Source organism: Cyrtonyx montezumae, unplaced genomic scaffold, assembly GCF_038088225.1.
Source record: "Cyrtonyx montezumae isolate F1298 unplaced genomic scaffold, pur_monq_1.0 scaffold_3, whole genome shotgun sequence".
Lineage (NCBI taxonomy): Eukaryota > Metazoa > Chordata > Aves > Galliformes > Odontophoridae > Cyrtonyx > Cyrtonyx montezumae.
The window spans coordinates 142,008,198-142,150,715 of NW_027072034.1; the positions used below are offsets into that span (position 1 = coordinate 142,008,198).

General features: G+C 41.5%; 6 protein-coding genes across 8 annotated transcripts in view; 5 read left to right on the forward strand and 1 right to left on the reverse strand.

Annotated features, from left to right (window-relative positions):
* The first annotated feature begins 17,965 nt into the window (after window positions 1-17,965).
* On the forward strand, window positions 17,966-44,594 carry MAPK11 (mitogen-activated protein kinase 11). The gene is made up of 12 exons (XM_065743525.1): window positions 17,966-18,126; window positions 28,097-28,226; window positions 29,153-29,211; window positions 29,944-30,055; window positions 31,959-31,988; window positions 32,125-32,172; window positions 34,635-34,749; window positions 34,874-34,945; window positions 36,540-36,619; window positions 39,849-39,927; window positions 41,218-41,391; window positions 44,472-44,594. The coding sequence occupies exons 1-12, from the start codon at window positions 18,014-18,016 to the stop codon at window positions 44,543-44,545; spliced, it is 1,086 nt and encodes a 361-aa protein (XP_065599597.1). The 5' UTR covers window positions 17,966-18,013; the 3' UTR covers window positions 44,546-44,594.
* Window positions 44,595-52,887: 8,293 nt separating this feature from the next.
* Window positions 52,888-83,432, forward strand: MAPK12 (mitogen-activated protein kinase 12). The gene is made up of 12 exons (XM_065741520.1): window positions 52,888-53,020; window positions 53,205-53,334; window positions 62,328-62,386; window positions 65,165-65,276; window positions 70,618-70,647; window positions 71,214-71,261; window positions 76,267-76,381; window positions 76,815-76,886; window positions 77,635-77,714; window positions 80,463-80,541; window positions 82,152-82,325; window positions 83,105-83,432. The coding sequence occupies exons 1-12, from the start codon at window positions 52,905-52,907 to the stop codon at window positions 83,173-83,175; spliced, it is 1,086 nt and encodes a 361-aa protein (XP_065597592.1). The 5' UTR covers window positions 52,888-52,904; the 3' UTR covers window positions 83,176-83,432.
* A 14,701-nt stretch (window positions 83,433-98,133) lies between these two features.
* On the forward strand, window positions 98,134-101,428 carry LOC136051870 (secreted frizzled-related protein 2-like). Its single transcript, XM_065741521.1, has 4 exons — window positions 98,134-98,420; window positions 98,914-99,083; window positions 99,954-100,046; window positions 101,118-101,428. The coding sequence occupies exons 1-4, from the start codon at window positions 98,134-98,136 to the stop codon at window positions 101,426-101,428; spliced, it is 861 nt and encodes a 286-aa protein (XP_065597593.1).
* Window positions 101,429-102,826: 1,398 nt separating this feature from the next.
* On the forward strand, window positions 102,827-117,981 carry HDAC10 (histone deacetylase 10). 3 transcript variants are annotated; one of them, XM_065743526.1, is made up of 21 exons: window positions 102,827-102,859; window positions 103,026-103,130; window positions 103,942-104,076; window positions 105,772-105,868; window positions 106,411-106,508; window positions 106,586-106,690; window positions 106,900-106,968; window positions 107,834-107,960; window positions 108,439-108,504; window positions 108,924-108,983; window positions 109,355-109,444; window positions 110,569-110,675; window positions 110,969-111,036; window positions 111,503-111,782; window positions 112,407-112,497; window positions 114,001-114,086; window positions 114,294-114,347; window positions 115,131-115,215; window positions 115,718-115,903; window positions 116,367-116,526; window positions 117,257-117,981. In XM_065743526.1, exons 2-21 carry the CDS (start codon window positions 103,066-103,068, stop codon window positions 117,271-117,273), a joined length of 2,046 nt encoding a protein of 681 aa, XP_065599598.1. In that variant the 5' UTR covers window positions 102,827-102,859; window positions 103,026-103,065; the 3' UTR covers window positions 117,274-117,981. The 3 variants fall into 3 exon arrangements, with proteins under 3 accessions (XP_065599598.1, XP_065599599.1, XP_065599600.1); XM_065743527.1 differs by lacking the exon at window positions 102,827-102,859 and having other exon boundaries at window positions 102,872-103,130; XM_065743528.1 differs by lacking the exons at window positions 102,827-102,859; window positions 103,026-103,130 and having other exon boundaries at window positions 103,994-104,076; window positions 105,772-105,872.
* Window positions 117,982-118,956: 975 nt separating this feature from the next.
* On the forward strand, window positions 118,957-137,129 carry TUBGCP6 (tubulin gamma complex component 6). The gene is made up of 25 exons (XM_065743532.1): window positions 118,957-119,736; window positions 121,131-121,294; window positions 122,628-122,838; window positions 123,314-123,487; window positions 123,871-123,992; window positions 124,307-124,382; window positions 124,912-125,021; window positions 125,963-126,054; window positions 126,144-126,283; window positions 127,114-127,263; window positions 127,861-127,942; window positions 128,025-128,113; window positions 128,297-128,412; window positions 129,002-129,140; window positions 129,232-129,348; window positions 129,596-130,892; window positions 131,312-131,367; window positions 131,641-131,833; window positions 132,109-132,277; window positions 132,792-132,933; window positions 133,430-133,624; window positions 133,897-134,029; window positions 134,424-134,637; window positions 135,526-135,725; window positions 136,649-137,129. The coding sequence occupies exons 1-25, from the start codon at window positions 118,990-118,992 to the stop codon at window positions 136,798-136,800; spliced, it is 5,280 nt and encodes a 1,759-aa protein (XP_065599604.1). The 5' UTR covers window positions 118,957-118,989; the 3' UTR covers window positions 136,801-137,129.
* Window positions 137,130-141,607: 4,478 nt separating this feature from the next.
* The window catches only part of SELENOO (selenoprotein O), an 11,704-nt gene continuing 10,793 nt past the window's right edge, over window positions 141,608-142,518 (reverse strand). Inside the window, exon 9 of the mRNA XM_065743538.1 lies at window positions 141,608-142,518. This exon is cut by the window's right edge and continues 849 nt beyond it. The gene's annotated coding sequence lies outside the window, so the exon portion shown is untranslated.

Consider the following 142,518-nt stretch of genomic DNA (forward strand, 5'->3'; position numbering starts at 1 on the left):
CATCTATAATCCAGTCTATAAAAAAGAACTTCTTTATGAATGCTCAGACTTTTTAATGAGGTGGATTGCATTTTAAGATGGAGCTTTCCATTTTCCAGTTTCTAAATCATAATTTCACGCTGTGATCACTACTTCCTTATGCAGTAAAGGAAAGAAAGATAGTCCAGTGTTTTCATGGCTCTTTAGCATAAGAAGTAATTTCCTTTAAAACTGTTACTCAAACTGTTTCCTAATACTGTTACTCATACTGTCTCCATTTCCCTTATTGCTGATCTATTCCTTGTTCCTGTTTTTTGTTCTCATTTAATCCTCATTTGCACTGTGTCCAGCCACAGGCTTCTTTTTCCCTAGCTATTTAATTTCTGTTGGAGAAAGGTATTTCTGCTGTAGCAATCCCTGAGAGTAGCCCTCCTCCCACATTAAAAGTAGTAACCTCTTTCAAAGGTTTAATTAAACTGGAACACTTCTGCCAAACAGCATGTTAGGTTTCTGCAAGCAGACATCTTGCATTCTGTGCAAGTGATAGCATGCAAGAAAAGCTTAATTAAAAAGAGGGAGAGAGAGAGAGAAATCAAAACCTCCGTTGTGATTCCCCTCCCTGCTTCAGTTCAATTATTCTGTTTGCAGGAGGAAAAAAGGATGCAGAAATGGAAGTTGTGGTTCTGTATTTTCCAGCAGGTCCTTGTGTATCACCTGCACACACACAAGGACTCATCTGTTCAGTACTGAGGTAGTAACTAGTTTGAATTTCAAAAAAACTGAGAAAACTGTACACTCCTCTTCCCCTCCCTCCTCTTTTCTACTAGTACTTACTAGCAAATGCTAGTCCTAAATATGTGCACAGCCTGGGGCAGGAACTCCTTCAGAGTAGCCCTGTGGAGAAGGCCAATGGTGTCCTGGGCTGCATCAGCAGAGGGGTGGCCAGCAGGGAGAGGGAGGTGATTGTCTCCCACTACTCTGCCCTCGTGAGGCCCCATCTGGAGTACTATGTCCAGGCCTGGGGCCCCAGTACAAGAAAGATGTGGAGATTTTGGAGTGGGTCCAGAGGAGGCCGCAAAGATGATCAGAGGGCTATAGCACCCCTACAAAGATTACTGAGGGAGCTGGACTTGTTCAGCCTGGAGAAGAGAAGACTCCGGTGAGACATCACTGAGGACTTCCAGTACTTAAAGGGAGCTTCTAAAACAGAAGGGAGACCGACTACCTTTGTGGCCTGATAGGAACAGAAGGAAAGGGAATAGCTTTAAACTAAAAGAGGGGAGATTTAGGAAGAAATTTTGACTGTGAGAATGGTGAGGCACTGGCACAGTTGCCCAGAGAAGCTGTGGTGCCCCATCCCTGGATGGCACTCGAGGCCAGGACAGATGTGCCCTGGGCAGCTGAGCTGCTGGGGGCTAAAAGGCAACATCCTGGACAGTGTGATACAACTTGTCAGAAACTACCAGTTTGCAATCAGACTGGGACGGCCTTTAGGACTGTGCAGCAGGAGAGATTTTCCTCTGCAGCAAGCTGATGACACTAAGTTCAATGACAGTTAATAATTTTCTGTAATAATAGAATAACTAATCAGAATGAAACATTGGCCACAGATTCCTGACTGTATTGGCTTCCTTTGGAAGGAGGCAAAGTAGCTTATGGGCTTCTACTTCAGAGTAGATTAAAAGACTGGACTCTCACTGTGACTTAGTTTGTCTGCATGGCTGCCACTCTGCCACTGCCACCACTATTTACCTCCCACATACCTGGTACAGGAGTAAGTCTGGGTCTGTGGTTCACAGCAAAATTAGTTCCTAGAACCTGTTTAAGACATGGCTTTAAGTTTGTGCTTATGGTTCCTCACAGAAGTGTATCAATATCTGCTTAAGTATCATCAGAACTTGAGATCCATTGAAGTATAAAGCATGTACAAGATTAATAACTATATAGCTTGAAAAGGGTAAAGATACCTCCTGAACTGGGGCCAGAGGCAAGAAATACATTATGTATAACAACCTCGGAAAGTGTTAAGTTTAATGAATAGAGCTTTGAATATCAGCTCTCCAAAACATTATGAAAACATTGGGCAGGCTGGCAATAGAGATGTAGAAATGTAAGGCCTTTTTAAGTGTGTACAACTGTCTTTTTCCAAACGATTCTAACTCTTTCGCATTTAACTACACAGTTATGTACTCAACCTTACTTCCTGGTGCATGTTGAATTTCTGCGCAGAACAGGCTTCTGCAGGGGATATATGAAATGCTGTCACAGTGTTCAGTGCTAATAGTTCAACAAAATGAAGAAAACCTGAGTTAATTTTAAGGACACATCTTTAATCTTACGTGTTTCTTAAAACTAAGTTCATGCTTTTCACTCTGCTAAAAATAAATGATAGTATGGCAAGTGTTCATATTCTGTGGCTTGTGCTTCAGAGTATTCCCCAGATAACAACCTTGGCCTGGCTGTGAGGCAAACAACCCTCTTTGTGCTTGCTTGCTTTCATTCAGCCTTTTAAAACTGCTTTGCTTTCAAGTTTTCAGCCTAGAGCTGTAAAAAGGCAACTTGATACAATACAGATCCCAGGATATGATGTGATTCATAGGAGATACACCAAATTTTAAAAGCACTGTTCAGCCTGGAGCTTTGGCAGCTTCAATTAAATACTACATTACAGCCCAAATAAATGGAGCATCCTCAAAGATGAGTGAGTTTTAAAGCTGAAAAAGAAAGTTGTTAGGAGCACATGCCAAGCTGTATATTATTTCTCAATGCAGAATTTGAAAACTCTGGTAGAAGCTCATTGGGAACTAAGGGATGCTGCCTCACAGAGGCAAGATGATACAAATCAACCCATTGGCTGCACATTGACTCTGAGGGGAAAGGACTGTCTGTGTCCTCTGAATTCAATGGATTTCACAAGTTCAGTGGAAACAAGAGACTTTTGCTGTCCACAGATGAATTCCCAGCACTAAAGCTGTACTTGATCTTGTACTTGTACAACATTAACTCTTGATTTCATATGTGGAAGTCAAGAAACGCCTATGAAGCTGAAAGCGTATCTGTTTTTGGTGGGTTTTTTTTTCGATTATACCAACAAGCCTAATATAGGCTAATTCCTCCCACCATCCTCAGCTCTTAAAGTGACACAGCTGCTGTGGAGCTGTTACTCCAGCCCCATGAGGAGCAGAGAATATGGACAGAAGAAGAGAGGAGAGTAGAGAGAGGAGTTAAGAGTTACACATAAGTATGCAATTTTCATATTCAGTTCTCTAATGTATATGTTATGTGTCCCTGCCATGCCTAGTGCCAGTGAGGGCAAAGTCTGTCTTGTGAAGATAGCAGCTCAGCACTGGACAACAGATGAGAGCCTTCTAGGGCCAGCAAGAGGACCTGCAATTTGTGCTGATCAGTATCTATTGGAGAGTGGAGGTAGAAAAGGGAAACAAGGCAAGCTGCTGAAAAGATGGGGAAATCTTATGCTCCTTCTCTGTCCTCCAGTGTTTCTTCCCGGGCATGGATTGCCCTTTTCACAATGTTTGCACCGTGCTCTCTTCTCAGAAAGCTGCGGCCAAGATTCAGCATTGTTCTGACGAAACTTGATCATGACACCTGAGAAGGTGCGAAGCCTCAGCATGTATTTTGGCTTAACAAGGGCCTGCCACGATGAAGTAAAAAATGCCTCAAGCGAAGCACTACAGGGGAAGTCTCTTTCTTCTGAGATCTTTTACTGTATGTCTGAATAACAGCTTATGCTAACTCCTTAGCCTGTTCATGCTGAGTGACTGTTTCGAAAAAAATTGCTCTTAAATGCTTGATTTTTATGCAGTGCTTGAAGTGCCCAATTGTTATTCAAGGACAGAAGATATATTTACAACAATAAAAACAACTCAGTGGGAAGTTTAACAGCCTTTGCTGTCTCACAAATGAAACAAAGTTTGTTCTTTTCGAGATAGTGCCTTAATTTAGCATTGCCTGCACACTGTTTGATAAAGTGCCTGTCTTTTAAACGCTGCACAGATCTCAGGGCATCAGGATTTTACACCGACAGAAGCATTAAAACACAAATTATAACGCGCTGATCTTCAGAGATGCAAAGGAAAGATAGTTCTGAACATCTTGGTAGTAAAAGCCCAATATACGGGGCTGCTCCGAAAGTAATGCCTCCTACTTTATTATATTGGTCCATTGGTGGAAAATGTATGGATGATGGTGGTGACTATGCTGAAAAATGTGTTTTGTAGTTGAGAATTTGCTCTATTGAACAGTGTTATTGTGCACTTTGTATCTGTTGAAGTTTCCGTAGAAATAAATAGGAGGCATTACTTATGCAGTGAGCTACATGAGGTACTATAGCCATAAAAGACATTCATTAATAAATGTTGGCTAAGATATGGCAGGAAACACTTGAAAAACTGCCTATGAAGGCCAGCATGAGTAGTAGCAGCTTAGTTCTGGCTAGCAGTTAACTGCCCTGGTGTCCTGGCACACGTTGTTTCTTGCAGCTGCACCACTCCCTCTACTGCTGGTGAATTGCAGTGTGCAGAATGACACAACTATCAGGTTCTGTCTGATAACCATGGTATGAATGATTACACAAACACAGTGAGAGGATAATACCTTTACCAGTCTGGCCTCACTAAAAGTTTCCTGCTTGCTTTGTTCTTGCACTCTCCGCCTTACTCGCAGTTCAATCAAAGTATGAAGCCAGAGTATGTGACATAGTTTAAAGAAGAATTGTGAGCGGGTTGAACTCATACAGCAGTTTATCAATAATTTATGTACTTCATGCTGCAGATTTTAAAATTTTGAAAAATGAAAGTGCATGAAAAGTCAGCACTGGCGACACAGTCCAGTGAAAGGCCTGACCCATACTTACTCCACTTAGATTTCATACCACTCTTGGAATGCTGAACTTGACAGCAATTCATTCAAAGTAGAATAATATGACATCCAATTTCTCAGCTGATGGACGTGCTTATGGGATCATGATCACTCCAACCAGTCACATGTGGGATGTCCTTCCGAGACACACCTATCAACTTGCAACAAAAGCCATCTCCTCATTCATTTCTAATTCCAACAGTTGCAGCATCAATTTGCCCTGTCTCCCCACATGGCCAGTGCTTATACTATGTTGTCTGCTGTATAATTGTGTGGAGTAAACCAGGAGACTCAGCTGGTCTGCTGCAGTTGTTATCACCTTCCCATCTGGGCCAGACCTCTGTGCACAGGGACAGGGTGCAGTGACAGCCATCTCCCTGGCAGCACCAGGGCTGTCCTTCCTGACACAGGCCTCACTCCTTACCCCATGCTTGTCTTCATTGGGCATGGCGGAGATGGGTTCATGGTTGGACTGCATGATCTTAGTGCTCTTTTCCAACCTTAATGATTCTATGATTCCTGACTCCTGCTCCTTCTTTTTCCCTCAGAAGCAGCACAGAAGCCGAGCTAGTAAGCTTGCCTGATCCTGGCTAATCCCATTCAGAGCGTCTCACTCATTTCTGGACTCTCACCAAGTACCAAAGGCACGCTTCACAAACAGTCAGGTCACCTTCAAGTGCCAGCATGATTCCACAAGCTCCCAGCAGAGTGACTGTATTGTCCTTGAGCCTCTCGATTGAGGTCTTCCTCACTTGTTGGGAGCCACCTGCAGGTTCCGCAGGTCTGCCTGTATGTGTCATGTATGTTCAGGTGTTACAGAGTTGTTGTGAGCTGTTTTTTGTTGGAGAAGCAAGGAAGTGAAAGGAGAAATCTTTCACTCAGTGATAGCACACTGAGTCATGGGATAAATTAGAGATTCAGATGTGTATCTTGAGACAACTGGTTTATGCAAAAGCTTGTCAAAAGAGAGTACCAAAAACATTTTGTTTAATCACAAATAACATACTGTACCATAATACCAGTTTTGGCTGTGCATCAGGGGAGTTTGTGTCACCATCGATCACGTATTATGTTTTGTTTAGAGACATTTTGTGGGCAGCGTGGAGTCAGACATACTCTTGCTAACTTGGGACTGTTCTCATTCCTGTGATTTGGGCTTCAAAAAGAAAAGTCCCTGAAACTAGAATGGAAGTTGGATTCCATGCCTTGACGCATCCCCACTCCCACATGATGTTTGCTTGTTAAAAATAATCTGTATGACAGAAGTCAGCGCAAAGCTTGATGGATTATTGTAATAACAGTGACCCATGGCTGGATTGAGGTTTATCTTCAGGCCCATCTGTATGTTATATGCCAAGGTTACTGAAGATCAGACATTGCCAAAAGAGAGGCATTTCTGCCCAGACTCCTGTGGCCTCTTCTGCCATATATCCTTCTTTTCTTAGGAAAGAAAAAGAAAACAAAAAAGTAAACAAAGCATAGGTACCAAAACCAGCAGCCAATTAATAAAGAAAAGGAATGCTTCAGGTCAAGGGAGCTGAACTGGCTTGCCACCCCCAGCAGACTGTTCGACTGCCAGAATAACAGCAATCGCAAAGCTTATGCATGACCCCATCACTTTTTGTTCTGAAAACGTTTCCTGTTGCAAAAGGCTGTTTGGCCCTGGAGCCTCTATTTTCCTGTGCTTTCTCTGTCAGAAAGTGCGTGAATTTGCATTACTTGTATCAACACAGCAGCAGTCAGCAATATTTAAAACATCAGCAAGGCTCAGGAGTCAATGGCATCAGTTCTGACTGATTATTACTTACTGACTGAAAATTGATTATTTTTGTTAGCAGCTCTTGCCAAGTATATTTACGTGAAAAATATTACCCATTCCTGTACTGAAGAGTCTGCTCAGCACAACTCTGCTACCTGTGAATATCTCAGCTCCTTCTAAATAAGCCACAGCAGCACAAAATCTGATAAGTTGCCTCACCTTTCCTTTAATGCTAGCTCAGCCACCTTTGCTCCACGCGCAGTGTACAGCATGGTTTGTGCCTCTCAGCATAAGTGCACACAGCATAATGAAGGTGTGATTTTATCACAGGTTGGTAACAACACTTATGATGCTTTAAGAGCCCAGTCCTTAGCACATGCCAGTAATCAAAGCAGGCACAAGAAATATCAAGGTAACAAAAACTTGTTCACTGTTACAATCTTGTTTGTTGGGCCCCTCCCCACGTGTGTCTGTCTCCTCAACTTTCTCACGCTGTGAGGATACAAAGCCAGGCTCACCGCTGTGCAGGAGTCAGCACTGGGAGGACATAAGTGACACAGGGTAAAGGATTTGTCTCTGTGGCTAATGCAAGGTGGTGGTGGAATGCCCCTAGGTGTAAGCTGATGCCGGAGTGGTGTTCATCTCTCAGCTTTTCCTGCTCATGTTACCAGGTTGTTTGCTCTTGCACTGGAGGAATGTAAGTTCTCCCCAGGCCTTTTTTTCTGGACTTTTCTGGTGCTCTAAAGCCCCATGTTTAATGTCCTGATGTTCTTAGTACTTCACTGCATCCACTGATGTGGGTATATATATATATATTGTTCTTGATGACGTAGTTAAAGCAGTGACTGGAATACATATAGGTTTCCCAACAGAGGAGCATCTTACTCACCCTCTTTAAATTCTGTCTGTACAAAACCCTACACTTTCTCTAGGACAATCAGGTTCTCCCTCCCATCTCACCTTGATCCATTTGCACTTGCCTTTCTTCTCCCCCTTCCTCCGTGTCTTTGAACTGAGGACTGGTACAGCCGTAGGCACTGGGCAGAAATATGAGGATCAGGACAGTAAGTCTGGAGGAAGAATTAAAATCACACTTCTCATTCCCAAACAAATATTCCTGCTACTGAAGTGCTGTACAGCAAGATGCCTGTTTCGCCCAAGGTTTAGAAGAGAGGAGCGAACCTTCTTCTAACACTTCCTAGATAGTGAATCCCTGTGCATGTTTGACATCTTACTCTTGGGCGTATTCCTCTTCAGAGGGTGAACACTTGAACACTTGAAGTCTTAGAAAAAAATACTCTTTTTAAGTATCTGGACCAGTGAAATGACATGATTTGCAGAAAATCTCATAGCATGTATGTGAGAGTACAAGAACTAAACTTGCATTTCTCAAGGTCTTCTCTCTGGCTGCTAACAGATGTGTCTATTGCTTCATGGAAGGCCTGGGGCAGTGCGTGGCTTCTGGTAAGCAAAAGCAAAAGCAGAAGGGACAGGATTCAAGTTGTGCTGACGCTTGTCTGCTTACCTACAGCCACAGCTGGGGCTCTAACTGCCTTCTTATGGCTGAAAGTGAGACAGATGCTGTTTTAACAAATCACTTGCAGAACTAAGGAGTATTTTACTTCTTAAAGCCAAGTGTCCCATTCAAAAAGGGAAGCAACAATGCTGTTGTCTGTTCTCTGTTTGCCCAAGATTTATTGGTAATAAAAATATATTTCTATCTCTTCAAATCAGATTTCTCTTTAATTCTCTTTCCTGCCTCAATGGAAGAAAAGAAAGGGCTTCAGTCACTGGTTACTGTTTCTGAGACTCCAGTAGCTCCCGTATGAAGGCTTTAAAATCATGGAAAGCTGTTTCCTGTGCACCTTTGTATTCAGTTCAGAAAATTCATCATAATAACTTCTAATCACAGCATTTTCCGGTTGCAGGATTACAACCTACTCCTGTTCAAGGGAGTGAAAAAATGCCATGTTTATGGTTCGCTTGGCCAGGAAAGCTGCACACGCAGGGAAAGGCATGGGGCATGTGATTGCTTTCTGGAACAGTAGAGCTATTAGCTGTGTGGCAAAGGCCTAGAACTGGAAAGATTGTGTTCATTGTGTTAGGGAAATTATTTGATTGACTGCCGGAGATTGCCATATGTGTGAAACATTTGTGTGGTCTCCTTTCAATGATTACAACTGTTTCTCTACATAAAAAGGAAAGCTATGTTTACAGTCTGAGTGTCCCCCTCTGTAGCCATTTCCTTTCAGAGCATGAGAGGTCATACTCCCTGTGCTAAGGACCATCACCTACATCCCAGGATCTAATGGAACGTATTTATCTCAAAGCTAGACTTACTAATTTGTATCTGAGAAAGCAAACTCAAACCTTGATTAACCTTTCATTGTTTTTGATTGCTTGTTGATTAAATATTGCATGAATATTATTAGTTGAGAATGAGTTATGCTTACTGCAGAGCTCATGAATGGAAAGGGAGAGGGTCAGTGAACTGAACTCAGTAATTCTGTTACTCATGCTCTCTTAGCAATGATCCTTTCAGGCTGTTCACACATCCATACTATCTGTGGCTTACTCTGCACACAGACAGTTCCCTGCCAGGCAGATCCCTCCAGCCATGCAGCCCAGATCTCTCAGCAGAAGGGCAAAAAGTAGACATAAGGCAATAAAGAGAGCAGAATCCAGTAGGTCAAACTTTGTCCTCCTGGAAAAGCTCAGGAGAGAGAACGTGTGGTCAGCACAGCAATGGGGGCTACAGCCCATCTGCCTGCCTTTTTTTTTTTTTCTTTTCTTTTCTGCCATGTGGGCCTGCAGGAAATGTCATGTTTTGGTCAAAGACAAATCATAAAGAAAGAAAGGAAGCAATGAGAAAACATGTTCACACTACTGGAGTGAATATCTAGGAAAGGTATGTCTAGGAATATTTAGAGAAAACTCTTCTTATTAAAGCAGAAATCCTGATAACAATGCTTGTGTGACTGCAGAATGAAATAACTGAATATAGCGTACACCTGAAGCAGAATCCTGACTTCTTGTCTTTAATTTTAAACCAAAATATATTTTCTGGTGTACCTAGCTTTTCATGCCATCATAAATACCTGAGCTCTGTTGTAGGTAAGTTTTGTGGTACAGCATGATTTTGAGATAGGATGATGGGTCACTGGTCAAAGAGAATGAGTCAGGGAACTGGGCCTTCTCAGGGAAGCCTTTCTTGTGCTGTTCCTTATCCGTATGTTGTGATCTAGCTTTTCTTTCTCTTTGTCATTTTGTCTTTTGTTTGTGTGACTTGAAATAGGATTGCTCCAGCACTTGGGAAGGAATCTCAAAGTTCAAGACCAGGCTCCTGTTTTCATCAAATATTCCAATGGCCACAATTGGTGAAATACTATGCAGTGTGAATGCCTTGATGGGGTCCAAACTTAACAAATGGTTATTGTTTGAGGAATGAGAGTCCTGCCAATTTGGAATGAAGATGGAATCCTAAACTGGAAATGAAGGGAAGGGAGAAGCCAGCTGAATTAAATCAAAAATGACCTCATCAACTTGCATCTATTGCAATGCAAGAAAGACACCTGTCCAGAAGATAAAAAAGCTTCAAAGGTCTGGATGCTTGCAAAAAAATCTGCTGCCCCACCTGCATGAGAAGTGTGGGAGTTTCTAACAGATAGTGATATAATCTATTGATCATCTGAGAATAAAGGAGTTACTCTACAGCTAGAATTTCTCTAAGTCAGCACACAAAATAGTGCTGAGATTGAATGACTTTGCATGAATGACTCCTCTGCTCTCATAGCATAGCTGAATAGGAAGGATACAATTTTCCCAGTCCATGGATGAATTTGGTGGTCTGTTATGAGTTCAGCAACCAAAGCAAGGGGCTGCACACTGCAGAAGTAACAGTGATGGCACGTGGCCTGTTTGGAACAGCCATGGATCAAACTGGTGCCTGTATTTCATTGGGTACAAAAACCCAGTCAGATTACCAGCAGCCTCTATTTGTGTATATAGATGAAATGCTGCCACTTCACTGAGCTCCTGCTAATGTGCTTGTTGTCTACACTGAAGATAAAAAGAACAGCACAGGACCCTTGAAATGTTGCTAACTCTCATTTCAAAAGGATTTGCTAGTTCGTTGTATGCAAACTGAAGCAACCCTAGACATCGATTTATGCCTCAAAAATATGCTGATAATTGCTGAGTGAGGGTGAGACAAGTAGTAAAGGTGCTACTTAGATTCAGTGTCGTCACACATAGACAAGACACAGATCAAAAGGAAGAAGTAGATGGGCACTGTACAAAGAGTCGTTATTTTCAAAAGACAGTAAACTACTAGAATTTTTGAATACACAAGAAAAGAACACTTTCAAATGGAGCTTGGTTCAAGATTTATTCCCTGCATATTTCAAAACAGAAAAAGTGAAAACCTGTAAAAGGAAGATTTCCAGAATACTGGGAGCTTCTAACATGCCTACTGGGGAAATCCTGCAGCATTCTAGAAGGATGATTGTCTACAGCTGATGCAATATTTGCTAAAGCTCTTTGTTTTCAAATGGCAAGATAAAGACTGGCAAAGAGAATTAGTATCACTGGTCCTATTTACAATCAATCTGAGGTTTTTGAAGAAAATATTGGGCTCTATCCCAAAGCAAAAATTACTGAAACTGCAGGAAGAGGCATTTTACTGATATCTTTCAGAGGGAAGCCAGAGCATACTAGGATGGATGAAATAGAAAATAATACTTGGAGGAGAAGCTGCCTAAATGCTCATCTACTGCTTCACAGTGCTGTAAAAGAGAAGGAGATCCCTTGAGGTATATTGGTGGGTAAGTGGGGTGAGATGGAGCTTGTTCTCGTGGCTGTGATGAAGGACAGGCTCACACCCATCTCTGATGTTTAAGGAGGACCACTGGCATGGCATAAAAATCACTGCCTGTTATCTACATGGAAGGATATACTTGCCTTATTAACCAATGACAACAATTTCCTTGAGTGTAATCCTACGTTAAATCGAAACTGGCGATAAGAAACATCAATTTACCAAGGTTGTTACTGTAAAAGAGGCTGGTGTGTGCCCCTTACCAGTAAAGGCGTCTCTGACAAAAACAGTAACTTTACATGCATTGAATAATTACACTGAAGTGCCTCTTGCCTTTGCTTGTAGGTCTCTAATCTCTGCCAAGCTTAACTATGCTCATATTGAAAGCGAAGCCCTAAATGAGCTCTGGGATGTAATAGGTTTTACCACAGGTCCCTGTCCTGTCACTGGCATGTCCACCCAGAAAACACACCGACCGTGATCATCACTTCTGAAAGCCCACTGCTATGTCATTTATGTTCAGAGTTTCAGTCAGCAAGAATATGTGGCCTGGTGGTAGTTTCACCATTAGCAGGAGACAACAGCAAGCAAGCAGAAACAAGGACAGTCAGTGTGTTTTGCTAAAGGCTGAGCAAAACATTAAGAAAACTGAGAATGGATAACTGCCTATTAATGATAGAATATAATATAAAAATGGACTAGCTCATAAGCTTTCCTGTGGCCAAAAGAACCACGTTATACAACGTTTTTTCATAAACTAATCACCTCCGTGCAAGTTTTTACTGGCTTTGCTTCTCAGAATCAAAGGAAAAAGTAAGCCTTTTCTTCAAAGAAATAATACTGCAGTAACTGAAACACTGTAGAAACACCACTTCAGCAGTCTGTGGGATGGGATGGGATGGGATGGGATGGGATGGGATGGGATGGGATGGGATGGGATGGGATGGGATTGGAACTCTATTCTGACCAGAGTAACAGAAATTAACAATTTTTAAATTGGCGTATAGTAGAGCAGTGTTGGTGAAAGTAACACCTGTAACTCAGCAATCTGGGAGGCTGTCTCCAGCCCCATGTGCCCTGCAGCCTCTCCTTGGATGCTGTCTCCAACATGGGTCTCCTCACCTTTTGCCTGGCTGTATACTTGCTGCAGCCAGGATCTGCCTTGCTTACGTCCTGCAGCATCTGATAATCCCACTCCCTTCCAGGCCCTTTGATGTTATGGAGATTTAGTATTCCCCTTGTTAAGCTCCAGTTTATAAAGATATTAAAAGACATAATATCTAAGGTTCAGGGCCTCCAATTGTTTCTCAAAGGAGCCTTATGTCTCTCGTTGCATTTATTCACTTTTTTAACTGTGTACAGTCACATACAGTAAGATAGAACAGGCAGACAGTGGCACCAAAAGATATTTATTTCTGAAATATTAGTAAATATCTGTCATATGGCTCCACAACCCTATATATAAAGGTTTATAACTGTGTTTGCTTTAAGAGGACAAAACACATAGAAGAAGATCATTTGATCTATGAGCAGAGCTTATGTAGTACAAGAAAACAGGACTAACCAATCACTCTCTCACAAGAGTTTTGTGGGTTCGTTGAGAGAAATACAATGAGATCACAGTAGATACGCAGTCTGAATACCCTTAAGGTGTCCCGAATGAGGATGAAATTTTGAAAACTGTTGCCTTCACGGATGGCAGCTTTTGAACAGAATGTGGATCACGTGGATCACAGTTTTAATCCAAATGGCTGTTTGAAATTATTCGAAGCACATCACATTACTGTCTTATGATCCTGCCATAATAATATTAGTGGATGGTTGGATCCAGATATTTAGCAAACAAAGTATGTCATGGGTCCACGTGTGCCTGGTAAATGCACAGTGTGCCAAGCTGTGCAGCAGCTGTTCCATTGGGTTTATCAGGCTTCTGTGAAGCCTCAACAGAGGGCATGCCTCCATAGGATTTGTCATTGCCTTTGCTGCTCAACATCTGCCATGTAATTTGTCACATTACAGCCATTATTTGGAGTCCTGCTGACACACTTGTTCTGAGCAACCAGAATTCCGTTCAGCAGGGTCCACTGCCAGGATCTGAAGCTGAAACTGAGAAGGTGACATTACAGAATCAATGAGGAGGATCTTGTTTGTTACTGAAGTAGAAAATCCACTTTTCACCTTTGTGGAATAGCATGCTGTACAAGGGAGTCATGCTGGTGGAAAAAGCCCAAACACCTGCAGATAGGTTGGAGAGATACTACAGAACAACTGAATTTGTACAATTTTTCTGAGCTAGTTGGAGAGCTGCATCCTCACAATACCTCAAACAGTGACTGAAACACACAGCAATGGAGAATGATGTGGTAGTTTGTGTATGATGAGGGTGAGCATAGCTGCTTTATGGGAAATGAACAGCTCCAGACAAGCACAAAATTCTGTAGATGAGTAGCAGATGGCAAATGAAGACATGTGAATACGTGCATCTCATATTAATCTAGGCTGATACTTTATTAATGATTTTTTTTCAGTTTTTACAGTTTTTAGCACTGATAACTTTCTCTTAGCCATTCACAAAGAGTTAAAGATGAATGAGAATGACAAATAGTTCTCTCCGAGCTGCAAGTATTTGCATTTCATTAGTGCTTACCATATTTTGTAGCACTGAAGCTCACACGAATCAGCCAAGGCAGCCCTACGGATGCAAGTTCGTATGCATATACATCCACAGCAGTTGGCAAGCCCTAGGATTGTGATGCATTCCCTTCATGTGGACTTGTGTAGAAAGAACACAATTTAGGTAAAAGGATGACTGATGAATACAACCGGTCCAACTTGTAAATATTTTTGACTGTGGTCAGAGGAAATCATAATTAGGAATGCACAGCTATTTTAAGAGTCCTGTGGTGCTTTCTTCAGAGCCCAAGGAGACATGACAGTGGTCATCTAAGCAGCTTTCCCCAGGTGTGATTTCTTGTGTGCATCAGAAAAGCAGAGACCAAGCTTCAGTCAGCTCTTACACACACATCTATTTTTATCTTTGGAGTCTCTCTGGAATCAAGCAGGTGAAATTTACAGCTGATGTTTATCCAAGGCATAAACCCAAATTAATGCATTTGGAACAATGTGTTCTTGTTCCCATTCACGTAATGAAATTTGTCTCTGACTTGAATGGGAACAGTGCTGGGCTCCTTGCAACTACTGATTATGCATGTCAATATTAGGCTGCGTTTGAATTATGCTGTATTATGCATAAGAATAAAGTATCATGGAGTTGTGAGATACAAGACAGCATAATTACATGGATTGCAAGAGAAAGACAAAGCAAAACACACACCATATACTAATGGCCTATTTCAGTCTTGCCTCATTATATCTGGACCTTTGTTGACTAAATTAGGAATTATTTTAAAGTTCAATCTGTGGGTTGTTTTTTGTGTTTGTTTGTTTGTTTGTTTGTTTTTCACAATTATGGCTTTGTTCTGAAAATACATACACTGGGAAGCCCTTGTTGACATAACTGAGCAGGATATTATATTTGATTAAATTCACTCTGGAGACCTGTGATGCCAGTTGCTAGCATGTTCACTACCCCAGTCGCACTGAAAATCCAATATCAGTATGAGCTTAGATTAATACCCATATGTTGCTCCTGGGTGAAGAAAACACTGCCACCACGCACTGGCAAGCTGCAGGAGGCTGCGATGTGGTTCACTGTTAGGGTTAGGTAAAGGAGGCTGCTTGATCTTTTCTGGTTACATTCATTTGAACGGATATGAGAAAAATTTCCCACCCTGTGTCCACAGCAGTATGAAAGGAATATTTGAAAAACAGTGTTATCAGTGTCTGTGAAAAATTAATCATAGATAGCATGAGTGCCATTATTATCTGAGACAATATCAATATTGCAAATATTTATCTTTAAGGTAGGAAAACAATCTGAGTCTCAGTTCATAAATAGAAAGGTGGCACCGAAGTACCAAAGGATCAAGCCCATTTAACACGGAAAATGTGGGAGACAGAAACAAAGCCTCAACACTGACAGTCCAAGCTAGAATCCATCTCCTCAGAAATGATGAAACCCTTTACCTGCCCTGTCATTAGTATGATATAATCTAGATTTTTTAGAATCTTGAGTTGATAGCAGGGTTTCTCAGCAGGTTTTGTACTCTCTCGTAGGAGACCTGGATTTCCTGTAATCAAACTTGAGGTCCAAAACGAGCAGTTACATTTCAACAGCCTTCTTCAAAGCAAGGCCCTTGCTGTGCTAGCAGCACGAAGCTCCAGGTTAAATATTTAAGTTGCAGCATGATACAGCAGTCCAGGACTGGAGCAATTTATCCGAAACAGCTTGGGTGGTATATAGGGTTACCAAACAGGTATTTCCTGGCAAAGGGCAAGTCAAGCTGGTGTTAATAGAAATAAGGTTGATACAACCTGGCAGGCAAATGCAACAAGTGTCTTTGTAATTCAGTAACAGAAATATGCAATCTCGTGCAAAGCAATCTCTTGCAAACTGATGTATTAGGATCGGCTAATGATCGACTTGCTATTTACAGAGAGCCCCATTAAGCCTCTCCTGCTGCCTGTACTTCATCTTTATGTCATTATAAACAGTGACAGCTTTCCCATGCTATAATTACCTATTTCTAGACATGGTTTCAGAAGTGCACAAGAACCTGAAAATAAAACTAGCACTATAGCTAATTATCACAGTGTTTTATTGTTCACAGTAATGCGTTCCTTGATCAATTTCTTGTTTCTTAATGTGTCAGTTATTACCTACCACATTTTCAAAAGAAGCAGGATAGGAAAGTTCTTCATGACATTCTCAGTTTTATTTCACTGCCATTTCTTTCAGGTGGTGAAATCTACTGGGGGGCATCTCCAGGTTCAGTACTAAGCCTGTGAGAGATCCTCTGCAGAACCTCCTCTGCTACTTCTTCCTCCTGCCATGGGCAGGAAGGGACAGGGCTGGCCTTACAGGAGGTGTTCAGGGACCCACACCTGTCTGGCTCCCAGGCCACTCACATGTGCTGTCCTCCGAGGTGGGCTATTTTTATCACATATAGATTTTAGCTCATGGGTTTCACAAGGTCTTGGTAAAAAGAAACTAGTCACTTAATCTTACTGAATAGAAATGTCAGTATAACTCACGATGGAGGGTGAGCAGGCGCTTATTGTGCTATAAAGGTGGTTCGTCCTGTGGGTATGTTTTCTAATATCTCCCTTGTTACATGGAAAAGAACATCATATATGTAGTATCCAATAAAACAAGGTAATCAAACGCAATCTCCCTGTAATGATTGCAATACAAATATCTGACAGAAGTTCATAGAAGACAGGAAATTGAGAGAGACTGTAAATATCAAGCAGATGGAAAATTGACTCCAGCGGGAACTGCATGATTAGAAGCTGGGGCAGATATGGATAGATATCCATAAATTGTTGCTGGAGTTAGCAAGACACAATCTAACACGTGGTGAGTGGGTGAAAGCCAGAGGCCAATGTGCTGCAAGAGACAGATTAAAGTCAGCAAGTACGATTATTTGCTTCATTTTTGGCATTGTGAAAGATTTTGGCCATCTTTAAGAGGGTGGGAAAGAAGCACATCTTCCTGGTTTGGTATAGAGTGACTGCACTGTTACTCTGATTTTAAAATTCAAAACGGTGGCACCAAGAAAGATAAGTCACATACGTGTGTTATTTACCAGTTACTCTGTGCCCTCAGCACAGAAATTCAGGTGGGACCAAGGAGTGGGCTTTGTAAAAGAGCAGAGATGTTTGCTGCGCTGGAGCAGGGGGAAAAGAGGACAAACAGTGGCTGTAGAAGCGCTGAGTGCCCACAGGTGGATGGCTCCAGATGGCCTCACTAATGTCAGCCACTCATTTTTTAACGTGGAACGCACTGCGCAAGTACTTGCTAGTACTGTTACTTGGGCAGCCCCGCTACAGTAATGCAAAGCGGTCTGGGGCTTTCAGAGCTGGAACCTGAACTGTACGACGCTTGGGGCACCCATCGAAGCCATCACGCTAGTAGTTATTCATGTCTACGTACTCCGCCTGCTCAAGGTGATATCCTGCCAAGGGGCCGATCATCCTTCGGGCAACGTGAGCGACTCATGGTATAGGAACACAGCGGACTTCAGTGAGGTTCTGAAAGGAGAAGATCTGCATTCTCCGCTGGCTCAGAGGCAGAAGCAGAGCGATGCCCACACGCTGCCTGGGGCAAGCAGGCTGAGTGCGGTTTTCAAGACTCCTGCCGCCGTCCTCACGGCCTCAGCGCTCCCCGACGGCGCAGCGAGGTGATGCCGGCGGGGCAGTTCCAGGACCCAGGCACTCCGCTGCCTGCACGAGCTCCTCCGGAGCGGCTCGGAGCTGCACTCCGTGCCCGGGGCCGCACTGCGGCCCCTCCCCGCCGTGCTCAGCCCCCGGCCCGGCCCGGCCCGCCGCCTTCCCCTCCCCTTCCCCTCGCGGTCCCTCCTCCCGCCGGCGCCGGCCGTGCCCGCCTCGCTCCCGCTCCCCGCCCCGGCTGAGGGGCGGCCGCCGCTTCTGCTGCCTTTACCGGCGGCGGCTCCGCCACAATGTCCGAGCGCGGCGGCTTCTACCGGCAGGAGCTCAACAAGACGGTGTGGGAGGTGCCGCAGCGCTACCAGAACCTCACCCCCGTGGGCTCGGGCGCCTACGGCTCCGTGTGGTAGGTGCGGGGCGGCGGGCGGGGGCCGCCAGGTGCCGGGAGCAGGGCGGCCGCCCCGGGCCCCGCTCCTCACGGCCGCAGCCGCGCGGAGGGGCGGGAGGGGCCGAGCGGCGGCCGCTGCTTTCCCTGCGCTTTCCTTTCAGCACGCGGCTCCCTCCCCCACGGCCGCCGGCGCCCGGGGCCGCGCCGTAACCCGGGCAACCGCGGCCACCGAGCGCGGTGCTCCGCTCCTGGCGCTGCGTGCCGCCTGCCCCCTGCTGCATCCTGCACAGTCACGGTGAGCGCGGGGCTGCACGCGTCCGATGCGCTGAGCTGCCCTTTCAAACGCTCTGAGGCAGTGTTTTGGAAATAGCGGGGATGGTGGAGGAGTTGGTGGAAGAGAATCGCGCTGCTTTTGTAAGGCAAGTGGAATTACACGAAAGAACACCGATAGCGGGCCTTAGATAAATGCGCTGCTCGAAAACGGGCTCTGTAGTACTCCGCCTTTCGCAGTTCACTAAACTTTTCCCTCTCCAAAGTCAGATGCTGGACAACATTTGTGAGTTTCTTATTTATCGCTTCCTCCTCTAGTTGTGTGAAATGCCCCACGTTGTAAAACAGGGGTGTGTATTTAAAAACCCCCTCCAACCAGCAAGGAGCACTCGGGACTAGAGAATTCTCTCCCAATTCCTTATCATTTTGGTTTTATGCTTGCACAGGGGAATCCTGGGCCAGCACTGTGTAGTGCTACCTGCTGCTTGTAAACGGATTCACAAGAGTATGGTCTATTTAGATCACAAAAATCTTTCTCTGAGATTTTACAGAGGAGAAGCAGGGTGTACCATACAACAATAACTACGGTCATTTTCCAGTTAAACCTGTGTTTCTGATTACTTTTCCTGTTTGTGCTTACGTAGCTTTAAGGGGAAAACCCACTCTGCTGGCTTTTGTAATGAGATGTCAAGGCTTGAGAGATTGCGGCGGAAATGAAAACATGTGGTGGTTTGCTCGCTGCACAGCTGGAGTTTTGTTGTGGCTGTTTTTAACAGGGTTACTGCTGTTAATTTATGGTACTTTTTTTTTCTGCCTGTGGAGCAAATCTCAGCATTTTGTCAATGGAGAAGTCCATGAGCTGGCATATGAAGAGGACGGTGCTGTAGGAAATGAGGATGCTATGGGAGAGGTTCATTCTAAAATACCTGCTTAAGCACAGAGTACAGTAATGAAATATTACTCTGCATTAGCAATCTTGTTAACATTGATGAGCTACAAGCCCAAACAGGTCCTGAATGCAAGGAAAAGATTCATGTCTCAGAAAAGCCATCTATTTTTAGTCCCCATTGAAATTGATTTTTTCCTTCTATAAGTTCATGCTTTACCCAAGAGACCCATGACACGCAACTCTTCCCCTGGGAAATAGGCTACACTGCTTCTGTGAATAATTGTATTCCTGTTCAGGAGAATGTCAGAAAGCATCTTTAAGTCTTACAGAAATCACTGGACTTAAACAAATTCTAAAGTGCTGTGCTGAAAAGAAGCCAAAGTCCTGAACTCCAAACACTGGATTTAGGACAAGAACAAAGTTCCTGTTTTCTACCTTGGTGAAGCTCTTTCTAGTCCTTCCCTTTGCTCTTGTACAGTAACTTGTCTGCAACACGGGATATTTGTGCAACCAAAGCAACACTTGGTACTAAGAAGTATGAGGTAGATACTTGAATGTAAGCTAACTTCTGCTTGCTCTTCCTTTGCTCGCAGCTCCAAATCGGTAGAAGAATTTGAGTCAGGCTGCCACGTTTTGGCCCAGTTCATTGACGACTCCTTAAGTCCAGCTGCTTGCTCCATCTTTTGCTCTGGGCATTGGGATTACCACCTGTCTGACAAGAGCTTCTTCATCTTGTCTTTTTTGAATGATTTTTTGTTGTGTCCTAAGTTACGTAACACAGACAGACATTTGTGTGCGTATTTTTTAAAGCTCGTATGCCTCTTTTCATGCCAGCTTTTGCACACTGTCTTTCATCCTACTTAATTCTGTCTTTGCCTGGGAGGTGCAGACGGCCCTCTGCAGTGTGTTGTCTCTGATCTCTCCAACAGGTTATTCCCCATTAGCACATTGAAAACACTGCTTTTCTGCCTTCTCAGGAAAGAACAGACCTTGCCTCATTAACAGAAGTGCTTCAAGGACTCCTTCCCAAACAGAAACATGCATGGTTTCCTCAGGGGCTTTTGCTACCAGCAGTACTTTCTCTGTGCTGCTCTTTCCATACCTTTTGCCTTTCCTCCTGCAGTCAGTCTCATTTAGTTTCAAGAGCATTTTCAAGCACAAACTCAGGTTGCAAAATACATTTTAGAAGGTGGGCTGCTAAGCCTGAGTGTGATGACATAGACCTCAGATTGGGAAGTGGGTGAGCAGAGTCTGCCTGAAGTTGTGCACACAGTGGAGCACTTAAACACATCCTTCCACCCTGCTCACATGAAGTGCATGCTTAAGATCCACTACGTTTTTGTCCTGGTTTATCTCCTGAGCAGCTGGGGGTAGCTTAGGCTTTTGTTTTGCTTTGAGGAAGTACAAGTGTAAAAATAGAAATGGAAGACTTGAATCCTGAAATTTAACCACTTTTTCCCCTATGCACCCAGACCTGTGATTGCTGATTAGGCTGTTGCTGTGGTGCGTTGAGGGCAGTACCTCGTGAGACTGGAATGTAAGATCACTGAGACTATCCTTTTTCCACTGAGGGTCTCTAAGCAGATGCTGAACCACCTGTGTAAATTAAAAGCAAACAAAAAATCACTGATATAAATTGACTACCAAAGCAAAAAAGTCCTTCATCCAAGGCTGTACTTGATGAGTTATGATATGATATGGTGTGATAATGTTTCTAAAGGGACTGAGTGCGAGATTTCAACTATAAACTCACCTTACTGGAGTTATGGCATGTGTCCTTGTCACATTTCATGTTTGTTTAAATAGAGCGTGCTTAGATAAGCTTTTAGAGTACTAATAAAACACAGCTTCTTTGTATAAAAGCAGATGGAAACCAAAGATCTCTACAGGTTGAGGCAGAATCCCCAACACTTGCAGACACAATTGATTTCAGTGAACTTCCACGCTTCAAAAGATAGATCAGGGAAGGAAGAAGACAGAGCAGTGTTTCTGAGCATTGGCCAGGGAGGCAAACCCTTGAGTAGGGTGAAAGTGGCTTTGTTGGAGCACAGGCTGGGGTGCAGGTTTGCATGCCATTCCTTTTGTCCTCTTTCGTTCAGCACGTTTTCCACTTACTGAGTACTGACTTTGGAAAGGAAGGCGAGGTGGGACTCAGTGGCATCAGAGTTCATTTTTCAAATGAAAGTGCCTAAGAACGTATTCAGTTAAAGATACCGAATCAGGAAGGAAGTGTTTGCAGAGAAGGATAAGCAGAGCTGCAGATAACTGTGGCAGACATCTGTAGGTAGGATGCTCTCGCTAAGCCAGCGGAGTAGTTAGGGAGCAGATGAGAAACATGCATGAGGAGTGTGGTGGAACGAGGTGCAGAAAGGGTGAAAAACTGCAAGCTCAGGAAGCACGGAAGTCCTATTTGTGTTTTGGTGGTTTTCTTATAGGAGGAAAAGATAAGCACAAGATAAGCAAGTTGTGACAGAAAGATGGTGAGAAGCAGAGAACTACCATCTTCTGTATGGTTGTAGGAATACATCAGCAAAATAAAAATTCTCTGTAGGGGGTTTCCTCTGTCCCTGCTTCAGAGTAGCTTGCTATAACATGCACCTTCCTGACCACATGATAAAGCAGTGACACAGCTACCAGCTTTCATCATCACAGACATTGTGATTGCAATGGCTTAGGATGCATGATCCCTGTTCCAGAGTCCTAGAGCCTGGTTACTTCCGCACAGCTCCCCAGGGACTGCCTGCAGTCTGAGAATCCCTGATAGCCAGTGGGTGCCAAAAAGGCCACATCTTAGTTCTGTGCATGCAGCCAGAGGAGGGAGGGGAGGGTGTTTCAAAACTCTTACGTGACCTGAGAACAAAGGGCTAGCGTTTAATATTTTGGCCAGCGTGCAGAGAGAAAACAGGAAATGTGAAGGAGCAGTGTGGGAGGAATGGGAAAAAGAAGGACAAGAATGTCAATCAGATTTTGTCTGTTTAGGTTTATGTAATGTATTTGAAAGCACTAATATTTTTCATATTAATCTTTATATTGGGTTCAGCTGGGAGCATTTCTGGTATTAGGTTCTGAGCCCGCACTTTGTAGCTGCCTGAGGTCTGTTCTAAAGGAATGCTCTAAGAAAATACATTTGTCATTAGTATCGTACTGGCTTTGTGGCAACTGACTGATTTTCTTGTTTAAATACTGCACTGGGCTTAAAGGCTGTCTAAAACACATTATTATTTTAGTATCCATGAGTTGGTTGCAGGTGCAGAGAAGCTGACAGCTTATGACCCCAACCTTTTGTTTGTTTCTCTCACAAGGGTAATTTTAAATGCATCACTCCCACTGATGTAAGCTGTGCTATCTATAACTCACCCAGAAAAGTGGGGCTGCCCCTCCATTAAGTTATTTGAAAATTTAAGTCACCGTGGAAACATAAGAGACAGACCAGTAGAGGAAAATGAGCTTGTGGATACAGAGGCTGATACAGCATAATGATACATGCTATCATTAAAAGGAGATTGATAATGCATTCATGTAAACAAATGTGTAGGAATTATCTAATAATGCTTTTGCAAGGTCTGCTTGAAAGTAATGTTGGTTAAGGTACAGTTATACTGCATATGTGACAGATATTTCCTACTTTTATGTTCAGTGCTAGTGGTAAATTAATCTGATATAATTGACAGTGATTGAACTAAAGCCAAAACAATTGATACCAGTGCTCAGCATTTTGTGCTGGAATAACATCCAAGTGATAGGATGTAATTTTACAGTGAATAACCTGTCATCGTTAAGGAAGTTCTTTTTCTCTAATGAACAGATTAATGTGTTGTTTCAGAGCTTCCCATTGCTCATCCTCCCACCCTTTGTCTTGTTACTGTCTCATCTTTTTTCCAGTGCACATATGTGTTGTGATTGGTGTGATTTATTAACAAATACAAGCTCTTACCTCTTAGTGGTAGCTCGTACCTCTTCATGGGTGGAAGTCACCAGTCTGAATTTGTGTAAAGTAACAAACCATTTATAAAGAAGAAACAAATGAACCCAAAAGACAAAAATCATCAACTAAACCTTGCAAACAAAACTCCAAGCCATCTTATGTGTGTGCGTGCTCACATACTATACAAAGAGCACTATTTGATGGAGCAAATTCTAAGCTACGGGGCACTCTTTTTCAGCATTGTCCCCACTGTTAGCTGTGCATTTCACCAGCAAGGAGTAACATCCTGAATGCCATTCTCATGAAAATCTATACCAGTGGAGCTGACCCAGTGTTGCTGTCACTACTGCTGAAATGCACCACCCACCACTGTGCTCACATCCACTGTTTGGGCTCCATCAGTGTTCAGCATTGATGGATGTCACTGGGTGCCATTTTTTCCACAAGGAGGAATTCAGTGGCACACCTTTGCTTCATATGCATGTCCATGTCAGATGCCATTTTATCAGGCTGCCCCGTCTGTCACACAGCAACAACATGTAATGGAATATTGGTAGGAAGGTTCAGCTTCTACTGCCATACCATCAGATGCCTCTGATGTTGTGGGCCACCTTCATAACGTAGGAAGTATTTCTTTTGGACCAGCCCTCATAAAAACAGTTGTCATTCACAGCAGCTGTGAAGAGCTCAGACAGACTGTGCAATAGAAAGTGTTAGGGCAGGGTTCCTGCAAGTCTCACTTTTTCTGATGTCCTTGCCAATGCATACTGCACTAAGGGCTGCCTGTATCAGTGCTTGTGTTCTCTGTATGCTGACTTCTCTTCCATACCTTCACATCCACCCTTCCTTGGACACCTTTCTGTCTCTGCTACCTGTTAGCTTTTTTCGTTGTTGTTATTTTAGGAAGTCAGGATGTTACTAAGGGTCGTTTAGCCACAAATATATTCATATCTTCTGCAATGGGAGGAGTCAGTGAGGACACAAAAGGGTGCTAAGGTCTGTGGACAAGAGCTCAAGGTGTGACTGTGCTTAATAAGTGGCAGAAATGCTGTGTACTTTCCATTTTGCTTTCTGGATGCTAACCTATTCCTTACCAAAATTATTAAAGTTCTGCTCATGTTAGTCTGTGTTTTGAGCATGAATTGCACTTTCTTTTCTTTGTTTTTTCCCTGTATATTTACGTGCAGTAGGGAATACTCATTCTGGGAAATGTCTCCCCTGGGTTGTCCTGTGAAGGAGAAAACTCCTGTGTTGTGCTGTGCTGGAAGATGTAAAATCAGTAGCCTTGAACATTATGTGGAAAACCCAAACCTCATCACAACAAATTTAAGGATTGACTTGTGCATCATATTCCTTCCAGGTTTGGTATATGGTGCCCAACCAGCTGTCAAACATGTGGCAGTGTAGAGGTAACAGTATCACAAGCTGGGACACTGAGTCGTGTAAATTAAGTTGGAACTATTGGTCTTCTCTGTGGTTCTTTGTTTGTTTTTGTTTTGTTTTGTTTTTGCACTTAATCCCAAATTAATCTCTTAGAATATGTTAGAACATTAATTTTTATAGTTACAATGCTCCTACAAACAGAGAATCACTCTTTTCAGACAGCCAAGGCTTCATGGTTTTCCGTGCTGATGGGGTATGGAGTACCAGCAGATTCAGGTAACAGGGCAAGTTGGGAATTCACTGCAGGTGCACCACACTGACACCACACGGTCAGCTTGGGTCATGCCTTCATCAGCTAGACCCCAGCTGAATCCTGGAAGAACTTGTTACACCCAACACTTCATTTGATCTGGGCTTTTTCCAGACACCTTTGCTAGTACTGTGCCCAGCTAATTCAGCTCCCTAGAGCCCAAGGCATTTACTAAGTTTAGGAGTGGGGCCTGTTGATCCCAAGAGCAGCCCTTCTTGCACTGTGTCCTGGAGTTTACTAAATAGGATACAAGTTGGCCCCATGCATGGCTCAGTGGATTGCGTTCCCACAAGCAGTTGTTTGTCCCTCCAGCTGTTGGATCAAACAAAAATTTGATCTCAAAGGCTGAACAGCCATATCTGGATGTTGTGCTCCTCATCCGGAAAGCCCTGAAGGATGTGGGCAGGCTGCAGAGGAGTAGTTTGTCCAGAATTACCAGTCTGCAACCACAGAGGATAAACAAACCATGGATAGTGTGGAAATGACTATGTGTATAGTCAACATTTATAAACTTCAGCACTAAAAATCCATATGCCATCAAAGTCATGAAGTTAGCTTGAAACTATTTTAACATCTTGGACGTTTTGTCTCCTGAATTTTTGGACTACTTTAGTTTTGCATGTCCAAATTTTTCTCTGAAGCCTTAAGAGGTGAAAAAAATGTGCATATAAATAGAGATTGTTCTTTCATCTGGTGGAACGTCAACAGAAATGTGAGATACAGGAGCTGACAACACTGGAAAGGTGTGTCTATTTTAAGCAGTGATTGAAAGTTACACCAAGCAAAAGTGTCTTATCTGTGTCACAATGATGTCATCTCTTCAAAGAAAATAATGACTCTTCTATATCTTTGATCTGAGAAAGGACAGCAACAAGTGTCTGGAATAATTGCAAGAGGTTCTGGGTCAAGAACAATCATATCTAAAAAAGATATTACTAAGATGGGCACAGTGCTGTTTCTTGTAAAATGGAAAATAGTTAGACTTGTGTTTCTTTTTATCTTACGATATGAATCGTATCTAATGTGGCACTGCAGATACTGCTGAGGTGTGAGGGCGTACCGCACTGTGGTAGTGTTAGGAGGCTCACTGCAACTATGCAATTAAAAGCTCATTTCCATTGTTTTTGGCAAATGAAATGAAAAGTAAAGAACAGTTTAGAGGTGGGAGATGATAGCCCTTTACAACTATCTGAGTTTATCTCTGTAGTGTTACTGTGTCCAGCTACATAAAACAATGTAAATAACCAGCTCAGGAGAAGTAAATGGAGAGAAATGAGGACGCAGCAGTTGAATCATTGGGAGGACGATGTTTTTGCCATCGAACAATCTGTCGTTTTGAATGCTCCAGTGTTTATAGCTTGAATTATGATAATGGTAAAGCAGGAAAGGAAAAGGCTTGAAGGCATTAGCTTGTTAACCATTCTCTATGGTTTCTTGACTGAGGGAATGCACTTAAACCAAGACAGCTCCTGGCCTGTTGAGCTTCAATTCGTGCTTTCCCACTGAAGGTCCCAGAGCTCAAGCTGCTGTTTGGTTTTGCTTTCTCTCTTGCTATGGGTTTCCATCCTTGGTCTAAAAAGCTGCTGTCATAAGAATTACTAAAACAGAAAAGTAGTTCTTTATACTATCTGAAAGCTTTGCAGCCTTGAGTCATGTGGAGGGTAAAAAGCAATCCGTCTTAAAGATCAGCAGTTTTTACACTACTAAAACACACGTTTGACTTCAGAACTGAGAGGAGAGGGATGTTTGTCATCATAACGGGATTTAAAACTTAATTCCTCCTAACCTTCTATAGTGTATATGATATTTCAAAAACCAGTACAAGCCCGAGGGGGGAGGCTTATGAATTGTCAGAAGTGATGAGATGTTAAACACAGATTGCTGTTTTGGGCAGTGTTATTTATTTATCTGTATAAACATTTTTTTTTTTCCGCTGTAAATGTTAGAGTGGGTATAGCAAGTATGCAATTCAGAGATTGTGATGCTTTCCATTGGCTTCATTGACCAGGATTACTCTCATGGCAATACTGCATTTTTGTTACAGCAAAGTACTGGCTTCCTTTTTATTTCTTCACATTTACTTTTGCAACCTTCATGCTGTGTCTGTGGACAGTCCTATGAAATTTGGGGTATCTCTACTGACTGCTCTTGCACCATTCATTCTCTGAGCTTCTTGGCATATTTGAGTAACACAGTGTCCTCATGTCCTGAATAACTGTCAGAACAAGCATCTTTATGGTATCCTTTCTACCCACTCCTCCGAGTGAAGCAAGTTTTCTCCTGCTTCCTATGCCTTCTTCTGCTCCGGGGATGCCCTTCACAACCTTTAAAACTTCCCTGAAGATCCGATGCTGTGATGCTTGGGAGACACTAGCTAAGTAATCTGCTTATCTGTTTCATTGATCTTGTGAGTGACTCACTCCTTCCATGGTGCTTACAAGAAACCTGTTGATTAAATCTATTTCCTCTGATTCTGAGGAATGCCACTCACCACACCAGGCTGCCCAGGGCCCCATCCAGCCCGACCTTCAATGCTTCCAAACTGTCAGCAATGTTTTAACAGCTGATTGCAAGGCCCTAATAGCACCTTGTGTGGCTGTTGCATCTTGTTGCCCTGCACTGTGCATTTTTCATGACCATTTCAGAAGAATTTCAAAGTATTTTAATTAAACAAACTTTTAATGAATAAATAGCAAATTAAAGCAATATTTTTCGTAACAGGAAGTAGCAGACTGAATCATTTTGTGATTACATTGTTTGGTGTCACAAAGTAAAATATAAAGGGATCATTTCAGTTCTTGTGCTCCATAACAGACAGTGTTTACCTGTGTTGAATGACATTTGTTGCATCATTTAATGCACAGCAAATAGTGGGTCCCCCTTTTGTGAAAGTGCTAACGTGTTTAGCATCCTCTTCAGCGGGACACCTCCACATGTCTAAAGTTTAGCACAAGTCAGCAAGATCTGTGAAGTTCAGGATGTACCTGTTGCTTGTTGATTGCTGGTATTGCCTGAGGAAATGTTATGAGAGTTGTCTTTGTACCGTGGTTACTGCTGCTTAGGGTCTCCCACTACGTGAGTGGAAGTTAAAGGACAAAGACAGGAGTGAGAAGCCCCTGCAGAGCAGAAGTCTCTCCAGTAAAAAACAGTGAACGAGGGGAGAGCTTTGAAATAGAATGTGCTTTCAATGTGGACTTCCTTTTTCTCGTAGTTCAGCTTATGATACCAAAACAAGACAGAAGGTGGCAGTAAAAAAGCTTTCAAGACCTTTCCAATCACTTATTCATGCGAGGAGGACCTACCGAGAGCTCAGGTTGCTGAAGCACATGAAGCATGAGAATGTAAGTGAAGAGTGAGTGCTTTCCCTTCCGATTTTTTTATGACACAAGTTTGTAATATAGGCATAATTTCAGCTAGGTACAGTCTTGTTAGAAAAGTGCATACAACTCTTTTTGAGTACCTAAGATACCTCAGCTATAACAAAGTCACTGAACTGCACAGATTTCCAGTAGAACACTGCCTTTTTACTGCAAAAAGATCAACTTTAGTCTTAGAGATCCAGCTATTGGAATCTGAAACAAGTGGTCCTACTCTCCTGTAATGAAAGTAATAGAGCATTCTGCTCACTGCTCTTGGACATCAGTCCAGGAAAAAAAAAATACCTCAAACTTGCTTTTGCTAAATTTGGGTTCTGTTGAAAAATTAAGGACAAATACTCTCATTGAAATTACTGGCAGCATAATATCTAGGTGAATGATAGGAGTGCATCAGGCCCAAAAGAATTCAGTACTTAAGTGCATGTGACAGTTTTTCAGAGGGAGTACCCATCTGCTTAAAAGTAATTTGATTAATTCAGGCCTGAATAAAATACAGCAGATTGAAAAGTGTCATGCAGAAGGGATGGTCAAAATGTTAGTTGACAGCAAAGCAGGATAACCTGTGCAATTTTACATAATCCTAATATAATGAGAGTAGAAGCCATATAACAGCTTTTCTGCAGTACGACATTACATTTCCTGACTTTCTCTGACCATTTAAAGTCCCATTCTACTTTTTGCAATTAATAGATGTTTTAATTGGTCGTGGAGATAGCTGAGTCTTTCCCTGCACAAACTGTCCGTTACGCAGGTCACTCTGAGTCTTCAGGATGAACATACACTGTGCATTTGTAAGCTTCCTGTCAACAATTCAAAGCACTGTCAATACTAATTGTATGTTGCTTTCCACTCTTTTCTAAAAATAAAATGTAAATTCCCTTGTCTTTCAGGTTATAGGATTGCTAGATGTTTTTACACCTGCAACGTCAATAGAAAATTTTAATGAAGTGTAAGTAGCATTTTAAAATAATCCTGACTAGTTAGTAAGTAAGCAAGTGTCAATCTGTAGAGAGAAAGCACATAGATCTGTAGTAGATTTAAAGCCAAATTCGGCTCTGTATGAAGAAACCCAACAATTTAAAAAGAAAATCTCCATAAAAAGAAAAGCAAGGTGACCGGCCTCTTCTTTTTGTATGATTGTTTATAAGACTGTGGGTATCTCTTAAATGTTTTGGTGTTGCATAAATGCAACTTAAAGTTTGTTCAGAGTTCAGTGGAAGTAGGGGAAGAAGTTACACAAAACACTCAAAGCACTCTTACTTTAACCAATCTGATGTTCATCTTCATTATCAGATATTCTTCACAGGAACTGTAGTTTAGAGGCCCCAGGCTCCCACTTGTATGTTGGCTAGAATCCCTGTTCATCTTGAGGCGTGATGCCTTCTCCCCAGACTGAACTGCTATATTTCATGGAGAGAAAAACAGATAAAAGCTTTTAATGTGCCATAAGAATTTTTCTTTTTCCCCATATTGAATCTCATAGCTGTAATTCCATTATTAGACCTTATAGGTGACTGGAGGGACATAAACCACACATGAGTAGAAAACGGGAAAGGAATTTAAACAGGAGTGTGTAGTTAACTCTTTAGTTGTGCTTCTTTTACAACGATTTACATTCTGCTGATCTTAAGTGAGGAATGTTTCTTTGTTTTCTTCTGTGAGGTCTGTTTTATTTTCACAGGTATCTTGTGACGAATTTAATGGGTGCTGACCTAAATAACATTGTGAAGTGCCAGAAGTTAACAGATGACCATATACAGTTTCTTATATATCAGTTACTTCGAGGACTTAAGGTATTGGTTGAATGTAAGGATATATATGAGAGAGCAACCAACATGTTGTGGTAATGACTGGTTCAATACTTAGAACACTTCATTTTGCATTGGGAATGCTGAGATAGCAAACATTTCAGAAATCTTGATTATTTTACTAACCAGAAATAAATCCCCAAGCGTGCAAATGGTGACGTGTGCAGCCTACAGCCCTGATATTTGTAGAAAGCATCACATGGCTGAAGAAATAAGCAAGTTGGTTGGATTTATTGTGAAACTTTGGAAATAGTAGTCCATCCTAGCAGTGTACAGTGTTACACATGATCACTTAGGATTTATTCTTCCTGTAAACTCTTTATTTCCTTTAACCATATCATCGAAGTTTCTGCAACTCAGTCATGTAGGCAATTGCAATGAAATGGTAGCAAAATTTTCTTCCTAAAGAACTAAAATATGTTTCGTTTTGCTGACATTAAACATGAAAGTGTCTATAAACAGCAGAGGATTTAGGAAATGCTTCCCAGTACTAGATGATAAACATTTTCCTTGGCCACTGTTGAGGGATTTTTTTCCAGGCATATGCAAAAAGAAAAGAGAGAGCTCAGCTGCTTCATAATATTTGATATTTTTGACATGGAAAATAACTGTGTATCTATCTGAAAGCAAGCTGTGGTAAAAGCTCTGAGATGTTTACTGCGCGGTCATTTCACTTCAGAAATGCACTCTCCCTCTTTCCAAGGAGAGGGGTTTTTTGTTGCTTGGGATTGAAGTTCTCACATCTCATTATCGGAATGTTTGATCCGAGATAACTGTCTCCTTACATCTAAGCCAGAGTCATTACAACTTGAGTCCTTATACCTGGACTCACTGGTATGTCTGTCTGGGAGCTTCAAGCCCTGCAGATCCCATTGGGACCTGTGTAGGGTTGGTGTGGGATGGGGCAGCACAGCAGGCTGCTGAGCAGGCTAGTAGAGCTGCATTGTGGTAATAAAGTGTCCCTTCTCAGCAGCACCTGTACATAATTAATTCTGTTGCAAGCAATGTTTTGGTTTCCTCTGCATTCAGCTGTTTACAGATATTTTGAAGAGCATTTAAGTGTGTCCCTGCCTCACTGACAAACAGTGTGTAGGCCTGGAATGAAAAGAATGCTGTTTTGTTTTCTTTGGGTTTTTCCCCAGTTGGTATAAACATTTTTTGTGTAATCTCTACTTCTAAAAGATGGAAGTTTCTTATTCAAGGAATGGAGGAGAATGTTTCAGAGTGCTTACTGGTCCTTATCAGTAAGATTATATAGGTAAATGGGCCATCAGTCCTAATAGTTGAACTGTAGGCAGTAACATGTTAAGCTTTTCTCAGTCCTTGAGGTTTTATATTATATGTAAAATAGCAGAGACACTAAATAACCATTGACCACCACTTTGTGTCCTCCCTGGATCTGAAGCAATGCCTGGATATCCGTTCTGGACACTCTCTTGTCCAGGGGAGCAAATAATTGCTACCCACATTCAGTGTTCCCAGTTTGGAAAGATAACCTGTTTTCTTAGATGTCAGCACATACTCTTAGGTGTGCTCCCTTGGCTTTATGTGCTGAGTAACCAGCTGCACAAAGCAGCCATCTAGCTAAGGTTGGAATATGTTTCAATATTTTCAAACTTCCAAAATGAGAATTTTTTTATGGAGAATTACTGCAAGTATCACTTCTGACAGTGGTTATATTTACTTCTGCTGAAATCACTCTCTCTGGGTAAGATAAAACAAATAGGCTTTGAAATCAGTCATGTCCCCATCTGCCTTGGATATGTGGTGTCATGTAAGTCTTGGCTGTCTGTAAAACCATCAGGAGCAAAAGATGAACCGTGTGACTTACTTCTTCCTAACCTCTGACTTCAAATCTTACCTTTTTTTTTTCCATTTTGTTTCACAGTATATTCACTCAGCTGGAATCATCCACAGGGTGAGTTCGTTCATTTCTATAATAAAAACGAATGGAGCATGTCCCTCCATGTGACAAATGTGCTATTAAGACATAATTATAATGTACCCTAAAAGGTTCAAATGGTACCTGACTGACTCTCTGTGTTCTTGTACAGGACCTGAAGCCCAGTAACCTAGCTGTAAATGAAGACTGTGAATTGAGGGTAAGAATTATTCTGTTGCAATGAAGAATGTGTGAGGAATTACTCTGTTGTAATGAAGAAGCTTTTAATAGCTTTCAGTGTTACAGTTCTCTGAGGAAAAACTTTCATTTGCTAGTTTTGTTTCTGATTCCATTAATTTATATGTTTATTAATGTTGTTCCCTGGCCATAAAAACATTTACATGAATGTGTTTTCTCCCAGATGTTAAGGTATTATCACCACAAGTCTTTACAAAGTGTTCCTCCCTAGTTCCTCACAGACAGTACACAGGCAAATAGCACATCTCATGACAGAGTACTTAATTGCTATCTCTTGCTCCTTTAGCCTATGATGTCTACACCTACCAAGTTTAGATGAGGCCATGTAGCAACTTTCATTTTTATATCTACAGAATACTGACATGAAAGATGCCAGTATCTCCAGCTATATTACCAGTTACAGGCAGTAAGAGCACCAAAACAAAGTAAGTTTTGTCCATAATTCACACTATTCAGGCACTGTGTTAATTCACGTCTACGTAAATACATATATCTTCATGTTTCTGTGTGATACAATATTAACTAATAGTCATGAGGTTCTGGAGGAAAAAAGGGAAGTCTACTTGCTTTCTAAGCCTTACAGCCTGAAAATGATTAGCTTAGCATTTCTCCATGACACGTTTCTTACTCTGACCGGGATTCTGATACAATCACTTTATTCCAGCTGTGAGGGATTTCAGTTTCCAAATACTGGGAGAACAGCAAAGAAACCTCACAGTACTGAATAAGAGCAGTGCTTTTAGGTTCTCATGACAATCCTAATCTGTTGTAAGAAACTGTAGTTCCTGTTTGGGTTAGTGAGAGCTGCAGACGCTCAGCAAGTTTCATGAGTATCCCTTTCATGTTTTCATGCATATATGCTCAGCATCTGTGAAATGTTATAGTTCATCTGGTTCTGATCATTCACTTCCAAATGTGTGCTGTGCTTTTGCGCTGTAAGAGGCTTGTAATCTTGTTTTCTATGATTTTATCTGTGCACATTTCTTCCTACCATTTGCTACATTGTTCTTTGCTTTCTTTATATTTATAGCTTTACTTCCTCTGATACCAAATTATTTTGTAATGGAATAAACTGTTGGATATTTCCAAATACAAGCAAGAAGGAAATAGAAGCAAAAAGATGCAGAACATGTTTGTGTGGACACATTTGATGGAAGGCATCAGCTATTAAAAAAATCTTGCTTTTATAGTAATGAAGATGTTAATATTCAAGTTTCAAGCCCTTATTCATGCCTTATTTGACTCATGCGTTTTTTAAAAGAAATATATAATGCTCTTAATGTTCATTAGAAGTAAATATGTTAATGTGTTGTTTCCTCTTCAGCAGAGGAAGACTTTTAGACTTTTTGTATCTTTATACTGGATTATAAATGCAGAATTTTGAATTATACTCTTATAATGTTTGTGTTCCCGGTGAAAAGGATTTTCCATCAGCTTAACAGATAATCCTGGATCTCAGCATGGGAAGTTTTGGCTGCTTTTAATTCATATTTCTGTTTGTAGAGATGCTGAACAGACAGATAATAAACAGCACTGAAACTGTAACGTTACACTTTCACAACAGCATCTCTTGAAGTCTGGGATACTTGTTAGCTCCACAATTAGTTGGGCATAGACTAATTAAAAAATGGAAAGCAAAGAAATGAGCAGGAAAAGTTATTTGAAGTAACTTCCTGTCAGTGTAAACTTACCAAGAGAGAACATACGGAAGAGAACATTCTGCCATCGTGCCTATGAGTAATATGTGTACCTAAACTGAGCCCTTTTGGTCTTTCACTGGGGGAGCTCTGTGGAAAACAGATGGCACATGATGTGAATGTACCTCGTTATGCAGGATATACGTTTCCCTCCTGGTGACATCAGAGCACTGCTTGATTTGGGTAAATGCTACCTGCGTGCAACAATGCTGAAAGAGACATGAGAGGGAAACAACAGAACTTCTGGGGGTTTGTGGTTTGCTTGCGTGGTCTTTAAATGTTATGGCCAAAGGCATTTGTTGTTGGCACTCCATACGAATGTTCCCAGTTGGCAGTGGTTCATTTCTATAGCAACACTGCCTATTTTTCAAAAAGCAAGTGTCAGAATAAAACTGAACTTCAAGCAAGATGTGAAGTGTTTCTCAGAGGACAAAGGACCAAACTCATCACCGTGGAAATATCTCTCTGATCCCCATAGGCAGCACCACACAGCAGGGAGAGCACAGGAGCTCATGCACAGCCTTGCAGTTTTACCTCACTGTGGAGAGGTGCTTGGGCTGCTGGATGCATTCAGATACAAACCATCATACAGTCATAGAACGGCTTGGGTTGGGAGGGACCTCAGAGATCCTCTTGTTCCAACCCTCACTGGGGCGGTAATGGGGAAAATCAGTACCCATAACAAAAGTAACAAGAGCTATTTCTATTTATTCTTATTATTCTGTAGATTTTAGACTTTGGTTTAGCTCGACAAACCGATGATGAGATGACCGGCTACGTTGCAACCAGATGGTACAGAGCTCCAGAAATCATGTTAAACTGGATGCACTACAATCAGACAGGTAGACTGTGGAGGCTTCACTTTGCTACAGCTGTGTGTAGATATAGTGTACGTACATGGAAACAACTCCACTCAGTGATGTCTTTGATTCATCCTACACATTTTCTCTCTTCAATTTTTGACAGTGGACATCTGGTCTGTTGGATGCATCATGGCAGAGTTATTGAAAGGGAAGGCCCTGTTTCCAGGAGATGATTGTATCCTTAAGTAAAAGCAAAAAAATGCAGCTATAGAAATGAAGTCTAGTTCTTCCATTTTCCTAACAGCTCAGGTGTATGAAAATGCTTTTCAGGCAACAAATTTCTAAAATGATAAACAGTTTTTGTTCTTCTTTCAGTTCAGTACATATGGCAGCTAAATATGAGACCCACCAGCAGAAAAAGAAACAGGAGCAGGCGTTCCTTAGCAATAGTTACATTTCTTCCTAATGTTGTATCTGCATTTAAATAATAGCATGGTTACAACACAACAGTTTTCTTCCGGGTGTGTCTTACATAAATAACATACACTCAAAATGAAGCTGAGTAATGATGGCATTTTTTTGATCTGCTAATACTGTGTTAAAACACAGAACTGCTCTAAGGCTGGAAGTTCTTAAAGTGAAAATAAATAAATAAATAAACAAACAAACTTTTAACTAGTAAGTGAATAAATAGAGATATTGTTTCCTGTTACAGAAAAGCCCTTATTTCCAGAAGTGCCACAGAGGTGACAAAGCACTTTATTTCCTCCAGCACTGTGCTGCAGATCCCATTGGCAGTGTCTGTGCTGACAGGAGGAGTAAGAAAACAGGTGTAGGGGAGATCAGTAAAATAAAACAGCATTGTTAATGAGGAAGGAGAAAATTACTGCATCAGAAGAGGAAAGCTTTTAATGTGAGAAACAAAAGAAAATGCTTCTGTTCTGGATGTTGACATTTCTCACCATTCTAAACCTCCCAAAAGCCGATGCTTATGGTGAAACCAACCCATTGCCAGGTGCAGAACAGCATCATGTTAGAACTGCCTGAAAAAGCTGTTAAGAGAACTGAGAGACCAAATCTTCCCACTGCCACTTCTGTTCTGCTCAGCCTCTACTGTAAGCACAGGCATTGTTCAGATGTCCATCTTGTGGATGATCACTGTGCCTCAGACTGGCTGTGTGGTATGTGGAAAAATCAGGACATCCAGCTTTCAAGAAATAAGATATTGTGCTATTAAAAGTATTGTCTACAACTATATGATTACAGTTATGTAATTAATTAGATGATTATAACTTAAAGTCGTAAAATAACATTCTCTAGGGAAAAAATGTAATGTTTTATATGGGTCATATATGGTAATAAAAAATGCACATTTGGAAGTTTTTAATCTTGACACTGATACAAAACATCTTTTTAAAGCTACCAACTGAGAATTTTCCCTTAACCAGATCTCGGATTCTAACCTCATCCACTTTGGTATAATGTACTGCTTTTCAGAAGTCCTTCAGATCACTGAAACATAAATATGCTACTGAAATTAAACTTGAGAGTGTTAAGTTGGAAACTGGGACAGGGAAGCAATATTTTCCTGGTCTTTCTCACATACAGGCTCACCCGACAGAGCTTCACACAATAGAAACAAAAAGAACTAGGTACTCCTAATTAGGTTTGAGCAGGTATGAATTTATATCATCCAATGGACTAAAATGGAATTGTCTTGCTTAATAGTTTTAAACATCTGCATGAAAGCTCGTGAATTGTTTAACCCAGCAGCATTGTCTGACATTTACTTTTATTGCATTGCCTTTAATTTTCCTGAAATAATGTAGATATTGATCAACTGAAGAGAATAATGGAAGTTGTGGGTACACCCAGTTCTGAACTTCTGAAGAAGATATCGTCGGAACATGTGAGTTCACAGCTTCATTGAGTTAGCTCGTGTTTTATCATTCTTCTCTAATTGTGTGACAGAGATATCTGATCTGGAAATGAGCAGACACCTTAACATCATCTTTCTTTTTTAATGCTGGAATAGCACCATTAAGAAAATATTATTTTCTGAGGTATCCAAATACCTTTCCCGCCAGCTGGATTCGTGTTGATACCTGTTCCTGTTCCAAAGGAGTTGGCAATTGATCTTGATGATTCTTTGTTCTGCTTTACTTAGAATAAAAGAATTCAAACTGACGTTCAGCTCAGAGCATTATATTGTTGTTATTAAATCTGATGTCGCTTTCACTTTTATATTTTCCATTGTTGTGGGGGAACAATGGAGATATGAGAATCAAATGATGCATTCTGTGTCAGTGATCCTATTTGGAATAAGGCCCTAATTTGAATTTCATATTGATTCATCTGAATGCTTGTGTTGAGGTCCACCCTTAATGATGGTACCTGTATTAATGATGTGATTTGTAACTCTCTGAATGATTTTTTTCATCTGTTTAGTAGACAAACTATTTCCACATTGTTTCTCTGCTAAAGCTAACACTTACAAGATTCCCTTAAGGCAGTAACCATGCGTGTCCAGCTGAGCTGTAAGCAATGAGAGGTGGCATTGATCGATAGAGGCGTGTGATGGGCGGAGTGTAAAAGTTCAGATAAATCACAGCACACAGATACCTGCTGAGCCAAAGCTTTTCTCTCAAACATTTTCCATATAGGTTCTGATACCGATGGCTGTTCTTCAGCTTATGTGTATGTTGATGGGTTTTCGTTGAAATTAACAAAGAAAATGCTAGTTGTTTAAGTAAGCAGAAAGAGTAGGGGAGCCGAAAACCAGTGCTACCTTGAAGGTCCAAGTACAGTGAAACCTCACCAGCACAAGCCAGTGCTCAGCCCCAGAGCTTCTGGCTACTAAGTGCCACAGGGCAGGAAGACAATGAGCCTTGACACCAGGGTGTTGGGTCAAGTCTTGGACTGTGCTGTCTTAAGCACAGGAACTTGAATAGCCTTTGGCATTACTAAGATTCTATGTCTTTTGCAATAATGCATTCAGAATGATCTGTACAAATGGGGTACTGCCCGCAGTGGTCAGTTAGGGAGATTTTTGATTCCGAGATTGAGCACCATATACACTGGAGATGGTATCTGGTTTTGTCTTTGATTTCTTGTGTAAGCAGACACTGTGATCCATAGGGATTCTGAAACTGTTACACTGGGGCTAAATATAGAGCATGGGGAGAACACAGAAAACAAGCTAACGAGTGGGTGTGCAGCTAGGTCACCTCCAGGCTGCTGCTACCGAGTGAGGAGCAGTGCCAGGAGGATGCATACCTTGCTTGGGAGTGCTTGTCTCGTGCATGGGAGTGCCTATTCCATTCCTTCCTTCTCGTTCTTTGCCTTATTTCTTTTGCTCCTACAGTTTAGATATTACTTACTGCAGCTAGTTTTTTTGTGAGCAGTTTTTTTTTTCTGTTCCTCTACCAGCAAAGTCAGAGGTTACCTGGAATCTCAAGCCTATTTTCAGTTGTCAGTAGAGTGTTGAATAAATGGGAACTAAAAATCAATGGGATTTTTCAACACAAGTTACTGAGCTGTTTTGTCAGTCTTTCATTGCTAACACGGGTTCAAACTGATGGCACTTCATTATTTTCACATTAATTTGAACATCTAGATTCTGTTAGTTGAGTGTAAGTGCCAAATATACAGACACAGCTGAATGGTTGCCAAGTATACTTTGACAGGTCTGCACTGGTTGGAGGTAATTTTGACCATATTTTATTCATTCATGGTTGGATTAGTGATGTTAATTGATGTCAGCAGAGAAAAAACTAATCCAGAAATCCGCAGATGTTTGTCATAAGATAAATTTACATCTTGTCTCTCCTAGTCCATAACTTCCATGCAAGAATGTGCAAAAGCTCACACACTTATATTAACTAGTGCCCCTGGAAACTTATTTCTGACACTGTAGTATGTGTTTTCTACCTCAATGAAATTTAGGGGCATAAAAGAGGTGGTGTGAGTCCTGTGTTTGTCTAGACTTTAAGCATCATTCTCTGCACAACTGGCTACAGCTGCTGGTAAAGAACACCTCGCTGTCAGCTCCTACAGCAAAGAGGGAGAATGATAACATTGTTTTGATATGTTGGAGACATAAATCAAGAAGCTTTACTTCTATTAGGATGGGAACCTTATTGAGATTCTGAAATGTCACTAATGGTAGTCTAGAATTATAATAGAATGTTCTTATGTCTTCAAACCAGCAGGAAAAAAAATGAAGGAATAAATTAGGATGCCATTTAAAAAGAGACTGTGCTATGCAAAGTAATGATTTAAAATATCTTTGTATCAATTCATAGTAGCAGCAGAAACCAAGATGGCAGAGAAAGGTAGGGAACAGCACCTGTTTCCTAAATGTGGCCATTGGACTGCACAGACCACGTGTCAGAGTAACCTTGGGAAGTTCAACAAGGGAAAGCGCAGTGTCCTGCACAGGGGGACCCCAAGCACCAGCACACGATTTCTACCAGTTTGGGCGCCTCTTTAGTTGTTGTGTTTTCAGAACTCCTGGTTGTGTTTATGGCCCTTACGGTCAGCGTTCAGCCTCCTCACTGAATAGCATTTAATTATCTGCTCAGCCCTGTCCTTGCATCGTGTGGTGTCAGGCTTCACACCGACACCTGTGCGTCAGATATGAGTGTAGGCCTTCCCTAGTGGAGTTTGGATGTGCCTTTCACAGCTGTGGAGACAAGGCAAGCTGGAAGTTCTGTTAAACATCTGAGGATCTGAGCCAGAGAAGAATCAGGCTTTGTTCTTTGGTTAGTGAAACTACTGCTCACCTGAGGAGAGAGAGAAGGAAAGGAAGCAGATTGGATGATGCCACTTTGCCGAGGGTAACTGAAAGATTATTTAGGTGGCCATTTGTGGTTGAAAGCTCCACGCATGTGTTTCCTGGGGATACACAGCAATGAAACATTTTGCACAGGTGAGAACATAAGTCCTAACATATGACCCCTGGAGAAATGTACGCCTGTTTCAAAGTCTCTTGGCTAATAGTCACATACATGAGTGACTGTTTAGGAGGTTTCGTGTAAGAAATGCAATGAGTATTTGATTTTTTTAGAGCTGATACTGTTACTATTGGGCAAAATGTAACCTCTGTGCATGTGCTATGCATGTTGATCTATTCCTAGGCAAGAAAGTACATTGAGTCTCTTCCACATATGCCTCAACAGGATTTGAAAGCGGTATTTCGTGGTGCCAATCCATTAGGTAAGAAAGTCAGAATGATACAGCTTAAATCTCTCACTAACACATGAACCAAAGATTTCCTTTGCTATGTGATCCCATGTGACAATTGGTGCTGTGAAAAGAGCATTGTTTAACCTTTCATCCCGAGGCCGTTCTTCCTTTGTGAAGCCCACGCCTTTTGTTTTTGGCGGATGTTACAGGAAAGTCCTAATGGAAAAGTCTGTGGGAGAAAAGCAAAAGCAAGCTACGTGTAGCAGGGGTAAATAAAAAATGTCACAGGATCTGGACTAGAGGCATCACTTCTGGCTCAGGAAGGCCAGGAGCTGTAAATTGGAGGCAAGGAGGAGAATATGCCAGGAAATAGGGCTGTTTCAATGCCCCTTTTGAATATTATTTCCTAAGAATTTATGAACCATTGTTAGACACAGGATACTGGGCTGCACTGGCTGTTGGTCTGATCTGGCACAAGTTATTGTGCTTAACCAACTGCATCTGCCTGCACAAAGGAGACTGCGCTAGGAACCATTTCTTGTGACATGGCAAAGAAGATTCCTGAGTCACTTGAAGCATCTTACCACGCTTCCAAGCTTGTTCCAATCAGATGTACATTAAAGAGCTGTACAGAGGGAAATACTTGGAGTTAAGATATGGTTTCTTTCTATTTGTTGAAAGACGATCTTATTTTTACAAATATTAGTTGTGAAAGCTTTCTTACCAGAGATGGAGTGTGTTTGTGAGTGTTCCATGTGTACATACTGATATTATAAAGGGAAATCAACGACCGTACATACATGAAAGCAGTAACAGTCGCTTTGTAAGCCTGTGGTAAACTGTCCATATTTCAGACTTAAAGATCTCTCTCACTTCTAATAATCCACAGCTGTTGCCTTTAAACCCATTTACTTGATGTTAGGTCCTGTAAAGTTCTCTTGGAGCTTTTGTCAAATGGGACCACATTATGCACCAGAAGCACAATGTGGGATATTTAACTTCATACACGTAGGTGTTTTCAGAGTCAGGAATGCATGAAGAAGTGAAGCAGATTTCAAATAGATGATCATGAACCGTTGTGCATACCACAGGCAAACCAGAACTTCTTCCAGCTATGAAAGTTGTACTCAACAACTCAACAAAGTATCAAATCTTCAGAAATCATTTGTTGGATTGCTTCAATTTTGTGCGCTTTTTTTCTTTTCCAAATAATATTAAATGGGTATAAGGTGGGAGCAGACTGCACATAAACTGTTGCTTTCTCTTTGACTTCGAGACAGTCCCTTCTGGTTTTGATCCTGGTTTCTCTTTTTCTCGTAGCGGTAGACCTCCTTGAGAAGATGCTTATATTGGACAGTGATAAGAGAATTACTGCCTCAGCAGCGCTTGCACATCCGTACTTTGTGCAGTACCATGACCCAGATGATGAACCCGAGGCCGAGCTCTATGATGAGTCAATAGAGAATAAGGAGCGAACCATAGAGGAGTGGAAAGGTAACTGCATGCAGGAGTTCATTTGGTCAGCAGAACAAAACCTGACTTCAGTAACAGTTCTGCTCTGTTTCCAACCAGAGCAGTTTCAACTCTTAAGCTCCAGGGATGCAAGGTCAGAGTGTGTGTGTTTGTGTGAGTGGAGGGCTGATAGCTTTCCCCTGGATGTTACTCCCTTCCCCCCCATTATTCCTCTAACAACTCCTGACAAGGTCTCCTGTAGCAAGTTCAATCTTAACTAAAAGCTATCACTAGATACCATGTAACCACTCATTTTATCTTCCTTTTAATCTTATAGTCCAGATCCTCAACTGAAGTAACAGTTTTAGGGCAACTGACATTGGGATTCTGGCCTCATTTCTTCAGAACCAGGAATGATAAAGTGTGTTTTGCTCATTATTCTTGATAGAGCCAACTATTTGGGAATAGGTAAAGCTGCTACTGATCCTGTTTGAGGTGTGAGTTGATGGTTTTACTTCGGAGTGACAAAAGCCCAAACACATCCTTGAGAAAGACTGCAACAACGTTTTTTCAGTAGTTAATTCCACGCTTGCATCATGATCATATTGCAGTGTAGTGTCACGGAAACAGTGTGCCTGAACACTTAGGTTTGCAAGTATACTTACAAGTACAGTCCAATTTCATCATCATCTGATGAGGATATATTATGCTAAAGCATCCTTGCTCAACGTTTTAAATTGAGAAATGTTCTAGAAAAGTAAATCTTCCTGTTTATTAATTTATTAATAGGGCCCTCTCCTTGGCTTAAGATGAAGTATGTAATAAGTGAAATAAATACTTTCCTATTTCTATGCATATATTCTGTAACTTTTACTCCAGGAAAGTTTGATAAAAATATATTAGCATAGTGGCTAGGTTTATGGTGGAAGTGACTGACCTCCCATACCCTCCTCGTGTCCTTGCACTGACCGTGCGTTTTGTGCCACGTTTTATCCTGGGCATTGAGGAGGAGACCAGCAGACAGCAAATGTGCCTCAGAGAAAGATAGGAAATGGGTTATGGTTATGGGTCTCTCTGCAATAAAGGAGCCACCCAGAGCCCTGAAGAGGCTTTCTAGTGGTTCTGTAGAAAAAGTGAGGATTGTGTGGCATCGGTTGCTCGTTACCCATGCTCTGTTACACAAAATCTGGCAGTGAGGAGGAGTGTTCAGTTTGCTTTCGTACTTAGCCATGGGCAGTTTGCTTTCTGCTGCTTGTTCAGCTGAGGAGTCCTTAACAGGAAAGTGTAACATTTGTGATTCATAAAGCTGATTTCTGTTTGTGATGAGACTTTGTTTAAATAACTTCCAGGACAGTCTTAACGTGACTCTTTCTGGACTGATGAAGTGGAGGTGAATTCTCCAGGAAGGGCATTGTATCCTACAGCAGTAGTGTACTTTTTTATTTCGCTGTGCCTTGGGAACTACAAGGTGAAATTCCTTCTTTATACAGGAAAAAAATGATTTCAAAACTGTAGTGGCACAGAACGTGCAGCTCTTCCTCATGGCCACATTTTTAGCTTGGGAAAGTAAATATTTTCAAGTACCATGTGGGCCACATTTAATAATGTGACATTAAAGGTCACAATTTGCATGAAATGTATGAATTGTTAATGCAATATTGACCCATTTTTCTCCAGACATCAGTGCCGTATTTCTTGTCTTCTGTTCAAACTGAAAGTGGTGCTTGATCCCAAGGGGCACTGAGCAGCCGAAGGAAAATGAGATTTCAGACACTGTGTTACACGTGAGGCACTTAAGAATTTCCTTGACCTCTCTTGCACAGCTGAGGTTTGCAGCCCAAGCTCATAGATTTTCTTCTGACATGTTTAATCAGTTAGAAGGTATTTCAAAATGCTGAGGCCAAGAGTATGCCATCCTGAGCTGAATGCTATGCACTATTGCTCCTTTGCTGCTGCTCCAGTTCCACGTATCTCAGCACAACATCTGTGCTTTCAGCTGAGTAGGTGACAGGAGAACAGAAGAAAGAGCTTCATAAGCACAGCAGGACAGTTTACAACGCAGTCCCAGGCACCTGATCTGTGAGGGCACTGCCTTACTGAGTTCAGCCAGGAGCTCTCTTACACACCAGGCTGCCTGTGACCAGGTGCTCTTTTAAATGCTGCAGATTGAACAGAGTCACCCAACAAATCCTTCAGCCTCAGGGCTCTGTACATGGGATTTCCTCCAGGGGAATCCTTCAGCTGGCACACTGGTCATTGGATGTGCTGTGCTATAGCAGGCTGCGCAACTGAAGTGTAGCCAAGACCCAGCTGTAAGATTTGTACACCCTTCTTATAGTAGTGCTAAGTTCACTTTCATGTTTATTAGCTGTCAGATCCTGAAGCATAACTTAGTTGGCCATTTATTTATGTATGGACTGGATTTGGTCCTTAAAATACAGTTCTAACTTGAGAAAATCCATAGGAGGCCACTGATGCTACTGCTACATGAGGCACAAAACACGACACCAACATGAAAAGATAAAGGGCTCTTCCTAAAGCAGCATAAATTAGCAGTGAAGCTGTGTTTCTAGTTAAGCCTCTCTTGATGAAAGCAAAGCAGAACTGCTGCATGCTTGTAAGACAGAAAAAGAACGTTTTGTCAGAGGATCTTTAAGTTAATCACAGTGAAACACACAAAACCTAAACCACCTGGATACAAAGGCATTCTTGCCAAGCTGCAGATGATTTATGTCAGAGGCAAATGACTGCAAGGTAATAAAGAACACGCTTTGTGCTTAAAAGTGCACATCTTCAAACCTGTTCGGGTGCTTTTAAAGATTCCAGTTTGCATGGCACTTTTATTACGTCATTTTGTCAGGGCGTCTGACAGCGTAACTGATGGTCCCATTTCAGGGCCACTGTGTTTTGATAATTAGCTGAGGGGGTCGGACACATTTAACAGTAATAGGACAAGGTATCCAGGTTAGCAGAAGGACTCCTAGTGAAGGCAGTCTGAGTTTGGATCCAGGAAGTCTCTGTGAGGCTGGAAGCGCGGGCTACAAGTCACACACATGTTTAACAGTTCTGTATGGAAGATTTTTCTCTAAGTCGCGTCATTCTCTCGCATCCCCTCTCTGCAGAACTTACCTACGAAGAAGTGATGAGCTTTAAACCACCCGACCTGAAAATGGATAGCCTGGAAATAGAACAGTGAGCACCGGCAGCTGTGGTTTGCCTTGCTGTGCTATGAGGACTGTTAAAGTATAACCACACGATTTAAGCTGTGTTCAAACATAGATTCCACCATCCAAAGATACTGGAGAAGATGTGGAAAAGCAGATAGGTAATCCAGAAGCCAGGTGTTGTCTGTTTCGAGGTTTTCTTGCCTTGTCATATGAATGTACTCCCAGTTCATAAAGGCTGATAAAGAGCCGCTCTGTTCTGACAAAATGATGCACTGAGTTCTGTTTGACGGTGTTTTCTGCATGTTTCATTTTCTCAGTCATACTGCCAAAATGAAGGTGATGTTTTAAATTCGTTTTAAAATTGTGCATTTAACGCATGAATGTATACAAACATAAACACAGAATTCCATACAAGCAATCCTTTCTTTTTGTTCTTGTCATTACTTTAACTGTCCGTTTTCGTTTTATTTATAGTTAGTGCCTTTATGAAGAGAGGGTGTGGTAGTGAGATAGACAGAATATGCACACGTAGTCCTGTCTGTGGTGGTCTGACAGATTTACTAGATGTCTCTCGACCGATCTAGCAGTTCAAGTCAGTAAAAAATAAATCTTTGTCTTCTGTTGCCATTAAAGTGTCTGTCCTCGTTATTTTCCTTTACGTATCTTCACTCCGCACAGTGCCAGTTTGTGAGACCACTGTAGTTGCTGCTGGTGCTCCTAACTGCATGTGTGGTGGAGGGCTGCTGGTCTTGCAGTTACAGGAGGGTGCCCTGAAGGCACCCAGCACAGTTCTGAGGTGTTGTGCAGACGTCAGCAGGGCTGTCACAGATCTGAGTGTGAGGGTACTCAGTCCCATTTGACACCTGGAACTCGATATTCCCTATTATCTTCTTTTCCTTCAGTTGGTCTGTGAGAAAATAGTCTACAGATTGCCACTGGAAGACGAGACGAAATGAGTTAAGAATAGACTGCAGGTTTGTGAAGAACAAAGTAGGCATCTTGACAGATTTTCTTTTCAAGCAAAATTTCAAGGGCTTTCCAGCTTGGGAAATTAAAACATACCTAATGAATTGCAGGGCAGACTACATACTGAGTTGTATTAAATAATTCAATTTATCGCCTCCTTTCCCAATGGCAGGCATAGTACCAAGATGGGAATATCCTTTGGCATAAGGCCTCCTGTGACTTAACAGCTGTGTGTTTCTCATGTACTAGTGAGCCTGGTCGCACAAACTACTCCGTGTTCCTTTTTGTGTCTCGTTCTCACTGTCGAAGTCTCATTTTGGAGGTGGCTTTTTATATTACTTAGGACTTCTTCAACTTCAGTCATTAAGATCCGGATGTAAGCTATTACTTGAGACAGTGAATTCTACTGCATTTGTTTACCTTCCTCTGTATCTTTTCTATGTAAAAAGACTTTTCTTAATAAACAGATAGAAAAAATCAAGTCCAAGAACTTTTATTTTTCAAAGACGCTTGATACAGCACTTCTGTCGACTTTGAGAAATAGAAATCATCATTCCACCTAAAAAAACTTGCTGCTCATTTGTGCTTTACACTGGTACATAGTGATAGGACAAGGAGGAATGGTTTTACACTAAAGGAAGGGAGATTTGTATTAGATGTGAGGGGGGAAGTTCTTTACAGAGAGTGGTGAGGTGCTGAAACAGGCTGCTCTGAGAGACTGTGGATGCCCCATCCCTGGAGGTGTTCAAGGTTGGCTGGGCCCTGGGCAGTCTGATCTAGGATGTGCCCTACACGGTGGCAGCTCAGCCTGAGATGGGGTTGGAACTTGATGCTTGGGGTCCCTTCCAACCCAGGCCATTCGATGACCCTACAACTCCTGTCAGTGCCCATTAGCTAACACCAGCATTCCCTGGAATGCAGCAATTTGTATTCAGAATTCCTTCAAAGCGTACTGACATTGCATGGGTTCATTGAGAGCCCTTGTGAAAATCATAACTCAGGCATGTCTCACGCATATATTTTTTTTCATTTACCTGTTTACCACCTAACAGAAAAACAGTTCTGTGCCTTATTTTCTCTGAAATCTCACTCTGAGCTCGCTCGCCTGGACCACAACTGTTTTCCAGCTGGAAGGGCAAGGACACAGCACATTCCATGACAACCCTCTGCACCAAACAATAATGAATTTAGTGTGGGACTTGTCCCATCATCTGTTGAATCTGGATTCCAAGCTCTGGGGATGGCCAGCACCAAATGTTTCAGAGGAACGTGTAAAACTCCATGGTAGGCAAACAGCAGACGATCTCTGCTTCTCCTATCTGGTTAAGCAGGAAGAGAAAGTTTTTTAATCACATCCCAAATTTGTTCTGCTGGCAACTCTGAGTCTTCCTTAACTGGGAAGTTAAGATACCAAACAAAATTATTTTCCATTCACAGATGTGATTTTTTTTTTCTAGGAGATAAAATATGTAGGAAGGATACAGTCATAGCCACGCGCAAACTAATCAGAGGTGGCAGTAATGGATAACAGGAGCTCAGCTATTTTTAATGAGGTACTGTCAAAACTCATCAATCATTACCTCATAGTAACGTTGAGAAAAATGGTCATGTGAAAGACATTTTTTTCCTCCATTTCCCAAATCAAGGCCATTTCTTTGACCTCCAAAGCCACTAATTAACCTATTTTTCCTAGAACAGGTAACAGACTCCCTCGTGGAAATGCGGGAATGCGAAGTGGTAAGTTTATCACTTTACAACAGCAGGACAGGATAATTGGAAAGGCAGTAGCCTGCTGAGACCAAAACGTGGACAGCTTAGTACTCATAATGCTTATCAACTGAACACAGATGGAAAAAAGCATCTGTCCACCAACAGAAGCAGGCAGAGAGAGGTAATTATCTCTTATTAGGGTCTTTCCCAGCTGTAAGATCACCTAGAACTAAATGTAAAGAGTATGTAAAAACAAAATAAAGGATTTCAGTTTGGCATTTTTGATTAAAAAATGTCTTTATTAAAGGAATTGTTTACATGGCCCAGATTTTAACTGTGGAACTTTTCATAGTGGGTTTAACTGGGTTTTTTTTCAATCTCCTGACACCACTTTTATAAGCATGCTTTTGTGTGTTCTCTGTATAGTGCATGTACATTTGCAGGAAATGCTCTAGGTTTCCACAATAAATGATCATAAATTGCTTGAGTGGGAAGGGATCTTCAGAGGCCACCTACCCTGCAACGAATAGGGACACGTACAGCTAGAGCAGGTTGCTCAGAGCCATGTCCAGCCTGGCCTTGCATGTTTCCAGGGACAGGTCTTTCACCACTTCTCTGGGCAACCTGTTCCAGTGCCTCACCACCCTTACTGTCAAAAACTTTTTCCTTGTGTCCCATCTAAATCTCCCCTCTTTGGGTCTGAAACCATTTCCCCTTTGTCATATCACACCAGACTCTGTTAAAGAGTCCATCCCCTTCTTCCTTACCCCTTTAGGTAGTGAAAGGATGCTATCAGGTCACCTTGGAGCCTTCTCGAGGCTGAGCAGCCCCAGTTCTCTCAGCCTGTCCTCATAAGGGAGGTGATCTGTCCCTTGAATCAATCTTGTGGCCCCTCTCTGGACACTGTCCACCAGGTCCACGTCCTTCCTCTACTGAGGACTCCACATCTGGACACGGTGCTCCAGATGAGGTCTCACCAGCACAGGATCACCTTGCTTGCCCTGCTGGCCATGCTTCTTTTGATGCAGCCAAGGATACAGTTGGCTTTCTGGGCTGCAAGGACTATTGCTGGCTCATGTGGGCTACCATGTCAAAGGCCTTCCTGAAGTCCAGGTGGATGACATCAGTGGTACTGCCCTTGTCCACTGATGCAGTTACGCCATCATAGAAGGTTGGTCAGGAAGGACTTGTCCTTGGTGCTGCATGTAATTGATGGTACTCGTTATCTTTGACCTGCAAAGCACAGAATTAATTCTCAGCAAAACACATCTAAACAACACAGCTGTGCCTCAGCTACTCACATTTCCAGTGAAGGAAAACATCACAGCCCTCTGAGGGCTCTTGCTGGTTAATTACTGTCATTGTTAGCAATTTAACTTCTAATCTAAATTTACCTAATTTCGGCTTTCAGTCACTAGAGCTTGTTATCTCACTACCTACTAAACTGAAATTACCTCTAGTATTTATTACCTCACTTTAATCAGTGTTAAGTGCAACTCCAAGTCTAGTAATTCTGTCATTGGAAGTCTTGCAAAAGGAAAAACAAGTCTTTAACATCCAGCTCAATCTTTCGATACGCTCAAGTACAGGCTACATGTCCTTTAAAATCTGCATCTTTGTTTTTAAGCTACCTCAGCAGCATCTCTAATTTACAAATGTGCTGATTGAAATTAAAACGGGATGGGTTAGGGGAACAGCACAGCCTAACAGGCCATCACTTGCCATAATACACAGAATCTCCTCCTCCCGGTCCTTTGTGGCCACAAAAGTATGAAAGAGCAGGGTTAGTAATGAATTTAGGAATTTATGGGAAAAACAGTCAATTAGAAGTCTAGGTAATCAACACTGATGTATGAAAAAATATCATGCAACAGTAGGTCAAGAACTATCAATTAGACAGCGCTGTTGCAGAATTTCCATTAATGCTCTCAGTATGTTTTTATTTGGCACAGAAGAAGAAAGGAAAAGAGGAAGTGGACTGGTTCACTACAAGGTCTGACACACTCACCCCCAGGAACAGGGGGACAGCTGTTTCAAGGACAGAATATTGGCCAAAAAAAGAAGAAGTACATTTGGCAGAGGTGGGGAGCCGTCAATAGAAAAGCTGCTTCCTTCCTTCTTCCTGTCACATGTGCTCCTGGATAATAAAAAGCATGCAGACATTCACCTCTCCAGCTCTCACAACCTGCTCAGAGATGAATCTATTAAAAACGACACCATTTAAATGCAGTGACAGACTACTTAACTAGCAACCTTAGCTACATCTGTAATTGCTGGATTGGCTCAGGGTGACGGGTGATGTAAGATTTAGCTCTCACTAAAAGAGAAATGCACTGCAAGTTGGATAAAATTATCTCTTTTATTAGTAGCAAAAAGGAATTCAAGCAAAGCAAGCCCAGTCTCATTGGGAAAGAACTAAGGGCAGCACCTCCACTCCCCTTTGAAGGAGCTGCTTGTTTCTCTTGCATATGAACCCCGGTGCCAGTGTCTGCAGACAGAGCACAGCTCTCTGAAGCTGGTTCTCAGGAACTCAGCCTGCTCTTGCAAAGCATGCCTACCAAGTGGCATTCATTTATCAGTCTGACATTGATGGGCTTTCAGTCCTGAGCGCTGTGCACTTCACTAAATGGGATGTGTGTAAGTAGGCAAAGACAAAAGCACAAGGATTTGATGTGACTAGTATCAAGAGGGTCAGAAAGCTGCATTAATGCAGCCGTCGCTGACCCTGCTGCTGCTGTATAAAAGATAGAGCTGATATGCACAAAAAGGTCGAAGTTAAGGAGGGGATATCTTGTGAGCTTCCTATACTAATGCTGATTTTCCAACCAATCCATTATATAGAAAATTTCTACATAATGAGTGAAGCTGTTCAATTAGGCTTCAATCCTGCGTGCACACAGATGCTTTGTTTTGCGCTCACGTAGTCCCTCAGCTGCAATTATTGCCACCAATTAACGTGTGCAGCTGTACAGAGGTTTTAGCTGCTCCTTTTAGGCTCCAGACTGATCACAAAGGATAGCAAATGTGGTAGATAATGAATCTCAGTGGCAGCCGTGAGACAAATATACATTACACCTGCCACAACTGGCAGCCTCTGCTGAGCCGTACTTTGCCCCTCGTAGAGTAACAACCTGTAGATTAGCACTAAGATAAGACATTTGTATTTCATACTCACTTTATTATATATTTTCCTCTGCACAATAAGATCTCAGGCTGATAACCTGTGAGAGTTTAAAAACACCACTGCTTCCTTCTCGGACCTAACTCCTCAAATTCAGACACAAACCCAGGCTCCCCACACATCAGTTTATTGCAGGAATCAGTAAGAAGAGGAGCTTTAGGCAGGAGCTGAGGACGGAGTCATGAGTGTGCGACAGGCAGTTGTCCTATATGTACCAGTCTGCTATCTCTACATCTGGCTTTGCTTCTTCCACCCCACCCCCAGCACTCAGGGATAACAGGGGCAGTAAGCACTGTTGTAACACCTCACTCAACGTCTCGAACAAATGAAGTGCCTAACTGAAGAAAACAAAAATGCACCTAGGCAGTAGATTATTACTCCTACTGGCTTACTGGAGAGCGCTCTCACGGCTGAGCCCCCAACCCTCCTCCGTGTCACATCCCGTGGAACTCAAGCACCCTGCTCAGAGGTCAGAGAAACAGCCACCAAATGATTGCAGAACACTTGCTGCTTCTTCTTCCACACCAACATACACGAGCAGACAGGATCAGACTACTTTTTGAAGTTGGTGATAGAAAGAGGCCTGTCTGTACTTTTCTGTCCTGACAAACTATGCTGTGCCACTCTGCCACTGTTAATAGACAGTTTGTCCTGAGCAGTTACCATGCAGCTCTCTCACCAGGCTCTGTAACTGCTCTTCCTCTGCAGAACTCCTCAGGAAATCGTGGTTAGCTTTCCACTGCTCTCTCACATGGCTGCTTCTCCAGTACTGAAGTCTCAGGTCCAGTCTGAAGCGTGCACTGTTATCAGTCCCTGGAGAGATTATAAAGAGCTGTTTAGCTCTTGCCTGGTCCATACTGTGCCCAGCCATCATCTGAATGCCAAACACTGCAAGAAAGCTATGTTGGAAATATAGGGCTGCTTGCCGGAACTGAGCAGTGACACACAACAAGACCACATTGCCCCTTTCCAGCTAAGCCACAATCTGAACTCTAGTGACAGCAAGCCTGAATTACCCAACCTCAGCAACATTGCTCGGAGCTGAAGCCAGACCAAACAAAGGGCAAGAATTCTAGTTATATGCGCACAGAGAAAACACAGAACATATTTAAAAGCAGCCCTTTGCCTTACACGTGCTGACCATGCCTATTTGCTATGGAAATACAACACCGTGGAGGTTGTAAGCAGTTGTTTGAACTGCTTCATAGCGCTCCAGAGACGCACAGACCACTTGCTCATCCACTGCCTCCTGCCTGCACACATCCCTGCGCACGCAGAGCTGCAGGAAGCTGCGGTTGCACAGCCCTGGTCCGGCAGCTGGACTGCCCCCACCCTGCCGCTGTCCCTGTCACTGCCCATGGCTGCTGCTGCTGGCACTGCTGCTTGTGTCCTTATAAATACAGCTTGTCCCACTGCTTGTCACAGCCACCATGCATTTCTCTGCTCCAGCTTACCAGCAGAATACCATTTGATGCAGTACAACACTTCAGTGGCCACTGTGATTATAACTAAAGGCAGTTTTTCTCCGCTGTCTATAATTCTCATTTCTTCCTCTTTCCATTTCTATTTTTTACCTTATATCCCTTAACAATTCAGTGTAAAAATCAGCCACATCTTACCACATCCAAAGCACTGACAGAAGAATCCAGACTGCAGGAGCCACACCACAGAGCAGCCTGGGTTGGAGGGGATCTTAAATACCATGTAGTTCCAAGCCCCTACCATGGGCAGGCTGTCCCCAGCAGCTCAGCCGTCCAGGGCCCATCCAGCCTGGCTTTGAGCACCTCCAGGGATGGGGCACCACAGCTTCTCTGGGCAACTGTGTCAGTGCCTCACCATTCTCAGAGTGAAGCAGAGAACATGTAACCTAAATTTCTCCTCTCACAGTTTAAAGCCATTCCCCTTTGTCCTCACACTATCAGAGCACATAAGATGTCATCCCTCCTCCTGTTCATACGCTCCTTTCAAGTACTGAAAGGCCACAATGAGCTCTCCAGGCTGAACAAGCTCACAGTACGCACACACCCAGATGAAGGCTGGGGCATACCTGTGCTCAGCTCCACAGCAAGGACTCTGTTTACCCCAGCACAGCCCGCTGGGCCTGCAGGGAGCCCTGGTCTCACCACTTAGCCAAACTCCTGCCAGCTCCCACTCCCAGCTCCAGTTGCCCCCACCAAGGCTGATTTCATGGAGCTGGGGAAGAAGCCTCGCACCCCTTTCCGAGGCACAGACGCTGGGTGAGCTGAGGGACGTGGTTTAGAGGGCGCTACAGGCGGCAGGTGGACGGCTGGAGCGGATGACCTCGCAGGTCTCCTCCAACCTCGGTGACCCTATGAATCTACGAGGCTGAGCGGCTGCCACACGGGCACAGCACGGCCCAGCACGGCGCTGCCGGGGGAGCGGGGCAGGGCCGGGCGGGAGGGAGCGCGGCCAAGCCCGGCCCCTCGTCTCGCTCAGCTCAGCGCAGCGCAGCGCAGCGCGGCGCTCCCCCCCGCGCTCTTTGTTGGAGGTGGCGGCCGGGGCCGCGCGCTATGTCCTCCCCCAAGAACGGCTTCTACCGGCAGGAGATCACCAAAACCCTCTGGGAAGTGCGGGACCGCTACCGGGACCTGCAGCCCGTGGGCTCCGGTGCCTACGGGACCGTGTGGTGAGTGTGGTGAGCGGGAAGGGGCCGGGCGGCGCCCAACATGGGATGGAGGGGGCACTCGGGGGTGAGGGGGCCGGGATGGCGGTCCCGGGCCGCGCCCTGGAGCGGGACGCCTGGGTTGGGCTCTTTTTGTTTGTGCCGGGCACACCGCTCCGCTCACACAGCTGTTGTGCTCCCCCTGAAGCTCCGCCGTGGATCGAAGAAGCGGCACCAAAGTGGCCATTAAGAAGCTGTACCGCCCCTTCCAGTCGCAGATCCTCGCCAAGAGAGCCTACCGAGAGCTGCGCCTCCTGAAGCACATGAAGCACGAAAACGTGAGTTCGGTCCTCGCAGAGCGTACGCGCGCTGAGATAGGAGAAACTGGGCAGAGTTGGGCGTGCTGCCATGCAGCTGCATGGTGGTCAGGGCTCTGCGACAGCACCTGCTTGCCTGTCCTTCCTCTGCCTGTCCTTCGCCTGCAGACAGCAGCTCGCACAGAGTCCCCTGTGAGAAGCACCACCTGGCTGTCCCAGGGTGGGAAGGTGTAGAACTGCAGCAGAATTTGTGCTCTAGGACAGTGAAAGAGATGGAGAGCCGTGAAATGCCATCCTCATTACATCCCTGCGAGGTACCTGAGCATGGGTCTGTGCTGTGCGTCCCACGTGGCAGCATCTGAAAACTTACACAGGTTTTCAGAACTTGCTGAACATGGGCATGTCATGCATGCATACCTATTTCGGGGAGCAGGGCTTTCTGCTTTCACAAAGTATTTGGAAGCATTGGTTTTGTGCTAATATGAAACAGAATGTTTGGGAATAACTAAAGAAAGTACTTTACTGGGAAACAAAGAGTAGGGCATTGTGCTCGGCAGAGATTCCCACACAATGTGAAAGAACAGCTGTAGGAAGCAGTGTTGAAAGTGTGATTAAGTTGTTTATCCTGAACGGATCTGTGCGAAAACTTTTGTGGAGTTGAAGCGTGAGGAGAGTGTCCCTGGGTGGGCTTGGAAGATCACAGTGGTGGCTTTATAGTCTTTAAATTGGAAAAAAAAGAAAAAAAAGAAAGATTGGGAGTGCTCGCTTATTAAGATGATACATCAGAGTCTGTTTTCAAATAAGCATGTGGGACATTGATGTGGGAGGTTGGAGCATCTCTCCATTCATACAGCCTTCATGGCAAGCTACGTGATGGAGAGTGAGGAGGAGAGAAACTGGTGCAAACAGTGCTCTATTGTAGTCATTTAACATTATGGGATTAACAGTCTGAGTATCAGCAATGTCTAGGTTCATTCTGAAGAATAACAAGTGTGCAATCTGGACTGTCCAGAAAAAGCAGGCCATGTTGTAGGCTTAAGGTTTCATGTGCCTCTTAATGTTTTAGTCTGAATCTTTTAGCATATTTCTTCATTTTGCTTGATGATTCCCTTGGAGTAGCAGCTTTTTAACTGCTGTTGTATGTATCAGAGAGTTAATTGCAGGGGACTTCTGTGTCATACAAGGGCTGTCATGCTTTCTTCACCGAATATTTGGGAGCAGATGGCTAAAAGCTCTTAACTGTGTCCAGAATTTGCAGATTGTTTGTCTTCCATTTCCCAGAATCACGTGTTGGGTAATGTTATCCACTCATGTAGGCCCATCAGGACATTGCTCTGGAACCTCACCACAAGCTTGTAGGATGACTGAAGAGTACAGTAGGAAATGCTCGCTGGGGAATGTGGGCACCATTTGTAAGTTATAAGTCAATGTATGTGGAGGAAAGAAATAATATGTAACGTTATAGTCTTAGAAAACAGTTTGGGCTGCAGAAGGAAAAATCTGGTCTAGGTGCTAAGAAAAAGTCTTACTACAGATTATGATATTTACTCGTTAAAGAACAACGGGCGAATAAATGATCATGCAAGGAATGTGTGAACACCGGGGAGGCAGACACTGACCCCTCTGCCCATCCAGTATGAGGCTGAAGGGGCAGTACAGCCCTCCATGGAAATTTCAGTCCATACTTTTCAGATTCCAGTCTCATACCATTCATTTCACCCTCTCTTAATTCAGACTGGCAGCAAAGCCTTTCAGAATTTCTAGCGCCCATGCTAACCTCTTTAAATATTCCTCCCATCCCATATTAGACCAGAGTGGCAGTAATACTCCTTGTCAGGATTTTCAGGCCTCCCCAATCTTTGATCTGCTGCAGTTCTGTCAGAGGGCCTATTTGCATGTTGCTGCCAAAGGGTGGATTTATAAAAATGTGACCATTTCAGTCTTCTTGTCCTCCTACCTGTTTACATCAGCAGTCCCCAGTGTGTTGTTCATGCTCTAAGTGATTAGTTCTCTAAACTAATCCATTGCACTATACTTTTTGCATAATAGCAAGCATCTGTCCTTCTGGCTGTACTATAAATCCAACCACTATTAAAATGAATAAAATGGAATTGTTTCAAAGACCACAGTAAAATAGCCATGTCATTTCCATCTCCTTGGGTGCTGGTAGTCAGAGTGTATGGTGATGTGTAACAGCCAGTCTGCAGCACAGCCACTGTAGGTTAGAAGTATTGTGACATTGTTCTAATCTGCCATTGCAGTTATCTTTGCCTTGCTATTTTTTTCTACTTCAGATTATAAAACTCAAGGTTCTGTTTATATGATAGTTAAAATTACACCCAATTCACTCCTCTACCTCTAATCTGCTTTTCTTTTAAAATGGCTTCTGCAATCACATTGTGTCTGGTGCCAGATTACATGAGAAGTGTGATGTTATTTTGTTTGTTGTGATTGCCTTTGGGTAGACCACGTCTGCCCTTCGTAGCTTTCAAGGAAGTGTTACGGTGTGTGTGTATCAATACATCATCATTGTTTATTTAACCTTATGGTGCATTCAGAATCACAAAAGAAAATGTAATGGTCTGACACACCATAGTAAAGCCAGGTGTAATTAAGGAAACCTCCTCCCATTAAGGCCACAGGAGATATCAGTAAACCTGTGTTACAGTTTTTCATTGTGTCCTGCTCCAGTGAAGAAAGCTGAAGAAAAATTCTGCTTGATACCTGGATTACATCTGTTGTTGAATCTTTGAAGAGTATGCTCAGTTACTTAGCATGGAAGGGTTGCAGAATGTCCTGTTATCCTGCAGGATGAAGGGAAATGTGGGAGTCACCCCACTTAATTTTACTGTAATTGTATATCTCCTTGTAGGAGAACTAACTTCCAGGTGAGTTTGCTCATCTATTCAAGCATTTTCAGGAACAGGCAACTGTTGCAGAAGTGACCCTCTCTCAGTTTTATATACCAGATCATTATGGTCCCTAATGGTTTTCTAGTAGCATGTTACTGAAATGTAGCGAGGAAAATTCTGTGCAAGCCATGCAAACTTGTAGCATGGAACTTCTCTTTGCTCCTTAGAATACAAATCCAAGAGGGAAGTGGCACTGAGGACCATGGAGTAGACGCCATCTGTTTAGAGAGCGAGACCTGTCTCTGGTGGCACTCAGTTCTGTCTTTTGATGGGTGTTATAATTTGAGAGGATCTGGGATGTTTCACAAACATGATAAGCTACTTCTGTTGCCTAAGAAGTAATTTAACCCAGATATTAGATACTGCCTTAGGTGTTGCCAGAATCTTGCTTCCACCAAGATAAGCTGCTGGATCACTTTGTAGCTGCATAAACAGATAACTCTGTCAGAAAAGAGGGAATGGTGTGAAAATGAATAAAAACAGCTAAGGCAGAATGAAAAGCACACTGTGTTCTTTGGTTTTCTTCATTTATTTGTGCTATCTTGAAATATTCCTCCCACTACAGATCTTGGTTGCTTCTTTAGCACCTACTCCATCATGTAGAAGACCAAGCTGTTTACCTTTAGGAAGTTTTTTTGGCTACTGCTGCTTTTGTTCTCTGCTTCTACATTTGGAATTCATTTAAAGTGAAGACCCTTAAAATTATCTATTATGGCCCTAACTTAAAACCAGGAGGAGAATGAAAACACTGCCTGTGTGCTAACATTGGCCCTGACTTAGAGGCCAAACATTTAAACGTGCCTGCATAAGTGTATTCAGTGGAGATGTCTGTGTATGCAAAATTGAACCCAGACAATTAAGCAGAGGTGCAGACACTTTTCATTTGTTTCATTAGGCAAATGACTTGGATTTCATTGTGCATTTGAACTAGAAGTGATGCTGGTTCGGTCCTGGTGCCCTTCTCACCTCCTGGTTTGCTGACTGAAGTTTAGAGGAGGCACTGGGGAGAGAAAAGCAGCATGCAGTGTTAATGTGCTGTTTCCAGACAGTGTGGATTTTATGGAAGTGGCATATACATGTCTGTGTACATACATTTGGATCTATATATCAACATAAGCACATGTGGTAATTCTGACCCAGTTGTACCAAACTAAGTTCTGAATGTGCTCTTGGCATAAGGTTTTTGACAGATGCACATCAAACATCTCCTTAGGTTGAGTCAGTTAATATTCTACAGATGTCTTCCTGGAAACCTTGTGAAAGTCAGCTGCAGTATTTGTTTAAAGGTACTCTACATTACGCTCTCAGGCATCTCTCTGTGAGAACATTACTCTCTGGTGAATTCCAGCATCTGAAGAACGATGTATGTTTTACATTAGGAGAACCATTTAGCATTTTTCCCCCTTTTGGAAGGAACTCAGGTATCCAACAGACCCCAAATCAGCTCTCACTCTACAGTTACGCTTCTGAAGATGATGATGCAGGCCTTCCATTTCAGGTTAGCTGATGCTAAATTACCTTGAATTCTTTATTATGAAAAAAGTGAGGTCTTTTGGCATCAGCCAAGGGGCAAAATTGTTTCAGAGAAAATATTAGGAAAGTACTCTCCTACCTGAGGAGGTCTTCAGACCGGCACTTGTGCAGCTAATGTGAGCATTGGAAGAGGAATAGCTGTATGATTTATTGCAGTCAAAATGTTGTTGGGAAGTGTCGTTCGTGGCAGTTTTTCTGCATGCTGAAAGCTCCAAACAGCAAGACAGCTAACATGACACTGGAGTCACTTCTTTTCATACTCAAAAGCCAGTAAATCAACATGGTGATACCAGTCGTCACATGTTGGGCTTATTTTTACAAACCTACCCAATAGGTGTTTTATCCAGGCTGAATTTCTGCCATCACCTGTTTCTTCACACCCTGTCTTAGACAGTAATAAAGCAGACTGATGTGCTGAGGCAAGTAAAACAGGGTGAGGACAGCACTGAAACCCAAATCTTTTTGTCTTAGGATTGTTGCCCACTCCAGGGTGTAAGCCCACAGCATTCGAGTCTGTTGGGTGTTGCATACAGGGCCCTAGAGGAGTGTGGCTCTTGAGGCATGGCTGGTGCCCGTGGATGGGCTGCTGGTGCACAGGTATGCCTCATTGTGCCACTTAGCTTCTCAAGAAGTTGCTTTTATTCACAATGAGCAGAGACTCCTCCAGCCCTCAGGACTGCAGTGAGTCTGGTCAGAAAAGCTTGTTATTCTCAGCCTTTCTCCTTCTATTCTTTGCTCTTTTACAGTGTCAGATTTTATGGCGCCATGGCAGGATGCTACACTGGTGTCAGCATGTGATTGAGAAAGGAGCTCATTGTCCCTTAGCAGCCATCTCTCTGTGTGGTGCAGCAGAGGTAACCCCAGGTGGAAGGAGGGTGACTGTAGCGTGAACCTTGTGCTGGTGGTTACAACTGCACAAGGATTGAGGCTTCTCTGGGTAGTTAACAGCACGCCGGTATCCTGCGAAGTGAAACAGCACAACAACATAAAGTTGAAGCTAAGACTGCACAAAATGTAATGCAGTATGATATATAGTTAAGTGTACCCCAGCAGGGCTGTCTCTTAAAAAATGTGCATGTTTGTAGCTTGAGCACCAGAGCTGCTCAGCTTCACTGTGTGCTCATGTGTAACATCCATGGGATAAAGAAGCACTTACTGCATAAGAGACATAGCAGGCATTACTTATCAATCTGTAGCAGATGCAGTCTTTCATATGTGTACTGATGCTTGCATCAGAAACTTTTCTTTACAGAAATCCAGTGTAGCAGTCCTTGAGTGAAAGTAATCAAATAGATCAATGTGCATGGGAGCGTATGGATGAGGAGCTCCTCGCTGCTGCGTGCCAATGGTAGAATTGTGTTTGGGACAGGAGGTAATCTGAGAAAGGAAGGATGGACACCACCTCACAAACACACAGCATTATTTGTTGACAGTAATTAAAACTGGTCAGAGTATTCAGTGTAAATGTCTTGTGCAGGGGAATGATAGAGACTAAAAAGTAAGGCTGGAGCCACTGCCGGGTCCTACAGCGGCTTCCTAGCAGAGGGATGCAGTCAGCATTGTACAGAATGCAAACATCCCCACCTGAAGTGAGTTAGACCAGCAAAGTGTAGTTCTGCTGTTGGTTGGCATCCCTTTGCAGGAAGGCAGGAGAGCCATGCATCAAGCTCTCTCCTTTAGATGTGCTTTGAAACAAGCAAGGAAGGTACTGCATAGAGGCTGATGGAAGTCCAAGCTGTTTTTCAGTTGGTTGGGCAGAAGGAAGCAAAATGCATCCTTTGTGGGGACTTCATTTTAGAAATGGCCTCTTGGCAGAATCTGTAGGGAAAAAATGTGGTCATGAAAGGGCAGCACTGCCGCCAGTTTCCACAGATGCTTTTCATCACCATCCCCGGGTGCAGGGAGTTCATGCCTTATCAGAGGCGAGGAGCATGAAGCTACAGAACATTTCACAGGAACCTCACATTTCACAGAGAACACAGAACAACAAAGAGATGATTCGCATGGTGGCTTCGTTCTGTGCCATCTTTAAGCACCATGAAGTTTTTACAAATAGTGTTCTTAGCATATCTGCTGTAAGCAGTGGCCTGAGTGGAAATACTAAGTGACTCCATTCCAGGGGAGGAAAATCATCCCAAAGCACAACTATTCAATAAAGATCACTGAGGAAAAGGAATTGAGGCCCCTTGCTTTTATTTTTAAATCAATTAACTATTAGTATGACTTATATTTTGGACACAAATGTGGATTTCAGGTTTTTCACAAGGCTTGCTTTGGAGAGCAAGAAAGGGAGCATTGTGAAATCCTTGGCATGTTAGAAGAGTTTTCTGTTTTAATATTTAAGATTCCCTCCGGTGGGAGCAGCGTTAGTCTCTGTGGTATTCCTCACATCACAGGGTTTGCTACAATGCAGGCCAATGGGAAATTCATCTCCAGAAGTTTGCAGCCTCCCTCGAAATCAGGAGTTTGTATCTCAGGAAGCACAAAGTAATGATGGGACACCGTTTAATGGAGAAGTAGTAGAATTTTGGTGCAGTTCATTGAATGATTTCTGTTCTGGTACTCTATTGGAACGTGTTCTTGTGCTGACAGTGGGGGCCTGAGAACGTTTTGTGCAGAGATGGAGCAGTGTGGTGTCCTTATCACTTCATCTTCAGCTCCATCAGGTCTTTCTCCAGGATTGTCCCATGGGTTCACTGCTGTACTCTGGCATCGCAGAGTTTATCTTCAGCATGTTCTGTGTTGGTGAGGCAAATAGCTTAGGTAAATGAAGGCATGGAAATACTTCCTTGAAGAGAACAAGTGGGACTTCTGAAGAAGTGGAAGGAGGGGAAGAAGTGCTGAAGATGCTATTTCAGATAGTAACCAGATCCTCTGTGGGTATAATCATTGTTTTATGGTAGTTACATATTCTTAATTAGTTTCAGATAATGGTTCTCAGAAAAATATTACTAGCAGGTTTTTTTTCTGATGTACGTTTGGCTGCAGAGATGAGGGCTTGGGAGCTTTCTCTCTTCATCTGTATCAGACTGCTTTGTTCGTCCTTGCCACATTTTGATAATACCCAGTGTGACTGTGGTAGGTCCCTTGAATATGAGAAGGATAAAAATAGTTGCATGGAGGATTTCATCAGTGTTGGTTGGTTTTATTTAAAGATTTAAATAAAGGAAGTTGTCTTTCCTTTCTTTCTTTTTTCCCTGCATTTTTGCTCTCCCTGCATTTATCTTTGCTCCGCATAATTTTTTAAGCTCTCTGCTCTGAAGAACAGTTACGACAATGCAAATAATATCCAAAATCCATCCTGATTGTTTTCCAGGTGACTTGTGCAGTCATTTCAGTACGGACATTTCATTATCAGACAACATATTATGCTGTTAGTTAGTCCTGTTTCCTTGAAGTTTCTAGTTTTTCCCAGCTTTAAACTGATGTGTAATCCCTAAACCATATAGCCACAGAGATGGGAGTGAGTAAGGTTATAAAGATTACAAGTCCCTTAGGAATAATGTTGTCTTTCATTTTCCATTTCCATTGCTTTCTTCCTCTGCCCCACTGGTTAGTACTCCAGACTCCAGTTTGTGGTTTGAGCCACAGGTGTTCTAGAAAGCTGTGAAAAGAAACAACTCTAATGTAATGTGTAGGCATTTACAGGATTAAGCAATGTCTGAGATGAGATTTGGCTTTAGACAATGCCAACTGCATCTTTTGGAGCATCTAGCTCTGTATATTTAATTTACTCCTTGTTGATGAGCTTGAGATAAGCATTGGGGGTGACTGTATTAAGTCTATATTCAGTTGATGTGGTTCCACTGAAAAACACAGAATCATAAAATAGCTTGTGTTGGAAGGGAACTTGAAGATCACTAATCCAACCCTGCTGTGGGCAGGGCTGTCACCCACCAGCTCAGCTGCCCAGGGCCCATCCAACCTGACCAGGATTGGGCACCACAGCTTCTCTGGGCAGCTGTGCCAGTGCTTCACCACCCTCTAAGTAAAGAATTTCTTCTTAACATCTAACCTACATCTTCCCTCTTAGGAAAAGCTGTGGTGAGGAGATGTGTTTTGCTGGGTAGTTATTTCTCTTGATAATATACCCTTTATGGGAAGAGTTTTAATTCTAGTTTCTTGTTTGCACTCCCAGTCAGAGATTGCATCTTTCCACCTAAATTGCCTTCTAAGTGAAATTAGCAGGTGTCTGGAGTGTTCTTCACTTCTGTTGGTGCAGGTTCAGCTAGGTAAGGATCACTCATGACTGGTTTAGATTATAAACTGATTTATCTAGTTTATTTTGAAAACTCAAGTCATACAGGCTAAAAGGCACTCTCTTCTTGTGTAAAACTGTAAGCCTATACATCTTTTTATCACAACTAGCCCTCAAAGCTTTAAAATTTAACACATAGCAAATCCCAGTTGTTGTTAGGTGCTACTTCAGCCATCTTAATGCCTGTAGTTAACGTCTCAATATGGAAATGTTTTTGATGATATTTCTCCACTTATTACACTGTTCAGGAATTTGTGTGTTAGTGTAATATTAACCCATGATTTCCTTCTCTCCTTTCTCCTTATTTTAAGGTCATTGGAATATTGGATGTGTTCACACCAGATGTCACACTGGAGAAATTTAACGGCTTGTAAGTTTTGAGTTGTTTCTGTTTGGGAGCAGGGGACTGTTTCTTGCATGGGGAAAGAGTTGTTCATGTTTCTTAATGGAGCATTCCAAATCTCTTGCTTCCTGAACGTTTCCAAATTCCATCTTAAAAGAGCTGTTACATGCAACTTTGAAATTGGTAGGTTTTCAGATTATTGTTAGAGCTAGTAACCTGATTTATAAGATGTGTGCTTCTTGCAGCCCTTAGTGAACCCTTAGTGGGTTTCCTAATCCACCTTTAAAGTCCTGTTTCTTACATTAAAGCTTAGACTGATCAGATAAAGGAATTCTTAACCCAAGTGAGAAGTCTGAAAGTAATGCCTGCTGCGTGACACATCTCCACTGTGGTACATTATAATTCTAGGATTCAAAACTGCTGTTGCTGATGAATTTTTTGTGAATATTATGAGCTCTGCTCTGATGCATTCCCTGTATGGTTTCCCAGTGCTCATTCTGCACTCCATTATGTCCATATGAAGGTGTTCTACACACCCTCTTGACTACTAACCTCGCAGGCCAAAGTGATCCAAGCAGTGCATAATACAAATTATTTCTGGCACTGAGTTTTACATCTCTCTGATGTCTCTCTTTTGGCAGCATCTCAGCACATATTTAGTGCTGCAGTTATTAAGTTCGTTTTACTTGTGGAATCCTTCTGCAATTCTTGTGAATTAGAGTCACTACAGAAAGAGTGGTCAGAAACCCTCTTGGGCTTAATGTAGATAATGCCTTATATTTATACAGCTCCATTGGATTTCCTCTAATGTATCTATATTTAAAAAGCAACCCTGTGTATTTGTATGTTGACAAAAAAAGCTATCTGACAAGAAAATGTGGAATATAAAGTACAAAAAACATGGACCGTGTGTTAATACTGATCATTTAAGGCACCACTGAGCCAAAGAGGATGTTGTCCAAAAGGTTGGATGAGTTATGTGAGGGAGCCTTCCCTAAGCTGACTAGTTGTGAGTTGTTATCTCTTGCCTATTGTGTGAAGATCAGATTCAAGCTGATCTGTGGCCAGGAGCAGTTGCAGTGAGGCAAGTGGTTTCACCGCCAGCCAGTCCCTAAGGCTGGTGTCATTCAAGACTTCAGGTTTCTTAAGTAACTTCTGGCCCTCCTCCTTAAAGCAGAACATGCTCCTGCTGTATCTGCTGCTCTGTTCTCCTGCTTCTCTACTACACAAGTCAACATAATGAGGACTAAAGACAAAATCCCATTGCCTGTGTTAACAAGCAGTCATCGTCATTTCCCTGCTTGCACTGGTTTTCTATCAGAGTTGGTAGTTCAACTGATGGAAATAGTGTACCAAATTAGAGATATGAGTCTTCACCAATTTAAATCCCACTGTATACAGCTGTTTTTCATCTTCTTTGGCTACATTCTTAGCACTGTCTGTTATTGTATCATAAAACAGGTATCTAGAACTGGTTGCTGCCCTCTAAAAATGTTAGAGTTTTAACTTGGACTTGCAAGGAAATGTGTTAGGCATCAAGTTTCCATTGGAGTGAATTGGTGATCAAGTATCTAACCTCATTGTAAATACATTTTCAAAGTGAAAATAAGTTTGACAGGTTTTAAATGGAAGACAAGCGTTCAAGTAAGCCTATAATGTTCAATCCTGTTGTTCCTATGTGTTACTCATAAACTCTTACTAAAGTTTGGATTTTCAAACTCAGATAGAAGTGAATTTTCTCTTTCTTAAATTTGGTTTCCCCATTTTGTTTCCTCAATTGGACTGTTAGAGATTTGTTGTTATCAAATTGTAAACTTAGATATTGCACGTGTGAAAGTGGTCTTAGAGAGCTTGATGGTTACATATTGTTTTTAATATAGTCTGTTTATGTAAATCATTATCCATCCAGAGCACTGGGATCCCTACAGACGATGGAAGGCTAAGTGAGATCCTAGTGAATCTTTAGTGAACCATTAGTAAAAGACACATAAATATTTCTTTATCTGTTTTTGTTTTCTCTTTTCCAGTAAACCTGATGTTATTTTCTGGTTCATTTCAAATATTCATGACCTTTTGGAAATTGTATTTAATAAGTCTGATTCAGGGGAGAAGTTAATATGCTTTTAACATTCAAGACCATCAACAAAGCAGAAGTCAAACTCAGTTTTCTAGGTTACTGGGTCTGTTGTTGAAAGGCATGAAAAGTGATTCTTGGAGAAAGAGAAGGAATTCCATTCTTTTCTAGGTAGTTGCTATGTCCTTATGTGATTACAGAATTAAATTGCACATTTTTTCTGTGCAGAGGATAACAAATTTGTTTGTGAATGTTGGGATTGGAAGCCAGTATGACTTACTAAAGATGAAGGAGGTTATGATCCTAGATAAAAGTTAATTTGTTACATCTGACCTTTTCTATTTGATTTGAGGGACTTTGATTGCTGCTAATTCACGTACCCTGTGATAATGGTGGTGAGATAAATACCACTGTGTGTGAATGTCCAAGTTTCCTTTGTAGATATCTTCAGAATATCACGTGGCTGTTGATGAGATGCCTCTTATCTAGTTCAGCATCTGTACTCTTCTGGTAACTACCAACTTTCCATCATCAGTGTCAGAGTTATGTGGTGCCTCTTCATGACTAGAGATAAAAACACAGAGGGGCCCAAAGGGAAGATGGTAGAATTGTTTGGTAAACAGAATGATCCATGATATTGTCAGTGAGCTACAATATACAATTATGTTTCAATTTATTTGACAATTTTAGAATTATTCTGTCCTTTTTTATTTCCTTTTTTATTTCTTAAGCTACCTAGTCATGCCGTTCATGGGAACAGACTTAAGTAAGATAATGAAGCATGAGAAACTCACTGAAGACCGAATCCAGTTCTTGGTATATCAGATGTTAAAAGGCTTAAAGGTTTGCCACTTTTAATTATTTCTGTTTCACAGTTTTGTTTTCCTAGTAAACCATTATGGAGAGGTATAAATACTTATCATTTGATGGCAGGATAGAACTTACCTTGACTTCTTTGGTACAAGTATTGACATAGTCACAATAGTTACTTTGTGATAGTGTTATCTGGCAGGGCTGGGATTTTGGGGTTTTTTTGTATGATGCTTTGTGGATTTTGTTGGTTGTTTGGTCATTTCTTGTTGTTGTTGTTTGTTTTTTGTTTTCTTTTCTTTTCCGAGCAAAAAGTAAATAATTGAGGTTGTTATATCATACCTATATGTATGGATATAACCTGTAGGTATGGGATCTGGGGATGAAAATCTGAGCTGGAGAGAAAATCTGAGCCACGCTGGTTTTGGTGAGTGTTCAGGGACCATAGCAATTGTCACTTTGGCCTCTGTGTGCTAAGAGCCAAGTTCTGCAAAGTACTAAAACTCACTGCTGAATGTGACTAGGTAAGTTATTATCTGGAACACATTTCTATTATTTATATATTCAGGAAACAAGAATTCAGAATTCAGGTGAGATATTCCTTTTATAACATTACTGTTTTAAATCCTTCCACCTAGCTCTGCAGGCTGCATCCAAGCTTTCCAGGAGTGATGGCCATTTAATTCCCTTTGCTGTTTGGAAGACACATTTTGTAGTGTTGATGGCCATAGAACTGCACTGTCTAGGATTAGTGTGGTTCCTTTGGCTGCTTCCTGCACTGTACAGTTTTTGTTTTAAAGTCCTACAGTATACAACACATGGGCACTTTCCTCTGTGCACAAAGGTGAAGTGCAGACAGTGTGCTGGGAGTTGTATCTGATAGGAAGATGCATATGCAGTGGAAATCCAGCACTGGTTTTGATATGGCTTGTTACATGTGTCAAGATTTTGGTTTGTCCAAATGTGTATTTATATTGCCAAACCCTATTAAAATAAATAATATTGCAGGACAGCTTGCTGTTCCTGGGCAAGAGCATCAGCAGCAGTGCATCCATGATTCCTTTGTAGCTCCATGTTTAGTAGATACAAAAGGGCAACTATTGTTTTGCTCTCATCATGACACGTAGTATGTTTTGTTCTTGAGTGCTTTGTTACTCTGTCCTCCTTCACCCTAACTGGGTTTTATGTTCCTCATGCAGTAGATTTTCACTGGTACTGGCTTTTACGTGTGCCAAGTTATTCTTCTTTATCCTACTATTTGGCATTTGGAGGCTGTAAATCACTGTAATCCTAAAGCCAAGTTTTAGAGAAATGGACAAATTTGCTTCTGATCTAGGCCTTGAAGCTGGAGCCTGGTTTCTCTAACTGTTTTATGTTTACGTTTCCCATCTTTTAATGACTGCAGTGAGTGGCTTTTTAAGAAAGGGACTGTCAATATTTTGCATGAAGATATTTATAAGGTCTGATATTTCTGAATTAAAGACAGCCCATCCGTGTTTACTTCAGTCACTTGTTCAGGTGGAGGAACAAAGTGCACACTTGGTGCTCAGTTGAGACATTATGGTGAAAAACACTTGAAAAAATCTGGGGAGGAGGAATATGCAACTCTACAGATGCTTGTTGTGTAACACTTTCAGTATCCTACCAAGTTTAGCTTAATGCTTACTGTCTTTTTCTGCACATTTTTACTTATTTTATTTTGGTTACACAGCTATATGTTTTTGCCTTTTCTTTAAAGTACTTGTTTAGGCTTGCAGCTTCGAAGGGCTTTGGTCATTCTTTAGTTTGGCAGAGAAGCTACATCGTGTCAAAGAGTATGGAAGGCAAGCTGAAAATAAATGTCCTTATGCAGGTGGAATGGGACTGGAGTTTCCAGCTCCTTCAGTCTTGGGTTCCTTTTCTGCAGGAATGTGAGTTGGGTTTGTTTTCTTAGCTGTCTGAGGATGGGGTTGGTAATCATATTTCTTGATGTATGCAGTATTTTAGAATGGGAACCTAGCTCTTGGGCTGTACGAGCACCTTTTTAAACATCTTTTGCCATATTTGTGATATTTACTTCCTCCAGTTCTCTTCTTTGGTCATCCCTATTTACTGTCTTTTGTTCATGTTAGTGGTGTGTTCTTTCTGCTTCACTGTTTTCTCCTCCCTCACTCATTTCCTCTTCAGTTTTTCTTTACCTGTTCAATCACTCCCTGTTTTCATTCTTCTTGCTGCCTAGAATGCCTTCCCCATAGACTCTTCTAATTTCCTTTTCAGTAGGTTTTTGTTTGGTATAGATATTACATATGCAGACAAGAATCCTTAGAATTCAGACAACTGTTGGATCTCTTCCTAGCACAATCTGAAGCTTTCATTCAAGGGTTTATGAGTACTATCAAAAGTCATCTTTAGGATTGTGTGCAAAGCTCCTATGTTCAGGACTTTGCACTCATTAAACTGGAATCTTGAATTAAATGTTCTCGTGAAGTGGTAATAACACTGTAAAGTGTATGTCTGCTGTGATTTCGGTGTGTTTATCACATTAAGAGTGAATAATCTGACAACAAATGAATGACTTAATGAGGAAAATTGGCAAGAATAGGATCCCATTTCAGAAGACTGGTGAACTGAAATGGAAAACTGTCTGAACTAAGGGTAGCTTAGTTCTGCTGCTGTACCTGCCAGTAGATAATAGAAAGCAGTTACAGAATACCACTATTGTTGATGAAGCACTGCAGCTTGACACCAGTTTTTCAGTTTACAGAAGGGCTAGCATTTACATTAGCACCAGAATTAAGTGCTGTTTCATGTCATCTCAGTAATCTTGTGCAAAGAGAAGTGTTGAGAAAATAGATGAGTTCTCCCCAAAGCGCTGGCATGATTTTTGGTGCAATGAGCAATCATGAAACCTTCTGTGGAGTGAGAACACCAATAAAACCACATTCTTCACCAAAATGGGTGGATTTACTTAAAATAAAACTCAAAAGGGTGCAGTCCCTTTAATTCCTGTTTCTACATGCTACATTCTTAGGTGCAGAAATTCCTGAATCTGCTAGTTATTTCCTTACTGTGTACAGTCATACTGGCAAAAATAGCCTATAGAATATTATTAGCATCTGCTTTGGAAAATCAAGAGGCTTCAGAACGAAGACACCAACATGATTTAGAACGTAAGTAGTCATGGTGGTATCCTGGATAAAGATGGCTGTTGGCTGAAGACTCCAGCTTTTTCTCCATTTGTTGGGAGCCCAACTACTTAGAGGTATATATTTTTAAATATATATACATTAACATCTCCAGATTTTGTACTGCTGACAGACCTCCTCTTTTTGCATCTTGTTCCTCCCATCCCAACACATTTCATGCACGTCTGTGACTGAAATAGCGTTTCATAGCTCCTCATGTGCTGTAGTGGTTTTACAGCCTGTGCTCTGGGGAGCAGTTCTGTCAACCCCTTGTGGCTGCCCCCAGGAAATCATTTTGGCAGTTCTGTGTGCCATTTCAAAACTTGTCTGAGTAATAGGCAGAAGAAAGTCGTGTGCCATCTGCTGGAGATACTTAGTGCTAGGGCTTTGGGCCACAGTGGGACAGAAAGCTTTCCAGAAGGGGACTCAGGCATGACAGTCAGCAGTGTGCCCCTGTGGCAGCAGAGCACTGTCACAATCTTGGCTGTATGGGTGAAGCTGTAGCCTGTGCATGAAGGAAGTTATTTGGCATCCCAGCACAAGAAGGAGGACACAGACAGAGCGAGGCCACCAAGGTGCTGAGGGATCTGGAGTGGAGAGCATGGAAGTAGAGGCTGTGTGAGATGGGCTCGTGCTGCCTGGAGTAGACAAGTCTTGGCATGGCTCTGACCAGTGTCTACGTGTATCTGATGGGAGGATGTAAAGAAGACAGAGCTAGACTTTTCTCTCTGGTGCCTAGTGACAAGATGAGAGGCACACGGTGAAACAGAAAATTCCATCTGACCACAAGAAGAAAAAGGTTTTGTGTCTGACCACTACACTGGTACAGGTTGCCTCCATCCTTGGAGCTGGTCAGAACCTGCCAAAGCCAGTCTGGGCAACCTGCTGTGGCTGACCCTGCTGCAAGTGGAGCAGTGGGACTTGGTTTGCAGAGTCCCAGCCAACTTCAGCTGTTATGTGATGTGAAACCAACTGTAGAAAAAATAGAGCAACAAAATCAGAAATGCTTACCAACTGTAGATACTTGGTTAAGTCAGCTTAGCACCCTGTATTTCCCTGCAACAGATAGAGAGATACCCAAGGAGGCAAAGTATTTGCTTTCTTTTCCCTGGTCACCTTATCTGGTGGACCATGAGGATGGACCATTAATGGTGGACCATTAGCTCTGCAGCTCCCCACCACAGCACTGTTTGCTCACTGCTCCCCCAGTGGGACTGGGGAGAGAACTGGAAAAAGATAAAGCTTGCGGGTTGAGGTAAAGACATTGAGGATTCCCACTTCATCCATCGTTTCTGAGGACTTTCTGAGCCCTTATGGTTGCTTAGTCTGAGTAGTGCAGCTGCCTCAATCTTCACAATCTGCAGTGATTTCAGACCAGTCCCCTGCACCTGAACGGCACAAGCACATCCCAGGGCACTGTCCTCGCTTTGGGACAGTGGTCAATTGTGCAGCTCACTTTTTGCATTTCAGTACTTGCAAAAGGGATGCCTGTGTCTGAACCAGATACCAGAGGGTCCCTTCATGGCCCATGAAAGAGATGTTTCTCCCAGGGTGGTGTTCACCTGGTGAGAGGAATCGGGTACCTCAGAGGGAGCACTTGGTCACAGACACAGGTGTAGATACTGGTATTTGCTCACGTCTTGTTTCCCAGCTTCCTTGAAGGGCTGGTCCTCAGCATCCATTTCTTGGTTTGAATTTTGAGAGCCCTTAAATTTGCATGCAGATGGTGGTAAAGTGTACAGCAAGGCTAAAGGTCTTGCCTGGGCTTCATCCTGGTCTTAAAGGATTTCTGAAAACTCGGTACTGCTGAGGCATGCAAATCTAAGTTATGATGGTACAGCTGAGATGTCTACTGCAAAAGAGCATTTCTGATGTATAAAATAGCAGCATTTATTTTGATGGATATATATCTCCATTGGCAATGCCAGAAATTACTGGAAACTGTGATTTTATGTAGGGAAAGAATGAGAAAAACTGCATGATCTGGTGCAGTACTCAGACTGGTTTATTGGTAGGGAGTTTTGGGGGGAAGAATATGGTAAAATGCTATTTAATTACCTGAACATTAAAAAGATGTGTAGTAAATAAACATTGCCAAAATTCAGATTACTTTAGCACAATGAAAAAGCACTTTTGTGCCCACTCCCCAGACAGCTCCTTAGATCAGGAGCTCCTTAACTAAAACATGCTTTTTTTTTTTTTTTTTGCAGTATATCCATTCATCTGGGATAATTCACAGGGTAAGCAGAAACTGCATAAAATATGTTCAAATTCTCACAATGGGACTGTGATTGTGTGTAAGCATGGACATAAATGTGCTTGAACTTACATTTATACTGTTTTAAGTTTGCTTGTGTCTTTGATACATCAAGTGTAAGTTGGACACCAAAGTTGTACTGAGCACACTTTAGGTTTGGATTTCCGAAAGTCACCATAAAAACAAATGGTGATTGGTAAATTGAGATGGGTATGATTTTATTCTGACTTTTTTTTAAGACAAAACTTAGAGTAAACTCTTAAAAATACTTAAATGTTACATAGGAATCATAGATTATTTTTTTTTTTTGAAATGGACCCTTAAGGGAGATCACAAGGAAAAACGCCATACAAATTCAAGTTGTCTTTAATTCTGATATTTGTTATATCTAATTTTCTGGTTTAGATTTATGACATTGTTTAACTTGTTACTGTGCTAAGTAGTTGTAGGAAAACCATTTAACCTAAATGAAATAAATACTTGAAAAGTTTGTTTTACTCTGTTTGCTGTAAAATAAATAACTAACATCCATTTCAAATCTGATTACAGGATCTAAAGCCTGGCAACCTGGCAGTAAATGAGGACTGTGAACTGAAGGTAAGATATGTTTATTGAAAAAAGTACTCATCTGCATCAGAGGTGCACCACAGGAAACACTGAGGGCAATGGCTGTAAGTGTGCTGCTGCTTTCAGTGGTAGGTAGGGGTTTCAGCCCAGGAGCTCAGAAGAGTTTTGGAGAAAGGAGGAAAATCTGATGGGCAGAAAAAAATGACTGGAGACTGATGCTTTTAAATATTTTCCAATTTGTGTGACTTCAGTCGCCACACAGTATTGGTGTATTTATATAAGAAAGCAAGCCCTGAATACTGAGAATATTAGTTTCCTATTTATATGTCCTTAAGCAAAGTCAGTGTGTGTTTCATGTGAATGTCAGAGGTGATGATAAATTTCTGAGATCGTTATGGAGCCAAACACAAGAAGTGGCTGTACTGCAGATTGGAAATGTTGCCAAGGATATCAGAGCTGAACACATGTAGGACACTGTGGGAAACTAGTACATTCTTATCAGAGGAGAGCTGAGGGTTGGCTCTGGGATGTACAGAAGATTACTAGTAAGGAGGTCAGTGCCACGGGCTTTATTCATGGTTTTGGTCCTTCCAGCTGAGTGAGGAGCACTGTGAGAGCTGAAATTACCTCCTTACAGGTTGCTGTGTCTGTGCAACAGTGTGAGTGCATAACTGTAGTAGCCAAGCTTCTCAGGAAATAATCATGTCATGGTTACAGTTGCTTAAGAGCTGTAATGGAGAACTGTTTGTATGATTCTGTGCAACTCATCACTTCAGAGAAGCATGTGCTTCATTTTTGCTTTTAACTGAATTACTAAGAGAAAAATCATTAGAGGGAGATGGTTACTAACTTAGTGTTGTATAATTCAGCTGTTAACTTTTGTTGGTACACTGTAAGGCAGGTGCACTTGATGACATTTCTTGTATTTCCTGGTTGCTGTTTATCTGGAGTGAAGGAAGTGCTGGCACAGACCATGCCTCCCCTTGCCCTCCCCTCCTGCACTTCTGTCCAAAGGTGGGTGTGAAGGTGGTGCACACTCACACCCATCCCCTATGGAAATGGGGCTTAGTTGGCGTGCACACCTGGAGACAGGGACTGCAGCACCCACACTGGGAAGTACTCGTCCTGAAGAGTGGGTGTTGCCATTCCTGATGAATCTTCACCTGGAAATGTTCTCAGTAGAGTCTGACTGAATACAAGTTCTGCAGGTGCACATTTGGCACCTCAGGCCTCCTTCTAAATCACTGAACTGAAATAGTGAATCTGAACTGTTCAGATTTTATTACTCGGTTTCTTATCTGTATTGGAAATCTTCCAATGCCTGTTAGGGAAGATATCTGTACTAGAGAAATCGTTACACAGTGTGCCCCAATGCAGCAAAATGCATCTAGGTTAGCTGTGCAGAGTGAGCTTCTTTAGAAAAAGCAGATTGTTCATTATCAAGTAGTGCTACATAGTGCTCAGCACTGCTCATTGTAGGAATATAGTTTATTCTCCTGAGAGATAAGAGCCTCAGGCTGCTTCCAGGTCATTCTGTTGTATTTTATTTTAATAGATCATTGTTAATTTTCTAGAACTGTTTTGTTACCTGTCTTCTCTTGGCTGTAGCAATCTGTGAGGCAAGCCAGAGCTTTTCAGTTCATTACAAAATCAAGCTACGTCTTCTATCCTGGGCTATCGTGGCTTCAAAATACATCTTCACAAAACAACAGCACGTTTGAATCGGGCATTTGTGTAAGGACACAATAATAGTTGATGCAGAATTGCAAAAATAGTTTTTTAGCATATAACATATGGATTATATACTGCATTAAATACAGCGTAGAGCTGTTGCAGTGCAACTTCTCACTCTTTGGAGGCTGAGTGGAACAGACTTGGGTGTTTAGGGTTCATCTTTTCAGGATTTCCCTAATTAAGATGGAAAGTCACTGTCTCTTTCTGGCTTGTGTGTGGCCAAACTGTGAGTGAGTCCCAGTGTGACAGTGGGGGAATAAAATAATCTAGGTAAACCAGTTGGACGTGTTCTCCCTCCCCCCACCCAGCTGTACAGTGAGGTTTTCAGACACAGTCCAGATCCATGGCATTCTTTCACTATATGATTGCTCTGTTTGCTTACCTAACACAACTTAATTTTTTGTTACCTTGGACATTTTTAAGCTTTTACATAAACTGAAGCAAATAATTTTATACCAGAACACTGTTGTGTTAAATGAATAGGAGAAAATGAAGTACTAAATTTTTGTTTCTTAACTCTCAGGGCAAAGTTATGTTATCCCTAGTTTTATGGTAAGTTCTGATATCACATGTAGAAGAAGTCTGCGAATTTCAAGCTCATAAATACTGGTCATCCATAGCAAACTCCATTGTATGGGCAGAAAGCAAACTATCAAATGTTGAGAAATGTACATTAGAAATATGAGGGCAGGGATTGAACTGTGATCTCACGCCGAACCAATCGAGCTGCCTTTCCCTGCATGTGCATCCCGGGTGTAACGCACAGGATGCACCTTGCCCCGCGAGCACGCATCTAACGCTGCTGTAGGGTGGCAGCAGGCAGTACTGCCAGGGCTCATCCCACCCTTTTTCCCCCTGATGTGTCTCAGCAGCTTCCCTTGCCTCAGCTCCAGCAGCTGTGGGAAAGCTGTGACAGTTCCTTGAATTGTTAATAAGTAATCAGCCTTATTTCTCCGAGCAAGCTTTCTGGCTGCCTTGTCTGATTCTTTCAACTGCTGCATAGAAATCAGAAGAGTGACAGTGGAGGGCACTGCAGGGGCAGTCACTGCCCTCCGTGCTGTCTTGAAGCTACAGATTATTTTTGTTACCATTACTGAAGCAAGGAAGGAAATTAAGTTTGCTAAATAGAAAGGGAGCTTACTCTTGAGCTCTGGGGCCTTTGCTCTCTCCTGCTTTATAAAATTGGTTTTCAACTTGCTTTGAAAATATATTTTGAAGTTGTAGTAGAAAACTAGAAGATCGGGTATAGCATGAGAATAATATTTTTATGTGAAAACTGTTGTTACATTGGTGCCATGTTAATGCTAAGCTCCATTTGTTCATTAGCCTAATGAACATTTTAATGAAAAGAAATCATGAAGTTAATGAATAACACAGACAAATTCTTGCTGTTATCTTCTGCCTTTAGAAAACTACGAGTCCAAATGTCATTTTAGCCCTTCTCCAAGTCCTGGTGTCAGAGCCCTTTGTATGAAAGCTGTGCCAGACTAAAAGTACCACCAGTAGCTTTTGACCTGCTGCACAAGGCACCGATTTCTCTCACCCTCCTCTCCCTCCCAGCATTAAGGGAAGGCACAGTGTATGTTCCATTTGAAAACTCCATATAAAGGTATATTGCAATTGCAAATACTTTGAGACCAGTTTTAAAGGGTAACTTTGGGCTTAATCAATTGCATTTTACTGATAAGAGTAAAAATCTCTCCCATTGCTTCCCAGTCCATTTCAAATTTGTAGGTAATCAGCAGTCATGAGGAAGTTATGGAAATATTACTTCTAGAGCAGCAATAAAGATAAGCCCTGGCATTTTATATTCTTGATCTACGAATGAAATTAGTTTCACTTTATATCAGCATTAGGAAATAATGAAATTGTCCTGCTGAAAAGTGTAATATTTTAAGACGTTTAACTACAGTGAAAGCATTACAAATCTATTGCACTTGCTATAGTAATGCACAGGTGCTCCTAGTAAAAACTGCCGTGGCAGTGTATGAATAAAGCCAGATGCACCTGGAGAGTAGTGGCCCTTCACACGAAGCTGCCTATTCAAGGATCTGTGAAGGGTGATCTGAGCAGACTTCTCTCCCAGTGCCCCCCAGCTTCTTGTTTGTAGTGCTGATTTCCTCATAAACTGTGAGGAAATCACATAACTCACTGTTGGCCACATCTGTTGGCACCGTCTTCTGATTGTCCACACAGGTGGGCCTCTGTGTTAGCTACTTTCATTGAGATTGACAAAAGGCTGTAATGTTTTGCTTTTTTTCTTGCTGCTCTACACATTGCAATAGCAAGAGGGACTTAGAATCATAGAATCACCCAGGCTGGAAAAGACCTTTAAGATCATCCAGTCCAACCATCCACCTATCACCAGTAGTTCCCACTAAACCATGGCCCTTGGTACATCTGAATGTTTCTTGAACACCTCCAGGGACGGTGACTCCACCACCTTCCTGGGCAGCTCATTCCAGAGCCTGACCACTCTCTCAGAGAAGTGTTTCCTGACATCCAACCTGAATCTGCCCTCGTGCAAGTTGAGGCTGTTCCCTCTCATCCTATCACTAGTTACAAGGGAGAAGAGGAAGAGGCCAACTCCCACCTCAACACAACCTCCCTTTGGGTAATTGTAGAGAGCAGTAAGGTCACCCCTGAGCCTCCTCTTCTCTAGAGAGTCTTAGAAATAAGCTGAATTGTACATAATCCCATAAAAAAATTGTACTAACCTTGCATTTCTTACCAAGGATTGTTCTGTGACTGAAGCGGTAGGATGGAAATCAGTGGGATTAAGTCATGGTAACTCCCTCTGCTTGTTCCAGACTTTCGTGAAACCTAGAGGAAGTTTTCCCTTGATTGAGTTATTCATAAAAAAAGATAATATCTCCTTACATCACAGTATTCTTGGAACACACTCTTGAATAATTGTGCCACCTTGAATGTGAGAACAGTGGATACTGTCTAAGCTGGATGTTTTTCTTCTAACTTTGAAAATATATGGTAGCTGTTACACAGCCAGAATTGAATGTGACCAGTATCATTTTAACCATTAATTGAATAATTTATTGTTTCCTCTACTAGCTTTATGGCTGTGAGCATTGCTATAAAAGTATCTAATATGGAAAAAACTGTAAACCTCCTTGCTACTTCTATCTTGATTCTTAAAATGAGAGCAAGCCACTTCGGTGAGAAAAAGATGCAAATATAACTCAGTCTATGCAGGATGCTTCGAGTGTTTTGTTTTCTGCATTTGTTAAGTCTGTATAAAATAGATAACTAGCTTGTCTGGGTGTACTTTGTCTTTCTGCTACAGATCCTGGATTTTGGATTGGCCAGGCATACAGACACTGAGATGACAGGTTACGTGGTTACAAGGTGGTACAGAGCCCCAGAGGTCATCCTTAATTGGATGCATTACACACAAACAGGTCAGCATCTCTTTGGAAAAGTGTTAATACAGCTGAAGCTTTCACTGAATCAGGCAAGTCTGTGTTTCTGAAGTGAGTGAGACATTGGAGGGGAAATGGTAATCTAACTATGAAAAACTTCCTTTAGATTGCAGGGAATCATTTGGGGGTGTGGGTTTTGTTTGGTTTATGGGGCGGATTTGCTTCCCAGAGGCATCTGTTTGTTACTGAGAAACTGCTTCAGCCCATCACCAGATTGTCTTCTGTTTCCCAATCAGAAATGCTAGTAGTTTTCTCTATACTGTTTGTCACAGTCTGCAAGGCACTCATTTATATTATAACAGGCTACAAAGGTGAATTATAGTTGTCTTTAAAATATATTTTAAATTAGACTTTATCTATGGTTAGATGAACAAATATTCCATAATTTAATGCTACCTTATCATTTTTTCAGTTGACATCTGGTCTGTGGGCTGTATAATGGCTGAAATGATAACGGGGAGGCCTCTGTTCAGGGGAAACGACCGTATCCTTCCTCCATGCATTTATGAAACCAGAAAATGATGAGAGGTGCTCATGTGATGCAGTGAGTTCTCTTGAAAATCTAAGGAGTGTGAATTGAAACATAGAGCTTATTGGCTAGCATCTTTCTATTTAATTAGTTATTTGATATTTGCACCAGGTTTGCACATCAGCAAATTAAAGCTCATATTACTGAGCTTTTTCAGTAGAGAGTGGGGTATCCATTGAATGATGTCTTAAATCATCAGCTAAAAGTTTCACTGGCAGTACAAAAAGTATATTTGTATATCTATCTATTTATTTATTTATAGCAATGGGTTCCACAACTCCAGCACAGAAAATTCTGATTTAATATATGAACTTACAAGCATGTGCTCGTCCATTTCATGCTTTTTGAGGTTTTGTCCAAACTACCATCTAGTAAAGTATTTTAGATGTGCAGAAAATATTTAATCATTATCATTTCATTGCTGATAATTTAAGAGAATAGTTAAGATTTAGCCATACTTCAACCTCAGGTGGTGCTTTCTTGGCCCGAGTAGTTGTGACAGACAGTAGAGTGCAGCGTTAAAAGAATACAGCAAGAATTTTTCACTTGTTTTGTTTACGAGTTGTGTATGTTTGACAGCTCAACTTTTATACATCCTCTGTTCAGTTGTAACACTGCTGGCTTTGCTTTATTTCCAGTAGCAAAGAAACAAATAATTTTTATCCTGTGGTGAAAGACTTTGTTCCTTATTTCCGGTACTCAGATCTGGACCAGCTCACAGAAATAATGAAGATAACGGGTACACCAAGTCAAGATTTTGTTCAAAAACTGAAGAGTCAGGATGTGAGTATTGTGCTTTGTCAGATGGTTTTATGTGCCCTCATTTGACTTGGGCCATCCTCAGTTCTTAGACTGCCTGAGTTTGTTTGTTGGCTGCCTAAGTGACCCCAGTAGCACATCTCTGCCTACTAACGAGATTTCACAGTCAGTATAATTCTGGACATTAAGGGGAAACAGAAAATGATTAGGACACTGAAAAATCAATATATTTAAGTACTTGAAATCAGTTGAGTTGATACATTACTTCCTTTGCTGGAAATGTGTTGAAAATATGAAGCTCTTCAGAGAAGCCATTCATTCTGTAGGGGTCTCTGACTTCCTCTTTGCTATTCTCATGTTGATGCCTCTTGAAAATCCTGAAGTCCCTACTATAAAGAACCTAAAATGAATCATTAGATGAACTGTACAATTTAAATACTAAAGAATTACTGTAAAATATATACTTTTAGAAATTTCTGTAAATTTCAGTGCACCATTCTTTCAGATGATAAGCTCAGGACCAGTGTGTCCCTTTGAGCAAGAGATCAGGAAAGGGTGTCAGGAAACCTATGTGGATGAGCAAGGAGCTCATGTGCAAACTCAAAGGGAAGAAGAAGGTCCATGAAATGTGGAAAAAGGGTCTGACCACTTGGGAAGAATATAGAAAGCTTATCAGGGCCTGCAGGGATGCAATGAGGAAGGCTGAAGCACATCTGGAATTGAATCTGGCAAAAGTAATAAAGGATAATAAAAAAGGCTTTTTTAAGTGTGTTAACAATAAAAGGAAGATTAGGAAGAATGTGGGCCCCCTGCTAGCTGAGGGGGGTGTTCTGGTAACGGGGGATGCTGAGAAGGCAGAGATATGAATGCCTTCTTTGCTTCTGTCTTCAGAGAATAAGCTCTCCCTCAGGAATCTCAGACCCTGGAGGTTAGTGAGAGGGTCTGGGGAATGGAAGACTTCCCTTTAGTCAAGGAAGAGGTGGTCTGTGAGCACTTAGGCAATGCTAATGTTCATAAATCCATGGGACCTGATTGGGTACATCCACGGGTGCTGAGGGAGCTGGCGGAGGTGATTGCTGAACTGCTCTCTATCATCTTTGAGAGGTCTTGGATAATGGGGGATGTGCCTGAAGACTGGAGGATAGCCAATGTTACTCCGGTCTTCAAAAAGGGCAAGAAGGAGGATCCAGGTAATTATAGGCCAGTCAGCCTCACCTCTGTCCCTGGAAAGGTGATGGAACAGCTTGTGCTGGATGCCATCTCCAGACAATTGGAAGAAAAGGGGGTTATCAGGAGTAGCCAGCATGGGTTCACCAAGGGGAGGTCATGCTCGACAAACCTGGTGGCCTTCTATGATGTCACTGGCTGGATGGATGGGGGGAGGGTGGTGGATGTAGTCTACCTTGATTCCAACAAGGCATTTGATACTGTCCCCCATGACATCCTTATAGCAAAGCTGAGGAAGTGTGGGATAGATGAGTGGGCAGTGAAGTGGGTTGAGAACTGGCTGACTGGCAGAGCTCAGAGGGTTGGTGGTGGTGGTGCTGAGTCCAGCTGGAGACCTGTAACCAGCGGTGTCCCACAGGGGTCCGTGCTGGGTCCAGTCTTGTTCAACATCTTCATCAGTGACCTTGATGAGTGGATAGTGGCCACCATCAGCAAGTTTGCTGATGATACGAAGTTGGGAGGATTGCCTGAAGGCTGTGCTGCCATTCAGCGAGACCTGGACAGTCTGGAGAGCTGGGCAGTCAGAAACTGGATGAGGTTTAACAAAAGCAAGTGTAGTGTCTTGCACCTAGGGAGGAATAATTGCATGCACCAGTACAGGCTGGGGGATGAGCTGCTGGAGAGGAGCTCTGTAGAGAGGGACCTGGGTGTCCTGGTGGATGACAGGTTGACCATGAGCCAGCAGTGTGCCCTCATGGCCAAGAGGGCCAATGGCATTCTGGGATGCATTAAAAAGAGCGTGGCCAGCAGGTCAAGGGAGGTGATCCTCCCCCTCTACTCTGCCCTGGTGAGGCCTCATCTGGAGTACTGTGTCCAGTTCTGGGCTCCCCAGTATAAAAAAGACAGGAATCTCTTGGAAAGAGTCCAGCACAGGGCCACAAAGATGGTGAAGGGCCTGGAGGATCTCCCCTATGAAGAGAGGCTAAGTGAACTGGGTCTGTTTGCCTCGAGAAAAGAAGACTGAGAGGGGACCTGATCCAGGTTTATAAATATCTGAGGTGTGGGGGACAAAGTGGCAAGGCCAGACTCCTTTCAGCAGTGTGTGGAGACAGGACAAGGGGGAATGAACAGAAACTGCAGCACAGGAGGTTCTGCATGAATGTGTGCAAGAACTTCTTTATGGTGAGGGTGACGGAGCACTGGCACAGCTGCACAGGGGGGATGTGGAATCTCCTCCTCAGGAGATATTCAAGACCCGCCTGGATGCCTACCTGTGTGACCTGGTGTAGGGAACTGCTTTGGCAGGGGGGTTGGACTCAGTGATCTCTTGAGGTCCCTTCCAACCCCTACGATTCTGTGATTCTATGATACATACATCTTTCTTGTAATTAACATTAGATGTTGATTAGGTATTAAAGCTTTACATTTAATTTCTTAATCAGAATTTTAAGGTTCTGTTTAAAAGAAACCGTACCTTTCAACAAGAAGGGGAACATAACATGGCCTTATAACAAAAATAAATCCATTTGCACAAGGTGCAATTGAAGTGTCAGTAAGTTACCTATAAATGCAATGTTCTAATTTAATATTTTTGTTTCTTTTGAGGCCAAAAACTATATCAAAAGCCTTCCAAAAGTCCAGAAAAAAGATTTTGCATCCGTTTTGAAGAATGCGAGTCCTTTGGGTAAGGCAGTCTATGTAAATGTGCACAATTCATGTTGTTTTGGTTGCAGCAGCACGCAGCAGTATTGGTCATGAGATGATGGTTATGTGTTGATTCTCATCCTGCTCTGCCTCTTGCTTTCCATAATTCAGAACTTTGATTCTAGTGGCTGAACTGTGCCAAGTCTAGACCCTGCCAAGAGTGAGATGATTCAGAAGAGTCAAAAAGAAGTATTTCATGCTTTAGGCTCTGGTCCAGTCTGTGCTTAATGGTTTTACTGGAGCAGCTTTCTCAAGAGCCCTGGGGATTTAAATATATGTAATAGAGTTTTCTGTGCTTTGTATTTTAAGTATAATTCTGAAAGGACCTTTTGATGTACAACAGAAATGCAAGCAAATAGAAAGCTGACATTTTAGACATGGAATGCATCCTGAGAAACATCTGTGCATTCCTGCAAAGAGCTGGCTTGTATTTGGTGGATATAAACAGCTAGAAGAACGTTCCAAGTGTGCATAACTGTGACATGACCTGAGGCAACAAGAGCTCTGAGATGGCTCTGCCCTGCTTCATCCGTTCCCCAGTGACATGACTCATAAAGCCAGGCTTTCTTAGAATATTAATTAGGATAATTGAGTCTTCTGTATTTCAGAAGTTAAAACAGTATGTTAAGATACAGTAGGATTATTAACCATGATGACATGGCTAACTCAGTAGCTATCCCAGCTGCAGAAAACTCTGCACATCTCCACTGAAAGAAATTTTGTCTTATCGCTTCTTTGGCCATCTGAAGAACATAAGGAGAGAAGGTTGGAGGGACAGACTTATAGTGCTGGGTGGATGGTTGGACTTAAGGATTTCCAAGTTCTTTTACAGACTAAATGATTCTATGGTTTTATGAATCCATAATGTGCCAAGCAGGCACTGCAGCATCTATTCCCATGCTGCTGTCACTTCCTTCTTTCTGGTGCTCCACCCAACTCAGAAACTTTCTTACAGGATGCTTATAGGAAGATAATAGAATCGTGTCTGTTTATACTTGCACGTTTCAAAAGCTTTAAGAGGACCAGGTCCAGAATTCACCAGTAAGGAACGTAGAAGATGTTCATGGTTTCCATGAATTGTTCTGGTGAGGTCAAAACACGTTGCAGATAAGGCTGGTGGCTGGTGGATTGAGAGCATGGATGTCTTGGTGAACGTGAAAATGTGCTGCCAGTGCTGAAGGCATGGATTTAGTCATGTAACGAACAGTTCTCAGTAGCTCTACACCCATCTGCTCATTCTGCCCCTGCCAAGTCTTGATATGCCTTAGAACCACAACACAGTGCTGGTAGTGAGGGGAAGTTCCTCAGTGCAGTGGAGTCAGAAGCTCAGAAGTCACAGCTGAGGTGTTGTGGCTGCATTGCATGTGGAAGCAAAGGAACATCTCTGCACAGCTTGGTACACATCCCAGCTTGTTCACCGCACTCCATTTTTGTTGTGCAGATGGCCCCCACTGTCTGTAGAATGAACACCCAATGATTCTGCGTTGTAAATCTGTGTATATATTTAAAGCATCCGCTGTGCAACATCACTTTGTACAAGCTGGAATCGGTGGCTTGATTTTAATGCAGTGTTTATTCTCTGTTCCATAGCTGTAAATCTTTTGGAGAACATGCTGGTGCTGGATGCAGAGGAGCGAGTCACGGCAGCTGAGGCTTTGATGCATCCTTACTTTGAGCCAATTCATGATCCTGAGGAAGAAATTGAGGCTGAGAAATATGATGACACATTTGATAACATGGACCTACCCCTGGATGAGTGGAAGCGTGAGTTTAGTTTCAAAAATGGCCAATTGGAAATTAAAACCATCCCCAAATAAAAATATTCTCCTTTGCTGATGACTGCCACTGCTTTTAATGGAAAAGAGTAAGTGGACAGCAAAAAAGTAGAGAAACACTGTTGGTCAGTGTTCCTTTTATCAAATCCTCCTGAAAATATCTTCAAAGGTTTTCTACTCTTCCTCCTAACAGTGGCTCCTATCTTTTCCATACATCTTTCTTTTTATCTCTTGCGATGTAAGAAACGTGTTCGTTACAGTGGATAGGACAGGGCAGCAGATTCCTTAGCTGCTGGCTGTATGAGGCCTTAAAGCTATTGCTGGCCTTCATTTTCATTTAGGTATGTTTTCTCTTTCTGAGAAAGCCTGTCTCAGAAGAAATTAAAGTCTGATTCTGGTTTTTTACTTAATTTCAGAGTTCTGTATTTTGTCTCTTAAATGAGGTCTTGACTTGTAATTCTGCTGTACTTGAGAGCAATTTTCTACTGTACTTGAGAGCACTTTTCTACTGTACTATAGTGCAAGTACCCTTTGAAAACACCTACAGCATTTTAGTATTGGGCTACTTCTCCAAATCTGAAGGGGCAAAGCAGTGGTAAAACGATCTCTGATTCCCTTACTTTTTGTACTCTTTCTCTCTTTTTTCACCTGAAGAGGTCTCTGTCTTCCTCACCTTGACCTGAGCCTAACCATGCTGGGGATTGCAGCTCTTTTTCTGTCAAGACCAGCAACACTCTTTATTGTGTTGTTTTGTTTTGTTTTTTCTAGGTATTACATATAAAGAGATACTGAGCTTCAAACCAGCACAAGCATCAGAGTCAAAGGAGACAGCAGTGTAATGGTATGAGTTGGTCTTTTCAGAACTCAGAAGAAAGCAGGAAAGTTGTAAATGTGTGTGATAGTTCAGGTGTATACAATTTTTATAAATAAACTGGATGTAATCTATTTTACATGCACTGTAAGGAAGAGCAGTGTGTGCGTGAGGAAATGTGGTGCCTGTGAGAGCTGCACCTCAGAATTGTCCTGGAGCTTATTTCTGCCCGCTGCTTCTCCCCCTGCACAAAAGGATTCAGTCACTTCTAACCCTTGGAAGAGCAGGTGGGACCAATCCTTCAAATCAGAAAACAGATCAGAGTACAAGTTACCACTGTGAGCAAGCTGAGGCACAGAGTGTGTCAGTGATGTGCAGTGTCTGCTCTCCGCTCTTCGGGGCTGTTGAACCATCTTGAATTTAAGAGAAGCTTTTTAAGACTTTCTGATTTTTTATAAGCTTTCTAGCGTCTTATTTCTGAAATATGCATCTTCTCAGAGGACATACTGATGAGATAACCAGCAGTGCTGATCTTGGAAATACAGCTGCGCACAAATGACGTGATAGAAAATGAAGACAAATACACGACACCGCAGCTATCCGCGCTGCCTTGTACAGGCAGGCTCCTGTGCAGAGCTGTCACCAGGTGCAGAATCACAGCCATGCTTTTCTGGAGCCTTCTGGAGTCATCTCACTTTGGGGGGAACCCAGTGTTCAGCTGGGAGGTGCCTTAGTGGAAGGAGTCGGATTCCTGATGAGCTGCAGTGGGATGTGAGGTGCTGTATGAGCTCCTCGTACTGTCTGGGTTCATTTCACTGTGTTTTCCCAGGTGCTTAGTTTGTAACAACCTCTCAAGGTAGGAAAAAGAAATTGGCAAATGTTTGGTGAAGAATTTCCTTCTGAGATCACTTTGCTTTAGGCAGTTTTTGAAATGGAGTGTTTGGGTGTGGATTGTTCCCAGAGCGATGTGCTGTCATTTGTTGCTACCAAGTGCAGTGGTTGTGAAGACATTTGGTGTTAGCAGACAGTGACTGAAATAGAACTAAAGAAGTTACACGTGGTTGGTGGAGTTTTGTGGTTTGTTTTTGCTTTCATCACCAGTTTAAACCAGGTATTTAATCAAAGCACAGTTGTTCTGTTTCAGTAAATAGTACCATTTGTTTAAAAATTACTCATAATGAGCATTGATTAGTGGAGACGGGCACCTAGGGAGCAAATGGGAACGGAAAGCTGGAATCACTGATATGTTTGACAAGACATTAACAAGGAATGCATGAAAAAAAAAAGCAGTGAATGTAATTTGAAGCAAAACATTCTTCTACTGCAGAGGTCACTGAGGAAGGCACACTTTCCCCATTTTGCACGGTTGACTTTCTGCTTGGACTGCACTTTTATGTGAAATAGGAACTTTATTTTTCACTTACTGTGTGTTTTTAGGGTCGTGCCCCATCGTTCTCTTAAAAGTCATGGGAGAAAAGTGCCGAGTGGAGAGGGTGGATTTTGATAGCCCAGCTTTTTGCCATTGACTGAGGTGAATTTGCCTCTTGTAGCGCTATAGAAACCACAGGCTTCTGGAGACATAAGGAGATGGAGTTTGATTTTTCTTATGTTTGGGGATTACAGAACTCGTAAAGAAACTGAAGAGCAGGCCTTGATGTGCACGCCGGATAAGACAGAAGGACTGCTGCGCCGTCGGGTCAGTAAACACCGTGTGAGGGAAATAACAAACATGGAAAGCTTGTTGCATGGTGGCATGGTGTTTCTGGGAAGAGACTGGAATCCGAAGAAACGGCTCAAAAAAGCAATAGGAATTCTCAGTATAAATAGCTCATTAAAAGAAATGTGAGGTGAAAGCAGAAATATTTTGCATGCGAGGCAGCTGCTGTTTCAAAGGGCGCGATGCTCCCCAGGCTTTTATTTGCTGTTTCTACTGGCACTTAGCAACTCAGGAGTAAGAACCCAATTTCTGTTTGCCTTAAGGACAAATGTAAATACGTTCTGCATGTACTTAAAATGTATTGTAGAAAAATAAAGGTTGGGTTTGGGGTTTTTTTACACAGTAATGGTGTCGTTTTCCCCATGTATATTCCCAAATGTATAATCAGTACTGAAAATAACTGTATGAAACCTAATCCGTAGGTACATTTCATGTAATGTGAGCTGCTGGTGTAGTTTAGTTTGGAAGACAGTCAGCCCACAAAACCTAACCTTTCTCCCATTTTCCAGGCTATGAGTCAGCCACAGAGCTGACTTAATTGTACTGCTGCCACCCAATTATTTCCTAGATAATCTGTTTTTAGCAGGCATCCCTGCTTTGTTCTGAAGGTTTTGCATAACTACAGTTTTAACTACAGTTTTTTCCTCAGCTTGATTTTAAAAGTTGAAGTCACACTGATGGTCATCAAGCATATACAACGTCAAGTTGGATATGGGACCTTTGCCTTGAAAACCCTAAGTGCCTCCTGGCTGCTTTAGATGGAGATCACCCCTTACATGTCCGTCCATGGCATTGAAGACATTGTTTGTGTTGAAGTTTGATCAGGTGGTGCTGTGGGTAAATGTGGCGCACCATTTCACCTCTGGCTTAATTTTTATTTTGTTACAAAAGAAGAAAATGAGTGTTATGTGTCCTGTAATGTGTTCAGAAGGTGCACTTGACTCTTATTTTGGAACTACCACGCATTTGAGCTGGGTGTGTTCTTATAGCTTCCTACTTTCTTGTCTGCTCTTCAAATAGCAGGTCCCTTCCAGACCCTGCGATTCTGTTCTGCTTAGCTAAGATCATACAGAATAAGATGTGTTAGATGCTATCATTCACTGGATCTTGACATGAGATCCTCCCATGGGGCTTTTCCTGCACCGTGCAGGTAGCAAGGTAAGATCAGTGGTTCATCAGAGCTGTCTTCTGACTGATTTCCCATTTCCTGAATGCACTGTAGGGCAATTGGTTGCGTAAGTATTTGCTAAGTAAGTATTCTGGTATTGCCAAGCAGCTCTCAGGCACAGGAATGATGCATGCCTTCTGGCTACCAGGAACAGCAGCCCTCTGCATGAAGGTAAATGGGGATAAGGAAAGTAATTTAAGGGCTCATTTTCATCTCCTGCTATTCTGTTCTGCAAGCTGACTTTCCTTATGCTTTACTTTGCTGTATTTCCATACTAGTTTTCTAGTTCACACTAATTCACCAGTATGCAACAGCATGGTGTCCACGGACACTTTGTCTACTAGGGGCCTGGGTCAAGGCATCATTGTTTTGGCATTTTAAAAGCCATGTGTGTACATAAGAGAGCTCTCACCTCCCAGCAGCATGGCCTGGTGTCTGTCCAACAGCTTTGCTGTTCCTAGAAAGCTCCAGGCACCTGGGGGTGTGAGTCCAAGTTCGAATTTTATTTATTTATTTTAATATTCACAGTAGCATGCTGCTCTAAGGAGAGGAAATAGAGTGAAAAGCCTAATCAGAGAAATAAGAACTAAGGTTTTCAGTAAATTAACCCCCCTCTCTCAAGATCTAGGGTACATCACAGGCTAAAGTTCAGTTCTAAGGAATCAGAATCAACGCTCAGTAGGAATCCTGCACTGTGGCTGAAATAACTATTTCCAGGGAGAGAATGAACTCTTAAGAGGAGACTTTGTATTTTATGCAAAAAATACCATAGTGTGAAATTTGATTAAGGAGGAAGTACACAAAATGTCTGCTAGTCCTGAAGCTGGGGCAGCTCCTGGCATTCTCTGGCCTAGACATGGGGCTTTACATTGCATTAGGGTCAACCTGAATGCAGTACTCCAGAGTAAACTGTAGCATAGAATAACAGTAACTATTAAAATAAATACATTTTTATTGCCAAGTAATAAATATTGCAGCTAATAAAACATAAAAGAAACTAATAGGTATTTTTCCTGTCATTTGGGAAATCAATGGGATGTCACTGTAAGTCTCTCATTTGCTATTAACAGGATCTGGACCAAGCCCAGAGTCCTGACAATAAAACTGGCTCTAATAGATGCATTTGTACAAAAAGTAGTGATGAGATAGAAAGGAAAACAACAGCAAGAAAGCACAGGTTTCATTTAAACAAAGAGAAGACCACACAGGAGGACTTTCTGAAAAGCATTACTGAATAAAATCCTAACTTGGTAATCTGATTTGCCAGGTTAAACCGCAGGAGATAGAAAATAGATTGATTTTTGAGATCAAGTCATATACCAGCAGAATAAGAGGACAGGGATGCAAACTTGCATCCCATGTCAGGTTACAGACTTTAAGTGCAACCCCCTTAATGGCTTCTAAATCAAAACACTTGGTTAATGCTTTAAATTCAGGCTGCTGAATTGTCAGAACAGGTGTGAAACCACAGCTGTGTGTAAATGAGTGAATATTTGGAGTTGCTCACCTGGGCAAGAGGTGCCATTCAAAACCATGCACATACACCTGCAGCAGCCCTTACAGGATCCAGGTCTTTGGATGAGGATGCTTCTTTCAGTCTGCCACCATTCAGGGCAAAGGCCCTTCTATCCCAAGTCCATTTTTTAATAGCACATTCTCAAATGAAAGATTTTTATATATCATCTTGAAAGATAATTAATTGAAGAGTTGCATGGGTGGCCTGCTTATATTGGCCACCTTTGACAGCCTCGCTAACACTGAGATAAACCATTAGAACTGCACTGAAGTCAACCAGATGGGCAGACTCTTGTCTTTAAAGATTTAATTATTGATTATGGATCTGTCATTGTTTTCCCTGGGTACAGGATCTGCTTATCGATAAAGAAAGACAGGGCTAGGCTTTTCTCAGTGGTGCCCAGTGCCAAGACAAGAGGCAGAGGGCACAAACTGGAGTACAGGAGATGCAGTCTGAATATCAGACAGCACTTCTGTGCTGTGCAGGAGGTGGAGCACTGGCACAGCTGCTCAGAGGCTGTGCAGTCTCCTCCAAGGAGGTCTCCAGAAGCTGCCTGGATGTGGGCCTTGGGGACCCTGCTCTGGGTGTCCCTGCTGGAGCAGGGTTGGGCCAGGTGGACACAGAGGGCCCTGCAAACCTCAGCCGTTCTGTGATTCTGTAAATTGAGTACTTCTATTCCATTTCCATGAAACATCAGAAACTAAAACACCACTCGATGTAAGTAAGGAGGCCAAAATCTGACACAATTATATCTAAAAAAAGGTGAACACTTACCCACGTAACAGTGCTCAGGATTTCAGGTTGCACTCTCTAGATGTGCTTTCTAAGAACATTTTTCTTTCTCATCAATCAAAAAGCTTCTCTTGCCTTGGTATATTTAACAGTAGTAATGCTGTAGTTGAGATGCAGATACAACAATGGAAGGCTTATGGTGGCATCTTTTACCAGACAGACATAACTGGGGAGAAAAGCTAAAGGAGCTGTCAGACAAACCTTCTCCCTTTAAGGTCTGAAAATAGAGCCTTGATCACAAATCTTTTGTCTCTGGGTGATCTTCACGCTAATTTCAAAATACCTTTCCCTCTAAACTATTCACTGCCCTATGGTTTCTGTAATGAAAAGAGCCTCCTGTGGATACAGTTATCAGTCCTTGGCCACTGCAACCAGCATGAAGCCCTTAGTGTTATTTACTGAATGAAAATGGCAGCTAAAACAAGCAAAATGTGAATTAATAAATAAATACATAAATCAGCCTCTCTTGATCAGCCTTGAGCTTAATTATTTCTCTGGTCCAGATATTCATTGGTCAGCTTCATGATCTAATCCTAAGTAAACTACAGATTTCAATATCATTTCCAACACTGATTAATTTTGAGCAGTTAATAAATGGTTGCTCTATAATGTTTCCTTATTTACTTGCTCAGTTCTTGTGTAGATTGGATTGTGTAGGATGGATTAACCTTGGTTTCATTTCCCAGTAGCAGTCCTAGAAGAAAAAGAAGGCCCTGGGATGAGTGAATGGCTGTGAAAGCCAAATGACATAACACTGCACAGGCAGGAGAAGGTGGTCTGCAGCCTGATTAGCAAATGGGCACTGGAGTCATGGATCTCCTAATCCTGGCCTGCCAGCTGAAGGCCTGCACTCAGGTATTCAAACCCAAATAACTTTTAATCATTAGGGTGGAGACTTCTTTATCAGTGAACTTCTCTTTGAGATAGGGGAATAGAAGCCACGTCTTTGATCTCAGCAGAGGCTGCGCGTGTGACACAAGCCATGGTATAAAGGAAGGAACCTGCCCCTGCTGCCCTCTGAACTTTCTGGGGGACAAAAGGCCCAAGGAAAATGAAAGATTATTTTCTTCTCTCTTTTTCTAAAGCATAATACATCTGTGCTTTCTATTTGAAGATTGATTAATTTTCTTTTCTTTTTTTTTAATTCTTCCCCCTTCAGAGAATGTAGTCTCTCAGGAACACAGATAGGGCTGCCCCACAGAGAAGATCAGCAGGGATGAAGAGCTGAGTTGGCTCCCAAGAACACTGAGGGAATTGCTACAGCAATACAAACACCTTCTGGAGGAACAATGACGGGGGTTTGGGAGATCCTGAGGTGGTGGGGGGGGTCTGTTGCTATGTAATTACACAGCGTTACTAGAAGACACTATATAATGCTGTTAGGATATAAATATAAAGATTTAGTAGCTGTATGAGATGCAAGATCTGCCTACTTTTTCATGACTGTCCTAACAGATGTTTTACAAGACTTATTGACTATATAAAGTGAAACCGTCCCATCCCTGTGTGACAACATAGGGATGATTACAAGGGTTTGATTAAAAAAGGTAGTGTCTATCAACCCCTTATCATACTGGATGTCTCAGGCTGTGTTTCCACAGCTGCCCATGGAGACCCACCCAATGGCTGAGGTGGTGTTCTCTCTCTTTCCTGCCAGCTGGTGCTTCTCAGGCCACAGCATTCAGAGCTGTTTCTCTTCACTAAGCTGGCAAATAATACCAAACCAGAAAAAAACAAAGGAGAATTTCCCAACTCAGCTGGAATGGCTTAGTGCAGGGTCAGAGATCAGCTGAAGATGTTGAGGAACTGCATCTCAAAATAGCAAACACCTCTGCCTCACTTAGATAGGCAGGCAGTCTATTCTAAACTGCAGAAATTAAGAAGAAAGCCAGCCATGTATTCTTCAGAGGGATGGATGCAATGTCTGGAATTAGCTCACACAGTGGTAGAGTTTTGTACGAAGGGGTTGCTATGTCTGAGTTGAGCTATGGATGTTACCAGCCTGCTGCTCTTCGCTTGGCATGCAGAGGTGTAGTTTGGCTACACATTTTAATCACAATGGGTTACTGTGCTGCAGTTAACTGAAACAGCATCACAGAATCATAGGGATTCTTAGGACCTCTGGAGAGCATCTAGTCCAGCCCCCTCACTAAAGCAGTTTCTCTACAGTAGGCTGCACAGGAAAGTGTCCAGATGAGTGTTGAATATTGCAAGAGAAGATGACTCCACAGCCCTCCTGGGATGCTTGTTCCAGTACTCTGTCACCCCCATAGTAAAGCTTTTCCTTGTGCTCATATGGTACTTCCTATGTCCCAGTTTGGGTCTGTTGCCCCTTGCCCTGTTACTGGACACCATCTAAAAGAGCCTGGCCCTGTTCACTTGACACTCACACTTTAGACATTTATAAAAATTGATAAGGCATCCCCTCAGTCTTCTCCAGGCTGAATAGTCCCAGGTGTCTCAGCCTTTCCTCATAAGGGAGTTGATCCAGGCCTTTGATCATCTTTGAGGCCCTCCACTGGGCTCTCTATAGAAGTTCCTGTCTTTAGTGGAGGAACCCAGAAGTGGACATAGTACTTCAGATGTGACACCACCAGGGCAGAGAAGAGGAGAACAATCATCACCTTGACCTTTATTGAAGACTGGACTGACATTGTCTTTCCATCTGCCCTCAGGCACCTCTCCCATTTTCTATGACCTTTGAAAGATGAAAGAGAGCAGTTTGGCAATCATTTCTGCCAGCTCCCTCAGCATTTTTGGGCATGTCCCATCAGGGCCCAAGGATTTGTGTGTGTTGAGTTTGCCTAGAGAATCTGACCAGATCTTCCCCCAGCAACCTGAGAAATGTTGGGAGCTCCTTGAGAGTCGCACAAGAAATAAGGGAGAAAAGTAGATGAGTGACAGTCGTAGTAGCAAATGTGTCTTCTTTCTGAGTAAGAAGGGGCATTAAAAGAGTTCCAGAAGCTGTCTGCAAGAGAGTATCTAAAATGGAGAGACTGGAAATAAGTATGGAACAGAGCACTCAGTCCTTCATCCCTTACCCATCCTGCTACAGAGCTCAAGAAGCAAACTAGAATTAACTATTCCAATCGAGTATTTGCAGAGCAGTCAGGTAAAATTCACATTCTAAATGCCTATGAGTGGGCACAGTCATTTGTGGAGCAGTCACAGTAGTTTGTAATCACCTCAATTGCAAATAAATATTCTTTTCCCTGAGTCCCAAACCAATCCTTGAAAAGCGGTGCTGTACACACACTTGATTTTCAGACACTGCCATTTATCAATTTAGCCAGCCAAAGTTTAGTACACATGTGTGTATTTGAATAAAATAGTCTGAAAATACTTTTAGAAAAAGAAAAAAAAATAGTCTTTCCAAAAGTAGTTTGCCATGGAAACTTAACAGAGAAGGGGAAGATATAACCAGAAAATACATTTTCTTTTCCAAAATTTAAATTGTAAATCTGCACCCTTAAAAACATGAGCCATGTCTTGGAGACAAATTTAAAAAAACACAATAACAAAAAGCTCCCAAGAATCCTACAGACAGAATCCATAATTTGAAGTGCATTTGATTATTTCTTGACGAGGCTGTGTGTTCATCTCAATTCACCCAAGCCTCTTGCAGTGGGAACGCTTGATTTGATTAAGCACATTCAAATACACTTTTCACTCCAAGGAAACAAATAACATTTTACCATAATTTTTTAAGAAAAAAAATCCTGCTAGTGACAAAGATTTGCTTAGAGAAGATTTCCCCATAATGTCTCAATTCATCTATGTTAGGCACATTTATTCATTTGTGAGACATTACAGACATTACATGACTTTGCTTCTTCAGCAAAGCACTGACGCTGACATTTGAATTTTACCCAGATGCTTCAGGTCCATTGATTCCAATGGCATCAAAGAGAAGTGGGTTTGGCCAGCCATTTAATGGTATAATGTCAAATTCTGGTAGCCTTTCCTCCAGGTAACTGGAACGGGGAGAAGTCAGATGCAAAAAGCTGTCGAGTGAGTTAAAAGGGATCGGCTCCAGGCCTGCTGGAGTCAGCTGAGCACTCTCCCAGCCTTTTACATGCTTAACTGATAGAGCTATCTCTTCTAACAGCCAGAAGCCAGACATAATTTTCAGGACTTAATGTGTTCCTGCCTTATCGTGATAATCAGTGGTTGGCTACAGGCCACAAAGAAAGTGTTGGGGATAGACAAGGCGACCCTGTTTACTTTCTCAATGGACTACAAATAGTTGGAACATACCTGCTGTTTATGCGTAGGCAGGACCCTTATCCCCCCCCTGCTCCTAGGAAGCACTCCTGGGCTTGCTTTTACTGTCTCTTTTTTCCTGTATTTGCCTGCTACAGACAATGCCTGAGAGGAGATGCAGCTCTAATGTACAGTTTTGTGACAGGAAGACAGAGAATCAGCATCCAAAGGACTGCAAATACAAAGTCGAGACTCAACAGGAGCTTTTCTGCATAGCAGAGATTATGCCTGAAATTAATAAAACTCCATTAGATTTCTTCCACAAAAAGAAATCAAAGCAAAACTATGTAAGACAGTAAGGCTAAGTAAGTAAAAAGAGAAACAGGCAGTGGTAGCCAAACCAGCAACAAATAAAAACCCCAGCCTCCAGAAGTTTGATTTTCTGCCTCAGAAAAAGAAGAGAGAAATGGCTATCACTACTGGCTTTGTGTGGAAGGTGCTCATCTAATACATGATTGCTGGTGTAAAAGCCTAAATTCAGACAGCCTGCCTGCCAGCTGATCTCCCTGTGCCCTATTTCCATCTGTGCTTACCTGATGTTCTTTGGAAATGCTATTTACTTGGGTTTTGTATAGCATTCAGCACACCTGTGCCTTTAGGTGATGCCAGAATCTGTGTAAATCCTGTCTCTACGTCCCTTTCCATGGCTCTTACAGTTTCTCAGCATTTCCTATTCAAACACATTTGTCCTGCATTCACTGTACTGTCACCCAGAAATGCTATCCCGGGTCTCTGTGTGGGGAGGAAATGCAGCAGGGTCACAGGTTAAACAGGAAGCCTGAGGTCAGAAACCAAATCTGGGTCACGCCAGGCATCAGCTTTCTCTTTCACTATTAAAACAAACTTTCCTCTGGGTTAATCAATTTCCATTAACAAGGACAGAGCTCAGCATGCCAAGTCTGAGCCTTCAACTACCTGCATTACTGCTTCAAAAGGAAATACACTATTTCTGTTATTTAAAAATTAAAGAAAAAAAAAAAGGGTAAATTAAAGAGGCGTTTTCCAAAACCAACTGTGGTTCTTCCTCTGCTGGTTTATAGATCCCATACATGAAATGAATGCTGCCCCACAGGGTAAGCACATCGTTCCAGCAAAGCTGCCACTGCTGTGACAGCTGCCCCTCAGAAGCCTCCTCTGGGACTCTGGGTGCATAGCTGCAAGCTTTTGTCTGTGCCTAAGAGCCTTGTGCATCTGCAGTTACACTTCAAATAAATTCCAGCTGAATACTGAGCCAATGTTTAGATGAAATCCCCAAATCCCCCACTCTGTGGGCTTGCTCTCAAACTCCTAGTGTCTTTGAAGAAATATTCAGTCCCATTTCTTATTAGGGTCTGAGCAGTGGCTCCAGGTTAATCTCTGTCTGTCTCCCTGGTAACAGTCAAAGAAGGCAAAACAGAGGTAGGAAGGGTCTCCAGCAACTATTCCTGTTATCAGAGCCCATCAGCAGGTGACCACTTCTCATATCCAGGAACAATAAATACAGCCTGTGGTTAATGGACTGACCCCACAGCTTTCTTCAAATGTTTCAGAGAGAATTAGCTGGTGGCCAGACTTGAGATGGAAGGTTCTCTAAACCTCAGCTCGTTTTGTGCTGCCCTGTCAGAATGCATGCAGATGCTGCAAATCACTTGACAGTCTGCAAAGCTAATAGTTTTTCATTTTATTTCATATAGCCTTTATTCAAGCAACCTTGCATATATATAACTACAATTAGAAATATTCCACCTCTTTCAGCTGTTATGTAATTCGAATGTTTAACTCACATGGTGAGGGGAAATCACAGTTTACTGCACTCTCAGAAACAAGATGTGCAAACAAGATGTATCTGATGGCTTTTTTTTTTTTCCACACAATATCAATGAGCATCTGCAAAAAAAGGAGAGTCCACATGCTTCTGCCAGGGATTCAACATCTGATGGGCTTTGAGCACTCTCCAATCAGTGCCAATCTACTTCTCATGGTCATTTTTTTTAACTGTTCTACAAGATCCTTGCTAAAAATGACAAATGATAATGACTTGCTGTCAAGCCAAGTATCAAGGTAGCATTCTGCTCATCAGGAATATCAAAATAATTAAGCCTAAACATCAGCACAATCAAAATCTTTCCCTCCCTTAAAAGCAACAAATTCTATAGTAAATAATGAGGCTAAAGATGGCACAGGCAATTTGGCCCAGCGAACATCTTGAACGTAGTGACTGTCAGAAGACAGCAGAGGTAGAAGATCCTCTAAATAATCTCCTTTCCTGACAGAAGACAGCTAACAAAAATGACAGTCTAGGATTATGGATGATTCCCTGGCTTCACATCCAGCCTTAAAACAAGTGCAGCCATAGGTATCAAGCAAAGACATTTATATATATTTTGTTCTCAGAGCCACCAACCATTCTTCAGCTGTTGAGTGCAGTTAGAATCACTGTGCCTCGTAAATTCTGACAGAGACATGAAGTCTTGCTATTCGCTGGGTGAACAGGTACTTCAAAACAAGTAGAAAAGAAGAAAGAGAAGCAGAGCACACAGATTGCCACTCTCCTGGTATTTATTCTGCACTAACAATTAAGGTCATGGAAGCTCTTCCCCTCCTGCACCCTTGAGTCCCCCTGGGCTCCAGCTGAAGCACTGTGCCAACCTTTCCAGACTCAGGAAGAGCCATCCTGTTGTGGCACTCCAATCCTCATGTCTCCAAAGTGATCAAGCCGCCAGCCTCCAGCTACAGCACTGTACTCACAGAGAGGAAAATGACTGTCCTTAGTGTGACAAAATGATGACCACTGGAACTCAACTCACCAAAAGGAAGGAATTCAAAGATAGCTGGCCTTCTTTGTTACATACCCCAGGCTAAAAGAAGCATTAAGGTACCTCTGTGTGGTGGCCCATAAATGACCAAGCCCCTGAGAAATCCTGGTGGGAAACCATGACTCGGAGTTCTCAACTATTTATTTTCAAGACAGTTCCTACAGAGACTGTGAGTCTGGAGAGACACTCTTAGTAGAACATCTCTGAGTCTCTTATTTTCTCTGTGTCCATTACTGGTGGCCCACAGGGAGCTCTCAGGACTCTTACATCACAAGCCAGCACACGGGCACTCATCCAGGCTGTTAGTAAGCCATGTGGTGGGTTGGAAAAGTTGAGTGAGCCCTTTTGGCAGCAACGTAGGCAAAGCTCACAAATGTCAAAATGGCAGCAACCCATGGACAGGTCTGCTTGGTTGTTGTTGCAGCCCACTCACTGCTGTTGTGAGCAGATACAGACCATCACAGTAGCTGTGTAGAGTTATTTTAGATGTAAATCTCCAGTTCACATGCAATGGCTATAAATATTGCAGCCATTCTCACTCTGAAGCATATCAGATCCAGAAATTCTCTTTTGTGTATCCAGGCCTATGAAGCCCAATCTGGCTCCCACCAGAGCCTGACAAGTGCTTCTGCAAGGGGATACCAAAACATGCTCTTCTTACTTCTTTTCTTTTCTCTCCAACAGATGATATTTTCCAGCCCCTCATTACTTACAGCAGAAGAGTTTACTTGGGTTCTCGGATAAATCAAGTTTTCTTCTAGATTATGAGATAGGCACAGAAAACAAACAAACAAAAACAGGAAAAAAAGAAAACAACAAGAAAACAAAAAAACCCACATCTAAATAATTGAGAGATCAGATACACTTTCTGAATATACATTTTATGTCACACAGAAATGTGCATGTGATGCCATAGCACAGATACAATGGAAGGATATGCTTTACCAGAGAATCACTCACCACCTGATTTCAGATAGCAAACAGATGAGAAAATTACTACAAAATAATATTATTAGGGCCAGAGAGGAATTTGATTAATTCCATAAAGTTGTGGATTGAGTTGGTAGAACCATCATCAGCAGGGATGGATGCAGAAATCTGCTGGCTGAGTGAGGACTCTCTATATAGTTTGGTTCCCTTGTAGCTGCTGGATGTCAAATCGACACTCATGTCAGAGACCTCATGTTGGGGTTTTTTTTCCCAATATATTTAAGCAGAACTGTAATTTTTCCTGTAGCTTAGCTAAGAAAACAACTGAGGAGGAACCAGTGGGAGTTTGACATTGATTTCAAAGATGCCAAGATTAATACTCTAAAATGTAGGTATAAACATGTAATAAAAACATGTAGCACATAGTCCAAATGTACTACATCTGAGTATAAGCACAAAAAGACACTGTTTCTGAAAAAGGTATTTCAGTCAAGCACCAGTAATACTAGCTGATATGCTACTGCAACCAGACTTTGGTCTTAAAAAGCCAGATATTTTATAGTAGCTCCATCTACTTATTGTTAATATCTAAACATTTCTGCAAATAACAAATGGAAATTAAAAAAAAAAATTAAAAAAACAACCACCTGTATCTAAATGAAAAATATTAGAATTTTCCATTAAAAGTTTTGTTTAAAACTTTATCTGACTCCTCAGTTCACCATAGCTAAGATACACGTTACTCAGATCCTGCCAACTGAACCAATTCCCCAGCTTCTCCTCTATAGGTAAAAGCTATTTGTCAGTCCTATACTAAGAGTAATGAAATACTGTCATTAATTCTGTTAACTCTTAAGAAATTGAATATTATTTTTATTTTTTTCTGTGCTACAGACAGAAGTAGATCCTTGATATTATTTGCTTTCAAAGAGTTTTCTATAATTACCATTTATTAATAAAGATGGGAAATGATGAGTTCTCTGTAGAATTCTAAGTGTTACAAAGTTCATTTGAAATAATAATAAAAATAAACTCCATATGTGTAGCCATCTTTTCTCTCTGAATAAATTCTCATAGCCACAACAGTCCTACAGTATTTTTCTGCCACAGAACTTGAAAAAGTAAAAGACACAAGTTCTGTAGTCACTCCATAGTCAGTAAAATTAATGGAAGTTGAGAGCTTCAGCACGTCACAGCATAAGAGTCCCAATTTCCAGTCAAAATATTTTGTTAAGAGAGTAAGGCTGTCTCTTTTTTTTGGTGCTTGGGCAAATAAAGAAAGTAGTTCTTCTACATCGTAAAACAGTGGAAGAGACATGAGCAATTAGCACAAGCAAAACATTTTCACTTGATAAGTCAATCTGGGCTGTTTTTTCTGGCCAGCCAGTAGTGTCTGAAAACAAAGGAGGCATAGCAGCCCTAGGAGACAGATTGTCTGCCCAACCACTTTTCTGGAGGATCTCTTAATTTGATTTAGAAAGCACATAGCAAGCCTTCTAGGTGTCAAAATTTAATATATCACATAGCACGCTACTGCAGCTGATGCTGTCAGGCACGTGAAAGCCTATAGCTAATCCGTGTCTTTAGGGAATATACTTCTATACCTTGTCTCCACCTCCCTGGTTATCACAACAATCACTTGGATAGGCAATAAGATCTGGTGTTGTCTCGAGTGATTTGATAAGCAGTTGATAACCAAGGGTTCATTAAGCTCTTGGGGTATATAAGCCACAGGGTTTTCAGCGTGCCCCTGTACTCAGGAGGTTTGACAGCTCCCTGTTTGGCAAGCCAGGACTCACAGGAAGATGTTGTTGACTGCAAAAATACTTGCTTTCACTCTGAGCAGTTTCCTGAGAGTGGGCACAGGCTTTGACATTGGATTATCCACCAAATGTGTAGTGATACCGAAGGAGATGAGCATGTGCCACGAGATTGGATACTCTGAAATGAGGCTTCCCAACCTGATGGGACACACAAGCATGGCAGAGGTCATCCTAAAATCCACCACCTGGCAGCACCTGGTGTACACGGACTGTCACCCTCATGTGAGGATGTTCCTGTGCTCTCTGTTTGCACCCATCTGCCTGGACACGTAAGTATGACAGCATTCAGCCTTTCGGTCAGAACAGGAATCAAATCAAATGTGTCTTAATTCTCCACTTCTGAAATAATTCTGTTCATTTTCATACTCATTGGGAAGAAAAGCACTGAAAAGCACTTAAGTTCCACTTAAACCTTAGTTTACTTTGTGGAGATGAATGTTGTAGCTAAAGAATACCATATTTTAGTTTGTTTTGGTTGAAATCTTGTTCTTGTTAAATTGAAGTTGAATATAGGTGACAATGAAACCAAATACCCACTGCAAAGAGACTCAGGCTCTTGACAAGGATTTTCTCAGATAGTAAGAAAAGCATTTAAAAAACCTGTAATTTAATTCTATAGCATAGAAGCATAAGCCTTTTCTAGAACTGAATTCTTGCTGAAGGATGTTAAATATCTTAATACTTAGCACAGAAACCACTGATGAAATTCTGTTACCACTGAGTGAGTTGAACTGCTTCAATCTGGTGCTCCCTCTGGTGCAGGTTCATCCATCCCTGTAGGAGTATGTGTGTTGGTGTCCGGGACAGCTGTGCGCCCGTGCTTGCCTGCCATGGGCACTCCTGGCCAGAAAGCCTGGACTGCGACCGGTTCCCTGCGGACGAGGACATGTGTCTGGCATCGCTTACAAAGGAATATAAATACTTGCACAAAGGTGGGTGGAAGATGGCAGGGTGGCTGCACTGTGTGCTGCAGGTAAACAAGATAGAAGGGACAGTTCTCGGTCTGTGACTGTAATTGGAGCTGCATCTGTATGTACTTGTTTGTGCGGAGGGGGGGAAGTGCTGAAGCCTGCAGTGAAAACTGCGGCACACCTCAGATGGCGTAAGCCAGCATCCCTTCAGTAAAATGAAGAGTAGTTGGTCTGCATGCAGCAGAAAAGGCTGTTTTCTGCCTGCACAGCCACAGCCAGTATCATATCCATGACGGCGCTGTATTTCCTCTATTTTGAGGTCTCCTTATAGACATACCAACTTTATCAGGGATCTGATAAACTTCTGTATGGATTGAATTGGTTTTCAGATAATCCTGGAAAAGCTGGGAGGATTTATTATCTGATTTTCCTTAGGGAAACCTGAGTTAGCATGACATTGATAGGCAAATCTTCAAATGTGCTTAGGTCTATTTACTTATGTAGAAAGCAGTACAAGTTGCTGTTGGCACACTTGAATTCCTATGTTCTCGGTACCAGCCCAGCTGAACCTGGCAACACTGACTGAATTCTCACTTGACCCATTCCCCTCCCTCAGCTGTACTGAAAATAAAACTCCATTTAGTACTGTGTTTCATGTTGATGATTGAGTTTGTCAGTCTAAACAAGGAGTGAGTGGGCATGAAAACAGTAACTCCTCTTCCTCCTTAGCCACATTTTCAGAGAAGTGTGCAGATGCTCACATTATCACTCAACAATTGTGTATTTTCTACAGTTACCCACAGTAACACAGCAAGCTCTCAATTTCCACAGCAGAAAACTAATACAAAACATTCTAAAGAATAATGATGAGTCTTTGCCTTTTCTTACCAGTCCTACCAAAGCCCGCGTGCCAGACCTGCCCAGCAGTGGAGGAATTCTTTACGCACAAAAGAATCCTCCAAGTTTTCTGTGACAGTAACTTTGGTAAGTCCCTGATAATTTGGTAAGTCCTCTGCTATTAGACCATCAGCTCTCATTCTAAAATGCTTTAAAATTAGGATTAAAATAGCTGACGGTTTCTGCTGGGGTTTCAAAATCTTCATCCTCAGAGCTTGGATGCTGATTCAACTTTAGGTTATTTTTCAGAATATGTTATTTCTGAGTAAAATGTAAGGATTTATTTTGCACGAAATATTTCTTTGTTATCTATTTTACAAACAAATAGCTTTTCTGTTCTTGCTGGACTGGATACATTGCAGTACAATATGGTTCATGTAAAATATTTCTGGCAAAAGCAGGCAAATAAGCCAGTTTGTTGTTTATTAGTAACTAAATCCAAGAAAGCTTTGGTTCTTTTACCAGTGAATGGCATGTCCTTGTTACTTGTGCACTAATTGTTCACAATACATAACTTACAGAAAGGCCTCAGAAAATTGTAACAAATAAATTCTTACCTCACATTATCTTACTGAAGTGACAGGCAATACTTTTGAGTTTGCCCTAGAAATGTCCTGCAAGGCTCTTTGAAGTCAGTAGTGACTACTAGTGAATTCAGCTGGCTTTAGATCAGGTAGCTCAGAGAAATTTCATGCCAAGAACTGCTGGTGGAGTTATTTGTCTTAGACAGAAGCCTGTGATGAAAAGGGGGCATATAAAAGGGTGGTATTACCAAGTATTACTGCTGAGAGGATCGTAACACGAAGTGAGTTTGGGCAAGGAGTTCAGCCTGCCCCTATCAGGGCAACACCAACAGCTTACAACACCTAATTGTCCAAACAGCCACCATCACATATACAATGATGACAAAAATGCATTTCACATCTTTGTGAAAATGTTTTCCTAGTTGCCTAATTCAGGCAGAAAATAATCAGCTATAAGTTTATTAAAAAAAAAAAAAAAGTTTTAAAATCTATACTGCCATGGGTGAAGAGATCACCATACTCCATCACCAGAAATTATGAGAGTATTTTTAAGGAATCTTCTTGCTTTCACTGGTAGTATTTATTTCTATATTTGAATAAAATGAGTGACTTAAATGTTTCCTTTTATCCTTAGCAGTGAAAGTAAAGCTGTCCAAAGAAAGAGCAGTAATTGGTGACCAAGAGTACAACATTGAGTGCCACGTGGAATTCATCACCCAAGGCTCACTTCTGCCTTATGAAACTCAGCACATGATACAGCAATGGCTTCTTATCAATGAAAATTGTACACAGAGGATGACTCAGACCCATCGTCCTATGGTGTATCTCCTTGTAGGGAAGATTGAGGAGGGTATCGTTTTAGTAAATCAGATTTATCACTGGCAGAGGAGAGACTCCCAGCTGACTTTGGCCACTCAGAAGTGGAGGTACCATAAATGCTTGTAAATATTTATCTTATTACTTGTAAAAAGCTTATTACTCTTCCTATGCCAAACTTATCTTGTAAATAAGAATGTACTATAAGTGGAATGTAAAATCTTTGTTTCCTTTTAAATTGTATTATAAGTTGAACTTAAACCCAGTGTTATCAGGCCTACTTTCTGTAGTGTTTTAGTTATTTGTGAAGTTTGAAATTGGTAATCTATGTATAAAGGTTGGAGTTATTGCAAAAATCTTTTGTAATATGTATAAAAATTGAAATGAAACGGTTTTAATCCAGCTCATTACCTTTAGTATGTTTTTCTGTAGTGTTCACCCTGCCATTTTCTTGGTGTACCAAATTCTCTCTGGATTAATGCTTCATTAATACACCTCATTCTCTCCATTAGAGTATTTTAAAAGAAGGTTGCCCTCTGCTGGGCACTTATGCCACAATCGAAATATTGGAATAAATAACAGCAAACGCAAGATGGTTAGCCCAAACACAAGATCTGGTCATTTGGTGTCATTTTACATCGATCAAAATGACATGTCTCAGTGGTAACACCTCAGAGCACATAGTAACTGCAGTTTTTGAATCTGTTTAAAATCAGTCCTCACTTGTTGAAAGATCCTATTTAATATTCAGACACATACAAAATGTCAGTGCATCAGAGGGCATGGAATAGGCTGTGCAGGGCAGTGGGCACAGCCCTGAGCTGCCAGAGCTCAAGGAGAGCTTGGATACATGGCTTGAATTTTGGGTGGTTCTGTGTGGAGTCAGGAGTTGGACTCGACGTTTCTTGTGGGTCTTTGAATTCCAACTCGGCATATTCTTGTGAATCTGTGATCATATGATTTTCTATCATGAACTAGAAAACTTCTGGAAATTATGGGGGAAAAAATAGTTGAAACAACCTACATTCAGTTTATATTGTATAATGAAGACACTGTTTGGAAAAACGTAGGTTACTCGAAAGCTCAGTTCATTTGATCCCACTGAGTCTGCAATGGTTTCTGCTGGAAGCACTCCATCACTGCCTACACATGCCAACCGCTCCCCAAGGCGTCCGACAGGGCTCACGTCAGCCACGGGAGGCCCTGCAGGCAGCAACCCCATTAAGTGCTGGAGCAACGTGGCCACCTGGCCTTATTGTGAAAGGACATGGCATCCGTTGTGAGCTGCTGAGAACCGGCTGCTTGAGAGCGTGTAAAGCACCCCTCGAGCACCAAGCGCTCGGAAGCAGCAGCCGTCCGAGGGCACGGCTGTGGGCGTTGCGTGCTCCTCAGCTCCGCCCGTTCCCGCCATGCCGCCCCGCGCTTCAGGCGGGCGGCGTTGGGCCGTCCCCTCCGCTGGAGCGGCCTGTGGGGCTGCGCTGCGCTGGGCGGGGCGGGGCTGGGCTCGGGGAGCTGTTGTGCCCCCTCCTGAGTCCCTCTGCTGAGGTGTGGAGCGGTCAGGTAACCGGCAATCGTGCTGCCTGCGCTGTGCCCGCAGTTCTCCCACCGGTCTCCCGGGGCTTCTTCTAAACGTTCTTTGTTTGCACGAGGTCCTCCTGCGGGCCTCTGCCCTGCATTGCGTGCGTCCTCACTGGCTGTTTTACTGCACGTGTGTTTCGTACCCCAGATACGCTCCTAGGGACTTGTGCTTTGTTCTGTCCATAGCGATGGCTTCGGGAACAGCCCTGGTTTACCATGAGGCAATGACCAGACATAAGCTACTTTGGAACGAGTAAGTCGGTATCATCCTGTCCTTTTTATCAATAGATTCTTACCAAGTCTTGTAAGAAGCTACTGGGTAAATGTTTTAGCTTTTTCTTTGTGAACACGATATGGAGTGTGTAGTGACAACCCAGTAATGTTCCTACTAAACAGAAAGTCTGTCTACTCCTCGACAAACTTTTATTGCTAATCTGTGTCTCAGTACCCTAGTGCTGATCTGGCTGGGTCTGGGAAGCTGTAGCCCTGCAGTCCAGTAGGCCTCAGTGAAGAGATAGTTCTCTAAACGCTGCAGTTTAAGCTAATTAAATTGCTTATAAAGCTACAGTATCATTGACTGTGGAAAAATATATGGATTTACATTCTCAGCTGAAACCTTTCAATTAAGTTTAATTAGAAATTGATATATACAACTGGCTCACGTTTGTGTAAATTAGACCAGTATCTTTGTTGTGCTTGAAATGAAGTCCACGGCTGTCTTCTCAAATCCTCTTCTCAGGAAGATCAACATGATCTTCACTTTTAATCTCAATGTCTCCATGTCCATAGTAATCACTGCCACTTTAAGTGGTGAGAGAAGAAGCAAATGTTAATGCTGTTTTGTTTACTTCTGTGCAAGAGCCATACACTTATTTTTGCTTACAGATTTTACAACTGTTTTGCTCAATTCTAAACTGAAAAGCATTCAAAGAATTTTATTTTATATTACCCTCACATGTCCCTCTGACGATATTGAATCTCCTTATAGTGCAAATTAGGCTTTATTATTACTTGTAAGCTGTGCTGATGTGAATTATAGTAATACAGATATCACTTATTTTCAGTCCTCTTTGTGATATTGAAGTGCCAGAAAGACTGTCAGCCTCCTATGAGCAGCTTCAGTGTTACCATCTTGTGGAAAGATGTGTCCCTGTGCCCGCTAGAGAAGGAAGCGAGGAGGAGATCCTTTTAGTTCACAGGTCTGAAATTTACTTTCACTGCCATTCAGTCTAATCCAATGAAATAACAGATGTTGTACCTCCAGATCATGTTTTGCACCACTTAAGAATGTCTGGTCCTAAGCTCAGTAACTTCCATTAATTTCAGTGGAAAATGTGTCAGGCTGAAACTTGTACAAATAGTGTTGTGTGTGGTATAGGTGCTGAAGTGTGGATGAGTATGCTGTTCCACTAAATCCCCATTTCCACAATTTGGATTCTTGAGCAATGATTGCTGATTTATAAACAGTATCAAAAGTAAGTTTCTAATTTAAACAAAAAATTGTAGGAAAATTGATAACTCTCCTCCCAAACATCTTTGAGTGAACCAAACAGAAGCTTTGTAACTAAGTCTGCGGGGGGAGTGCAGAGGACAAGCATCTCACCTCTTCTGAACTCATGGCACTGAAGTCTGCTCTGGCAATTTTCACCTTGGTGTAATGGCTCTGCAACCAATGTGCATGTTGGTTTTGTGTTCATTTTCCCTTGTTAGGAAGCAGCAGTGTCTTTGAAGGACAGGTGGAGCTGGGAGCAAAGCATGGTGGCAAAGCAGACAAAGGCAGAGTCTGCATAGGCGAGGGCACAATCCCACAGTCCCCAGGGAAAGTGGGCAGCACGGATCTGATGATGTTAACCAAATTCAGCCAAGAGGTTAAGTTAGGACACCATTCCACAAGTCAGGGTCAAGGCCCAGAGCAGTGGAGTTCATGTCTGGTTGCAGAGATGGCTTTACAACATAACTACAATGCATCCAGCGTGAGAGCTGTAACTTTAAAGCTGCTCCCAAGGGAAGGATGAGAATGTTTGCTAAGACTTCTTAGCAGAGCTGTTTGAAGGAACTTCTGTCAGGGTTCCATCCAGCTTGCTCCCTCAAGACCATCAGCTGCACTGTCTTCAAACAGGTTCTGAACCCAGCAGCTCAAACCCAGGAGGCAAAAGGTTGCACATGGGTGCTCAGATGCTTGGATGAGGACAATAGTTGATTCTGAGTCATGCTTAAATTTTCAGATTCAGGAAGAGTATTTTCCTCAAAATGTACTTGTTAGGATGCAGTCAGCACTGTGTACCAATATAATTTATTTTCACAGTAAGGACTGAGGAGAGCTGATAACAGTTCCTGATTGAGTTGCCCCTTCTGGATGGCGTGGGACAAACAAACTCACTAAGGTCTTGTCTTTGTTTCCAAATGTAGGATAGAGATAATAGATCTCTCTCTTTTCTAAAGCACTTTCAAGTTGAAACAAGTGCATAACTCCCACAAAAGCGTTGTTTGAATTCACCATTAGGTAAGAGACTGCTGAGGAAGTTAAACTAGTAATTATACAGTCATTGAACTTCATAGAGCTTTATTCTTGATAGCATCTTCATTTCGAATCCGCTGCTTAGGATTGTTTCTATTAGGTAATGCTAGTGAGTCTTTCTTTCTTTCATTTTTTTTTTTGTGAAACTGTGGTTGCTTTGGATGTCCACCAAGAGGAACACATACATGGTCATTGCATCCTGTGTTAGGATGCAGATAGGAGAGATGATGCCATCAGCCTTAATTTCCATCTGAGCACCCAAGGGCAAGATAGCAGTGACAGAACTGATGGGTCGCTGCTTCTAGTGCTTAAGTACTTGTTGTGCTCTAAGTATTAGCTTAGCTAAGCATTGTGTTAATATCTCTCTCCTCTGCAGTTCAGAGCACTTGGAAGTTGCAAAAAGCACACAGACAATGAATGAAGAGGAACTGAAAAGAATCTCTGGAAATTATGATTCTTTTTTCTTTCATCCGGTGTGTAAGTCAAACTGCTTCCTGTAGTGGGACTTGCAGGCATTTGTATTGTTGCATCTGTGTGATGGTTTTCTAAGTAGAGGAATGCTGATAATAATTGATTTGACTATCTAAATATACTTGCATATATTTATGGCATTATGTTTATCTGCTTCCAGTTTAGTGCTGTGCTGTAACTTAAATTGATAAGTGTTCCATTATCTATTCTGTATTTATATCATGCCAGTGTAGCATACTACTCAAAATTTAATTTCGCTTTTGTTACTGTAAGGCTTTGTTCCTTATTTTCAGAGCTGCCAGTAGAACTAGTCAGTTCAGTATGTCTGTCTCTTGTTTCTTATCTCCCTCAGAGAGAACACCTTAGAAAGGATACGATGATTACAGATAAACCTCATAGAGAACGCGTTGGCTTTTCTGATGTACAGTTCTGCATACAACTTCATTAGGATAGACTTCTGTCAGTTTCGTGTTGGGTTGCAAAGCACGTTGTCTAAAACAAGCTGATGAATGATTGATAATAACAATGAAATTGTCTTTTTCAGAACACTTATCACTGTGCCAGACTAGCTGTAGGAGCAACTTTGCAACTAGTGGACTCTGTGATGTCAGGAAAAGTGTGCAATGGAATGGCATTAGTGAGGTAAGAAAATGGGAGGAAGTCTTCGATGTCACCAAGATTTCCTTTGTTGTGAGTAATGACATAAAACTTTGTTTTAGACCTCCAGGTCACCACAGTCAGAGAAATGCAGCTAATGGGTTCTGTTTGTTCAACAACGTTGCTATTGCAGCAGAATATGCAAAACTGAAATACAGTCTACAGAGGTAAGAGTGTGGTTGACCATAGAGAAGCTTTTCCTATCCAAGCGTGGTGTTACACAATCATTTGTCATGGTACCACTTCAGAGTAACGTCTAGAGCTTTCTGGGTGTCACATACCTTTTTGGGTCATAAAATCTTCATTCATCTGCAATTTTTCAGATCTGTGTGCCAGGGTTCCTCTACTGAATGTTTTCTTTCATTTTTCTGTGCAGAATCCTAATTGTTGACTGGGATGTGCACCACGGGCAAGGAACTCAGTATATATTTGAAGAAGATCCAAGGTTTGACGGATGGTTTTGTTAACCAGCTAAATACTGTGTGCTCCTCTAGAGAATAAGATTTCTTAGATTCCTAAAAGTAGAGTCTTACAAAACGTTCTTCTTGATATTTTAGTGTCTGTCATTTTTTTAACTTGTTATCAAGTAAAGGAGAAAAAATCAAACAAGAAGAAATACAGAAATTTATTTTACAGTAAAGAATAGCAGACACAAAATGAGCAATCTGACTTGAAAAAAAAAATAATAAATTGTCAGTAGTAAGATTTCTCTATACCAGGATTTAGGTAATATCCACGTTCTTTTTATCCTTGAATCTCTTGGTTCATAAGTTCATAAGTTCATAAGGTTGGAAAGGACCTATAAGATCATCTAGTCCAACCATCCTCCTATCACTATCTCTACCCAGCTACTAAATTAAGTCCTTTAGCACCTCATCTAAACGCTTCTTGAACAGCGCTAGGGATGGTGCCTCAACCACCTCCCTAGGCAGGCCATTCCAGTGCCTGACCACTCTTTCAGAAAAGAAAAGAAATGAAGAGAAGAAGAAAAGTTTAACTAGCACTTGGTTCAAGTGCTAGTTAAATAAAACACATGAGCTTTATGCTATTTACTGAAAAGCCATGGCACTGGGTTCTAGCAACAAGACTGCTCTTCTGAGAATGTCCTGTCTTTCATCAGAAGGGAGTGTATACAAGATATATGAAATTTTGGCATAGGACCTTCTGTATCAACTTCTGCAGTCAAAAGCTGTTGAGAGTACTAAAGGGAAAGGATAATTATATTTTCCTGCTTTCACTGTATATTATAGGGTTTGTAAGATCATTTTTGGAGCTGTTTTGTCAAGTTGGATTTTTCTTGTATCTTTCAGTGTTCTGTATTTTTCCTGGCATCGCTATGAACATCAGGAATTCTGGCCATCGCTCAAAGAATCTGATTATGATGCTGTGGGTTTGGGAAAAGGAAAAGGTTTTAATATAAATTTGCCTTGGAATAAGGTAAATGTTATTTACAGCGCAACAAAGCAAATGCCATGGCTTTATTTCTTACACATTAGGTAATGCTGAGGCATGTGCTGCTTTGCCTGTTTGGCAGGTGTTATAGCATAGTGGATCTTATTCCTGTCAGTGAAATGTCTTGTAAGAAATAAGGCTCAGAATGTCACGTTTGTTTTAAGAGAGAGGAAGATGTGTGCATGTTCTTTTTTTTTTTTCTTCAGTATCTTGCCTAGCCATCATATCAAAAAGTGCTTCAGGAGGTGGTTATGTCTATCCTTGTTCAGCAGAGAACCAAAGTTCATGCTTAAGACTGAAAGCGATGGATATTTGTATATAATTTATATACTGGGGGGTTTTAGCTGATTTTACAAGGCTGCCTTGTCTTTAACTTATGGTGTTATCTTTCCTTCTGTCTGGAGAAACCTGAGAGCTATTACTTCAACAAAATGATCTGACCTACATTTCTCACATTTTTCAGGTTGGGATGGGAAATTCAGATTATCTTGCTGCATTTTTTCACGTGTTGCTTCCAGTGGCTTTTGAGGTACTTTTTCACTGCACTGTTTTGAGAGTAGCAAAATCAAAGACTGTTTCGTATAAGTATCATTAACAATTAGTAGAAATTTGCTGCTTAAAAGGAGGACATTTAACACAATTTCTGCTGATATGAACGATGTCCTGATTGATGGAGTACTTATTTATGCAATATTATCTTTCAAATAATCAGTACAAAACTCTACAACATTTCCATTATAATATATATTATATATCCATTATAATCCATATATTATATATCCATTATAATATATATATTATAAATGCAATCTTTTATGGTTTTTTAATTATTATTTTTATTCAAGGAAAATATTTGTGTTTATATTCTGGCTGACATAATAGCTAAGTATGGTTCCATTGAAATTCAACGCAAGAGAATGTGCTACATTTCTTCCTGTTTTATAACAGTTTGATCCTGAACTGGTTCTTGTCTCCTCTGGATACGATTCAGGAATTGGAGACCCTGAGGTAAGTAAATTTTTGTGGTTTGGGTTGTCAGTCATAGACGTGTTTGTGGAATAGTCCTGCATCTTAAGTGTCCATTGGTTGCTATGTGGAATTCACTTTCACCAAGATAAAAATATGTTTGAATCTTTAAGCTGACCTAGCTCAGTAAATAGCGTGCAACACGTAAAGATAGACTGTCCCACAGGCACAACTCCTGCATCATCTTTTTGCACCTTCCTTTAAAGCAGATGGTTCAGTGTTTTGTTAGAGAGATGAGTGTTCCTTTACACTGACTCAGTCTCATGTTTTTCAGATCATCTATTTATTTATTTTTCTCACCAGTGTTTCTGATTCAGAGTTTCATCTCTTAACAAAACTTACCTTTAATTTAGGGTCAGATGAATGCCACTCCTGAAGTCTTTGCCCACCTTACCCATTTCCTGATGCAATTAGCTCATGGAAAGCTGTGTGTCATCCTGGAGGTAAATACTTCTGCAGCTTAACAAAATTTATTTCTTTTTATATTTCTTAGAATCAATAATATAAAAAAGACTAAAATTTGGCAGTGCTTTTAGACCTAAAAAGAAATGTGTGTCTTGATTATTATTATTTTAATTAAAAACGTTGGAACAGAGGAGTGTGTGCCTATCTTTCCAAAGACACAGCCTCCAGAGTTTGGAAAGGACTTTTAAGACCATCTAATTCCAAAAGCCCCTGCTGCAGGCAGGGACACCTCTCTCTAGATCAGGTTGCTCACAGCCCCATCCAGCCTGGCCTTGAATGCCTCCACGGTGGGGGCATCCACAGCCTTGCTGGGCAACCTGTTCCAGTGTCTCACCGCCCTCACAGTAAAGAATTCCTTCCAAATATCTAATCTAAAGCCAGTTTAAAGCCATTTCCCCACGTCCTGTTGCTACATGCCCTTATAAATAAGTTTGTGAATCCTCTCAACAAGATCCCAAATAAATGAATTGCTTAGAAAGTGATTTCACTTGACCTCTGTTTTGCTTGAACTCTTTCCCATCACCCATTTCTTCATCAGGTCATTGTAGATACTGCCATCTGCTAGCTGAGGTGCAAACAATTATCTCCTCATGATACAGATAATGTGACTGCTCCGTGAATGGAATGCAGGAAGAAGTCTGCCATCTTTAATTCGTCAGTCTTAAATCTATCTTCACTTCTCTTCCAACTCTTGCCAAATTATCAGGGCAGAAGTATCTTAAGTGTCAGACTGTGGGAGATTTCCTTGTACCGATATTTTAGAGGGCAGTGGTAATATTTACCTTCTAAGGAATCTTCCACAAGAATTATTGAAGGTGGTGAGGCACAGGAAGGGAGTGGAAAAAGAATGTGTTTCAGGGGCAAAGTCACAACTGCCTTCCAAAATGAATTGAATCATGATAAAGTGAATTGAGATGTCACTTGCCATTGAACTTCAGCTGGTAGCCTCCAACAATGAATTTCTGTATGAAACTCTGATTGTGTTTGCATATAGTCTTTCATTTTGTAAATTGAGATATATTCAGTTTGATTTATTTCCCATGATGACTTTCAGTCTTCACGTGTGTCAGTCCCTTACATGGAACAAAATACTTTGTTCTAGGGTGGGTACCACTTGAAGTCCTTGTCCGAATCAGTCTGCATGACTGTAAGAGCTTTACTAAGAGATCCTCTACCTCAGGTAACTGGGGAGATGGCACCTTGCCTAAGGTAAGTGTAGGAACAATTTCAGAATCAATCACAGAATTGCAGGGGTTGGAAGGGACCTGTGGAGATCAGAGAGTCCAACCCCCCCAACAACCAGTGTATTTATCGAAGATATATGTGTGCTTTGAACACTTTGCCAACCCAAGGTTTTAATGTGATACTTTGTAATATATTTTGTGCTTTGGGTCATTTCTTGTGTGATTTTATTTTATTGTTGGTGGTGTTTTTCCCATTGAGGTAAATTATTTCCTGTTTGTTCATCACTATTGACGCTGTTAATCCTGTGTCTTTCGTAGTGCTATTGAATCTATTCAAAATGTGAGAGCAGCACATAAACCCTACTGGAAATGGTTGATGTACGAAGGTAATTAAATGTGATTGATGAAAGGATTCGTATGGAAATACAAAATGAAGATTTATTTCCTCTGGTTTAGAATAATTGAACTACCTCTTATCCATCAAATGATCAATGGGAGCACTGTGAGGCTTCCTGCAGGGCCACGCCTTCAGCTGGTCTGAAAAAAAATGCTGTTAACTTCTAAAGCTGACAAACGTTGCTCTAAAAAGTAGTGCTTTGATATCTTTGTTTTTTGATATTTTTGCTGTGTGGGAAAAAAATATGGATGGAAGTTCTATTATCACTAACAAACTGTCTATATTAAAACAGTTGTGGCATCACTGAAAAAATTCTGTGGCAAACTATATTATAAGCAGTGCATGGGAATAAATGTACACTCTATGAATACAGGTGTACATTGTTTTGCAAATAAATGTAACTAAATATGAACATGCTGCTCAAAAATTAATAAATGAAACCTTTTTTTTTCTAGACGCATCATTTTTGCACAATTTGAGCACCAAATCAGACTTAGTAAAGACTGCTGATATAAATCCCTCTACAGAGCATGAAGTTAAGATAACTGACAGCAGTGAAACTGACAAAATAGGAAGATTTTTGGAATTACACATGAAGAAGATTATATTTCCAGTGCCTCCCATCAAAACAGCAACAACAGCTGAGTTGAAAGCTTCAGCAGACCCAGACACTTTCCCAGTACACCTTCACGTGGTAAAGGAAATGGACAAAAATGAAATAAAAGCTCTTGTCAGGTTGGCCCTATTTAATTAATTAACAACTTAATAATGAGGATAAGAGGTCTTAGAACAAGCTGTCATCTAATTCTTTCTCTGGCATTGGCTCTCTGGCATCAGTCTACTCAATCATAGGCAGAATTACTACTTCTGAAAACTTAAGAAGTTGGTGCTAGTTATCAATCATATCCTTAAAGTCCTTTATAGAATTGATCAGAATATTTTTAGAGAAAATTATTTCAAGACAGAGAGGATAGTTAGTGGAAAATGTATTCATTTAGAAGGAGGTTGTTAGGAAAAATGCCTTAAAGATCTATGTTAGCTTTTAGCTGGAAAAAAAAAAAACTGACTGGTATTATAATTTCAGAAACTCAGCTTTCTAAATTAGAAAGTCTAATTTTGACAGAACTCTATTTCCTGAATATCATCAGGTGTTTTTTCTTTCCTTTCTAGCACAGATAGAAACATAGCTCAGGGAGTGTTGTCATCTTCCTGCTAGAGCTAGCTCTTTGAGAATGAATGTGTACTATTTATAGAAAATGTATTCTTGTTGGTACTGACTGCAAAGCGCCATTACCAGGATCCTCTGCAAAAGTGCTATTGTATCTAATCTAGTTTTCTTTCATGTGATTTATTTTACAGTGATGTTCATACGGACCTAGTGAAATCAAACAAAACTTTGCTCTCTCTTGGCAGTACATTGGCCATCCTAGATAAAATACTTAAGAAAGAGGTAACGAGAATGTTGTTTAACTGAGGGGGATGGGAGTTGCCTTCCTGATTTCTGCTTCTATCACACTATCATCTGGATATTAGTTACTGTGTAGTTCATAACTCTGGTGATCTCAGCTAGTCTGTGCTTAGCTAGCAAGAGTGGATCTGAAATGAGAAAGCATTTTAGGAGTAGTTACCCTCGAGACACCTTTCTAATTATTGGGCAAGATGTTATCCTGCTTTTTTGCAGTCACAGCTTGTAAGACATCACTCTCAAATGTAAGGCAGAACCAGATATTCATTCTTCCAGTTGCTGGGGACATAAGCTTTTATATCAAGCGCCAGTGAGTAGCAAGAAATCTGAGAAAGATTAAAACTTTTGCACAGAATTTTGTCTGCAGACTTCAGGAGAGTTAAAGCCTCCAGTATCCTACGTTATAAGATACCATGCCATGCAGAGCTGTACTTTCTATCATTATATGTACAATAATTTATGACATCATTTGTTTTCCTGCCCCTTCACCCTGAGTGCTTTAGTGGAGCACTTTAAAACACCACTGTGCCCTATGATTCTAAACAGCAATTCCAGTTCAGCATCCTGATCCTTGCATGTCAGGAATGAAGACAAGGCAGATGTAGAAGTTGCAAGTTTATATTCATGTATTAAAATTTTGAGAAGCAAAGAGAAAAACAACAAGCAAGTTAAAAATAAAATGCCAAATTTATATTATGCAAATAGCCTCATGTGTTAAATCAGTCTTTCTTTGAATAGAAGGCTCTCTTTAAAATATGAAGCCAGTGAGAATTAATAACTGTCAGAATGGCCTCTTTCTTTTAAGTCTTCTTCCTGCTATTGCAGTCATGCCTGTAGATTTTGGTTACAAATTTCTATTGTTTGCGCGTACTTTAAGAGTGCCTATAAATAGATTAGGTAAACTACTGGCAGAAAGAAATAGCATCTGCAACTAATGACAATTTCTATGCTGAGAATTTGTGTTGACAGAGAAGTGAGGAAGAAGAGCACGTGTTATCTTGCTTCCCTTACATTTCGTATGGAGTTCAAGGCCCTACACAACACAAACCAACACTTAAATGTTGATCACCGTGTTTTCCAGAAAGTTATAGCTTGCCTAGGTTAAAGGAAGAATCAGAATTCAGGGACAGCTTTCTCTTCGTAGTGTCTGTTTTTCCTGTCCATTTTGCCTTCTGGCACACTGAGTGTGTCCAATCTGCAGACTACGGGGAGAACCACTACAGGTGACCTTCACCTACATAATCTACTTTTACAGTTGACTTTCAACACACGCCCATGCATTTGAAATAATACAAGAGCTTTTGGTATAATAATCAAATATAACCTTTGTGTTGAAAACGAATTAATAACATTTTAACCATAGGATCTCTTCCCTGCAGCTGTAGCTTTGTTTGAATGATACACAAGTTAAAAAACAATTGGTACAAATAAGAAATGACACGATCTTGTGCAGCACTGATTCTGAGTTAACAAAATTATCTTTTGTAGGTATGCAGTGGAATTGCAGAATCACCTGCAGCTTCTGCTTCTCTTGCTGTTGCACTGAGACATTCTCTTCATTTTGGGTTTCAAAGGTGAATTTTTATCTTTTGCATTTGGTTCTCAAATTGTAAAAATAAGATTAAAGTGTGTAAAATATGTCGAGTTGCCTTTGATGAGAGGCTTCAGTTTAAAACAAATGTGTATAGCATTTTTGATTTGCAGTAAAGACATATCATATTGAAAATAATTACTTGCAGATACAAATGAATGAATGCACGATTTTCCTTTATGTTCTACAGAGTGCTTTGCATCTTTGTTGGAGACATGCAAGTCATGCCAAACACAGAAGATGGGTGAGGCTTCTTTTTAATTTAGGAAATCAAGTCGCAAAGGTGTTAAATGTTCCTGAGAGTCCATACACATGACAAAACCTACACTAATAAAGCAGTCGTGGATTGATTTTCACTGAGATTAACAAAATCCAAAGCAAGCCAGAAGGTTGCTTTTAGAGATACATTTTATTTCAAAATTCTACCCTATTATTTTTGTGGTTGGTTTAAAGTATAATCCTTCTATATCAATGTAAATTTGGATTATTACTGAAAATGTGAGACTGAAAATGCAATGATAAACATTCAAAGTAATAAGGCAATTATTTAAAAGGGAATTTTAGAATGGTAAGACAAGATAGGAAAGTACGGATTTTATTGATACCATGGATAGAAATGAAAGTGTATATGATCAAATTAAATCACCAATATGAAATACACTTACACAACCTGTATTATGAATCTACTTGCTTGTGAACCACACGTCAGAATTAACCAGGATCTGATAATCACAAATGGACCTCTGTGCTCGTGCTAGTTCCTTACTGAAAGTCATCTTCACTTATCTATATCTTTCTTTGCTAATTCCCCTTCTTAAAAGTTATTTACTTCTAGTCTTTAATACTTACTCTACTTAATATTTATGATGGTGAAGATTGCAGTTTCAATTGGCATTTACTTGATTGCATGTAATAACACAGACAGTTATTTGCTCCAGTGAATTACTGTTTTAAGAACAATGAAAGAACAGAGCTTTTTATCTCACTGGAAGTTGGTGAAATACTCAGATGTGGGTTTCAATTACAGAAGAGTACTTGTCATACATGTTTGCAAGAAAGAACAGACTGGAAAGAGCAGCTCTAAACACTATATTGTGCTGAACTGGAAGGAGGTAAGGTGCATTTGTGAAAACAGCCTAAGATAAAAAGTTGTGGGTTTTTTTTAATAGAAAGAATAGAATACATTTACAAATTCATAAAATGTCACTGAGAATTACACGTCTCACTGCAATTTGGACTTTACAAATAGCTTCTTTCTTTGCCCTTTCAATAGTGCTGCTCTGTCACAGAGCTTTAGTGTGAATTAGAGTGCATAAGTTTGAGTAAACCTGGAGCAGCTATTGTATTTTGTGGTAAAGAAAGTAGAGTTGCAAAGCAGAGACACCGTGGAAAATGAATAGTTCAACAAAAAAGTGTTGAACAAAGCTGCATGTTAAATACAAGGATTGCTATGAAAGCAGGTCAGTATCCTGTTTCCAAGGTCAACAGAAAGCTTTTTGAATCTCATGTTATGTTGGGGTTTGGGGTTTTTTGCCTTTTCTTTCTTTCCCACTGCTACTTATGGACATTTTCAGCTTTATGTTTGTTCTAAGTTGCTTTCCTTTGATGTTAAAGGACGCTGATGGGAATGACTTCTTTTCTGCTGTACTTGGATTAATTCTTCCTGTAGCATATAGTTATCAACCCAACTTGATAGTAATAGCTGTTGGACCAAACAGGAGCCTTGGAATAAGTGGGATTTCTCTTCTTTTGTGCTTGCTACAAGGACTAGCAGAATCTCGAATTCTTGCAGTGATGGAGGTAAGAACTGGTGCTATACCATGGTACTTAGATGACCTAGGACAGAACCCAAATCAAGCAACAGCGTGCTTGGTGTGAACTGCTCTGAGCTGCTGTATTCTGACTGCATTTATTATACTGTCTTTGGAACCTCTGAGTTGTTGACATAAATAGCCCAAGTTTCGATCTGGCCTGAGCACAAAAGCAAACAGACACGTATGAGCTGTAGGCAGCCTGCATGATTGAGAAGCTAAGGCATGAATGCATGGCCTCAACTAATGGTTGGGGTTATGCACAGCAGATGATGATCTGACAGTTTACCTCAGTTTGGGATTGGCTTTGCTTTACACATGGATTGTGCAGCTTAGGGTTGTGTCCTGATTAAAGATATTTTATGACCTCTTGCCATCTAATGTGACTGAAAGCAGCTCACTGTTCTGTTTCTTTTACAACTCTATGGGTTTTTTTTTTTCTTTTTATATAGGACTCAGACATAAATCTAAGGCAAAGTGTAGCCAGTGCACTTGCAGGTGCTTCTATGCCTCACTTTGGAGTTCATGTGCCTCCAACCCAAGAAAAAGTAAATCAATTAAAAATATTGAGAAACCAGCTTCAGCAGGACTGGAAAATGCTTCAATGCTCAGGTAAGTAATCTTTAGTTCTTGTTAATATATATGCTCTTAGAAAGATGATAATATATACAACTCTGTGTCAGTGGGATGTGGAAGTCAGTGGGAGCATGTTGATGAAATGTGAGCAGTATGAAACTTGAATGCCTTTGATTCTGCCCCTTGAGCCATTTCTGCTTTCCACTGTGTTTCATAGCACAGTGTAACTGTGCACTTCAGAACCTGGAATATTATTGCTCCAGAAATGTGTATTATTTATCCTGAAATAAAGCTACCATGATACTGTGAGTTGAAATAATGGTTAATAAGATGTGCACAGGCTCTGATTGCTAATGTGTGTTCTGAACACGGTGTAGAATGAGGTGGCATTTTAAAATAATGAAAGATAATTTTCCTTAACTCAGTAGTGGTTTGTTCTGATTAAAGTACATTCACAAGTAGTTGAAGACCAGGTAAAGGAAAGCAGATTAGGAAGGTCTGTGGGCTAGATAACGTCTAGTATAAATAAGAGTACTAAAATAGTGTCTAAGAGTACTTACTTGCAAACAGCTTTCTGCTGAATAACCCTTTGCTTTTAGGCAGAATATTCTTGAACAGCAGTAAAGGTGAGCATCTCTGAAAGAAAATGCTGTGTTTTCAGAAGAAAGGGTCAGGAGCAGTGGTCTAGCTCCAATAAAACTATTCTTACGTACTTGGGAACTGTAGTATGAGCTTAATAACTCCATCTTGCTGGTGTTCTTTTCAGTGAACGATGGGATTTAAAGAAGTTGACTCACTTGAAAACAGTTTTACGCAGAAGAAGAAAATGTGAAGCCTCATTTTGCCTTTTAAGTCACCAGGGAAATAAGATGGTTGATGTTGAAGTGGAGTAAGAGCCATTGACAGTTGCCTCTTGGTTTCTGTACTACTTACAGTCCATGTTTTCAGCTAGAATACTGTGCTTGTAAGTTCTGTATTGATGCTGACTATGAAAGACTGACACATGAAACCTAGTGCTCTGCTTCGTTACCGCACACTGGGGCTGTGTCATGTTGACTGTGAACTGGGGCCTGCACAGGCACCAGCTGACTGTGTGAATGTCTGCAAAGCCCAGAAAATAGGAACCTGAAGTGAGCAATTGTAGTAGCCAGGCATTTCTCAATAACTCAGAGTAACACCTAAGTGCCACTACCACCTTTTCCTTAGGAGTTCAAACTTAGCAACGGGTCCTTCAGATTAATTATGTTTTCCTAGGACTTAAAAGATTTACCAAATATTGTCTCATCTTTAATTCCTGCAACTGGCTGATGAGAGAATGTTAAAGGATAGCAGCCCCACAGTGGCCGTGTGTGTGTTTCCCACACCCTAGCTGCGTGGTTGAGGTTAAATTTAATCTCCTGAGCTCTACAGCGCACGTGGAAAAAAAACTAATAATGCTTTGCCTATATAAAATTACCAATACATTATTGAGTAAAGCAGTGTAAAGATTAACATTTACGATGTATATATGCACTGTAAATGTTCTGGGGCTAGGGGGCTTCAGTCTGCCCTTATTTCAGAATAAGTTTGTCACTGTGACTTCAATAATGTAACCTTCCAATTTCAAACGCATTAAATTACATGTATCTGTTAACAGACTGGAGTCCTGCTGCTGTTGAGATCAACTACACACACTGATTAACTAAATCAGTCTTCATAGTCCTATTTTTAGGACTGTTTTAGGACAACTCCGTGTCCAAGGTGCTCTCTCCCAGGGATCCCACTTGCTTTGTTTTGCTCCCTCAGTAAGCCATGAATTTCTGTGGAGGGTTACAAGTGTAGTGCTTTTGTAGGTAGGTTACATTTATGACTAAGAAGGCAAAACTATTTTCACTAAAACATCAGAAGTGCCCAAGTACTGTGAGGACTCTGTGCAGCTGCCGACCCCTCACGTTTCCAGAGCCGCCTCATGGCGGCGGCGCCGAGGAGCCCACGCGGGCGCTCAGGGGGCGGCGCCTCAGGACCGCTTTAGCGCCGCGGCCGTCGCGTTCCTGTGACGTTGCGACGCCGGGAGCCGCGGCCGTGCGGAGTGTCGGAAGCGAAGGGGCGGCCCCGAGCTGCGGGAGGCGGGGGACCCCGCAGGTAGCGGGGCCGCGGAGGGGTCGGGCGGGAGGCGTGGGTGTGGCTGGGCTCCCCGACGGGCGGGAGCCGCGCGGGGCGATGGCGATGCGGGCTGCAGTGGGTGCTCTCCGCTGCCCGCGCTCCTGCGGCGGGACGCTGCGGGCTGCGGCTGGCGGGCGCGTACGGGGCTATTCCCAGAGGGCTGTTCCCGGAGGCCTCGGGTCGGGCGGGCTTCTCTGTCGCGGTCTCGCTGCAAAACCAGGCTTCAGGTTTCAGTTAAAACACGCTCACCAGTTTGTCACGTTTATGTCACGAGCATCTTTTTCCCTAATATTTTCCAGGTCTTCACGTGCAACCCGCTGTCAAACTAATTGCTATAGCCCGATGGTTTGACTAGAAATGGAGAGCATTACACAGCTGTTCAATGACCTGTGTGAGGCACACCTGACGGGTTTGCCATGGAAGGTGCACCTGGGCAGGCAGAAGATCAGCAAGAGGAAGGCTAAGCAAAGCCTGAAGAGGGTTGTGTATAACACGCTGTTCATAAACCTTTTTCAAGATGAAGCTCGTAAACTGCAATCAAACATTTCCAGGCTTCCAGTAAAAAACAAGATTTTGATGCTGTCTTTCAACCTGAGAGTTGGTGGCCTAGGAGCTCAGGCAGATAGGCTGGAGAGTCTTGTGGAGGAGCTGGAAGCAGCCGACGGCTTACCATTTACCGAGGTTAATGTTGTCCTGGATCTCTTGGTACAGCTTGCTGGAACAGGTCCTCCACAGCTTGTACCGCAAAAAAAGGACTATTTTCTGAACAACAAATATGTCGGGAGAAACGTCAAGTATCAGGGTTATGATTATTATGATGTAAGCGTGTTTGAAGCTGATATACAGTCTCTAATAACAAGCGAGGAATGTCAGTTCAGTGACACAATTCAGAAGACACTTCAGATCATGGAGGCTGCCCCTGGAACAGGACTCCCTGCCATAGGGCTGTTCTCACAGACCTATCCTACTGGGGACAGATTTGAGAGAGAAACACGCGTCTCGCTCTTTGGTGCTCTTGTCCATAGCCGTACTTACGACATGGACATCAAGTTGGATTTGCCACCAGTGCCTGACAATGCAGACCTGTCTGGTCTTGCCATTAAAGTATGGTATCGTTTGTTTTGGACTCAGAGTCTATGCATGCTTTCAGTATGGCGTTTTGAACTTGTTTAGCAACAGTGTTGGAATTTAAGCTAGGGCAGGGATTCTTTGTTGCTTTCATGCTGCAGAGTTATATGATAATGAAGATGATGCTGTTGTCCTAGAACTGCATAAAGAAGTCACGTGGCTGGCTATAGGCTGTATGAAGTTAAGCTGTCAGCTATATCTCTGCCTTTTCTATGCCAGTAACCTTTTGCTTACATTTTTGCCTGCTTTGTATATTCTTTGCATTGTTGTTTGTTTGTTACTGTTCAGCCTGACTGCATAAGCATTCCTGCCTGAATATATCTGTTTTGCTCTTCAGATTACGTGACCCAATGTGTATTTTTCTTGTGACTTTTGTATCTTGAGCCTTTTTTTTTCAGTTATTATATTTCATCAAACCTCCTGTGTCCTACTGTCCTTTTACCTTTGCAGTGTGTACAGTTTCTACTGTCTGTTGTACTGTCCAATCTATTATTTTTTGCTATATTATAGTTCCATAGAGGTACTAGATAAATGCACTTATGTTTGTGTTTTTTTTCCTTTCTTTCCATCTGTTACTGTTGGTAAGCTTTTTACTATTTCTTTTTTTAGTCCTTTGTTTTCTCTTCCTAAGATGTGGATAGCTTTAGCAATTCCCTTAACACAAAGTCCTAACTGAAACTGGAATTCAGATATTAAAAAAGAAAAAAGCCCTATACATGTACACATCTAGGTCTTCAGTGAGAGGAGGCAGACATTTTTTAGTAAGTGCTGTACTCTCCAATCAGACTGTAGGATTTGAGCTTTCTGGAAGAACGTGCTGGGGCTTTTTTTTGCGCATGTCATCATGTGATTGTCTTTTACTAAAATTGGCTACTGTTGTGTACATATATCTCCCGTTGAGATAGTAGTGTGGCATATGCAATGTTTGGACACGTGCAGGCTTTCTTCATGTGAATAAGCATTAGGGAACAATCTATTTTAATGAGATTTGTATAAATTTGAAGAATGAATGATCTGCTTAAAAGATACTCTGAGCAGTGCCATTTTATTAGTGTTACATACCATTGAATATCCAAGAGTTCATGTTCTCTGTAGAACTATACACTTACAAAGGAATAAGTTTCAATTTTAATATCAACAAACTTAGTGTTATTATTTCAGTGGTGATGGATTGTTTTGTATGTAGGCATTGGTGCCTGTGGAAATGGAGCAAATGAAGGAGTGTTGAAGGAGAAATTTAGAGATGAAGGAAGTGGGCACTGACTGAATGACGTTGAATCACTTGATCACAAACGATAGCAAAACATCTTTATCAGCATATCTCTCTTCAGTAATGTTTTCATGTGTAAAGCTTGACCTCTCTCTGACAGGTTCCTCAAAGTATAGACCAGTCAGAAGATGAAGGATTCCAGTCGGCGTCCAATCTGACTCCTGATTCTCAGTCAGAGCCAAGTATGACTCCAGACATAGATCTGTGGGACGCAGTGCTTACGTATGGGCCGAGCAAACGAAGATGCTGGGAAAGAATTGGATAGTATGTGTCTGATGTTATTGGCAAACTTCTGTGCATTCCATGTGAATGTATGAGGGTGCATTTCATCTTAGTTCTAAATGACCTCAGTATAGGAGTTAAATATGCAACAGGAAAACAACATATTTAATACATAGAATTCAGTATTTGTAATGATGATTGAGAGCAAGAAGGATCATGGCATTTCAGCAAACTAATCTTTAGATTGCAGATATTTCATAGGAAGAGAGAAAATCACCTTCGTACAAAAAACTGAAAGAGATAACAGCAACACTTTCTGCTCATGTGAAATGCAGCAGTTCCTAACTAATCTCTCTGTATGCACAATGCAGTTTATTTCAATCTAAAATGGTTTCATATTTTTAGTTCTAGAAGAGGAAGTGCTAGAATAATTCAATCCTTACCTCCCAGTATTGTGTTCCTTTTCCTTGGGTCTGCAACCTGAACAGAAATCACTAACCAATAGTTGATGGTATTTGATGACTTGTAGTTCTTCCAGCTATTGAAAGAGTTTCCTTTCCTGAAAGAATGTTCTAGACATCCCTGTTAAAAGCTTCCTTGGTTCCTTATGGTAGACATAAAAAAATAGGCAAGTTACTTTCTTCCATTCCTGCTGAACAGCAGTGCACCTGTTTCTCAACAAATCTTGTGTGTGTTTTCAGAAGTTGTATGTAATGTTCTAGAGATGCATCTGTTGCAGTGCTGTAGTGTTGAAATTTTCAAGCCTGAGCTTAAGCTCAGTTCTGTTCCCTGGTTTCCCAAAACCACTGTAGCACGCTCTGCCTTTGCTCATAGTAAGAGAACAGTTTTTCTTGTTACCGTTTAGATTTTAAGGATCTTAAATGTCAAATGCAGACCACATATATGAAACTTTCCTGTGAGAAATGCTACTAGGACCCAGAACAGTTTGGAAGAAATGAATGGAAAGTTTGTTTTGGAGGGGGTGGTAATCCTCACTAGGAAGAGGTAAAATGTGTTAATGCAAGTCATTATACTTCAAGCATATTGCTCTTGAATGCGTTTGAATGTTAGTGTTACGTTATCCTGGAAATCTAGTATTTATTGCCCTCATTTTCCTAAAATGGAAGCTGCAGCAATGAAAGCCACTGAAGAAAGTGGAAGTTCTCTGACAAAGCCTTTGCTTCTGAAGTGTTCAGATTACCCACCAGTTTCTTTGTTGTCCTCAGTTAGGGCTGTGGTTTCATTGTACACACAATCCCCTGGAAGCTTGGCATTCTGTGGTCAGTACACACGAGCAGCTCTGTTCTGAAATGCCTTTTTTTTCATTCTTAGGTATATTTCTCATGTAATCTCAATGTTTTGTTTACTCTGGCAGCCCACCTGGTAAAAAAGAAGAGCCGTACCTTACTGAGGCTGGGAGAGAAGCTTTTGACAAATTTTACAAACTTCGTGAAGGGGAAATGCAGCTCTTCAGTAGCACTGTACTTCAGCTTCCACAGCTTGTGCTGATGAAGGAACCTGAGCTGGTGAAGGACGTCTTGAACGTCCTCATTGGTGTGGTGTCCACTACATTTTCACTCAACCAGGTATGAAAGATCAATAATAAGTAATTCAACTGCAATTCTCAGTTGAATTACTTATTTTAGACACTACATTTTCAATATGACTGTTTATTTTGAGGCAAAGAGGATGAGTGTGTCTTCATTGCAATAACATCATATCTGTATATTGACATAATGACTTATTGCAAGAGGCAGGGAATGAGTATTTGTCAAAATAATTTGTGAAATTAAGCTTATGAATTATTGAAAACAGAAGTTTATATGGTGTTGTAGTCTGGGTTTTCATGCAGAGCTTTGATAATCTTATTCTATACATTTGAAAATACACTCTTGCAATTTTGCTACAAATTAATATGCTTATCATATTTTCCTAGGTAAGTAGTCTGAGGAACCAGAGTATCTAAGCTGAAAATGTCTCTCTAAATGTTTGCTGTTTGAAATCAGAATGCATCTGGGTAGTATTTGAAGCCTTCTTTTTCCTCTCCTCATTTCCTTTTAGGCTGCTCAAACATTTACGATAAAGGACGGGGTATATGTGTCTGGAACTTCACCAGAGACAATGCACAACCTGCTCTCAGAAGTTGCAGAATATGGGACCTACTACACACGGCTGAGTCGCTTCTCTCTTCAGCCAGTCTTAGATTCTTCATACAACAAAGGGCTTGTGTTTCAGGTAGCACCATTGTGTCAAATCACATGTAATGAGCCAGTTATTTTAGGTAGGGAATGCAACTTTGATTTCACGTAAGGCTGGAATAAGTATTTTCAACAAGAAGCTCTTCCAAAGGGCAGTTAAAGGAAGATGAACCAAGATCCTCTGTGTAGCTGGGTACAGGCTGTGTGCATGGCATGTTGAAAGAGCATAAAGAAGTTATTTGGTTATCTCTATCCTGAAGTTGTGTGGACTTTTACTTTCCTACACAAGCCCCTCTAACCTTTACATGCAGATTATTTTATTAAAGGCTTGTTTTCATGCAGTGCAAATAACGTGTGATATAAGTAGACTATTTACAGGTTTACCAGTAAGGCTTTGTAAATGTTTTCTGTTGATACTAGGCTTTCACAAGTGGCCTGAGAAAATATCTTCAGTATTACCGAGCCTGTGTTTTGTCTACTCCTCCTACTTTAACTCTTCTGACAATCAGCTTTCTCTTCAGGAAATTGGGTCGTCAGTTGAGGTAAGAGAATAACATTAAATATTTAATCTTTCCATAGAACAAAAACTGCAGTCTGTTTTTTTCTTCACACTGTAGGAGAATATTAGACAGCAATTCTTACGTAGTCTGTTGGTATTTTTCCAGCATTTTCATGCAAAGGTTTCTTCATATTTCTAGGGAAAACACTTACATTCAGTTACTTTGTTATCCTTGTTGCCATTCAGATGATACCATGGGGTTGTTGTATGATTTTCAACTACAGCGAAGTTCAGACTGCAGTGATCTCAGAATCTTCTGACTGAAACTCTCATGTATGCTTTAATACTGTTTTTTAGATATCTGGCTGAGCTTTGTGGCATAGGAACTACAACTCTGGGGATCAGTGGTGGAGCTGGTGCTTCATTTCCTACGGTGATAATGGATTTTTTGTTCTTGTGTTTCTTTTCAGTTGCAATTATAATATTTTTCAAAAATAGGCAGGATTTTATGTAATGTATTTAGTCTCTGCACTACCAGAGATGTGACCTTGGGCCTCTAGAGTGGGTTTCATTTTAAAGGAGATGTTTGCAGCAAATGAAATTAATCCAACTCTCCAGTGTTTATAGTGTGAGCATGAGATCACTAGAATCATAAAATGGTTTGAGTTGGAAAGGGCCTTTAAGATCACCTAGTTCCAACCCCTTGTTACAGGCAGGGACACGTCCCTCTAGACCAGGTTGCCCAAAGCCCCATCCAGCCTGGTCTTGAATGTCTTATCAGGGAGGGAGCATTCAGAATGTAGCTCAGATAAAGTGATCTTAACTGCAGATATCTGAAGTAAGATGAACCCTACCTTCTGTGTCTAGGGAAATAAACCTAAATATACATATTCATCAATTTTTATTATTACTGCTGTGGTGGAATTTTGTCTTCTAATATTACAATATTTTTCATTTCTTAGGGTGTGAAATTGCTTTCCTATCTGTACAAAGAGGCCCTCAACAACTGTAGCAATGAGCATTATCCAGTCCTTCTATCTCTGTTAAAGACAAGTTGTGAACCGTACACAAGGTGTGTCCATACTGATCTCTGCACAACTGTGCTTAAGAGCAATTTTGAATTAGCAGTCTAGTGAGTAACTGCTAATTGCTAATAGCTCTGCTAACTGCTAACATAACCATGACAATTAACCTTTTCAGAAAAGATGTAGGGTACAGCTGTTTCTGCAAAATACAGATTAAAATCCATTCATCTTGCTGAATGCCTTCTTTCCCTCTCTTTTCCAGATCAGTAGCAATATATGGGTTTTATTTAAAATCTTGAAACCAGCAAATCAAACCTTTCTCCCAGAGTTCTACAAACTAGGAAAGTTAATGCTTGTTTCCATGGTGTCTGTGGGCTTTTCAGTAAGCAGTAATTATAATAACATCAATAATTTGTTGCAGATCTGTATTGAAACATTGGCCATCCGGGCTGCCATGTAAAGAGGTGTCTGCCATGTGAAAAAGTTTTGTTAAGCTGAAAGAAATTAACTGATAAAAGTTATCGCTCTGATAGATAATAAGAATGCCAGTTCCAATACATTAAAAGTACTTAATTTTTATTTACAACCTCAAAATTAAAGGTTTGAAGATAGTTTGACTTCCTGCCAAAGTTCTATCGATCACCTGCTTCTGTCCCTCTGCTCTTTTGACATGACTGGAATGTTTCTAAAGAATTATAGTATTTCCTTAGTAAATTTATATGCTGAAATAAAAAAGACTGTTTTAACTAGGACAGTCTTTGATCTTGAATTGTGCTATATGCAGTTGGTTTATTTTGAGAAAAATGTGGAGGTAAAGTCCTATGTATACCTTAAATATGAGTGTGACAGCACTTAATTGCATTTTTTTATTCTTCCTGTAGCTTGTGGGCTTTGATGTTTTAAAGAATATACTGTCTGTTTGGATGTGATAAAAGATGAGAAGGCAGGAGGATTAATTTTTAATATTGCTTAATTGCATTTCTTTTAGATTTATTTATGATTGGGTATACAGTGGTGTATTCAGGGATGTTTACGGAGAATTTATGATCCAGGTGAACGAGGATTATCTCTGTTTCAGAGGTACAGTATGCATATTGAGCCTTTCAATTTTACACAATTTTGCTGTTAATTAAATAATTAAAAATACGTACTTTTTTTCTGGTATGCAGATAAACATTACTGGACTCATGGTTATGTCTTGATTTCAAAAGAAGTAGAAGATTGTGTCCCTGTATTTCTTAAACATATTGCTAATGATGTCTATATATGTGGGAAAACCATAAACCTGCTGAAATTGTGTTGTCCTAGGGTAAGTATTGGTTTGGTTCTTCCCTATTTTATTGAGAAAACTATGTCCCTTCAGAGTTGGTTTGCTGTATTTTTAGCAAGTGAACTCCTTAATTTGCAACTGGCATTGCATAAGCATGAGGTTAATGCATGGAAGTCGGTTATTTGCTCTCAGATATTCGAGAACTGATTATCCACTCTACTCGCAAATATCTCAACTACAGAAATACACATTTTTAACAGCATCAGATTATTGTATACAGAGCATGTGCTAGATTTCTTATTTTCCTTTCTGCTGAAAGTGGAAATGTTTTAGTCTTCCAAGCCAGTGCCTTCTATTTTTCATTTCAGGTGCCTTAGTTACTAGAAGTTGGCTCAGCTGTGCACAGCTCTTGTATTTCAGCTCGACCACTGCCCTCCTAAGAAGAGCTTAAAAAGTTATTTTTATTCTTATTTTTCAGAACAAGTGTTGTCCTTGGCAAGAACTGGTTAAAATACTTTGTGTCTTCACGCTGTTCTGTGCATGTCTAACAGTGAAACAACTACAGAAGTGTCTGAAGTCTGTGGGCACTCTTAAGTAAAAAGTATTCTCTTTTTGAAGTCAGATATGTCCAGTCATGCCAGAGCTGAGCAGCTCAGTGTCAGATATAAGTCATAAGCCTGATACCTTAAACAATATAACTCTTGATAACTTAAACAAGATGACCCTCTGCTAGTTCTCCTAAATCTGCTCCAATAATCATTTTCAAACCACAACTCTGGTGTGCCGATAGTACTGGCACCTGAGTTCATAATCTTAGATTTAACTATTTTTAAAATGTATTTAAATGTAGTTTTCTCTCTGTTTTTCAGCATTATATATGTTGGTCAGATATTCCAGTTCCCCGGATTTCTGTTATTTTTTCACTTGAGGAGCTGAAAGAAATAGAGAGAGATTGTGCAGTGTACGTGGGTCGAATGGAAAGAATTGCTCGGTACAGTTCTGTAAGCAAGGAGGAAAAGGTAAATGAATGAAAGAGCAAAGAACTTATTGTTTGATTGATTTCTTTTTTTAATTTTGCTTTATTTTTATTGTAACTTTGAAAGAATATGTTTCAATTCAAAGAATGTGAAAGAAGATGTTCAAAATTTTCTTATTGGCCAATTGCTGTTTGACCTGTTAGTGCAGTGAGTAGACCCTTAATATAACTTTTAAACCATTAAGCAGTGTGTTGTTAATTGTCAGCATTTTCACATCTTAATGGGGGATTTGGACTTCTATCTTAGTTCTTTGCAGCAAAAGATTTGCTTTGCTACTGAAAAGTGCTGAAAAGATTTTAAATTCTTATTTAGCTAGAGGAGGAAACTAATTAGGATCAGATAATTTTTTTTTATATAATTTGCATGGCTGGTTGTTTTGTCAGAATACTTTTAGTTCTGTCACACATTGTATGAATGTAATATATACATATATATAGGACTGATGTGTTTTTTATGGTTACTGTGTGGTCGCATGGATTACTAACCATGTGCACCTGTCCTTGTGGCAATGTATTTTCAAGTCTAAAGTAACAGGAATATTTCCACCTGTTTTTTGTTGTTGTTGGTTGACATTTTCAGGATTTGCGCATGGAAATAGCCAAGCAAGAATTAATTGTTCATGCTCGAGAGACTGCTAGCAAAGTACTAAAAGCCATTAATGGTGAGTTGTGATGGAGTTTGGTCTGTTTGTGTGTTCCATTGGGTTTGTAGTGTAAAATAACAGCATCCTTATTGTAACACAGATCGACAGATATCAGAGAGAATGGCTTTAGATGCTAAGAAACGTGAACAGTTTCAGAAGTTGAAAGAGCAATTTGCAAAAGACCAAGAGGTATTTCTGTGTTTATTTCTGAAGGCTGAGTGTATTTCTTACACAGATAACTGAAAGGTTGTTTTGATTTATTGTACTGAATTTGAATGAATATATGCATGACATGCAGAGAAGAACTCCTTGCAGATGTGTGTATCACAGCTAGCATTGAGAGTGGCTTTTAAACTTTAAATGTTTATGCAGCGTCGCCTTGCTATAAAGCAAGAGGAGATTGATGATGATTTCAGCTATGCCCGAGAGCTCAGAGAAAGAGAAAAAAGACTGAAAGCTTTGGAAGAGGAACTAGAAAAGAAGGCAAGGTAAGTCTATCTGAGCAGTCTCCCAAAGCTCATGAAGGCCTCAGGAAAAAACGTTTTACTTTGCAATGTATGGCATTAGCAGTTTTCAGACACTGCTCTACAGGGGTAATGTTCACAGTTTGGATGAGTGTAGGATTGTTTAGCAGTCTAGGAGCCTGGGATCAACTGATTTGTGCCCATTCTGTCCAGTCTGTTTTCTGTTATGATCAGAGTTTGAGGAAAAATGTTAACCTTACAGTTAAAATGTGAGCCCATAGCAAAAATGGCAATACGTATCTCAAAGCAGAAAGGAAAAGGAGGCAGAGCAGGTACATTGATAGTCAGTTAATTGTTACCTGTCTGGTATTTCATTTTCTTCCATTATATCCAAAAACACAACTGACATACTATGTAAGCATAGTTACAGGAACATATTAACTGAGACTGCTTTCTCTACTTGTTATTTCACTGTAAACGAAGCCTCTCTTTTTTAACGTTAAAAATTGACTTCTCAGTTCTGAAGTGCTGAAAGATCTAATTCTTCAGAAGGAAAGAGATAAAATTACTATGTGGAGATTTGTAACTCAGCTTTATTTTTACTTTCATTTAGGCAAGAGTTAATTGACCATTATAGCAAGCTTTCTGATGATGCAGCCCGTAGAGAGCAAAGAGCGTTATGGAAAATGCAGCGACACAAGTTGGAAGCAGCTCGTCTTAAGTTTCTCTTTGAAGATCAGAAACGTATCGAGGTATTTTCTGAAAAGATTTAAATAAATGATCTTTAGAAAATCTAGTATTGGATGCATTGAAGACTTTGGGTTTTGTCATTTCTGCTCATAGGAAATGCTTGAAAAACTTCCAGATGGAAACTACAGGAGAAAATTAGATATTATTCCTTATAAACAGTGCCAGCTGGCTTTAGATAGAAGCACTGCTGTGGAAGATCCACATTCACAGGTGAGCTTATTTGCTTACATAAACTCCTGCTGGATGTTCCAAGTTTCCCTAAGGGGAATTCATTTCATAGTTCAGATCCTCAAATAGAAGATGAGCTGTGGCAGCAGCATGAGTATTTATCACAGTAGTTACCTGTAATACATCTGAAATATGAGAGGATTTTAAGTCTTACATGTAATGACGTTTTGCCTTAGTAAGTAGCTTGATTATGTGACCAGCCATACAGTATAATATTTTTTCTTTTTAGGTGTCATCTATGAAACCTTTGCATTCTAATGAACAAATTGGCAGAAGAGAATCTGAATCTGGACTGGAAAATGTTACATCTACTGACAAACCATTGGCTGTTCCACAGCAGCCAAACACTAGTGCTGATCAGCATCTTCAGCCTAAAACTGCAGGGTCTGAAGGCAGTTTACAGAGTTCAGAGCAAGCATGCAGCCCCCTGTGCAGTGTTGATTCCGCTCCTGAATCCAGTGTGAACATAGAAGATTTCTTACCAAAGTCACAGAGTGAACAACCTGTTGCCATTAGCTTACAAGAATCTCTGCTAGATGAAGCACTTAGAAATATTAACTCAGATCTGTCAGAGACTTCTCAAATAAGTGGAAATCAGCCTGTCTTGGAAGTGGAAGGTAATACACTGTTACATCAGCAAAATGAGTATGATTTTAATACTGTTCTCAGGCCAACTGCTGCTTTGCAGAGGCACATCAGAGTTGGAGAAAATGTATTTGATGTTGAGCCTAGAAGGCCTCGGTGGAACATCCATGGGCATGCATCTGATGCCAGCATTAGAGTGGGAGAATATGTGCCTGAGGTGGACACTTACCAGCCCCGTTCAAGTCCTTATGGGCATTCTTCAGACTCCCATATAAAAATCAGCAGCTATACTTCAGAAGTTGAATCTATTCAACCCCAGTGGAATATTCACGGGCATGTTTCTGAAGCTCATATTAAAATTGGGGAATATGCTTCAGAGGTAGAACCCTCAAGACCTAGGTGGAATGTTCATGGACACGCTTCAGAAGACAATATTAGGGTTGGTGAATATGTGTCAAATGTTGCTCCTGCAAGGCCTCGGTGGAACGTCCATGGTCACGTGTCTGATGCCAATATTAAGATTGGTGAGAACGTGTCAGAGGTTGTCTCAGCTAGACCTCGTTGGAACATCCACGGGCATTCTTCACAGTCACACATCAGAATTGGAGAGCTAGTTTCAGATACACAGCCTCTGAAATCTCGTTGGAGCCCATTTGGTCATGCATCTCAGTCAAGCATCCAAATAGGGAAGTGGACCCCATCTACAGAGGATGATCCCATACCTCATCGTAAAGCAATTTCTGGTCCATCATCTGATTCCACAGTTCAGACTCTTCTATATAATGAAGAATTATCTCCTTCTGACAATATTAGAAAGGAGACAAAACCATCACAGGATAAGGAAAGTGTTTTACCAAAGTCACAGTCATCTGACAGTGACCTTGTGTCTCCTGATTCTAAGGGTGACAAAAAGGAAAATACAACGGAAGAGAAGCAAGAAGGTAAAATAAAGTGAAGTTTATTCAGTCAGGATTTGTTAAAGAGATCTTGAAAGTCGCTGTAAATGTTTATGTTCAAAATGGGTACTTAATTCCTTATTCCTTTAAGTTGTTAAATGCTATTGAAATCTAGAGTCAAGAATTCTATTTAGTCTTGTATCCTACGTATATGAAACAGAGAATTAAAAAAAGGGGTTCTGAAACTGTGTGAAACAGGACCTCATGTGATCTTGGTTAGAAAACGTGCACAAAACTGCACATGTTGGACTTTGTGGAGGAACTCTTAGTGGGGTGGTTGTTTCTCTGGCAGTCTATGGACTTCAGGGAAATTCTGAACAACTTTGGGAACAGATCTGAAATACCAGCTAAGTACTATACTCAGGTCTGAGTAATCACTGTCTTAAATTTATTTGTAATTGTAGTAATTGCAGATGAGGTCGACGAGGCTCCTTCTCCAGATTCATCGCAGAGCTCACAGGTAAGAAACAGACTGGTAGTGCTGAAGACTTCTTCCTTCAGAGAATCGAGCGACCTGGTAATTAAGGTAGTAAGCAAGGTAGTAAGTCAGTCTGTGTTAATTTACTAATCTCTAATACTGTATGGTTTTTACGTGTCAAAAAAAACCCTGACAAGTAAGCTGTATTATTTTCAGATGGAACAACCTGTCAGTTGCCTGTAAGAACACATGAAGTGTGAACAGCCAAAACCAGCAGCTGTCCTAAGAGCAATTTGTCCGTGCTTTTTCTTGTAGGCAGAAGAACCTGAGAAAGCAGTTCCAGGGGATACAGTGCCTCAAGAAACTTTATTTTCTGAACCTGGTGTTTCCGAGACTAAGAATGAGGAAGAGGGAGAGGAAGATGCATGGAAGAAAGAACAAGCTTATTTGAAAGCATTATCGGATCAGTACTGTATCGAAAAATACCAGGATAGTTACGATTTGATGTGTGAGTAGAATACTTGGAGTAGTAGGTCAAGAGGAAAGTGTAGCAAACTTGTGCAAGAAAACTGAGTGCTGGAAAAAAGTATCTGAATTTTCAGTAAATATTCAATACTATGAACTGCAGTAGCTAAACAAATCATTCCTGGGCTCAAAGATGAGAATTGCACATTGACATGCTTTAATTTTCTGATGTAGAGGAGTTTGCAGAGCTTAATAGAAACAGATTACCAAGTCACTTAATTGTAATAACTCACAGTGTCTATGTATTTTTAAATTTAGCAGAACTACCAGTTTCCCATCTCTTGCACCACGTGATACCAAGATCATACACTTTTCCTGTGGATCCTATGGTACAGTCAGCGACAGATGAAACAGCTGTACAACTGAGCGAGCTCTTATCTCTGCCCGTGCTGATGAAACGTTCTATTACTGCTCCACTGGTATCTCAGTGAGTACTTACTGGAAATAATGCCATTCGTATGATACCAGTTAATGCAGTGCTCTTCATTGGTTCTGTTCTGAGGCAAGAGTTCCACATAGATGTGTGCATAAAGCCAGCTTGAGTACTTGCACTGAGGCTTGCCTTCACTGCCTTTTTTTCAGAGTTTTACCAGTTAGGATGTTCTCAGGGATGTAAGAGTCTTTCTTGGTCTGTTTTTTTAGGTGGCAGAAATAAATCAGAAGACTTGATAAAATGTTTCTACAGGGTCAGCAGCCTGTATGTGTAGCCAGTTTTAAAGTACTTCTGCAGTACAGTTCAAAACCCATTTCTCTGAGGTGGTAGGTTTTAGTTCTGGCATATTCTGAGTGAAGTTTTATCTCATTTCCTTTTGCTTATGTGAATGTCATCCTGTCTTGGATATCAAAGTACTGAAGCGTCAACCTGATGTAGCCGCAGCTGAATGTTAAATTAAAAAGGAGATCCTTGTAAGAATAATACCTTTTCTGTGTTTTTCTTTTAGTGTTTCTCTTGTGAACAAAGCAATAGTTGATTACTACTTCGTGGAACTGAATGTAGAGAAGCATTTTGAAGCACTGAGACACTTCTTGTTAATGGAAGATGGGGAGTTTGCTCAGTCGCTCAGTGACCTGTTGTTTGAGAAGGTATTTGCTGTGTCTTCTTAGCCTTTGGTTTTTGGTTATCTGTTTTAGCTTGACACCTGTGAATGAATTTGGATGGAAGTAAGAGAATGGTGTGAATTAGAATCCTAGCTTGTGCTGTTTCCCTTTTTGTGCCATGTCAAGAAGCAAAGAACTCTGTTTAGCTTATAAGAACTGGGAGAAGAGAACGTCTTTGCTCATAAGGGATGCACGTGCCCAAGGAAATCCCAAGGAAGAGAGTATTTCTTGCAGCTAATCCCAGCAATAGAGTACTTGGTACATGGAGAGTAATGATTTCTGACCTTGATGCTGTGGACAGTTCAGAAGTTTCTTCATAACCTCTTTGTGCATCCCTACTGCAAAGTAAAAGTTTCCAGTCAGAATGGTGGGCCAAAGCAGGGTGGGTCAGCACTTTACCGTTGTGCTTTAATTCACCTGTTTGCAAAAGCCAACTCTTTTAATGAATAGTATGTAATCAGTGTTTCTTTTTTTCCCATAGCTTGGATCAGGGCAGACACCTGGTGAACTGCTGAATCCACTGGTTCTTAATTCTATCCTAAACAAAGCACTGCAGTACAGTCTTCATGGTGACACACAGCTTGCTTCCAATCTTTCTTTTGCTCTCAAGTACCTTCCAGAAGTGTTCAAGCCCAATGCACCTGATGCCCTGAGTTGCTTAGAGCTAAGGTACAAGGTAAGAAAGTATGTATGAAGGCAGTAGTGCTTCAAGTATAGCACGGTTCTTGTGTACTATGGTAGATTGAACATGTTCTTAATGATGGGATACCTTTACGAATGGAGTGAAAAATGGTGTAATTGAAATGACAGGATTTAACTATTCTGGCCATTGCGTTACGTTATTAGAATAGTTACATCAATTCATGTCTCTGAAATACTTGTATCTGAAACACTAATAATTTCTAGCACAGAGGTGCAGTATAATTGATGCTTGGTTGTTTCATTCAGGTCGACTGGCCTCTGAATATTGTCATAACAGAGAGCTGCATGAATAAATACAACAAGATCTTCTCCTTTTTGCTCCAGTTGAAGCACATGGTGTGGACTCTCAAGGATGTGTGGTTTCACTTAAAGCGCACTGGTAAGAACAACAAGTGAACTAGTGGGTATTCTGCTAAAAACGTGCCTGGCAGCCTGTGCTGGTCACAGAATCACAGAATTGTAGGGGTTGGAAGGGACCTCTGTTATCATCACGTGCAACCCCCCTGCAAAGCAGGCTCCCTGCAGCAGGCTGCACAGGTAGGCGTCCAGGCAGAGGATCTCCAGAGAATGAGACTCACAACCTCAGATTGTCAGTTGATTATAAACGTGTCGCAAAGCAGTTGTGTAAAGCTTCAAAAGTCACAATATCTTAAAGAAATTTCCTTAGCATTTTTAACAGGTCTTACTAATAGAATCATTCATTCCTTTATAAACCCTGGTTTAGGCATCCACACTGGGCTCTACTGATAACATATTTCTGTCTTTCTTTTCAGCTTTAGTGAGTCATGCATCAAATTCTGTTCAGTTTCGACAGCTCCAGCTGTATAAACATGAAATGCAGCATTTTGTTAAAGTTATTCAAGGTTACATTGCTAATCAAATTCTTCACGTTACGTGGTGCGAATTTGGAAACAAGCTATCTTCTGTGGGCAATTTGGAAGAAATTCACAGAACACATGCTGAATACCTCAACAAAGCGATTTTCAGGCAAGCTAGCATGCTTTTATTTATTTCAAATATTGAAGTTAATGGAGCTGCCAGACTACCCATCTGTGTGGCCTTGTGTGTGTGTGCAGAATCCACTTTTCCCTAACCATAAATACTGCTGCATAATTCTTAGATGTGAAAGTGCCTAGAGTCAAAGCGTTCTTACATAGGGAAATAAACATCATGGCACATAGCAAGATCTGTACTTTCCTCAGCTAACTCCCTTGAGTCCCTTCCTTGAGACTCCCTTGAGTCACTTCCTACTCCTATTCTCTCTGCCTCTGTGAGCCTCAAGTCCTCCTGGGCTGGACAGCTCCAACCCAAAGTCTAAGGGCACTCCTGCCACAGTTGTTTTTCTCTCACCCCATCTTTGTCACAGCCTCTGTTAATGAGCATTGTTTTCATTCTGCATGAGTACTGTGCACAAGCAGTCCTGGTACAAGAATGTGAAATGCTTCTTCTGTACTTCTTGTGTGCCCCTAAAGCTGTACAGTGCCCAGGACTTGTGAACAAATGTGACGTGATGCCTCCATCCAGATTCACAAGCACTGCAAGAGACACACGTCTTCTGGGAACCTTACACTTTTAGTCTTTTGGTTACCTTATGTGGGGAAGGGTGGTGGTGGAAATAAGAGGAGAGCAACTAGAGTTTATTTGATTTCTTCTTGAAGCATATGCATTGGAATGATAGTGGGTAGAAAAGAGGTGGAAAGAACAGGAATTACAAAATCACCCTTACAGTTGACTGCAGACTTGTAGATTTTTTTGGTATCATTTAAAGCAATTAAAGATGAAACCTAAAAGATTATCACCCCATTGTTGCATCCTCCTTTCTACAAGCCTCAAGTAATGTCAACTACATTTTTAACGTTATTACTGTTTCATTAGGGGCCTGCTGACTGAGAAGGCTGCCCCAGTGATGAACATCATACACAGCATCTTCAGCCTCATCTTGAAGTTCCGCAGCCAGCTGATCTCTCAGTCCTGGAGCTTTGATGCTGAGAAGCAAATGGCTGTTCATCCCAACTTTGGTTTGATGCAGCAGTCGTACAACACTTTCAAGTATTACTCTCACTTCTTATTCAAAGGTAAGAAATTGCATAGGTTCTGGGGCTGTGATAAAACATTCAACTGACAACTGAAAATATCATTAGGTTTTGGAAGTACAGGAGGAAGATGTGTACACTTACTGTGTGTTAGAACATGTAGTGCTCAACTGAAAACTGCATTATCATATTTTGCAAACACTAGATCATCTTAGTGATCTCTTCCGATCTTAATGATTCAGTGATTCTAATTAAAGTGTCCACATAAGAAATCTTAACAGATATCCCCAAGCTGAAAGTAAATCTTTGCTAATTTCCAAAATAAAGGTTTAGTATTTAGCTCTCTATATTTTCTAGATATATATTATCTAGATATATTTTCTAGATATATTTTCTATATTCTCTTATATTTTTCTTTTCTCTGCTGTTGACTCCTAGAACTTTTTATTGGCAGCAATGAGAGACAGTTATATCTAAAAACAACTTGAAGCTTTATCTGTCTGAACTAGCTGAATATTACCATGGTTTATATGATCTGAAAATTCTAATTCCAGTGTTAGGCTGAGCTCAGAGAGAGCCTCTGGCACTACGTGGAGCTTATAGCCAGTTTTCTGGGCTTGTATTTTTCAACTGCAAGGATCATTTGCCAGACATTCTGTCCTTTAACATTATAAATTTTCTTCTTGCTGTCTGCTTAGCCTATAATGTCAAGAAATGTTTGAGCCATCTTCTTTTTTTTTTTCTTTTTCCATTTCTCCTTCAGGCCTTGCTTGTATTTTTGGTAGAAGTCACTTATCTTCCCCCTGAATACAAAGGTAGTTCATGGGGTTTGATTGTTTTTTTTGTTCAGAAACCCTTTAATTCCTGAAGGAAATGAAACTGTTTTCCTTAGACCTATTTTTCTAGAATCATTTCTAGTCAGATTATATTCTTTGGGAAATGAGCTGCCCTTTTTATTCTTTAAGGGTATCCAAAAATGGTATCAAAGGACCAAAAACAGATATTTCAGGATGAGTTAGAATGGCTGCTTCCAAATTCTACAGGAAGTCAAAACACCTCTGGGAACCACCTAAGCCCATACTACGAGATCTATGATTGCTTCATGGACAGAGATTAATAAACCATTCCGTAAGGAAATTTGCTGAGTGACCCAGTTCTTTCCACCCTCTTTATTAAGCACTACAAAACAGATCTGTGCTTGTTCATCTACACGTGCTCCTTCAGTCACTGTGTATGGTAAAAGATTCTTTCACAACGTGTTGATCTGGAATCCATTGAAAGCCAATACAAAGTAGTCTGGACTTCAATGGCACAGGCTCTGACTTCTAACTGTCCACCTTCCCTTCCTCCTTGCATGTTACTGCTGCTTGCTGATTCCCTTTCTGTTAGTGCATGGGAGAGCTTATGGAGTTTATGTTGCTTTTTTTCCCTCTGTTAGTAAGGATATGTAGAATAAATAATAAGTCAATTTGTTTATTTGTAGAGCTTGAAGGGTTTGTCCTAGGAGAGTTTCTTTGATTCCTCTCTCACAATGGACTTAGCTCAAGAGAGCTTCAGCAGAGCTTCTTCTTTCACAGAGGCCACCAGCAGGCCTCACCACGTTTCCTGGTCAGGTGGCATTACGATGAGAACACAGCCTCTTGTTGTGAAAGCAGCCTGGGGAAAGCATGGTACAGTTTCTCTTGAAACTTGCACCTCATTTGCAATTCTTCCTAATTCCAGAGAGACTGAGCCTTTCTTATATGAAATTGCACCTTTGTTTCCACTGTCCTCAGCTTTCTACAATGGGCCGGTTATGTTGCATTTTCCCCCCTAAATTTAAATGCAGATATTGACTGATTTCAGAGTATTAATCTTGGTTGAAGCTTATTTTGTCTTCTGGTTTTCTTCCAGTGGTAACAAAGCTTGTAAATAGAGGATACCAGCCACATTTGGAGGACTTCCTGTTGCGAATCAACTTTAATAACTACTACAAGGATAACTGAGACCGACAGCGATCGGTTACACAAAATAGAGATCACTGATAGCATGGTAAAGCAGAAACAGAGGAACCTTTATGCTTATGATTTATAGAAGCTTGTGCAAATGCCATGCAAGAGGCATCTTTATCAGTTAAATAACCCATCCTCTAATAGCTTGAAGAATATAGTCACCACATAGAGTGATGCATCTTGAAACCTGTAGCAGCTTCCTGTTGTTTCATCGACTGAGAATCGATGCTGTTGTTATCACAAAGACAGAGGAGTGCCCAGGCTTAACAGGGAGCAAAACTGTATAGCTGTGAATGTGTAAATGTTGTATTTTCAGTGTTGTGAATTTCCTCCAGTGTAAATACATACATGTGAAATAAAGTAAACGATGCTTTCTAAAGTGGTTGAGATTACCTCAACGTTATCAAAAGATACTGTGGAACTTGTAACTTTACAGTAGGAAATGTTGCAGAGGGGGATTCTGCTTTGCAGTTTTCAGGTTGGAAATACGTTGACTTATTCTGAAGTCACAATTGCTTAAAACATAGATATATTCATTCAGAGTCTCATTTTCTGATTAGTGGCCACTTCCAGGTACAGGCATTGCCCACATATTCTCAGTAACGTGGAATACCAAATATGATTTTTTGTAATGATATTTGTGGTGGGTTTTTTTTTCTCCCCTGAAATGGAAATGAAATGTTAGAATACATCAGCTGTGAACACATCCCAAGTCAGTAAAAAAGACCCTATTACACAGTTCTAACAAATCTACTCTGCTTCTTTCTCTGCTTAATTTTACTCTTTTCCTCCTGCAGAAGAAGATATCCAGAGAGCAAGTGGCTTTCAGACTGAGCTTTGTTGCACGGGCAGGCAGAGAGCTGTTTGTCTACCTGCTGTGCTTGTGCAGACATAAGCTAAAGCAAGTCTGCGTGCGTGCAGGTCTGCCTGCTGCTGGGACTGCTGTCCTGACGCACAGCCATCGCTAGAGAGCAGCCGAGCAGCTCCCAGGCTGGAACCACAGAGCTCCACAGCACAGTGTAGCAGTCAGGTGACTTCCAAAGGAGCTGTGTGATGAAGAAGAAGAACGTGAGCAAGAGCTGAAACACCGGAGTTGTCTGAAGGCAAAGCACACATACTGCTCATCACTTCCTCACTGCTTGCCTCGCTCTCCCAGTCCTTGCCTCCAGCTCTGTAATACTGAGCGTCTGCATCCTCTTGAGACAGCTGCTTAAAAAAGGATCTAAAAGCAAAGTTGGGACTTCAGGTGCAGTCTTACAAAAAGAAAAGAGAGAAAAAAAAGTAGAGAGGTGATTGTGTGTTGACCCCTGGCCTTCAGCTAAGCACCAGCACAGCTGCTTGCTCACCCCACTGCCACCATAGAGTGGTTTAGGTGGAAAGAACCCTAAAGACCATCCAGTGCCACCTGTGCTGTGGGCAGGGCTCCTACTACTAGATCAGGCTACCCAAAGCCCCTCCAACCTGCCCTTGAGCACCTCCAGGAATGGGGCACACAAGCAGGGCAGCAGAGAAAAGGGGAAAAGCAGAAATGAGAGCACTGGAGGAAGGAAATGCCACAGCAGCAGGCGCTCCTCACCTGCTACTTATTAGGGCAGAGCCCAGCCACTGTGAGCTATGGCTCATTTGAAGGAACTCTCACCTACCTATGGCTGAGCAGGGTGATATAAGACATAGAGGAGACCTCTGGGTCCTTTGGAGCCGCTGTGACCCCCCCACACTGTTCAGCCTGGGGCACGGTAAGAAGGCCTTGAGGCTGCAAAAACAAGGCAAGGAGCAGCCCAAACACAGGGCTTATCGGGGCAGCTGAGCTGCAGAGCCACAGCAGCTCTGCAGGGCTGCCAGGATGAAGGATAACCAGGTCCTGTCCAGGCCCTGTAAGGAAGTAAAATTCATTTTGATTTGGAAAACACAGCCAATTTAGAGCCAGCTGTTAAACAGCAAGAACCACCTCAAAATAGAGGAATGTGGATTTTCCACTCAGTGATACTGTATGAGTGCTGTGGTACAGTGTGGCAGTGGTAACAGCGCTCTGCTTTTCTGCACAGTAATGCTTCCGTGTGCAGGGAGTGAAAGCCATCCAGGAACACCTGTTCTGTGTTTCCCCCTCTCCCCCCCCTTTCCTTCTTATGATGCCTCTTTGGGATTTAAGGGGCATCAGCATAGGTCTTACAGGTAAGCAACTAAGAGGGAAAGGCCCTTACTGCCCCCGACACGCTGCCAGCATCACTGGTGCTGCAGGAGGCTGCAGCTGTCATCACTCACACCACAGAAAACACTGCAGGAACGTCAGGAGAGGTTTCTGTGATCCCACCTGGCCCCCTGACATTGACACAGCACCTACAGCGAGGAGTCTGAACGGCACGGTTAACAGGAAAGGCCTCACAGGAAACAACAGGCACAGACCAGGATACTAAAGTCAACATTTCGGATTTATTCTTTTTTAAATAGAAGAATTAAAGACGGTAGCAGCACTTGTCTGAGAAGAAACGAACAAAAACATCCCAAAGAGAAAGCTGACAGTAAAACATCAGGCGATCTACAAGCTCATGGAGCAGTGATGGTGAGACCTCACAGCCACGAGAGGAGCCCCAGGGAGCCTGAGACTGCTGGTCAGCTGGGGGCCACCTGCTTCCAGGCTGCGCTGGCTCAGCTTGTACAGACAGTGGGCCAAGCACGACCAAAGGAAACAAAGAACACTGGTGGTGCTGAAGAGTCACAAATTCATTCTGACCCTAAGTCTTTTTATATGTAAGCGGAATATCTGATTAGAAATAATTATTTTCAGGCCTAAGTATAGCACGTATGGGCTCAAAAAAACAAGAAGCGACTTATGACTTATATTCAGACTCTCAAATGTTACAGGCTGTATTTCCTTCTCTCTGAAGAGTTGACCTAAGAGATTAAGTTCTTAGCTAGGCTAAACTTAGCTGAATTGTCCTTAACAATCTCCTGCTCTCACACTGCTCCAGGAACAGAACAGAAACACGATGAGCTGAAACTCATTCACCTTTTGGGATGAAGGTGCTGGAAGAGCACCAGTATTCTGTTTGGCTTCTGGTCGTCACTTTGATCCCAAGACAGAGCCTCGAAATTACTGCATGTGCTGAGAAACCAACAGTTCAACACCAGCACGGCTCAACTTGGGCAGAAACACAGAGTGCATTCACAGCTGGCAAACAGTGTATTTATTACAAACACAGCCTTAAGAAGCAGCACTCCACAGCAGCCACACAGTAGATGTTCTCTAGTTGTAATTTCAGGCTTTCTAGTCCTCTTGCATGTGACTCACACTTAAGAACACATTTAGTGGGAAATGTGCCCAATGTTTTCATTCTCCACCTTTAGATGTGGCATCCTTTTTTAAGGACAAATTTGCTAGCAAACTATTTCGAAGTATCTCCCCCTCTCCATGAGTTTTGCATTACAGTGGCAAAGTAATGTGCACCTTCACATGGACATTAATCATGTAGTTAATTCAACAGCTCCTGTGTCCAAATACACTGCTATAATACCATTCTCTTTCTCCATGCCATTAACAAGATCTACTCAGACCCCAAAATAAAATAGTGCCAGACTGCCATTAAAAATACATAATCCCTGAGGTATGGTTTAAAATCACTACCTTAGATGATTTTGTTAAGTCAACAGCTTGGGCAGAGCACAACACTGCTCCTCTCTGCCTCCCAAAAGGAAGAAGATAAACTGAGAAACAAAAGAGCACATTGTTATGATCAGTGTGGAGCAATTTTTTTTCCCCCTTTCTATTCATTCATTCTGATTAAAGCACAGCATAAGAGACCATAGGGTTCTGCAGATTTGTCATGAGTGTGCTCCATGCCTTCTTAAAGGCACTTCCTCTTCCAAATGCAGCACTCTGCCACAGAGCAGCCAAAAACTCTTTGACATTTATTCTGTTCAGACTCTGAGAGGAGGCACTGTGTTTGTCACATTCTGATTTGTCACAGATGTGACTTAGCATCAGCTTCTCTAGGTCAAAGGCAAGACAGAATGTCTGCATTCAAAACATCACCTATTTAATGCAGCAGCAAGAACAAACTGATACTTTGCAGAGCTGGACAAGCAGCAGCCCAGCTTTCTCCCTGTTTCTCCATAGCTCATGTTTTGAGGAAGACATAAAAGAGCACAATTCAACCTGAGCTAATACCTCACCTGTACAGGGGTGGAAGAACTATTTACAGACTGCCCTTAAGCTCACAGTGGAAGGCAGTGGCCTCTTTGGAAAAGAGAAACCTTTGCACTACATCAGCCCAAGGATGTGTGAACCAGAGCCCTTCAGGACTAAGTTCAGAAAGTGAAGTCAAACCTTTAACTAGGGACTTCTTTTTTTTTTCATTTTTGCTGATGTGGCAATAAAAGAAACCAATTTTCCCCTAGAATCTCAAATGAAACCGACTGAAATATTACCAATACATTTTCAAGCAAGCCAGCTCCCACCCTCCTCCAGAATCTTTTATACAATGCTCAAATTCATACGTTCCTGAACGACAACTTTCAGTGTAAAAGTTTTCAAAAGCCACTGAAACAAAGCAAGACGTACAAGAGCAAAGTGGGAATGGGAGCATCTCACTGACCACTGTGAACAGGTATCCCACCTGAGTGCTCCTCTTGAGGAGAACTGTGAGAAGAGTACACAAATCAACACAAGGAGCCTGTATCTGAGTCCTGGGGTCATCTGTACTGTTCATGCTAATTTAGGCAACTGAACGTGCCCGAGTCAGCCTACATCTGGCTTACAGATTGCACTCACGGCTTTTGTAAGTATTTACACACATGCACGTTGCATGTAAACATCCAGAATCTGAACTGACTTCACCACCAAGATT

Excerpts from the sequence above, each read along its gene's own strand:
- MAPK11 (XM_065743525.1), top strand. The coding sequence starts at position 18,014 with ATGTCCGAGCGCGGCGGCTTCTACCGGCAGGAGCTCAACAAGACGGTG. Across the intron at positions 18,127-28,096 it reads GGCGCCTACGGCTCCGTGTG|TTCAGCTTATGATACCAAAA; the intron begins GTAGGTGCGGGG and ends TTTTTCTCGTAG. Across the intron at positions 34,750-34,873 it reads GATGCACTACAATCAGACAG|TGGACATCTGGTCTGTTGGA; the intron begins GTAGACTGTGGA and ends AATTTTTGACAG.
- MAPK12 (XM_065741520.1), top strand. The coding sequence starts at position 52,905 with ATGTCCTCCCCCAAGAACGGCTTCTACCGGCAGGAGATCACCAAAACC. Across the intron at positions 70,648-71,213 it reads CATCTGGGATAATTCACAGG|GATCTAAAGCCTGGCAACCT; the intron begins GTAAGCAGAAAC and ends ATCTGATTACAG. Across the intron at positions 76,382-76,814 it reads GATGCATTACACACAAACAG|TTGACATCTGGTCTGTGGGC; the intron begins GTCAGCATCTCT and ends TCATTTTTTCAG.
- LOC136051870 (XM_065741521.1), top strand. The coding sequence starts at position 98,134 with ATGTTGTTGACTGCAAAAATACTTGCTTTCACTCTGAGCAGTTTCCTG. Across the intron at positions 98,421-98,913 it reads GCACCCATCTGCCTGGACAC|GTTCATCCATCCCTGTAGGA; the intron begins GTAAGTATGACA and ends CCTCTGGTGCAG. Across the intron at positions 99,084-99,953 it reads ATATAAATACTTGCACAAAG|TCCTACCAAAGCCCGCGTGC; the intron begins GTGGGTGGAAGA and ends TTTTCTTACCAG.
- HDAC10 (XM_065743526.1), top strand. The coding sequence starts at position 103,066 with ATGGCTTCGGGAACAGCCCTGGTTTACCATGAGGCAATGACCAGACAT. Across the intron at positions 111,037-111,502 it reads GAAATGGTTGATGTACGAAG|ACGCATCATTTTTGCACAAT; the intron begins GTAATTAAATGT and ends TTTTTTTTCTAG. Across the intron at positions 114,087-114,293 it reads CTTCATTTTGGGTTTCAAAG|AGTGCTTTGCATCTTTGTTG; the intron begins GTGAATTTTTAT and ends TATGTTCTACAG.
- TUBGCP6 (XM_065743532.1), top strand. The coding sequence starts at position 118,990 with ATGGAGAGCATTACACAGCTGTTCAATGACCTGTGTGAGGCACACCTG. Across the intron at positions 129,349-129,595 it reads TGGAAGATCCACATTCACAG|GTGTCATCTATGAAACCTTT; the intron begins GTGAGCTTATTT and ends TTTTCTTTTTAG. Across the intron at positions 134,030-134,423 it reads GTTTCACTTAAAGCGCACTG|CTTTAGTGAGTCATGCATCA; the intron begins GTAAGAACAACA and ends CTTTCTTTTCAG.